The sequence below is a fragment of the Hyaena hyaena genome, unplaced genomic scaffold (assembly GCF_003009895.1).
Source record: "Hyaena hyaena isolate Hyena2069 unplaced genomic scaffold, ASM300989v1 scaffold_57, whole genome shotgun sequence".
Classification (NCBI taxonomy): domain Eukaryota; kingdom Metazoa; phylum Chordata; class Mammalia; order Carnivora; family Hyaenidae; genus Hyaena; species Hyaena hyaena.
The window spans coordinates 4,164,653-4,308,831 of NW_024080690.1; the positions used below are offsets into that span (position 1 = coordinate 4,164,653).

At 44.3% G+C, this 144,179-nt stretch overlaps 1 long non-coding RNA gene, 5 pseudogenes and 8 gene segments (V, D, J or C); all 14 read left to right on the forward strand.

The window, feature by feature from the left end:
• Positions 1–16,396: 16,396 nt before the first annotated feature.
• Positions 16,397–17,879, forward strand: LOC120231562. The segment is given in 2 exon segments: positions 16,397–16,732; positions 17,076–17,879. Coding segments are annotated over 2 exon segments (510 nt in total).
• A 17,234-nt stretch (positions 17,880–35,113) lies between these two features.
• Positions 35,114–49,015, forward strand: LOC120231547. The segment is given in 3 exon segments: positions 35,114–35,189; positions 46,194–46,687; positions 48,893–49,015. Coding segments are annotated over 3 exon segments (666 nt in total).
• Positions 49,016–52,954: 3,939 nt separating this feature from the next.
• Positions 52,955–53,792, forward strand: LOC120231548 (annotated as a pseudogene).
• Positions 53,793–56,910: 3,118 nt separating this feature from the next.
• LOC120231549 lies at positions 56,911–57,646 on the forward strand (annotated as a pseudogene).
• A 4,938-nt stretch (positions 57,647–62,584) lies between these two features.
• On the forward strand, positions 62,585–63,497 carry LOC120231550 (annotated as a pseudogene).
• A 9,489-nt stretch (positions 63,498–72,986) lies between these two features.
• On the forward strand, positions 72,987–73,781 carry LOC120231565. The segment is given in 2 exon segments: positions 72,987–73,049; positions 73,448–73,781. Coding segments are annotated over 2 exon segments (381 nt in total).
• Positions 73,782–87,591: 13,810 nt separating this feature from the next.
• On the forward strand, positions 87,592–101,414 carry LOC120231551. The segment is given in 3 exon segments: positions 87,592–87,624; positions 100,658–100,701; positions 101,062–101,414. Coding segments are annotated over 3 exon segments (402 nt in total).
• A 2,216-nt stretch (positions 101,415–103,630) lies between these two features.
• LOC120231567 lies at positions 103,631–107,109 on the forward strand. Its single transcript, XR_005528352.1, has 3 exons — positions 103,631–103,744; positions 105,491–105,583; positions 106,800–107,109. It is a non-coding gene; the product is annotated as an uncharacterized LOC120231567 (long non-coding RNA).
• A 2,201-nt stretch (positions 107,110–109,310) lies between these two features.
• Positions 109,311–110,166, forward strand: LOC120231552. The segment is given in 2 exon segments: positions 109,311–109,376; positions 109,784–110,166. Coding segments are annotated over 2 exon segments (432 nt in total).
• Positions 110,167–112,584: 2,418 nt separating this feature from the next.
• Positions 112,585–113,363, forward strand: LOC120231553. The segment is given in 2 exon segments: positions 112,585–112,633; positions 113,053–113,363. Coding segments are annotated over 2 exon segments (360 nt in total).
• A 7,794-nt stretch (positions 113,364–121,157) lies between these two features.
• Positions 121,158–122,301, forward strand: LOC120231563. The segment is given in 2 exon segments: positions 121,158–121,502; positions 121,848–122,301. Coding segments are annotated over 2 exon segments (423 nt in total).
• Positions 122,302–125,654: 3,353 nt separating this feature from the next.
• Positions 125,655–126,477, forward strand: LOC120231554 (annotated as a pseudogene).
• A 5,486-nt stretch (positions 126,478–131,963) lies between these two features.
• Positions 131,964–132,726, forward strand: LOC120231566 (annotated as a pseudogene).
• An 8,124-nt stretch (positions 132,727–140,850) lies between these two features.
• Positions 140,851–141,644, forward strand: LOC120231564. The segment is given in 2 exon segments: positions 140,851–140,915; positions 141,313–141,644. Coding segments are annotated over 2 exon segments (381 nt in total).
• Positions 141,645–144,179: the final 2,535 nt, after the last annotated feature.

The window sequence follows — 144,179 nt, forward strand, 5'->3', positions numbered from 1 at the left end:
CTCTGTCCTTCCCTGGCTTGCTCTCTCTCTCTCAAAAAATAAAAATATAAAAAAAAATTGCTAGGACAGTAATTTCTAAAAGCTTTCATCATAAGAAAAAAAACATGTTTTTCTTTGGTTTCTGTTTGTTTTTTATTTTTGTTTTTATTTATTTTTTTGGCTTGTTTGCATCTCTAGGAGATGATGGAGTTAACTAGATTTATTGTGGTGATCACTTCCATAATATACATAAGTCAAGTCATTATGCTGTACACCTAAAACTTACAGTGGCTGGATGTCATTTCTATCTCAATAAAACTGAAAGAAAAAAAGAATGTGGAGACCTTTAAGGTTTTAGGCTAATTTCACAAAAATAGCAATATTCCTTTGTTCATACATCGTATTAAAATTATTAATTAAGATTATTAAAATCTTATTCTTGTAGATTTCCCAGAAAATATTGTCAGCCTAAATAGTGAGGTAAACTGAGACAAGCTTAAATGATCAGAAATTGAGTTTATTCTGGAGGAACAGGGAAATTACAATTTGGAAAGTGCATATTGCACCAAGCTACAGGTGAGTCTTCTGAGGGTTTGGGGTAAGCTGTATTTCTGGGCAAGGAATGCAAAGAGGGATAAGGCCAACCAGAGTCCCAGCAATGAATTCATTGGCTTGAAGATGGCAAGAAATTCTTGGTGGATGTTCACTGGTCAGCAAATAAACCTTGATTTTCTGTAAATCAGGCATTTAATGAAAATCAGTCTCTCAGTTCTCAATTTCCATTCCTCTGAAGGCCCATATGTGAGATTCTCCATTTCACATCCACTGGCTCTATATTAAACTGAAATCCCTTCACAGTGTTCAGACCAAATGTTCTCGTGGAATCTTACCTAGATTAGCATTTGCTAATTTGTTTCCTTGGTCAGTTCAGTCTGCCTCTGGATTTAAATTACCCAGACTACAATAAGAGGGAAAAATCAATTTTTTTTCAATAGCTCCAGAATTTAATTTGCAGGACAAAAGCAATTTGACAACGGGTACTGTTTTTCAGGAACTGTTCAATTCAACGTGATTTGCTGACACATGAAGGAAAGTTGGGTTGTTTCCTTATTTGTGAAGGGTGGTGAGCAGCTACCCAGAAAAAAATAATATAAAACCATTCCTTTTTTATCAGCTCCCATCATTCCAAAGCAATTATTTCCTTAAGAACTCTTTGATTGACCTGCTCTGTGTGTGTGTGTGTGTACACATCACATTTAGCAACTGGTTTCTAGGAATTTCATATTCATAGCCGGAAATGTGAATTTTTTCACCCTTCTTATTCTTTGTGCTGGACTCGGCTCTGTCTACAACAGACACATTATTTTTTTCCCGTCAACTTCTTTTGACCTGGGTGTTCTATAAAATTTAATTTACTGAGTCCAAGGGAAAGACCATTTATGCCACATGATTCTAACATTCTTAAACAATTAATCTACAAGAGCAGCTACCAGAAAATTCTCAAACTAGCTCAACTCCATGCTGTTATTAGGAGAAAATTCTGATGACCAGTACTTTTGAGGTGGGAGCTGTTTCCTTGACCAGATTAGGTGGAAGACTATGAGCAAGACGGCGGTTCATCTCAGGAGACTGACCCTGGACTCATAGTGTACATTTCAGGGTCTCTGATTCCTTCTCAAGGGACAGAGCCCTGTATGCTGTATCCTTAAAATATATCCACACTTGCATGGTGAGATTCTTCTTTCCACTAGTGCAGGTAGTATGGACTTTAGCTTTGTATTTTCTTCCAATTGCAGAAGACCTTTTATTTCACTTGCTTAAAGGTAGGCCCTCCCGCCCTCTCCCTGGCTCTTTGCATACTGCTGTACCCACCAGGGGATTTGCATGTTGTCCCCTAGGGAAGACCTTCTCCTTAAAGTCTAGATAAAGGTCAGCTTGAATCTGGCTTTGACTTTTCAGGACTCCTCAGGTCAACTCCTCAAAATGAGGTTCCCTGCTCAGCTCTTGGGGCTGCTAGTGCTTGGTTCCCTGGTAAGGACAGAGGGAGTGGGAAATGAGAGCCAGGTGGGGAGGGTGGGCTCCAGGGGCACCACTGTCCCCAGGTGTATTCTGTGTGTGTGTCAGACATGTGTGACTCATCCTTCGGGGTGGGGCAGGTAAGGTTTAGATCTGTGAGACTGAGGAAGGTTCCAGAAGGAACTAGGGCTTGCGCTCTGGTGAGGACTGTGACATAGAAGGTAAGGGACGGACTCAGTGATGGTTAGAGACCTCTCTCCACTCATAGATCTCAGGTTCCTTATTGTGATTGTACATTTTTGGTGGATGCTGGAAGTTGTAAGTTATGGGAATAAAACAAAGTTGTATTTTAGGTAAAATAAATGAGATGGAAATAATGAAAATTGTGAAAAATATCTATCTAACTTGGCACTTCTCTCTCCTTATTTTAGGATCCAGTGGGGATATTGTGATGACACAGACCCCAGGGTCTCTGTCACCCTTGGACAGCCAGCCTCCATCTCCTGCAGGGCCAGTCAGAGCCTCCTGCACAGTAATGGATACACGTATTTATATTGGTACCTGCAGAAGCCAGGCCAGTCTCCACGGCTCCTCATCTATCAGGTTTCCAACCGTTTCACTGGGGTCCCAGACAGGTTCAGTGGCAGCGGGTCAGGGACAGATTTCACCCTGAGAATAGGCAGGGTGGAGGCTGAGGATGTTGGAGTTTATTACTGCATGCAGGGTATACGACTTCCTCCCACAGTGGTTTAACCTTGAACACAAACCTCCCTGACTGAGGGGGTCAGCTGCCCGAGTGTGTGGCTTCTCTGGGGAACACAAGGGACGTTCTCTGAGTCTGTGTGAGAGGAAGGTGCTGGAGACCCGGGAACAGCCTGCAGCTGCGCAGTAAGGCCCGTCAGCAGCACAGCCTGGGGGCAGAACCAGCAGGGAAATGCAAGGGATTTCCTGTGAGGAACCAGTTATGGTGACAGAGCTAATGACAGTTCTACCCAATCCTCCATGTCGTGCCCTTGTTTGTCAAATACACATAGCCAGTCTAGTAATCAGACAAGTGACAGAGTGGTGTGGCAAAGAATTAATTCGTTTTGGAAAAGAATAGTATGGGATATATTTTTCACAGGACCATATTTATTAATATTAGTATTTTCTCAGTTTCTCCTTTTCCTACTTCTCTACTGTTTACACTATCCCTTCTGTTCATATGTACAAGAGAGCAATCTACACAAGCTGCCCTCACAGAGAGTATGGGTGAGAAAGATTCATAAAAATGTTTACTTCTGATCAATCCAAATAAACTTCTGCCAATTTTTAGTAAATATACGATTTCAATGTCAAGCGTCTTTGATTGGCCTCCACTACATTTTTCTGAGGGAAAGGGGGGTTCTTGCTATTTCAAAAGTGGACTTAGAACTAAACAGCCGAAAGTAATGGTGCAGACAAAAGTTACATTTCTATGTCACAGGAAAAATCCAGAATATACGAGATTTTTCTTTTTCTCCTCAATGGTAAGGATGTTAAGTATACTGAACCTAAACATTGCTTTAGATATGATGAATTTGAGATTTATTGCTGTAAAAAACAAGATTTTAAATACTAAATAAATGCATTTTGTTCTCATGGCATGGTCATGGGTTGAACATGACCCTGAATAATATATTTTTTGGAAATGTATAGAAAATTCACGCTATGAACAGATTCCATTCAAAAGATTGCCTCAAAGTGACACCTGACCTATTTACTAGCCATACCCTTATGTCATCACACATATGATAAAAGCAAGAGTGATTAAATTCACAAAATACACAACTTTGTAGACAAGAAATAAAGTGTGTTAGGGATGATTGCCTATTCCAAGATAAGGAACATCATGATAAGTACAATTCAATCTGATGTGTCAATTCTGGTAGTTTTGATTGTGTGTGGGAATATGTATATAGAAAGCAAGTAGCCAGGAGCCCACAGATTACAGGATTTGAAATATTGACGAATGTATGATTGAGGTGGACAGAGACTATGGAAAGCCCTGGGAGAAATCGCAGTGGGAGCAGGAAGACCAGGGACTCATCAGGGCCTTAGTCATCTTACTCCACATGATTCATAGGACCTTGTGATCTGGATGTCAGACTGTGGAGAAAGGCAAACTCACTCAGAGTGCTGAGATAATTCAAGGGATCCACATGATGCCCAAATCCCAAAAGTGCTACACTCAAAACAACAGTGAAAAATAAATGATCCCCTCAAATTGAAAGGGGCCACCAAGGAGAATCAGAAGACAATCGAATTGGCTGTTACAAAGAAATCTCATATTACTTGTGGTGAAATACGGCGAGATGACTTTGTCTCTAACGAAAGAGTCCTGAGGGGGGCAGGCTAGCATGGGAAGGCCAGTGTCCCTGCTCCATTAGGTCACTCAGGTCTTCCCAAAATGGTCACTGTGTGTCATGGTTAAAGACCTTACTCTTCATTTCATCCCTTAGTTTCAAAGCTTATTTACTCCCTTTTTTAAAAGATATTTTTTATTTTTAAGTAATCTCTGCACCCAATGTGAGACTTGAATTTACAACCTGGGGATCAAGAGTCACAGTCTACTGACAGAGCCAGCCACGTGCCCCAAACCTACTCATTCTTGTGTTCATGGTCACTATTTCAAAATACATAGCACATCTGAAAAGAAGGGTCTCCAAAGGCTACAGGATTTCATACCCAAGCGGGTCTGTTTGTGTGTTGTCTTAGATGATCAGATTAACACTTGTGATAGTCCTGTGTCTACTGTTACATGGCCAATCACAAAGTGGGTTCCCTGTCCCAACCAATTCTCTCCTATGGACTCTTGGGTGTTGATAGCAGCTGAACCTCGGTGGACAGGGAAGGCTTACCTGTATCTGAAAGACAGCTAATCCCTGGAAAGATGCAGCACACCCTTTCCCAGGGATCTGCTATGATGTACAAAATTACCAACAAGTGGTTGGTGGAATCAGCCTTTGCTTCTGAGAGCTCAGATACCCAAACGTGACAATAGTTAGCTCTACACTAGTAGAGATGATGGTGGTGGACTCATATCCTTGGGTATATGCATAGCCTCTACCCATGCACCATGGCTGTGTCCCTTATAAACTTAGTGAGCAAGTACTTAGAGCTTGACACAAAGGCTGAGGCCTGCTCATTTGTTCAGAGGTGTAAGATTATTTTATTGATGTCTTATCTGTGATCAAATCTCTGCTGAATTCCCACATAATACATATTTCTAGTAACATAAAACTCCACTTTCTTCCATACATCCACAGTCATTTCTCTAGATCTCATAATTGGTGACTTTCTCTTCTTAGGCCCTTCAATAAACAGTCATCTGGGAATCCATGTCAAGCCTTGTCTCAAACCAGTACTCTATCCCAATTAAGTTCTGTGTTTGTGTGTTTGTGGGAGTCAGAGGCATGAAGACAAGAAGCCTTAGTAAGGGACGCTCCTCAGCATGCCAGTCCTGCTGTGGCCATGGCCAGAGGAAAACAAACACTTGGAAGAATTCCTTAATTCTACTTTCTTCTGATCAACACTTCTCTTTTCATATCCTAAAGACCAAAGCAGCCTCATATCCTCCTTGATTTCGCTCACCTCCAAGGAACTTAAAATAGAATCGTATGCAAGACAAGTCAGATACAACATGCGGGGGGGGGGGGGGTCAGATGGGTCTCCTCAACTGCAGCCCGTGTTTGGAGGTTTTCTTCATTTCTTGGATGTTTTTTAAGGTGGGGGGTGCTGTCTCATCCAGTGGGGTTGCCAACAGAGGGTGCATTTTGATGAACAAGAACAGGGGAGAGAGGGGCAGAAAGCAGGATGGTGGTTCTGGATTTCCACCATGGAGGACATCAGAGTGAGTCCTAAGAGGCTGCATATGTGGGAAGCAAGAACCTAGCCCTCAGACCTAGGGCCACAGCCTTAGAGGCCTGAGGGTAGAGACTTCTTATCAAAGAACCACGGACACCTGAGTTGGGATTTTAACAGGATGGCTGATTTTATCATTCCCTCCCTCTCCCCTACACCCCCCCCCCCCAGCCAGCCTGTTATGCATGAGGAGCCATCTTCAGGATCCACAAGGCCCCCAAAACAAGGACTATCAGGCTCCTTGGTTGAGGCAGGATGGACCTGACTGGATGAAGCAGCCTTCCTCACGGGGTGTATGGGAGGGAACTTCCCCATTCAGAAGGCTCCTGAAGTAGGAAAGACGTTTCCCCTAATTGTACTGACAGCCTGTAAACTTAAGGATCCTCCGATTTACCAACATGTGTCCTCCTCTGCAGCTGATGATGTCCAGCATCTGGAGCGGGTCTGTGCAGGCCTGGTAGAAACATGGCACCAAAAGCTGAGTCTTCCTTGCCCTCCAGTAAGAGCTTCGTCATGTGCCTGGTCCTTGTGGGGACAAGAAAGTCCCTCCCCAAAGGCTCTGATGTCTCACCTAGGGTTCCAGTCCTCTCCTCAGGTCAGGACCCCCATCCCTGTGGGACTTCAAGAACCTGGGAGCTTCTTGCTCTCGCGGCCCTCTCCCCCATCTTGTCTCCAGCACTCCCAGCCCAGTTCCTCTAAAGTCAGCAAACATGGGCTCCGCTAGGGACAGGCCCTCTGCATCTGTGATCTTGTCACTGAATCCTCCTTTTTCCCTACTTCTGTGATATCAGGAAAATTGACTTCTTCACTTTACCAGTTTTTTGGGTGTCTTTTGTAGTGGTTGGCTTTTAAAGTGTCTGGCATTCTACTGAGGAATGAAGATTCCTTTCATTTTGTTAATCTAAAAATTGTTTTGGAGATAAAAATCTTGCTGCTGTTTTTATCACAAAAAGAAATCAAAAGTGTTCAAGGAAAGAATTCACATATAATGGTCATCACGCAAAATAAATCTGATACTGATTCTGTAATAATACTTGGAGAAAAAATATATACTTTGATTAGATCCTATTTTAAAATCATTTTTCTGAACTAATACAGGCCTGTCAGTTACATGTCGTGATCTAAAGTAGGAAAACAGTGTTTGGAGAGCAGGAATAATGTAATCTCATTTGTGCTTAAGGAAATAAATCATGTTAGACATGATTTCCTTTTCCAAAGTTATTAATTCCATAAGAAGTACAATAACAAATGTATTCTTTTTTTTTAATATTTTTATTTATTTCTAGGAGAGAGAGAGAGAGACAGCGTGAGCAGGGGAGGGTGAGAGAGATAGGGAGATACAGACTCTGAAACAGGCTCCAGCCTCTGAGCTGGCAGTCAGCACAGAGCCCGACGCCGGGCTTGAACCCACGAACCGCGAGATCATGACCTAAGCGAAAGTCGGACGCTTAACTGACCAAGCCACCCAGGCGCCCCTAACAAATGTATTCTTAAGTGGTAAAAGGAATAAGGAGAGAAGGGAAAGAAAGAAGAAAGGAAGAAGGAAGGGTTTGCAGTAAGGAGTTCATAACACTCATGAAGAATGAAAAGTCCTCAGAGTGTATTTCCACCCACATTCACATGGACACACACGTCCATCCTAAATTGTCCTCATCCATCCCACGGTCACTGGTGTGGAAACGGGGGACGCTGCCCATATCTGAGAGCAGGACACTGGGGACCCTGCAGTGTCACAGCCCCAACACAAACCTCCCAAGGAGGCTCAGCCTCTCAGGGCGGCAGCAGCAGGGGTGATGACAGAGGACTAAAAAGCTGATGGTCATTTCCACCACCCCTCCCCTGAGATGGCCCCAGGGCGCACGCGTCTGCCCTGCACCCCACGCTGTCTCTGAGCGCAGGCGCAGTGAGCACTGAGTCCCTGCATGACCTACAGTCACGTGGGATCACGTTCTCGCTCCTGCAGGTTGTGTGGACTTGACTTTGTAGGTTTTCTCCCAAACACAGAAGACCTTATATCGCACTTTACACAGAGGTAGGCCCCTCCCACAACCTTCCAGCCCTTTCTACACTGCTGCACCCACCAGGAGATTTGCATAGTGTCTCCCAGGGAGGACCTTCCCCATAAAGTCTGGATAAAGGGTCAGCTTGAATCTGGCTTTGACTTGTCAGAATTCCTCAGGTCAACTTCTCAAAATGAGGTTCCCTGCTCAGCTCTTGGGGCTGCTACTGGTTTGGTTCCCTGGTAAGGCCAGAGGGGGTGGGAAAGGAGAGCCAGGTGGAGAGGGTGGGCTCTGGGGGCACTGCTGTCCCCAGGTGTATTCTGTGTGCGTGTCAGACATGTGTGACTCTTCCTCTGGGGTGGGGCAGGTGAGGTTTAGATTTGTGAGAGAGAAGAAGGTTCCAGAAGGAAAAAGGGCTGGAGCTCTAATGAGGACTATGACACAGAAGGTGGGGACGGAGTCAGTGATGGTTAGAGACCTCTCTCCACTTCACAAATGTCAGGTTCATTTTTATGATTGGACACTTTTGGTGCCTGCTGGAAGTCACAAGTATTGAGAGTAACACAAAGTCATATTTCAACTAAAATAAATGAGATGAAAACAATGAAACTTGCTAAAAATATTTGTATCTAACTTGGCACTTCTCTGTCCTTTCTTTAGGATCCAGTGGGGATATTGTGCTGACCCAGAACCCTCTGTCCCTACCCGTCACCCCTGGACAGCCGGCCTCCATCTCCTGCAGAGCCCGTCAGAGCCTCCTGCACAGTAATGGAAACACCTATCTGTACTGGTTCCTGCAGAAGCCAGGCCAGTCTCCACGGCGCCTGATCTATGGGGTTTCCAACCGGGACCCTGGTGTCCCAGACAGGTTCAGCGGCAGCGGGTCAGGGACAGATTTCACCCTGAGAATCAGCAGAGTGGAGGCTGAGGATGTTGGAGTTTATTACTGCAACCAAGGTACACAATCTCCTTGCACAGTGGTTCAGCCCCGAACACAAACCTCCCTTCCTGGGCAGACAGCTGCCCTAGCTGGTACCTTCTCTGGGGAACACACAGAACAATCTTTGAGTCTGTGAGAGGAAGGTGCTCGAGACCCAGGGACAGCCTGCAGCTGCGCAGTAAGGCCCGTCAGCTGCACAGTCTAGGGGGCAAAACCAGCAGGGAAATGCAAGGATCTTGTTTTGTGAGGAATGGGTCACTGTGAAGGGAAGAGCCAATGACAGCCCCGCCCCATCCCCCGGTCCCATGCCTGTGCTTTCAGTTAAATATCACCAGTTTAGTTACCAGACAAGTCACATAGATATTTGGTGACAGATTAATTCATACTGAAGATGAACAGTGTGGGGTACATTTTCCACAGCACCATATTTGCTAATATTGGTAATGTTGGTATTTTCTCAGTCTCTCTTTTTCTCACTTATCTGCTACTTTCCCTACCCTTCTATTTATATGTTGAAGAGAGCACCCTGTGCAAGCCGCCCTCCCAGAGACTGTGGATGAGAAAGATTATTAACCATATTTAATTCTGATCCAATTAGCTTTTTGAAAATTTTCTGAAATGTAAGATTCCAGTATCAAGATTCTAAGTGAGAAGGGGATTCTTGCAATTTCAAAAGTGATGACCCTGAATAACATATTTTTGGGAAATGTACAGTAAAAATTGGATAGTTTCCCTTCAATAGAATCGTGACTTTAAACGTGAATCGTGACCTACTCACGGGTCATGCCGTTAGGTCCTCACACACATGACAGAAGCAAGAGTGATTAAATCCACACACATCTAATCCTGTCCCTAGTTAAGAAAATAAAATGTACCACGGATGATTGCTCTTCCAAGATAATGAATATCATAACAAGTACAATTAGATCCAATGTTTCAATTCCGGTTGCTTAGACAGTCTGTGGGAAAACGTATACAGAAATGAAGCCGCCTGGAGCCCACACAGCATAGCAGCCTGGGTGATGGGTTTGAAATTCCTTTGCTAGGATGCATGTTCATCGTTATCAGTTCAGACCTATAAACCCACTGCTTTCTTGTCTCCCACAAACTTTGGTAAACGTGTTTTCTTTCAACTCAGGAAACTTTCCATTTCTGTTCTTTCTAGTGTCCATTTTTGTTCTTTCTGGATCTGACTTTACTTGGTGAGTTCTTACTTAGTTTCTAAACATTTGGGAATTTTTTGATAACTTTCTGTTACTGGTCTGAATATATTTCCCTGTTTCCACTGAATAACTTTTTATGACTTGTATCCATATTAACTTTATTGACATATACTCTGGCCCCCATTGTGCTCTATCACAGCGAATGCTTTGAGGGAATGTGTATTTTATGATCTTCAGCACAGCATCCTCCAAGTATAAATTAAGTCCCTGTGGTTGATTGATGTCACTGTTCAAAGCCTCTGTCTCCTTACTGGCCCCAGGGTCAGGGTGCCTGCACCAGGGGCTGGACCTGCTGCAGCGCCCTCCTCTGCTCTGGGCCCCACTCAAAGCTGCCTGACTTCATGTCACCAAGTCTCAGGGTCAGACCAGTCCTCCTAGAGGTGGATGGGCTTGTCCAGCATCAGGGACACCAAAGGTGATTTCTTCTAAACGTCAAAGACAGATGCTAAGCCCAATGGAAGGGAAGGTACCCCCCAATCTTGTTCATGGGGTCCCCAGGCAGGGATCTCTCACCAATGGGTAAATATATTTTATGGAAGTAATCAGTCTAAAATTTTACTGAGGGCTGCTGGAATTCTACAACATAAGAGAGCTGCTCTGTGGGTTGAGGTTGATCCCTGCTCACTAGGGTAAGAATAAGAAATGTGGGGGGGAATGTGCCCAAGGAGGGTCTCATCAATTATTACAGCCTGTAGTTTTTTGTGAAATCTCACAATTCCATCATGTGACTGCTCCAGGGGACTCAGAACTCATTCATTCTATTTTTATTTTATATTTTATTTCAGATCCTTATTCTGTGCAAGGCTGAGTAGGTGCTTTAGGAGATCAACGTGCAGATTTCTGGAAGCACTACTAAGTGAAGGCAGGTGAGGCTTCAAGCAGCAATTGGACCTTGGGTGCCCCTGGGCTCCTGCTACAAGAGGCCAAATGGATGTAAAGGCCACTGTGCGCAGCTGTGGCTCCCATAGGTCACACAGTCACCCTCTTCATTTACTGATGCAGACAGAACCTGTATGTCCCTTATAGGGCACGGAGTGGCCACTGAATACTCCATTCAACTCTTGCCTCTTTCTTGGTCGGAAGTTCAATTTGTGTTAACAATTGGAATAAAAAGGGGGAAGTCAAAGGGAATTTCAGGTAATTTAAAAAAAATCAGCTTACATGATCTAATCTGATCTCGCTTATTCTAGAGGGTTTAATATTCTCAAGATTTGTGTAAGCATTTCTTAGATGTTGAAATAGCTGAATATGGAAGAAACAGTGAATTTGAGATTCACAGCTTATAGTCTCCATTTTTGTGCAAGTAGACTAGTTTTTCTAAATAAAAAAAATCCAAAGAAAATTATTTTTTCCCTAGAATACTAAGTTCAGTTTCTCTCTTTCAAGCCTCAAATTCTTTGTTCAAAGGCAGATTCAACTTAAATTTGAAAGACTAGAATGCCCATGTCTCAAGCAAAGCAGGCTTTCTTACAAGGTCCCAACAGGCAGTGTAAGCAATTATTAAATTTGCAGACAAGCTGTGGCTTCAAGGAGATCATTGGAGCAGGGACTCCCCTTTCTGCCAGGGCGAGCCTAGGGCAGGTCTTAGAGGAGGTGAAAACTTACCAGGCAGAGAAGCTCAGGTGGCAATAGAGTTATTGTCTTACTCTGCCTGGTTAGTCTACACACAGCAGAGAGTATCACACTGAAAGACAAAATGCCTTCATCTCCAGCACATGATTCTCCCACCTCATGGATGAACTGTGTACCTGTATATGATTTTTTATAATGATTTCAAAGCAAAGGAAACAAAACTAACACGAATAGTTGGATACAGATTCCTAATCAACAGAGGAAGAGTAAGGTCTTGAGGATTCAGAAAAGTCAGGTGTGTAAACATACCTGGCTCCCTCAGAGAACCTCTCTGCTCGGACGATGAAACACATGCATGAGCCTCCCCGACCCCGCTGTGCACCGGGAGTCATCCTCTTGTGGGTAAAACATTGTAGTTGTTCCCAAGAGACGGACATATTTAATCCCAGGGGCCTGAGGGGCAGGAATCCCCTCCAGATCACCTAGGATTGGGGGTGTCCTCAATGGCGGGTCAATCTCAGTTTTCTGACAGTGATGTCACCGGATCTTTAATCAGGATGTACCTCCATTTGTGTCCATGGAGGGAGGAGGCCTCTGTGTGTGTCTGAGCTTCGACAAAACAGCGTGGGTTTGGGCTGTTTGGATCCACAAAGTGTACAGCACACATGCCCACAATGTGGGAGAGTCTCTTACTCCCCACCTCTGACAGGACGCAGACTCAGAAGTGCCCCCTGCAACACTGCCTTCCCACATCACACTCATGCTTCCAGTGTCATTGAACCCAAACCAATCTCCTCCTACCACACACACAAAACTACAGCAACACCCACCTGTGTAAGATTGTTTCTCATTCAGCTGCTGATGGTCAAGTATAGAGACACAGAGAGCAGCTCTGTAACCCCCCCCAGCCCCCCCTCACATGTCCCTTCACCAGATGTTATTATTTTGTGTTCAGGCTGCAATGACTTGACTTGGCTAGTGGGCAGTTTGGGTGTCCAGGGCACAGGATGGCCTGATAGAATTAAGAGCATCACACTTTCTGTCTACAGAGAGTATAGGAAAGACATGCAGCCTGGGTGACCAATTCTATAGCACGTTACGTGTGTGGTGTATTTAAGGGAAACAGATTATGTGATAAAACGACAGCCCGAATCAAAGACTCTTACAGATTTTACATTAATTTTGTAGAAAATAACAAACTGCAGGAAACTGAAGCATCCTAAAGACTGCTTTGTAAGAGTAGCCTTTTCAAGCATTGATTTGTAACAAAAGAAAACACACGTTTCTCACTGTTACTCTTTTTCTCACAGTCCAAGTTTCCAATTTGGGTGATTCGTCTCCAAGCCTGCCAGAACAAAGCCCCACAAAGCTGTGGGTCAAAAGGGCAGCATTCTCCAGTGCTGGAGCTCTGGGGGCAAGAAGTCTGAAATCAATGCTGTGGAGCAGCTCTCACCCAGCACCCAGGTCCCTAGTGAGCATCTTCGATGCAAGTCCATAGAAATGTCCACTTGAAGGGAGTGAATCCTGTTTCTCTTGTTCCAACACACAGAACCTACTTTTAAACTGTGAACTCATGGCTGTGGCTGCATAAAATACGTGACAGGAAAGAGTAGATGTGGGAAGAGATTTTCCATAACTATGTAGAAAAAACTAATTTAAAATTATTACTTGGTCCTTTTGTTCTATTATATTCACTACCAGAAACATACATTTCTTTTGCCCTTTCCTCTTGTCTTCAACAGAGCTAGATACCAGTGGAGAACAATTTTGCACTGCTGGTGGGAATGCAAACTGGTGCAGCCACTGTGGAAAACAGTATGGAGGTTCCTCAAAGAATTAAAAATAGAGCTGGGGTAAGACTGAGCACTTACACCTCTATGTATTTATCCAAAGAATGCAAAAATGCTGATGTGAAGGGGCACGTGCATCCCAGTGTTTATAGCAGTGCTATCAGTAGTAGCCAAACTATGGAAAGAGCCTAAATGTCCATCGACTATTGAATGGTTAACGAACTGTGGCATATATATATATATATATATATATACAGTGGAACAACATAGATGGAAGTAGAGTGTATTCTGCTAAGCATAGTAAGTCAGTCAGATAAAGACAAATCTCATATGACTTCACTCATATGTGGAATTTAAGAAACAAAACAAATGAACCTAGGGCAAGGGAGAGAAAATTAAGATAAGAACATGGATGGAGGTAAGCCATAAGTGACTCTTAATTGTAGAGAACAAATTGAGGGTTGCTGGAGGGGCATTGAGTGGGGGACAGGCTAAATGAGTGATGGGCATTAAGGAGGGCACTGGCTGGGATTAGCAATAGGTTTTATATGAAGAGATGAAAGCATAAATTCTACTCTTGAAACCATTATAACGCTGTTTGTTCACTACCTTGCGTTTAAATTTAAAAATCATTGGGGGCGCCTGGGTGGCTCAGTTGGCTAAGCATCTGACTTCAGCTTAGGTCATGGTCTCCTGTTTCATGAGGTCAAGCCCCACATCGGGCTCTGTGCTGACAGCTCAGAGTCTGGAGTCACAGTTCAGATTCTGTCTATTCCTCTCTCTCTGCCTCTCCCCCTGCTTGCAGTCTGCCTTTCTCTCTTTCAAAAATAAAAACTTTTAAAAATAATTTTAAATTAACAATAAAATAAATCTTAAAATAAGTAAAGCAAAGTCTTTTTTTAATCAGAGAAAAATTCTTACAGTATTTTGAATTTTCTAACAGATTATGAGATAAAATAACCAGTTAAAATGGCAGACTTTTAAGGGAGGAATAAATTAATTTTATAGAAAGTAGCAATATTTTATGAAATTCATGCATTTTAAAATATTTTGTAAGAACATTTTAAGAATCAGGGGCGCCTGGGTGGCTTAGTCGGTTAAGCGTCCGACTTTCGCTTAGGTCATGATCTCGCGGTTCGTGTGTTTGAGCCCCGCGTCGGGCTCTGTGCTTACTGCCAGCTCAGAGCCTGGAGCCTGTTTTAGAGTCTGTGACTCCCTCTCTCTCTGACCCTCCCCTGCTCACGCTGTCTCTCTCTCTCCTAGAAATAAATAAAAATATAAAAAAAAAAAAGAACATTTTAAGAATCAATGTGTATTTAAGAATACATTAAAAGAAAGCATGATGGGTTTCTTGCTGTTAGTCTTTTCCCTAGAAATTAGGTTTCCATACTGGAGAGTAGGTAAAACCGATTAATTTATACCTTTACAGAATGACGCTTTAAAACTAGGTGAAGGTATATAATATTGTTCTTTTTCTGTTTTTATCTTTGTTTTCATGTTCAATGCCATTTTTTTCTTGCTCACCTGCATATATTTTTTGACTTCTTACTCCAGGATGGTAAATTAGGAGCCCGATATTTTCTGAAGTAAAACCCATATTGAAATAGTAGCATAATAAACAAAAGTCAAAGACACACAGAAGTTCCAAAAGGTAATGAAAGAAAAAAGGTAAATGAAATTGTTAGTCGTGAAATAGGAGACACTTATTGTATTCCTGTCTCCTTACCATCATGTGTCACTGGCCACCCAGATTCTTACCATAGAGCTCAACAGTGAAAACCGTGTATCATTTTTACCGAATCATATTTTACAACGCTGTTAAAAATTCTTATTTTCGAGGATTGTGCAGAAGATAGTCTAGCCAAGCTCTCTTCTAGAAGCTTATGGAGATCAGTGTCTATTTGTTTGTGTTCTTTGGCAGGTAAGTCTGACTTGGGGTTAGTTACACAAGATGACCTCTAGCCACAGACTCTACTTTTCCATCACTCTAGGCTGGTTTCTTTGTTTTGTTTTGGGTAACAAAGGACGGTGACTCCTTTGCTCGTGGATGAATTTAAAATCAGCTCCATTTTCCACGAGCTGTTCAATCCATCCTGACTCACTTCACTGACAAGGGACAGAGACTCAGGTGCCTCTCCTACTTGAATGCCCCGCGGCAGGGTATCCGGCTTGCCCTGAGCAGTGGCATCTTTGGGGGGGAAAGGCAGGGAAACATCAGTCACAGGAAAGGGTTACCCCAGGACGTACAACAGTGTCTCCAGTTCTTGCTCTTCTCACATACAAATCTCCTTGAACTCTACGTTCATGGCCATGGCCGTGACTCATTCAGGTCGGGGAGAGACTCAGGTTTTCACACAGAAGGAACGAGAACCTGGAAGGCCTGACAGAACCTGTCCTCCATGATGAGAAAGACTGTACGAGAAGAGATTTCTAACCACCACACAGAAAACACAGTCCTTGCTTCTGTGATTCCGCTCTCTTAGGAAGCCTTCCGTGAAGAAATTCCTTTGGTTTCTCTGGTACGTGTGAGGCAAGTATGATGGGAGGTACACCCGTCAGTGGATGTCCAGGATTTTATATTCACTGCCTGGTGCATGAATCTTCCCTGTCCTCCTCTGACATGAATCGGGCTGTTAGCTCTCTATACGGAGGACACGGCCTGGTTTCCCTGTCAAGGCCTCTCTCTCCCAGAGTGCTTTCATGGTGCTTACCTCCCCACATGACCTACAATGGTGGTTCTACACTTGCGTTTCACTTCTGAACCCGTTACCCTGGGGACCACAGAGAGCTGACCACACTTGAAGGAGCAGAACACCCTCTGCTGGAGGAAACACCCTCTTGATCACCAGCAGCGTTGATGGAAACTATTTTGTCTGTAGATGAGCTGGCAGGAAGCCAAGAAGATGGCCCTTCACTTCCCAGTGGTTGAACCGAACTAGACACACATGTCCACATAATCAGTGTCTCTCTCCTTCCTAGAGAGTCAAGGCCAGTGCTCGGGTCCTCACCGCAGACCCAGATTTCCATGATCAGATCTTACTTCACACTCTGCAGGCAGAACAACTGTGTCTTTAGTGCTTTTCCTCCAACCCCACAACATGATTATGTGAATTTGTTCACATGATAAAGGCTGTACCCTCTGTTGGCTCTTTCAAATCTGCTGCAGCCACAGGACATTTGCATAGTGTCCCTAGGGAGGACCTTCCCTTGCAAGTCTGAGATAAAAGGTCACCTCTAAAATGGTCTTGACTTATGAGAGCTCATCAGTTCAACTTCACAAAATGAAATTCCCTGCTCAGCTCTTGGGGCTCTTCATGCTCTGGATCCCAGGTGAGTGCAGAGGGGGGATGAGAGAGGAGAATGGGGTGTGGAGGGTGAGCGAGAGTGACCCCACTGCTCCCCATGTGTACTCTGACCATACATGGTCATGCTCCAAGGAAGAGAACTTGATCTTATGAGATTTAGGAACCACCTAAAATGAACAATGACCAGTGTCGGATGAAGACTTTAAAAGAATGAATCACCTGTGCCTTGTAAATATTACTGTTTTTATTATGATGTGGGTCATTTTCTTTTTCAAACTAATTAACCTGAAGTAATTAACAAAAGGAAAATCACGAAAATGGCTTGTAAGGTCTGTATGCATCCTTGAACTTCTCTCTCATTATTTTAGGATCCAGTGGAGATATTGTGATGACACAGAGCCCTCTGTCCCTGCCCATCACCCCTGGACAGCCGGCCTCCATCTCCTGCAGGGCCAGTCAGAGCCTCGTGCACAGTAATGGAAACACCTATTTAAACTGGTACCAGCAGAAGCCAGGCCAGTCTCCACGGCTCCTCATCTATTATGCTTCCAATCGGGCCTCTGGGGTCCCTGATAGGTTCAGTGGCAGCGGGTCAGGGACAGATTTCACCCTGAGAATCAGCAGGGTGGAGGCTGAGGACGTCAGGGTTTATTACTGCCAGCAAGCTCTACAAACTCCTCCCACGGTGATTAAACATAGAACAAAAACCTGCCTGGCTGGGGATTTCAACTGCCCCAAAGTGTTGCTTGTCTGGGTGGCCCACAGCAGGTTGTCGGAGTGTGTGTAAGCGGAAGATGTTGGACACCCCAGGGAACTAGGTCGCGGCTGAGGGCCCCGCACCACGAGGACTTTGGCTCCCCTCGGGCACCATGTGCTAAGGCCCCATCAGGTGCCACAGCCTTAGGATGGCAGAAGCGGTCCTGGGATGGGTCTGTGGTCTTACGTTTCTTTTTTGGGTGTGTTGTTAGGGATGGAAGTAGGCCTCCCAGGCCGGGGATTTTTGGCTTCGGGTAGCCCCGCCCCCCACTGTTTTCCAGGATGGCGAAAGTGTTTATACTCCATCACCTACGTGTACATACCAGTTGCTATAAGTGCTTTGCAATCCTTCTTATATCAGACATTTATTGTCTCCATGCTGGTAGATCCTGAAAGGGTATTGTGCTAAAAATGTACATTTCCTTGATGACCAAGATGTTGAGAAATTTTTCATGTTTATATTTTATTATCCATTCAGATATCCTTTTTTTTTGAAAGTGCTTTTTTTTGCTTGTTTAAATTATATAGTATGTATACTTACATATCATCATATCATTTAATACATAATTTGCATGTTTATACATAAATATATATAGCTTGTCTCTTTCTTCTAGGGAGTTCCTTATACATTCAGAAATAAACTTTTCTCATACTGGAGAAACCGCTCCTGCTTCACGGCATGTCTGTATTTAGCTCAGGTCATAATCTCTCCGTTCACGAGTTTGAGCCACGTGACTGGCTCTGTACTGACAGCTCCGAGCCTGGACCTGCTTCATATTCTGTGTCTCCCTCTTTCCACTCCACCCACCCCCAACATTATGTGTCTCCAAAATGAATTAAAACAAAAAATTAAAAATATATTAAAACTCCTTTCCCACCTTTAGAGACCAAAGGTACTCTCCTATACTTTCTTCAAGAAGCATAATTACTTTACTGGTTATGTGTAGAAATATGATCTTCCATTAACTCATGTTTTTGCATAATGTGAGATGGGCCAAGGCATTTATTCCCATTTCTATAATTTATTAAAAAGGAAAAATGACCAATAATCTACCTTCCTTCCTTTGTTAGAAATCAAGGGACAGTGTACATGTGGGCCATTCCCTGGATTCCTGTTTTGTTCTATTTGTTTGCCTATCTTTATACCTCATATACACTACAGTGTATTAGTCAGCTTTATAAGAACTTTTAAACCTCATATTATTAGTTTTCTGACTTTATTTTACTTCCTAGGAGTTCCTTGGATATTGTAGGTCATATAAATTTGACCTAAATTAGAATATCATTTTCTTTAATTTTGGGGAAAAAAAGTCCTTGGGGATTTTAATGGATTACATTCAATATTTATATCAATTTGGAAAAAGTTGACACTTAATAATATTGAGTCCTTTATTAACATACAAAATGTCTTATATACCAAAATCTTCTCTAACCTGCTATCGGTACTATATATGTTTTTATTTATTTATTTTGAAAGAGAGAAGAGAGAGAAAGCAATAGAACCTGAATGAATTTATTTTGAAAGAGAGAGGGAGAGAGAAAATCCCAAGCAGGTTTTGGCTGTCAGTGCAGAGCCCCATGTGGGGCTGGTTCCCATGAACCGGGAAATCATAGCCAGATCCAAAACCAAGCTTGGGACGCTTAAGTGTCTGAGCCACCCAGGCACCTGAGATATTGTATAGATTGATATTGAATCCACAGCCTTTACTAAAATATTTCTAGGGTTTTCTTTCCAATTTTTAAAGATTTATACACACAATTTGTTAGCATAAGTAAAGCTAGTGTAATGGAACACATTTTACACGTTTTTACATTACAAAGATGAAATGTAGAGAGAGATACCACTGCATCCTATTTCTTGTCTTTTTTCTTTATTCCTTTGTAACCTCAGGTATTTATGGCGACCTTATGTTTGACTGAGTGTCCAGTCTCTGTCTGGAGCTCCTGGATAGAGAATCCTCATTACCCACAAAGCCAATGAGAATGTCAAGGACACTCATGGGAAAACATATTTGAACTGGTTCCAACAGAAAAGGAGAAAACCTAAGCACCTCATCTACCAGATTTCTCAGCTACAGCCTGGGATCCTGGGACAGTTCAGTGGCAGGTAGTCTGACAGGGGTTTCCCACGCACCATCAGCAGCCAGGAGGCTGAAGTGCCACCATCTTCCTTCCCTCCTCCCACAGTGTTGCAGTCCCCAACACACACTCCACAAAACCCACCTCCATGAGACTCCATGCTCAGTTGCTTCCCCTGCTCTGGGCCCTTCCTGTCGTGTCTCAATCACTGACTTGATTAATCTGTGACTATTAAATTGAAACAAAAACCAAACCCCAAAACCCCAGGGCTAGAAACCAACTGTGCTGAGCTTTAGTCAAGCACCATCCAGTGCCATTTCAATAATCTTGGAAATAAATAAATAATGTCTTGCATTTAGTTTCAGAAGCATGAAGATAGAAAAACATGTCTTGTCTTGAAAGAAGTCATGAGATGAGGTATTAGTAAATCACACTTGAAAGATGATAAACACATTTTATCCATTTTAAACCAAACCTGGTTACATATGAGTCTTTTTTCTTTATTAAGTGAAAGATTTATTGAGGAGATGAATCATGTGTGTTCCCTACAGACTCTGGTCTAGTGATGGATGTCATAGCATCAACTTCTTGAGTGACAGTGAAGAGTCTCACAGCCCAGACTCAGGACCCCACATCAGAAAAACCTGACAGTTGCTATATCACCACAGAGCCATTAGATGGCAGACAGACCCCACAGTAAACCAAAGAAACATAGTCCTGATCCTAAAATACAGAGAGCAAGAGTGATACTGTCCAGTTATCCCCCAGGAGCTCCGAAGGCTGAATGGGTCTCAGGTGTGATGGGGACACTGGGAGGAGCGGCCTGTGTGCCAGGGGTGGGGGTGAGGTTGGAGAAAACCCCTTGCGTGGCTGTGCTCCATGCCCACGTGGCCTTGCTCCATCCCCTCTGTGTGGCTGTGTCTCAGAGCACTTCCCTCCCTTCTTGGAGCAGGATCAGCTTCAGCAGGAACCTCGGGGACGTGGGAACCCCAGCTTTGCTCCTTTCCTTCCTGCAGACCTGACTCTGGTGGGAAAAGAAGACTCAGGCTTAATCCTCAGTTTGTTTGCATTGAATTTGGACATTCCGGGGCGCCTGGGTGGCTCAGTCGGTTAAGCATCTGACTTCGGTTCAGGTCATGATTTCACAATTTGTGGGTTCGAGCCACGCCTCAGGCTCTGTGCTGACAGCTCAGAGCCTGGAGTCTGTTTCGGATTCTGTGTCTCCCTCGCTCTCTGTCCCTCCCCCACTCATGCTCTGTCTCTCTCTGCCTGAAAAATTAAAAAAGAAAACTATTTTTTAAAAAAAAAAAGAATAGCGGTTCATTATTTCCCATGATTCCGGGGGTGCCTGGGTGGTCTCTCTGCTGGTTTGCCAGGGCTCACTCATACAGCTGTGGGCAGCTGTAAGGTCAGCAGGCCTGAAAGACCCAAACTGGTCTCTCCCCATAGTGACCAGGTGATGCTACTTGTTGCCTGGGGAGCCTTGAGTCTCCTCTTAGTCACATACAAGGGCAGGTGTGGCTAGAGACCTCCACCCCCACGTGCAGGCTCTAGGGAGTGAATTCACTCTAGAAATTTATAAATTAATAGCAATGTGACTTTTAATATCACCATCCACTGGCAATTGTGAACAATGTCAATGACAAGACCCTCTGCCCACAGGAAGGACCACTCCATTCCCGACAGCACACTCCCTGCCACACCACTGGATGGCCTACTCACATGATTGGTTGTTGGTACTGGTTGCTGGCTGGGTGCCTCAGTGGTCCGTCCATGTGGCCTCTCATCGGCCATGAGTTTGGCCAGCTTTCTTGCATCTAAGGTGGAGGGTGAAAGCTGCAAGGCCTCTCAAAGCCCAGACACCAAAACTGGTCCAGATCCCCTTTCACCACATGCTGTTTGACACAGCACATCACAGGATGCACTTGGATTCAAGAAATCAAGAAATAGACTCTACAGTCAAAAGGAAATCAACTCTTCTCTCAATGGGACAAACATGTGGCAGTGATCTGATCTACTATTCGTGTCTTCAATTACAAGTTTAACAACAACAAAGAGAAGAATGGCTGTGATGTGTATTTAATACTTATTATGTGCAGTAATGGAGCTAAGTCTTGATATGAGATGTTTTATTTGCATCTTCCAGTTGAAGACTATGAGGCAGAGAGGTTATGAGATGTGTCCACATTCATTCAGACAGTAACTCAGGATACTAATCAGAAAATCTGATTCATGAAGGGCATTGGGTGGTGTGACCCCCCAGAGGAATTCTGCACAGCTGACTGATTTGAAAAATTCTTTGAGAAGCACTAGCACTGGTGGTGGATAGTCCTATAATAAATAATCTGAAACCACAGATATATCCCAAATCTGACCCCCTCATACTGCTCCCACTGCCTAACCTGGTGCAAGCCTCCATCATCTTTCCCCTGGGGCAGGGCTGCTCCCTCCACAAACGTGGTCAGCTTCTCCCCTAGTCCACCTGCAGTCTGTTCTCAGTCAGCAACGTTCCCTCACATCTGCTGCTGACACAAGTTTGTTGGTCAGGTAGCGTGACGCTGAATGAGGACTTTCTGAGGCACAGACGGAGGTGCTGACAGTAGCATGGTAGACAAGGATGGCAACCAGTAGCCAGACTTAGGTTCTACTGTAGAGACGACAATTGGCTGTCCCCTTTTGTTGTGATGGAGGGGGTGTATAAAATATAGCTACTTCCAGATGGGTAGCTGGATCCCCTGGGCACTGAAGCCCTATCAGCGTTCAGGGATAGGATAAATCTTTTCCTCTGAATTGTTGTGCAATTCCCTGGTGGGGGAAATGCCGTATAAACCTCAGTTAGTGGAAGTCTGTGTTGTGGAGCCCATGCCTCACCTCCATCCTTACCACCATGGCCACCTAATGCCTGAGCCCAAGGCGCAAGCAATAGAGTGTCTGGGAAAGAGGCTAACTGCATCCCCAGAGTGGGTCATCGTGTCTGCCTGATGACTGAGAGCTTCCTGCACAGGGAGTGTGTTGTCAAGAGCATTTGCACAGGACACAAATACACTTACTCTAAGTGTCTAATCCAGAGATCCATTCATAAAACTCTCCTTTTGTGCTTCTGGTCACCAACCTCCCAGGTCATTTGATCCAACCTTCTGACCATGTGACCACACTGTTAATGACTGCCCTGGAATGTTGTAGATCTCTGATTTGGGTTCTCTCTGAAGGATAACATGGGTCACAAAACACAACTCCAGTGGTGACCACTAGATGAATTTCCTCCCACATGATCTTCCCCCAACTATGTTTAAAGTGGTCGTTAAAGTTAAAAATCTACTTTGGAGGTCTGACAGCATATCCTGCACCAATTAAATCTGAATTATTTTGTTTCTCATTCATTGTCTATAGAGAATTCACATCAGGCTTTAGGTGTGAGATGAGGGAAAGGGAGGAATTCAATAAGCGCAGGCCCCAGAAAGGCAGAACAAAGTCCCTATGCACAGCATGTGTGCCTTGGGGACTTCAGGGACTAACTGTATTTCCACTGTTACCTGATGACGGAAGGCTATTGTGCAGCATACATTTCTATCTGGGAGGAACACATACCACTGAATTCATAAAGGACTGTAGAGATCACATGGCTTCTTTGTGTCCTAAAGACTGCAGGTAGTCACTAGCAGCACTTGATAGTATGTCAGGGCTATTATCCCTAAAAGGGATGGGCATCTTCCGAAGAAATCATGACATTGTTATTCCAATACCCAAGGTCTATACTGTGGTTCTATTGGAGTTTTCTGGAGCCTGCAAGCACAGTCCCTACCTGCCATGGGGCACGTTAAACATCACTGGCTTGCTGAATCATGAGGTCACTGCATGCTGAACTTGGTGCAGAGTCTTCTTCTGCTCTGGGACTCACTCGACACTGGCAACCTTACTTGTGAATACATAAATAGGTCAAAGACTCCCTCAAAAATGAACATTTGCCTTCAGAATCCAAAGAAGACTACCTAGGTTTGACTCTATCTTCTGGTTATGAGATTCATGTCTTTAGTTTAGAAATAGTCTATCAATATTCCCCAGATCATTCAGCTACTAGAAACTTATTTACAACCACAACCAGAGCCATGAGGGAGCTGGGGGTCAATTGTGTTATTTGACTCGGGCTTCTCTATTTAGTCAGAATTTAATCTATGACAAAGGAGGCAAAAATATACATTGGAGTAAATACAGTCTCCTCAGAAATGATTATGGGAGTCAGTTAAGCATCCGATTCTTGATTTCAGCTCAAGTCATGATCTCACTCACAGTGGTGGGATCTAGCCTCAAGTTGTGCTCCAAGCTGGGCATGGAGCCTGCTTAAGATTCTGTCTTTCCCTCTCCCTCTCCCTCAGCATTTCCCTCTCCCCAAAACCAACCACCCAACCAACAAAAAATGAAATATACATTAATATATATGTATATATATAATGATACTGGGTAAAGAGGACAACTACACGCAAAACAATGAAACCAGACCATGTTCTTGTACCACCCTCAAAAATATACTCAAGATGGATTAGAGTCCTAAATATCAAACCTGAAACCATAAACCTCTTAAAAGAAAACATAGGTAGTAATCTCTTGGACACTGACCCTAGCAACATATTTATCAATATGCCTCCTCAGGCATGGGGAAAAAGAGCAAAATAAACTATTGAATCCACACCAACATAAAAAGCAAAGAAAACCATCAACAAAACAAGAAGGCAACCCAATGAATGGAAAAACATATTTGCAAATGACCTACCCAACAAGAGGTTAGTGTCCAAGATATATAAAGAACTCAGAGCACTCAAAACTAAAAAAGCAAACTTTCCAACCGACTCTGGATTTTTAATTATGCAAGCCCGAAGAATGACTTCTTACAATTGGAAAAAATTTAGCCAATATCTTTAAAAATTATTTTGTGCTTCTCCTCTACACAATCTCTTCTTATAACTCCAAATATACACACAATAGACTGCTTGAAGCTGTCACAAAGGTCACTGCTGCTCTGCTCATTTTATTTATTCCAAGTTCAGAAGGAGTTTTCCACAAACGCAGTAAATTCCTCACATGTATATCACTCAGTACATGGTCAAAGATCAAGGAGAAACTCTATAGAAACACTGGGTACTGTCTTTGTGTTGACAAAATACCATACCAAGGGCATCCAAAAAACAGATCAAAGACAAAGCTGTCTGGCCTCAGTAATATCCCGGGGCACCAGATGCAGAGAGCTTTCTTCTTGAACTGTGTCCTTCTCCATAGAACCTATATTAGATGGAGAGGCAGCAAAGAAAGCATGTTATGAGCGTGGAAGAGAACACAAGACATGTTACTCAAAGGACAGTAGAGTCATTCTGGCTCATGCCCCCCAAGGAGAAACGTGTCCTCTACAGGCCCATCTGTGCTGCCCTGGTCAGGTGTGGGCACCTGGCAGACAGGCTCCTGAGTTGTGCTATTAAGAATAGCCAGCCCCACAGCTGTGCCCAGCCTGTCCCCTCCTCTGCTGATTTGTAGATTACTGAGGCGTCACCCACTGTCCTGAACACTGATTGATAGGCTGGCCACACCCTGTCCTGGACTCAGACCCAGTAAGGAGACAGCATGGACATAAAGCCTCCCCCTCCCCCACCTCAGCTCCTGAGCCTCCTGCTGCTCTGGCTCCCATTTAAAGAAGGAGACACTGGGAATGTACTCAGCTCATGTGCTCTGTACTGCCTGGCCCTCCTGTGAAGTCTTCTTATCACATGAATCAGAGTGTGGATATGTGTGTCTCTTTGTCCAATCTCAGGAGCCAGCTGTGACATCCAGATGACCCTGTCTCCATCCTCGCTGTCTGCATCTCCCAGAGACAGAATCCCCATCACTTGCTGGGGAAGTCAGAATGTGAACACATGGGTGGCCTGGTATCAGCAGAAACCAGGAAAAACTACCAAGGTTCTGATCTTCATGATGCATCCATGACAAGATTTGAACTCTGAATCCTGAAAGTGCCTCAGACTTCGCTGCACTCTCAGGTAGAAAAGCAATATCACCAGTAAGGGTGTCAGATCAGATGCATATGAATGGACACCTCCTGTGATCCTGGCTGGTGTGAGAAGACACCCACATCTACAACAGAGACCATCAGGGGAGAGTGGCCACTATGGTAATTCACAGATGGAATGATTGTATGCAGAGAAAATTGCAAATAATTTATAAAGAAACTACCAGAAATAATTGGTGACATAGGGCGTGCTTGGATCAAAGTCAACCTGCAAAAGTCAGTTTGATTTCTATGTAACTGAAACAAATGCTTAAAACTTAAACTTAGAAAACACATGATTTGCAAGTGCTTCAAAAGCATCCAATATTTAGGGGAAAAAAAACAAAATACACTCAATGTTCCAGAATGTTATTCAAAAAGTCCCAGAAAACGTAATCCCAAAAGGCCATATTATTTCCAAGCACTGAAAGACTCTATGTCATGAACTTGTGAATTCTGTCTTCCCCTTCTGTCCATGTTTATGTAGAAGCTGGAAAGTTCACACCTCACAAATCTCCAGCTCAAGCTCGAGCTGCGCCCCATCCCCCTCCCTGCGCCTCAGAAACGCTCAATATTCTGTCCCGTGGAAACCAGGCTGGCCCTGCTTGTGCACATGCTGCCCTCTCCAGATGTCCCTTGTAGGGATAATAAACACCCTCTCAATTTCTCTTGGTTGGTGGAGTACGTCAGCCTCAAATAATGCCTAGTCATTGGAAAAAGAGTCCTTCCGACCTCCATGGAAAATCCCTAAAACATAAATAGTGAAGGAGATAAGGAAAGAAGGAAAGCTCAGAGCGTTGAACCCCACCTTTCTTTCTTCAGTGAGAATCTGACATAAAGGAAAGGCTGAGAGGCCTCATTGCTGAGGACGGTGTTCAGCAACCTCACACTGTCATAGGTAAAAATCAAACTCGGGGCGCCTGGGTGGCCCAGTCGGCTACGTGTCTGACTCTTGATCTTGGCTCAGGTCATGATCTCACAATCTGTAGTCAAGCTCCACGTGGAGCTCTGCATTGATGGTGAGGAAACTGCATGGGTATTTGTCTCCTATTATATTGATTCCTCACCCACTTGTGCTCTCTCTCACTATCTCTCTTCTCTCAAAATAAAATTAAAAACTGAAAAAAAAATTTTGTTAACCTTCAAGGACTAGTAAGAAGAAGAGACTCTAACAAACTCTAGGACTTCAGTTGGAATCCCAGCAGGGCCTCGCCCCAGGAGGAGGGAAGAAACCTGCCCAACAAACAATGTACCGCCCAGGCTACAGCCCAGACTCACAGTCAAGGTGATCCTTGGCTGAATGAAGGTGACTCCCTAGCGTCTCAGGCTGCCAGAAACAAATGTCATTTCTCTCTGGATGATGATATCATTCCAGAGCCTAAAATCACCACTAACGTGCCTCACAGCAAATAAGTGTATAGGTTGACAAAAGTATTATTAGGCATACAAAACACAGTATGGGTTCCAGTCAACAATTCTAGGCTGTCAAAATCCAGGATTGAGAAACCGGGTGAAAGAAACAGACCCCTCTATTTGCAGATATTAGATGCCAGGATGGTATATGCATAATGTGTGGGGTGATAAGATTGAGAATTATAACAAAAGCCCGGAACTATCATCAGGAACCCTCAAGAGGACCCAGATCAAGGTTCTCCCTTCCTGCAGCACGACAAAGTGCAAACCCTGCTTCTCCCCAGGCCAGTGGTCATGGCTTTGGAGACCTGTAGATCACACTCACATATTTTTTAATGATATTTTTTAATTGAGTGACAGAGACATTGATTGCACAAGACGGAGAAGGACAGTGACAGAGAGAGAGAATCTCAAGCAGGCAGAGATCTCAACCCTGCCATGCAGAGCCCAGTGCATGGGCTTGAACTCACAAACCATGAGATCAAGATCTGAGTCAAAACCAAGAACTGGCACTTAACTGATTGAGCCACCCAGCTACCCTGAGACTCACGTTTTTAAAAAATGTTCATTTATTTATTTAGAAAGAAAACAAGAAAGAGAGAACACATGAGAGGGGGAGTGGCAGAGAAAGGGAGAGAGATAGAAAATTCCAGGCAACCTCCACACTGCCAGTGCAGAGCCTGATGAAGGACTCAAACTCATGAAACCGTGAGGCATGACTTGAACAGAAACCAAGAGTTGGATGTTTAACAGACTGAGCCCCCCAGGTGCTCCTGGTACATCATTTCTTTATATCAGAACTATTTTTTTATGTTTGCGTTTCCATGGTAAGTTTTTTTCTTTTCCCAGGTTCCCATGGGCAGCTGTGCTGAATCAGGCTCCATCCATTTGTCTGTGGCTTCATTTCTAACAAGGCCAGTCTTGGTCCCATCCACGGCCCTGGGCACACCTTCCTTCCCCGGTTCCAGCAGGAGCCATACCAATCTCTATAACCACTGACACGTAGGGTGTCCACAGGGCTCTCGGGGGCCCAGCCCAGGTCATAGCAGTGGGACAGGAACAGATGCCACACGCACAGTCAGCAGCATGGAGGGTGGAGACATAGAGCATATGGCTGTGCACAGAACTAACGAGGGACTCTGCACAGTGTGACGACTGTCCCGAGTAGAGTCAGTTGTTCTGCTCCACTGAGCATCTGTCTCCTCTGGGGAACCATCAGCAGCTGCTTCTCTCAGAGAAGGACCAAGCTGGGGGAGGTGCAAATGGTGAGAGGCCCTTGGAGGCCATCAGAGAGATCCTCAGGGTAGGGTCCCAAGCCACAGAGTCTCTTTCATTGGAGAGGTGGGTCCAGGACAGTGTGGCTGAGGTGGCTCTCAGATGGCTTCACAGGCTCTTCCCCTGGATTCTCAGCAGTGCGGACCCTAAAGAAAGGGTCCCCTGTTCTCCATGGCACCGAGACTGTGGACCCCCCGGTAGTAGTGGAAAGTCAGTGAGGTCTGCACATGGCTTTGATGGTAGTTCCCAGCACACTGTTAGTGCTCATGTTCAGTTCTGCTAAGTAGGCGATGGTTATGTGAGGTAATAACCTCAGGGGAAGCCAGAACAAGAGTCAATAAGAATTTGCTTTTGTTTGTGAAATTTTAGGTGATTCTAAATTATTTCCAAACACAATATGGCATCGCAATAAAAATAACTCAAAGTCAGGAAAGAGCATAAATGCTTATGGAAGAATTCCAAAGTCCTCTTCTATTTTTCCTTCATTCTCTGGTTGTAATTCCAGTGCCTACTGGTGATGACCGTGGGCTCCCATGGTCTACAGCATGGTCACTCATTTGCTCAATCCTGAAATATGTACAAGGTGATAAAAAATTGCCAGTGCCTATGTCTGAGAATAAGAACTCCAAGTGACAGAGTTCAATGTTTGCTTACAATTCCACTCCTCTTTGTGGCACCTGGGTGCCCCAGTCGTTTTAGCTGCCCAGGTGCCCCAATGTGCACCTTTACTCTTTAGGCAGCAGAGACTTTATGTCTTAGTTTCCCTTCAAATACAAACATGTTATATTACTTTGCTCACGTGGGAGCCCCCTTCCCCCCGCCTCCTCCCAAGCTGCTGTGCCCACCAGGAGATTTGCATACTGTTCCCTAAGGGAGGACTAAGGCACAGGGTCTCAGATAAAACCTTTGCACCTGACATAAAAGATCAGCTCGGATCCTGCCGTGAGTGACCAGGACTCATCACATAACCTCCTCACAATGAGGTTCCCTGCTCGGCTGCTGGGGCTGCTAGTGCTCTGGATTCCAGGTGAGCATGGAGGGGTGTGTGTGAGAGAGGGGAATGGGGTGGGGAGGGAGAGCTCTGGGGACACCACTGCACTCCATGCCTATTTTGACCTAGTGTTCCAGACTTCAGTCCTATACCTTGGGTATGTGATGTGTAGACCTATGACAGTAAGGAACATTCCAGAAGGGACAAAGATCTATGTTCTAGGAAAGACAATGAAATAGAGTAAAGGGGACGCAGTAGGTAAGAGTAGACACCCTTATGTGTGTTGCAAATATTAGCATCTCTTTTAAAATTGGATATTTGGGGATTTTAATAAAAATCATCAAAAAATGATTTATCCTGAAATAATTGCCAAAATAAAATTTGAAAATGACTTGTTATGCTTGCATGAAATCTTGCATTTCTCGCTTTCTCTTAGGATCCAGTGGGGATGTTGTGGTGACTCAGACCCCACTGTCCCTGCCCGTCACCCTTGGATAGCCGGCCTCCATCTCCTGCAGGGCCAGTCAGAGCCTCCTGCACAGTAATGGAAACACCTATTTAAGTTGGTTCCTGCAGAACTCAGGCCAGTCTCCATGACTCCTCATCTATAAGGTTTCCAGAAGGGACTCTGGGGTCCCAGACTAGTTCGGTGGCCGTGGGTCAGGGACAGATTTCACCCTGACAATCAGCAGGGTGGAGGCTGAGGACATTGGAGTCTATTACTGCATGCAAGCTACACACTTTCCTCACACGGTGGTTCAGCCCCGAACACAATCCTTCCTCCTGTCATGGCCCCGCTGCCCACACGTGCTGTTGTTCTGGGGAGCAGGCACCACACATTCTGAGCCTGAGGAAGAAGATGCTAGAGAACCCAGGGGACTAGGTGGCAGCTGTGGGCTCTGGGTCACGAGGGCCTTGGCTGCAGCTTAGTCACCACACAGCGAGGCTCCGGAAACGGCATGTCCTTGTTGGTGGAAGGAGCAGGTGCTGGAGGGGCCCGAGGGCTTTGGGAGCAGGTGGTCATGGGAAAAGGCACAGGTGACTGAAAACCCTTCCCAAGTCTCCCTGCCTGGCCTCCTGTCATCAATTCAGTCAGTGTGACAGGCAGACACCTGGGACAGATTTGTGGAATACCAGTTATGTACATGCTGGGGTACAGCCATTTGGGTCTGTTTTTAAGAAGATAAGATCTGCTAATTTTACACAATTGATATTACCCACTTTCCTATGTCTCCTTTGAATACTTCTGTTCCCACTCCTTGGGCATGTTTCGGGGAACATTCTAAACAAGGTGGTGTCATGTGGGATGAACCGAGAACAATCAGGAATATTTTGGATTGTGAGTGTACAGGGTCTTTTGTAATTTCAGAGCAGATATGATACCGTGAGAGGTGACTGTGTGAGACCTAAATCTAACTGACTCTATCTTAGAAAAAGCCTCCATCTTGAGAGGGAACTAGGCCTGAGCCCAGTCCCAGGAAAAACCGCAGGAAGTAAGTAGGCATCCTGCCCTTAGTTACTTCCCTAGCAACAGCAACAGCCAATCAGTTTAAAAGAGGTGCCTATGTCCCAAGACGTTCCGGTTGGCAGTTTATGGTCAGGCCAGATGGGCCGAACCAATCGGGTACTGACAAGACAGCCTGTACCTATCAGGAGGCTGCCAAGCTGGATTCTGCTGGATACACCCTGAATTCTGCTGTAATCACAATAAAAAGCCCTGGGATCTCGAGTTCGGGGCTCCATACCATCACTGCTGCGCCGGGGTGCGTTGGAGTCCCTGCTGGAGCTTGCGCAAAGACTCTCGTGTGTTTGCATCGGAATCGGCTACTTGGTGGTCTTTGGGGTCTCGCGATCTGGGCATAACAACTGCTGTGTGACTTTTTAAAATTATCTACTCATTTAATGCTATAAATTCAGTGTGACAAAGTCACTCCTTCTTGCAAACCACCAATTTTGGGTTTTTTTCTTGATAATTTTTACTTTTTTTATTTTTTAGAGAGAGAGCACACCCAAGCAGGGAGAGGGGCAGAGAAAGAGAGTAAGAGAATCTTAAGTAAGCTCCGTGCCCAGCTCAGAGCCCAAGGCAAGGCTTGATCCTCTGATTATGGGATCATGATCTACACCAAAATCACAAGTTAGAACCAATGAGTCAACAGGCACCCCACACCCCACCAATTTGACATACTGTTTCCTTTCACTTTAAAGCAATTAATTTCTTTTTTCCTATCTTGTTAGATCCATGTTTCACTTACTGAGCATATTTTCTAGTGAGGGCAGTTATTAGGAAAGATGATCAACTTCAGTCACAAGTGCCTTAGGACTCCGGAATCCACTCCAGGGACATGCCATGGGGGAAGGTCATTCTGCTGTATGGCTTGGCCTCAGTATTCAGGCAAATAGAAAGTCTCTCCTTAAACCAAAAGGAAGTTCCATTTGGGCGGGTCAGGGAACAGGCTCTGGGTGTCTCTAGTAGTGGCCCAAATAGCATGGCTTCGGAATATTTGAGCTGACAACGTCAGCTTAACATATATGAGTATCAACATATATGAGTATCACATTCTCCATTCACAAACTCCGATTCTAAAAAACCAGATTCAGGCAGCAACACCCAGCCTGTCTTCTGACCCACATCACACAGTGGCTTCCCACTTTATTGAACACAAGCTAACATCTGACAACAGAGACAATCCACAATAAAATCCACTGTGTAAGTGTGTCCTCATTCAGTTGATGATGGTCAAGTACAGAGAGACTCACAGAACTGCTCTGTTCTCCACGTGTATGCCTGGCACCCCTTTCCTTAGCATTTGTGTGGACTCGTGGGCACTGTCATTGACCAAGCACAGCATGGTTTGTTATCAGGCTGGAGACAGAGATTCTTTTTTAGAATCAGAAATATTATGTATATATTTCTGTATATATGTAGATAAGGCAATTTCACAGCCTTTTTGTAACCAAGAAAAAAATTCTTATAAGAGTTAACATTCTCAAAAATAGTAAGTTGAAAAGATATTATGCACCCCTATGTTTGTTGCTGCATCATTTACAACAGCCACGATATAAAAGCAACCTAAGTGTCTATCCATGGATGAATGGATGAGGAAGACGTAGTATATATAGACGAAATATTACTCAGCCATAAAAAAGAAAACAATCTAGACATATGGAAGGCATGGATGAACTTAGAATGTTTTGAGCTAAGAGAAGTAAGTCAGACAAAGAAAACTACCATATGATTTCACTTGTGTGGGATTTCGAAAAAAGAAGATCCATGGACAAACCAGAAAGATTTGCTTAGAACTTAGAGTCCCATGAAAAATGCTGCTTCCTTGAGAGGTCGGGAAAAGTTGAGAAAGCATAGGAGTTTCACTGCTTTAGGGAAACCCCCAGACTTCTGGGACATGAGCATCAGAGCCACACTGTTGCTGTCCAGGGCAACACCCACACACCCAGCACTCACCCCTGCATGCACACAGTTCTGAGGGTCACAAGCCAAACGCAGACTGCATTCCTGCTAAGGTCCAGGGCATAGACATAGGGTTCCAGATTCTGAAGAAGACGAAGGCCCGAGTCTGGCTTGGGTGGATGCCTTGTACAGAAGGGAGAGTAGTAGAGGGCAGAGGGTCTCCCAAGGATGAGTTCCCTACCTACGTGGACGGCACCACCTCTGTCCTCAGAGCAGTGGGATTTGTGATCTGAGGTCAAAGCCCAGGTCCTGCTCCCCTGTTTGCTGTGCTCATTCCTCCACCCACACTGCTGGGACCAATTCAGTGTTGTGTTTTCTTAATCCTTACAAAGCATGAGGCAACTTCAGGGCCTCCAGGAAAGATGTCCAGCAAGTAAAGGAAAGTGGCAAATGGAAAGTAGATTTCTCCTCATTGGAATTCCTCATCCAACCTGATTTCACCAGGCAACACCGTGGTTCTGTGGGCCCATTGCCAATAGGTAGAGAGAAATGGAACCACGGGCTTCAGTTTTCTTCTCAACTGGGCTGTTCCAAACACCATCTGGCTGCATCTAGGTGACAGGTGAGGCCAGAGAACACGGGGATTAAATTCTGTGACCACAAGGAGAGAAATTCTTCCCTCACGCTGAGCCCACAGCTTCTTCTGACCTGACCACCTGGAGATGGGTTGTTCTCGTGCAAAGAAGAAGAATCAGTCATGGGTTTCAATCACAGGTCCCAAGAATCTACTCAACAGACCTTAAGTGGGGACACTCCCCCTGCTGAATGGCTGGTCTCATGCAGGAAAACTTCATTTCATCAGGGACACCTGATGTCAGTCACGACACAGGCTTCTGTGTGTCTCTCCTCTTGACCAGAACAAAATGGGTTTGAGCTATTTGGGTGGATAAAATGTTATGTTATCAGGGTTTTCTTGTTTTTTTTGTTTTGTGTTTTTCAGTTCAGTATGATTTGGTTTCCATTTCCTGAGATCTAATCAAACCACAAACTCTATTCTCTCAGAGTTTCCAGGATTTTATTTACAGGACTGTGACTCTCTTTGTGGGGTCACTTGAAGCTGACACAATTTTCAGAAAGGATTCAATATGATATACGTCAGGTTGACGCAGGAAGGATCATCAGGTCATGTCCCTATTTTCATGAAGGATGGTTGGTAAACTGATTCCTCCAGCAGCTCTTACCCGGGCCCGATTCCACAGTGACTGTTGTTAAGTGAAGACTTAAGAAGATGTCAGTCATAGACGCAGGTTACACCCCGACATTAAAATGTTGTCCAAGGTTTCACTTTTCTCACATACAGAGTCTGTTTTTTAACTCATTGACTCATGGTTGTTGCTGCCTCACATAAACCAGTGCGAGACTCAGCTTCTTCCATGGTGCTAACAGGATCCCAGACCTCTGACACACGCTGGTTGTACAGGATGAGAAAGCTTCCATACAGGAAGGGATTCTCTAAGCATCCAAAAGAAAATGGTAATGAATAAAATGAAACATTACAAAATGACACATGGTTCATTCTGTCCAATATGCTTAGAAATTGCTTCCCTTAAGAAATCCATTTGACTTGGGGGAGGTGTGTTTGTGTAGTATCCATATCTCACATATACCATATGGTGTGTGTTATCTGTCTAGTATTTATCTGTCTGCCTATCTATCTATCTATCTATCTATCTATCCATCTTTCTATCTAAAGGAAGAGAAGAATGACAGGATACACACCACATTGTAACAAATGGTTACCACAAATTGCACACTCACTGCCTGGAGGAAAAAAATTCTTCCCTTTTCCTAGTCTCCTAAGCAGGGCTATTAGTTCTCTGCCTGTGATGAGTGATTCTTTTCTCCCTGCTTTTTACTTTCATCTTCTCCAAAGGTGCCAGGGTGAGTAGAATTCATTATTTACCCATTATTAAATTGTCTTAAACTATTAACCTGGAAACAACAGACACCAGGGGCTCTAGAACTCTCTCGAGTTCATCCTGTGGTTTGAAGATACTCTGCCAATCAGCCGGAGCGGGGCAGCTATGTTTCCTCCTGGACAGTAGCTAAGAGGAATCCAAGCAGGATGGGAGTACACCTGCCAGAAAGTGACACAGGACACTCAAGTCCACACCCTCAGGGTCTCTGGAGCTTTCTCAGAAGGGCAGGGCTGTGAGCACTGTGTCTTCCCAGACACTCAGATCCTTCTTCCCACTCAGCAGTAAGGAATTTGTCTCTGGTAGTTTCCCTCCAAGCACAGAAGACATGGGAAGGTACTTTGCTCACAGGAGAGGTCCCTGTGGCCCTGCCTTTGGCTCTTTCCCCTCTGCCACACCCACCAGGGGATTTGCATGTGGTCCCCTGGGAGGCCCTGCCCTGTGACATAAAGCTCAGCTCTGTGCTTCTTTTTACCTGTGAGGACCCATCAGTCCCGCTTCTCACAATGAGGTTCCCTGCTCAGCTGCTGGGGCTGCTGGTGCTCTGGATCCCAGGTGAGGGCGGAGGGGGTGAGAGAGGAGCACGGGGTGTGGGGGGAGAGCTCTGGGGCCGCCCCTGCTCCCCATGTGTATTTGGTCCATGGGTGGGACTGCCCTCCACCAAGGGGAAATTAATCTGGGGGCCTGGGAAATCAAGAAGAAAAGGAAAGGAACAAGGAACAGTGCTTTTGTGAGATGCTGGAAAAGAAAGAAGTTGCTTCGTGCCTGTAATTTTGGGTTGCCTTTGGAAATTGAATATAATTAGAATATGAATCCAATCACAAAAAATGATTTTGCCTAAAACACAAAAAGAACCTTAAATTCAGAAAAAGTAGCATCACATTGTGTTTCTCTCATTACTTTAGGATCCAGAGGGGATGTGGTGCTGACGCAGACCCCACTCTCTCTGACCGTCACACTTGGACAGCCGGCCTCCATCTCCTGCAGGGCCAGTCAGAGCCTCCTGCACAGTGATGGATACACCTATTTATATTGGTACCTACAGAAGCCAGGCCAGCCTCCACGGCTCCTCATCTATGAGGTTTCCAATCGTTTCACTGGGGTCCCTGACAGGTTCAGTGGCAGCGGGTCAGAGACAGATTTCACCCTGCCAATCAGCAGGGTGGAGGCTGAGGACATTGGGATTTATTACTGCATGCAAGCTACACATACTCCTCCCACAGTGATTCAGCCCCTAACACAAACCTCTCCGTGTGGTGTGGCACCAGCCTCCACATGTGTTGCTTGAGTGAGGAGCAGGCACAGCAGAGCCTCTGTTGCCCTAAGAGGCAGATGCTGAGAAGTCAGGGCATCACGTGCAGCTGAGGGCTCTGGACCGTGTAGTGGCCCCTCATTTGCACCAGCCCAGCGCGGCAGCACCCGCCCCGGAACGGAGGTGATTGACATGTACTCTGAGCAGTACGATGGAAGGGAGAGTGGACCTGCTCCCCATCCACACCCTCTCCGCCTGTGTGCATGGGTCAAGGGCATCGAGTCAGCTGAAGAGTCAGCAAACGGAGGCATATTTGTGACAACACAAGTTGAATACATTTGAAGCTAACAAATGGTATTTTTCATTTGTATGGTATTTTTCAGTACCATAATATTGGTATCGTGCACATATCATTTCTCATTTTTGAACATTCTCAACTTCTTCATTACCAGTTACACGAATCCCATTATATAATGTTCTCCAGACAACACTCCATGCACACTATTCCCACAGTAAACATTGCAGAGAACACTTCGTCAGAGCGTTTGGTGTTCGAGGACCCAAACACGCTGTTGTAACTTCATAACACAGATGAGCTTCTGCTCCTGTAAAGAAGATGCGGTCATTACACACAATGGATGTCACGCACCATAGAAGAGAATGAAGTACTGCATTTGCGACAATGTAGATGACCCATGACGGTATTATGGTAGGTGACCTACGTCAGGCGGAGAAAGACAAATACCGTATGATTAGGATTTCATTCATATATGGAATCTAAAAAGCAAAACAAAGGAGAGACATCAAAAGACATATAAACAGACACATGAATACAGAGATCAAACTGGTGGTTGCCACACAGAAAGCAGGCAAAGAGGATGGAAAAAACGGCTGAAAATGTATGAGAGTCATAGCCTTCTGGTAACAGAACAAGTAAGTCACTGTGATGAAAGCGCAGGGAACACTGTCAGTGCTCTTGTCATTGTGTCCATGGGGGCAGACGACAGCTACACCTGTGAGCACAGCATATGGAATGGGCTTGTCTGATGTCTATGTCCTACACCTGACACAAATGCAATGTTGTGTATCTCCATACTTCAATACAACAACAACAACAACACACACACACAAGCACAAATATGCACACGTGCACACATAGAACCTATCCAGGAAGATTTTGTCTCAATGACCTTTTTCTGAGACAAAAAGAGAGTTCTCAGAATTCAAAACGAGGTTTTGAGAAAACAAAACGAGCTGAATATTGTAGAGCATAGAATGTATCTCATAGATCACAGGAAGTATAAGAATGATATGAAGTTTGTTTCCAAAAAGGGATTATTTAAAGATCACCTACACTACTTTGGAGATGACAAATTTGGTAGTATGGTCAAAAACTATTTCACGCAATAGGTAAATACGTTAATTTTACAGAACAAGGTCTTACCTAAAAATGAACTTCTATTGTATGTTCCATTGAAAATGTAAATAAATTACATGCTTTGGGTAGATCTCAATAAAAGTGGTGCTCAAACATTACATCTGACTTAACTTGGGCTCATGTCAATTACCTGTCATAACAGAGTGCATTAGAAGTAAAAGTATGATTTAGGGGTCCCTCGGTGGCTCAGTCGGTTAAGCGTCCAACTTCAGATCAGGTGATAGTCTCATGGTTGGTGAGTCTGAGCCCCGGATCAAGCTCAGTGGTGATAATGTAGAGCCTGCTTGGGATTCTCTCTCAACCTCTCACTCTACGCCCTTTCTCTGCTTCTGCTCTCTCTGCCTCTCTGCCTCTCTTTCAAAATAAATAAATAAACTTAAAAGAAAGTTAAAAAAAAACAAACAACGACAAGGCGTCAGTGTATTTCCACCCACACAGTGGACACACACGTCCATCCTAAATTGTCCACATCCATCCCACGGTCACTGGTGTGGAGTTGGGGGAAGCTGCCCATGTCTAGGAGCAGGACACCGGGAGACCCTGCAGTGTCACAGCCCCAAGCACAAACCTCCCCAGGAGGCTCAGCCTCTCAGGGCGACAGCAGCAGCAGTAATGACAGAAGACCACAAAGATGTGATGGCCATTCACCCCCTTCCACCCTCCTCCAGTGATGGTCCCCGGGCATGCGCGCGCGTGCGCACACACACGTCTCCCTGCACCCACGCTATGAGCACAGGCGCAGTGAGCACTGAGTCCCTACATGACCCACACTGTCACGTGGGATCATGTTCTCGCTCCTGCAGATTGTGTGGACTTGACTTTACAGATTTTCTCCCAAACACAGAAGACTTATATTGCACTTTGCTCAAAGGTAGGCCCCTCCCACAACCTTCCAGCCCTTTCCTTACTGCTGCACCCACCAGGGGATTTGCATAGTGTCCCCCAGGGAGGACCTTCCCCATAAAGTCTGGATTCAAGGCCAGCTTGAATCTGGCTTTGACTTGTCGGGACTCCTCTGGTCAACTCCTCAAAATAAGGTTCCCTGCTCAGCTCCTGGGGTGCTAGTGATTTGGTTCTCTGGTAAGGACAGAGGAGGTGGGAAAGGAGAGCCAAGGGGAGAGGGTGGGCTCAGGGGGCACCACTGTCCCCAGGTGTATTCTGTGTGCGTGTCAGACATGTGTGACTCATCCTCTGGGATGAGGCAGGTAAGGTTTAGATCTGTGAGAGTGTGGAAGTTTCCAGAAGGAACAAGGGCCTGGGTACTAGTGAAAGACTGTGACACAGAAGGTGGGGAGACAGTCAGCGATGATTAGAGACCTCTCTCCACTTCGCAGATGTCAGGTTCCTTATTGTGATTGTGCATTTTCGGTGCCTGCTGGAAGTCATAAGTAATGGGAGAAACACAAAGTCGTATTTTAGCTAAATAAATGAGATGGAAACAATGAAACTTGCTAAAAATATTTGTATCTAACTTGGCACTTCTCTGTCCTTTCTTTAGGATCCAGTAGGGACATTGTGCTGACCCAGACCCCTCTGTCCCTGCCCATCACCCCTGGACAGCCGGCCTCCATCTCCTGCAGAGCCAGTCAGAGCATCCTGCACAGTAACGGAAACACCTATCTGAATTGGACCTCAGTATCCTCACTAGCCCAGGGACAGGTCTCTCTGCACTCGGGGGCTGGACCTGCTGCAGCACCCTCCTCTGCTCTGGGCCATACTCAAAACCGCCTGACTTTATGTCACCAAGCCCAAGGGCCAGACCAGTCCTCCTAGAGGTGGATGGGCTTGTCCCAGCATCGGACACCAAAGGTGATTCCTTCTGAGAGGCAAAGACAGATGATGAACACAATGGAAGTGAAGGTGCCCCCAATACCGGTCATGGGGTCCCCACGGGGGGAATCTCTCACCAATGGGGAAAAATATTTTATGGAAATAATCAGCCTAAAATTTTACTGAGGGCTGCTGGAATGCTAGACCATAAAAGAGTTGCTCTGTGGGTTGAGGTTGATCCCCACTCACTAGAGTAAGAATAGGTAATGTGGGGGGAAATGTGCCCGAGGCAGTTTCTCATCAATTTTTACAGCTTGTAGTTTTCTATGAAATCTCGTAATTCCATCATGTGACTGCTCCAGAGGACTCAGAACTCATTCATTCTATTTTTATGTTATTTTGTATTTTATTTCTTTTATTTCTTATCCTCATTCTGTGCAAGGCCGAGTAGGTGCTTTAGAAAAATCAACGTGCAGATTTCTGGAAGCACTACTAAGTGAAGGCAGGCGAAGCTTCAAGCAGCACTTGGACCTTGGGTGCCCCTGGGCTCCTGCTACAAAAGGCCAAATGGATGTAAAGGTCACTGGTGCGCAGCTGTGGCTCCCATAGGTCACACTGTCACCCTCTTCATTTACTGATCCAGACAGAACCTGTATGTCCCTTATAGGGCACGGAGTGGCCACTGAATACTCCATTCAGCTCTTGCCTCTTTTTTGGTCTGAAGTTTGATTTGTGTTAAGAACTGAATAAAAGGAGGGGGTCAAAAGGAATTTCAGGTAATTCTAAAAAATCACTTTAAGTGATTTAATCTGATCTTGCTTATTCCAGATCATCTAATATTCACTTCTTCAAAATTTGTATAAGCATTTTGTAGATTCTTCAAAGAGCTGATATGGAAGAAAGAGTGAATATGAGATTCACAGCTTATAGTCTCCATTTTTCTGCAAATAGATTACTTTTCTAAATAAAAAAAATCCAAAGAAAATTATTCGTTTCCTGGAATACTAAATTCAATCCCTCTCTTTCAAGTCTCAAATTCTTTGTTCAACAGAGCTTCAACTTAAGTTGAAAAGGCTAGAATCCCTGTCTCAAGCAAACTAGGTTTTCTTGCAAGATCCCAGGCAGTGTAAACAATTATTAAATTTGCAGACAAGTTGTGGCTTCAAGGAGATATTGGAGAAGGGACTTCCCTTTCTGCAAGGATGAGTCTAGGGCAGGTCTTAGAGGAGGTGAAAACCTGCCAGGCAGATGAGCTCAATTGGCAATAGAATTATTCTCTTACTCTGCCCAGTTAGTCTGCACACGGCAGAGAGTTTCACACTGACAGACAAAATGCCTTCATCTCCAGCACACGACTCTCCCACCTCATGGATGAACTGTGTACCTGTATATGATTTTTTATACTGATTTCAAAACATAGGAAACAAAACTGAGACGAATATTTGGATACAGATTCATAATCAGCAGAGGAAGAGTAAGGTCTTGAGGATTCAGAAAAGTCAGGTGTATAAACATACCTGGCTCCCTCAGAGAACCACTCTGCTAAGGATGAAACACATGCATGAGCCTCCCCGACCCCGCTGTGCACCAGGAGTCATCCTCTTTGGGGAAAAACACTGTAGTTGTTCCCAAGAGATGGATATATTTAATCCCAGGGGCCTGAGGGGCAGGACTCCCCTCCAGGTCACCTACGGTTCGAGGAGTCCTCTTTGGCCGGGGTGATCTCAGTTCTCTGACAATGACGTCACCGGATCTTTAATCAGGATGTACCTCCATTCGTGTCCATGGAGGGAGGAGGCCTCTGTGAGTCTCTAACCCTGATCAAAACAGCGTGGGTTTGGACTGTTTGGACCCACAAAGTGTACAGCACACATGCCCACAATGGGGAAGAGTCTCTTACTCTTCACCTGTGACAGGACACAGACTCAGAAGTGGCCGCTGCAACACTGCCTTCCCACATCACACTCACGCTTCCAGTGTCATTGAACCCAAACCAATCTCCTCCTACCACACACACAAAACTACAGCAACACCCACCTGTGTAAGATTGTTTCTCAATCAGCTGCTGATGGTCAAGTATAGAGATACAGAGATGCTCTGTCCCCCCCCCCCCCACCACCACACACACACCCCACATGTCTCTTCACCAGATGTAACCATTTGATCCAGGCATGATCACCTACTTGGCTAGTGGGCAGTTTTGGTGTCCAGGGCACAGGATGGTCTGTTAGAATTAAGAGCATCACATTTTCTGTCTACAGGGAGTATAGGAAAGACATGCAGCCTGGATGACCAATTCTATAGGACGTTATGTGTGTGGTGTATTTAAAGGAAACAGATTATGTGATAAAACAACAGCCCAAATCAGAGACTCTTACAGATCTTACATTAATTTCAGCAGAAAACAACAAAACTGCCTGAAACTGAAGCATCATAGAGAATACTTTGTCAGAGTAGCCTTTTCAGGCATTGATTAGTAACAAAAGAAAACACATATCTCTCACTGTTACTCTTTTTCTCACAATCCACATTTCCAGTTTGGGTGACCGTCTCCAAGCCTTCTAGAACAAGGCACCACAAAGCTGGACGTCAAAAGGGCAACACTCTCCAGTGCTGGAGCTCTGGGGTCACGACTTCTGGAATAATGCTGGTGAGCTGCTCTGACCCAGCAGCCAGGTCCCTAGTAGGCACTTTCGATGCAAGTGCATGGAAATGTGCAGGATACACTGAAACTTGAAAGGAGTGAATCCTGTTTCTCTTGTTCTAACACACAGAACCTCCTTCTAAACTGGGAACTCATGGCTGTGGCTGCACAAAATACATGACAAGAAAGAGTAGATGTGGGAAGAGATTTTCCATAACTATGCAGAAAAAAAATAATTTAAAATTATGCCTTGATCCTTCCGTTCCACTATATTTATTACCAGAAACATACATTTCTTTTGCCCTTTCCTCATGTCTTCAACAGAGCTAGATATCAGTGGAGAAATTTTGTACTGCTGGTGGGAATGCAAACTGGTGTAGCCACTCTAGAAAACAGTATAGAAGTTCCTCAGAAAGTTAGAAATAGAGCTGGGCTAAGACCCAGCAATGACACCTTTGGGTATTCATTCAAAGGATACAAAAATGCTGATTCAAAGGGGTACATGCCCTTAAATGTTTATAGCAGCGCTAGCAACAATAGCCAAACTATGGAAAGAGCCCAAATGTCCATCAATTGATGAATGGATAAAGAAGATAGACACACACACACACACACACACAGAGAGAGAGAGAGAGAGAGAGACGGGGGGGGGGGGAGAGAGAGAATGGAGTATTATTCAGCAATCAAAAGAAGGAAATCTTGCATTTGCAACAACATGGATGAAACTAGAGGGTATTGAGCTAAGTGTAATAAGTCAGTCAGAGAAAGACAAATGTCATGTGACTTCACTCATATGTGGAATTAAGAAACAAAACAGATGAACATAGGCCAAGAAAAGGAAAAATAAGATGAAAACAGAGAGGAAGGCAAACCACAGTGACTCTTAAATGTAGAGAACAAACTAAGGGTTGCTGGAAGGGTGTTGAGTGGGGGAATGGACCAAATGGGGGGTGGGCATTAAGGAGAGCACTTGCTGGAATGAGCACTGGGTGTTATATTTAATTGATGAATCACTAAATTCTAGTCTTGCCACCAGTATAGCACTATATGTTAACTACCTTGGATTTAAATTTTAAAATAAGTAGGGGCGCCTGGGTGGCTTAGTTGGTTGAGCGTCTGACTTTCGCTTAGGTCATGATCTCGCGGTTCGTGGGTTCGAGCCCCGGGTCGGGTGTGCTGACTGCCAGCTCAGAGCCTGGAGCCTGTTTCAGTCTGTGACTCCCTCTCTCTCTGACCCTCCCCTGCTCATGCTGTCTCTCTCTCTCTCCTAGAAATAAATAAAACATAAAAAAAATTAAAAAAATTAAATTTTAAAATAAGTAAAACAAAAGAAATACACAAACAGAACTATCAGCTCTCTAAGTGACGTACAGAGATTTTATTTTATTTTTTCTGGTGTGGTCAAGATCTTCTGACCTGATGCTTTAGGGAGTTTCATTCACAGGGCCTAACACTTGTATCCAGCATTCTCCACAGCAGACACCAGACCTCTCGGGAACTACCTCCAGTCCCTGCAGTTATTTGGAGAAAATTCTGGGGGTCACTAGCAATGGAAGTGAGAGCTCTTGATTTCTCTAGACCAGGGAGCCAGGCAAGATCACTAAATGCAGTGAAGCTGAGATCCAATCACAACTGAGAACCTGACGTCCTGCTTTCCTGTGCACCCGTCACCCTGTGTTCCCGGCCCTTCCCAGGGGCGTGGGGGAGGCCAGCAGGACAGAAAAGACAGAAACGGCAGCAGACATCACCACTGAGAGAGTAAAATAAAATGTGTTGCATGTACAGACTGATTGAATCTCTGCGGACTCCAGTTCTCCTCTGCAGTCGCCGCATTGCTAAAGTGCTGGGCGACGAAACCTTGGGTGACCTCTGTAGTGTCTGGATCCCAGACATGTGGGTGAACAGCAGTTCAGAAACCGCTGACATCTGACTTAAAAGTTGGCATCACTCCCTAATGTGGCCACACTCTGCCATAGAGCCCGGATAGCAATTATGACTTGTTAAAGACGTCGGAAATGAAACAGGTTTGAAAGTGTACAAGAAGGAAGGTCACTTTATGCTCAAAATGACAGAGTAACATAACAGGAAAAACAACTCAAGATGTCTCCCTGCACATGGCCGCAAGAGGGCGCCCATGGACCATGGGACGCCAGAAGGTCCTTGGACGTGTCTAGTGATCATGGTCAAAGCCCAGACTGACTTAACATGTGATTATTATTTCTTATTATCACTAAATAGTGCTGGAGACCCGCTCCAGCAGGTCCAGGGGTCCCAGAAGGATGGATGGTGTTGGCGAAAGAGAGAGTGAGAGAACCCCGAGATTCTTTCTGATCACCAAGGCAGGCATCTCTGCACTGTCGGTTTTGGTGTCTTTATTGCAAGGTCCAACGACAACATGAGATCAGGAAAAGGAATTTTTACAATGGAAAAGTCTGTGATAAGATGCTTTGAAAAGTGTACAAGAACAGGTTTTTCAGAAGTATTCTTGCAGAATTACCCCAATCACAGTGAGGTTGAGTAAATCTTACAACTACAGAAATAACAGGGAGTTCTTAGTGAAAAACAGGACAGCATACATATTCTAAGTTAATAACACTAGGATTAGGACATAGGTTAAGTTGTATATAGATAGGCTAGGAGTCATTCTGTCTGGCTCACGAGAGGATGAATGTTTGTGAGCTAGTTAATAAACTTTTTTGACTTGATGCTAAATGTGTAAACACCATGGAGGCCCTAATTGTGTTAGCCTTTGTTGTGGGGTTATGTTTTAGCTACTCTTATCTATCCTCCTCCCAGCCACCAGTGTAAGGGAGGGTGTTTGTGGAAAGTAGGCCTTAGGGAAGGAGCTGTCATATATCACCAGTTAGAAAAGGTATAAGTATTAACTTAAGCTCTGCCCTTATCTGTTCCTTAACTCTAAATTAGGCTCTTTGTTTCAGGGCCAGGCTCAATGGTAACTCTTGTGTTCTTAACCCCCTTTATGATCTAAGTCTTAGATCTACAAGGTCCATAATAGGAAGAGCCTTTTGACAATCATCCACAATGCTTTCATCTGAAATCTCTTTTGAAAAGGCAGGAATATGCTTTTCCTTAGGACGTATCTGTGTCGGGAATATTGGTCTGATTTAGAATATTGTGAGGCCTGGTCAAAACCAGCAGCTCATTTCCAACATGAGCCAGTAGTAGCAGAAGGAGATACCAGTTGTCGCTTCTCATGGCAGGAGTGGTGCAAACGCTGCTATTTCCCCCTGTGACTGTCATCCAGCGAGGCCGGTGAGGCACCCAGCACTAGGTACTTATCGTTTCAGGTCTCACATTTAAGTCTTTAATGCATTTTGAGTTTATTTTTGTGTGTGGTGCAAGAAATGTGTCCAGTGTCATTCTTTTGCATGTAAGTGTCCAGATTTCCCAGCACTGTTTTTTGAAGAGCCTTCCCCCATTGTATGTCCTTGCCTCCTTTGTCATAGGTGAATGGACTTGATAAACAAGGGTTTATTACTGGGCTCTCTGTTCTGTTCCATTGATCTATGTGTCTATGCTTTGTGCTAGTACCGTACTGTTTTGATTACTATAGCTTTGTAGTCTAGTTAGAAACCTAGGATGGTGATACTTCCAGCTTTGTTCTTCCTTATCAAGGTCGCTCTGGCCATTCAAGGTGAAACTATTCACATAGAAGTGTAAACTGTACCTGAGAAAAAGCTAAAAAACTAGAAATATGACAGGGCAAACAGAACGAAACATTTGAATATGTCTCTTCTCCCACTCAGGAAGCAGAGACTGTATCTCGATTAGTTTTGCTCCAAACACAGAAAATCTTTTCTGTTGCTTTACTCACATGAGAGGCCATACCCCCCTCCTGCTGGCTCTTTATACATGGCTGCATCCACAGCGGATTTGCATAGCGTCCCCTGGGAAGGACCTTCCTTTGCAAGTCCGAGATAAAAGATCAGCTCTCAAGGTGTCTGGACTTAGCAGGGCTCATCCACGTAACTCTCAGGATGAGGTTTCCTGCTCAGCTCCTGGGGCTCTTCCTGCTCTGGACGCCAGGTGAGGGCAGAGTGCCCAAAGAGGAAGGAAATCGGGCTGGTGGGGGGGCTCGGAGGGGACACTGCTTCCCACACAAACCTTGTTGGCCTGAGGGCTGGGTGGTCTTGCCCTGTGGGACGTGGCAGGTGAACGTTAGATCTGTAAGAGAGGAATATTCCAGAAGGAACAGGACATATGTGTACTCTGCTAATTTCTTAAGCACCAAAGGGGGGTGGCTTAGGTAACTGCTAGAGACCCTTTTATGTCCTGCAAATCTCTGGTTCTTTTTTGAAATTAGAAAGTTTTGAGTCCCAACTCAAAATCGTGTACCATGCTATTTTTAAGTCTGAAATAAACAGTAAAAGGGAAATTATGAACTTTCCTCACAAAGTTTGCACATAACCTTGCACTTCTCTCTTCTTCCTTTAGGATCCAGTGGGGATGTCGTACTGACTCAGACCCCAGGGTCCCTGCCCATCACCCTTGGACAGCCGGCCTCCATCTCCTGCAGGGCCAGTCAGAGCCTCGTGCACAGTGATGGAAACACCTATTTACATTGGTACCTGCAGAAGCCAGGCCAGTCTCCACGGCTCCTCATCTATAAGGTTTCTAATCGGGCCTCTGGGGTCCCAGACAGGTTCAGTGGCAGCGGATCAGGGACAGATTTCACCCTGAGAATCAGCAGGGTGGAGGCTGAGGACATTGGAGTCTATTACTGCCAGCAAGGTACACACGCTCCTCCCACAGTGATTCAGCCCCGAACACAAACCTCCCTCCTGTCACGGCCCCGCTGCCCACACGTGCTGTTGTTCTGGGGAGCAGGCACCGCACATCCTGAGTCTGAGGAAGAAGACGCTAGAGACCCCAGGGGACTAGGTGGCAGCTGCGGGCTCTGGGTCACAGAGGCCTCGGAGGCAGCTCAGGCACCACACAACATGGCCCCGGAAACGTCATTTTCTGTTGGCAGAAACAGCAGAGGCTGGAGGGGCTCAAGGGCCCTGGGAGCAGGTGGTCATGGGAAAAGGCACAGGTGACTGAAAACCCTTCCTCAGTCTCCCTGCTTGGACTCCTGTCATCAATTCAGTCAGCGTGACAGGCAGACCCCTGGGGCAGAATGTGGAACACAGGTTACATACATGCTGGGGTTTGGCCAATGGGTCTATTATTAAAAAGGAGATCTGGCAATAGTAAGAAATTGATATTTACCCACTTTTCTATGTCTCCTTTTTAATACTTATGTTCCCACCCCATTGACATGTTTGAGGGAACATCTTGCCAAGCTGGTGTCAGGTGTCAGGTGGGATGAACTGAGAACAATCAGGAAAAGTTTTGGATTCCTAGTGTACAAAGAGTCCTTTGTCATCAGAGCAAATATGATGTCACGAGAGGTGACTGATGTTTGACTGAGCAGTCAGCAAACGAGGGCATATTTGTGACAACACAAGTTGAATACATTTGGAGCTAACAAGTTTTCCTATTTTCAATACAATAATATTTGGTATCGTGCAGATATTATTTCTCATTTTTGCACATTGTGAACTTCTTCATTACCAGTTACACAAATCCCTCTTGTACAATGTTCTCCAGACAACGTTCCATGCACACTATTTCCACAGCAAACATGGCTGAGAACACTTCGTCAGAGCGTTTGGTGTTCAAGGACCCAAACACACTGCTGAAACTTCACAGCAGAGATGAGCTCTGCTCCTGTAAAGATGTAAAGAAGATGCGGTCATTACACACAATGGATGTCACTCACCGTAGAAGAGAATGAAGTACTGCATTTGCAACAACCCATGACAGTATTATGGTAGGTGACCAAAATCAGACGGAGAAAGACAAATACCATATGATTAGGATTTCATTTATATATGGAATTTAAAAAGCAAGACAAAGGAAAAACAATAAAAGACATATAAACAGACACATGAATACAGAGAGCAAACTGGTGGTTGCCAGATAGGAAGCAGGCAAAGGAGATGGAAAAAATGGCTTAAAAGAAATGAGAAGCACAGACTTCCGATTACAGAACGAGTAAGTCCCTGCGATGAAAGCACAGGGAACACAGTCAGTGCTCTTGTCATAGTGTCCGTGGGGACAGATGGCAGCTACACCTGTGAGCACAGCATAGCTTATGGGCTTGTCTGATTTGTAGGTCATACACCTGAACCCAATGTCACATTGTGTATCTCCATACTTCTGTAAAACGACAACAACAACAACAACACACACAGACAGACAGACATGCAACATGCACACATAGAATGTCCTATCCAGGAAGATTTTATTTGTCTCAATGACCTTTTTCTGAGACAAAAAAGGAGTTCTTCGAATTCCACCGTAGGTTCTGAGAAAACAAATCAAGCTGAATGATGCAGAGCATAGAATGTACCTGATAGACCACAGCAAGTGTAGAGAGTTATATGAAGTTTCTTTCTCAAAAGGGATCATTTTAAGATCCCCCAGCCTAAATATTACTTTGGCGATGACAAATTTGGTATAATATTTTCAAAAACTATTTCACACATTAAGTAAATACATTAATTTTACAGAACAAGGTCTTACCTAAAAATGAACTTCTCTTGTATGTTGCACTGAAAATATAAATAAATTATATGCTTTGAGTAGACCTCAATTAAAATAGTGCTCAAACATTATATCTAACCTATCTTGGGCTCATGTCAATTACCTGTCATAACACAGTGCTTTAGAAGTAAAAGTTGATTTAGGGGCCCCTGGGTGGCTCAGTCGGTTAAGCGTCCAACTGCAGATGAGGTCATAGCCTAACGGTTGGTGAGTCTGAGCCCCGCATCAGGCTCAGTGGTGATAGTGTAGAGCCTGCTTGGGATTCTCCCTCTACCTCTTTCTATATACCCCTCCTCTGCTTGTGCTCTCTCTGCCTCTCTGTCTCTCTCTCAAAATAAATAAATAAACCTTAAGAAAAGTATGAAAAAAAACAACAGGCGTTAGTGTATTTCCGTGCATATTCACAGTGGACACACATGTCATCCTAAATTGTCCTCATCCATCCCCGGTCACTGGTATGGAGTTGGGGGAAGCTGCCCATGTCTACGAGCAGGACACTGGGGGACCCTGCAGTGTCACAGCCCCAAAACAAACCTCCCCAGGAGGCTGAGCTTCTCAGGGCGGCAGCAGCAGCTGTGGTGACAGAGGACCACAACGTTCTGATGGCCATTCAGCCCCCACCCTCTGAGATGGCCTCTGAGTACACAAGCCTGCCCCGCCTTTGACGCTGTCTCTGAGCGCAGGCGCAGTGGTACTGGGTCCCTGCATGACCCACAGTCACGTGGGATCATCACGTTCTCACTCCTGCAGGTTGTGTGGACTTGACTTTATAGGTTTTCTTCCAAACAAGAAGACTTATATTGCACTTTGCTCAAAGGTAGGCCCCTCCCACAACCTTCCAGCCCTTTCTACACTACAGCACCCTCCAGGAGAATTGCATAGTGTCCTCCAGGGAGGACCTTCCCTATAAAGTCTGGATTCAAGGTCAGCTTGAATCTGACTTTGACTTGTCAGGACTCTTCAGGTCAGCTTCTCAAAATGAGGTTCCCTGCTCAGCTCCAGGGCTGCTAGTGCTTTGGTTCCCTGGTAAGCACAGAGGAGGTGGGAAAGGAGAGCCAGGACAGGAGCATGAGCCCCGGGGACAACATATCCCAGGTGTATTCTGTGTGCGTGTCAGACATGTGTGACTCATCCTCTGGGATGAGGCAGGTAAGGTTTAGATCTGTGAGAGTGTGGAAGTTTCCAGAAGGAACAAGGGCCTGGGCACTAGTGAAAGACTGTGACACAGAAGGTAGGGAGGGAGTCAGCGATGATTAGAGACCTCTCTCCACTTCACAGATGTCACGTTCATTATTGTGATTGTGCATTTTCAGTGCCTGCTGGAAGTCACAAGTAATGGGAGAAACACAAAGTTGTATTTTGGCTACAATAAATGAGATGGAAACAATGAAACTTGCTAAAAATATTTGAATCTGACTTGGCACTTCTCTGTCCTTTCTTTAGGATCCAGTGGGGATATTGTGATGACCCAGACCCCTCTGTCCCTGCCCGTCACCCCTGGACAGCCGGCCTCCATCTCCTGCAGAGCCAGTCAGAGCCTCCTGCACAGTAACGGAAACACCTATCTGTACTGGCTCCTGGAGAAGCCAGGCCAGTCTCCACGGCACCTGGTCTATGGGGTCCAACCGGGACCCTGGTGTCCCAGACAGGTTCAGTGGCAGCGGGTCAGGTTCAGATTTCACCCTGAAAATCAGCCGGATCCATTGACTGATAAATGCATAAAGAATACACATATATACTGTATATATATACACAGTGGAATACTACAAAAGAGACATCAAAAAAGTACTTTCCATTTTGAACAAAGTGGATGGAACTAGAGTGTATTCTGCTAGGCATAATAAGTCAGTCAGAGAAAGACAAATATCATATGACTTCACTCATATGTGGAATCTAAGATACAAAACAGATTAACCTAGGGCAAGGGAGGGAAAAATAAGATTAGAACATAGACGGAGGTAAGCCATAAGAGACTCTTAGATGTAGAGAAAAAACTGAGGGTTGTTGGGGGGTTGTTGAGTCGGGGACAGGCTAAATGGGGGGTGGGCATTAAGGAGGGCACTTGTTGGGATGAGCACTGGGTGTTCTATGAAGAGATGAAAACCTAAATTTTACTCTTGAAACCATCATAACACTATATGTTAACTACCTTGGGTTAAATTTTAAAATAAGTAAAACAAAGTCTTTTTTTTTTTTTTATCAGAAAAGAATTCTTTTACTTTGAATTTTCCGAATTCTTTTTTTTTTTTTTTTATTTCTAGGAAAGAGAGAGAGACAGAGTGAGTAGGGGAGGGTCAGAGAGAGAGGGAGTTATAGACTCTGAAATTGGCTCCAGGCTCTGAGCTGGCAGTCAGCACAGAGCCCGGCCCGGGGCTCGAACTCACGAACTGCGAGATCATGCCCTAAGCGAAAGTCGGATGCTCAACCGACTAAGCCACCCAGGCACCCCATGAATTTTCCGAATTCTTAAGGGCAATATATTGATATAAAACAACCTGTTAAAATGGCAGACTTTTAAGGAGAAATCAGTTGATTTTCACAGAAAGTAGTAATATTTTATCAAATTAAGTATCTTAAAATATTTTGTAAGTATTAACAACAAATACTTGTTATTAATAATGTGTAATTAAACAAAACCACAAGAATCAATGTAATGTGTAATTAAACAAAAGCATGACAGGTGTCTTATTCATTTCCCCATAAATTGTGTTTCTATCCTGGAGAGGAGGTACAACTGATTAATTTATATCTATGCCGAATGACCCTTTAAAACTAGGTGAAGTTTTGTGATATTGTTCTTTTTCTGTTGTCATCTTTGTTTTCATGTTCAATGCCATTTTTTTCTTGTTCAGCTGCATATGTTTGTGAGTTCTTACTCCAAGATGGTTAATTAGGGGTCTGATATTTTCTGAAGTAAGATTCGGAATTGAAGGAGGTAGCATAATAAATAAAATTAAAGACACAGAAGTTCTAAAAGGTAATGAAAGGAAAAAGGTAAATAAAATTGTTAGTCTTGAAATAGGAGACACTTATTGTATTCCTGTCTCCTTACCATCATGTGTCACTGGCCACCCAGATTCTTCCCATAGAGCTCAACAGTGAAAACCGTGTATCATTTTTACCGAATCATATTTTACAACGCTGTTAAAAATTCTTATTTTGGAGGATTGCTCAGAAGATAGTCGAGCCAAGCTCTCTTGTAGAAGCTCATGGAGAACAGTGTTTATTTGTTTGTGTTCTTTGGCAGGTAAGTCTGACTTGGGGTTAGTTACCCAAGATGACCTAGAGCCACACACTCTGCTTTTTACCACTCTAGGCTGGTTTCTTTGTTTTGTTTTGGGTAACAAAGGATGCTAACTACCCTCCTGGATGAATTAAAATCAGCTCCATTTTCCAGGAGTGGTTCAATCCATCCTGACTCAAGTCACTGACAAGGGACAGAGACTCAGGTGCCTCTCCTACTTGAATGCCCCGCGGCAGGGTATCCGGCTGGCCCTGAGCAGTGGCATCTTTGGGGGGAAAGGCAGGGAAACATCAGTCACAGGAAAGGGTTACCCCAAGACGTTCAACAGTGTCTCCAGTTCTTGCTCTTCTCACATACAAATCTCCTTGAACTCTACGTTCATGGCCATGGCCGTGACTCATTCAGGTCGGGGAGAGACTCAGGTTGTCACACAGAAGGAACGAGAACCTGGAAGGCCTGACAGAGCCTGTCCTCCATGATGAGAAAGACTGTACGAGAAGAGATTTCTAACCACCACACAGAAAACACAGTCCTTGCTTCTGTGATTCCGCTCTCTTAGGAAGCCTTCCGTGAAGAAATTCCTTTGGTTTCTCTGGTACGTGTGAGGCAAGTATGATGGGAGGTACACCCGTCAGTGGATGTCCAGGATTTTATATTCACTGCCTGGTGCATGAATCTTCCCTGTCCTCCTCTGACATGAATCGGGCTGTTAGCTCTCTATACGGAGGACACGGCCTGGTTTCCCTGTCAAGGCCTCTCTCTCCCAGAGTGCTTTCATGGTGCTTACCTCCCCACATGACCTACAATGGCGGTTTCTACACTTGCGTGTCACTTTCTGAACCCGTTACCCTGGGGACCACAGAGAGCTGACAACACTTGAAGGAGCAGAACACCCTCTGCTGGAGGAAACACCCTCTTGATCTCCAGCAGCGTTGATGGGAACTATTTTGTCTGTAGATGAGCTACAGGAAGTCAAGAAGATGGCATTCACTTCCCAGTGGTTGAACCTAACTAGACACACATGTCTACATAATCAGTGTCTCTCTGCTTCCTAGAGGGTCAAGGCCAGTGCCCATCCTCACTTTTGACCCGGATTCCACAATCATATCTTACTTCACACTCTGCAGGCAGCAAAACTGTGCAGTGTTGCTTTTCCTCCAACCCCACAACATGCTTTATGTGAATGTGTTCACATAATAAAGCCTTTACCCTCTGTTGGCTTTTTCAAATCTGCTGCAGCCACAGGACATTTGCATAGTGTCCCCTAGGGAGGATCTTCCCTTCCCTTGCAAGTCTGAGATAAAAGGTCACTCCTAAACTGGCCTTGACTTATGAGAGCTCATCAGTTCAACTTCTCAAAATGAATTTCCCTGCTCAGCTCTTGGGGCTCTTTATGCTCTGGATCTCAGGTGAGTGCAGAGGGGGGATGAGAGAGAAGAATGGGGTGTGGAGGGTGAGCGAGAGTGACCCCACTGCTCCCCATGTGTACTCTGACCATACATGTTCATGCTCCAAGGAAGAGAACTTGATCTTACGAGATTTAGGAACCACCTAAAATGAACAATGACCAGTGTCGGATGAAGACTTTGAAAAAGAAAGAATCACCTTTGTGCCTTGTAAATATTATTGTTCTCATTATGATGTGGGTCATTTTCTTTTTCAAAATGATTCACCTGAAGTAATTAACAAAAGGAAAATTATGAAAATGGCTTGTAAGGTCTGTATGCATCCTTGAACTTCTCTCTCACTATTTTAGGATCCAGTGGGGATATTGTGATGACACAGGGCCCTCTGTCCCTGCCCGTCACCTCTGGACAGCCAGCCTCCATCTCCTGTAGGGCCAGTCAGAGCCTCCAGAGTAGATTTAGAAACAACCTTTTATATTGGTACCAGCAGAAGCCACGCCAGTCTCCACGGCTCCTCATCTATAGGGCTTCCAACAGGGCCTCTGGGGTCCCTGACAGGTTCAGTGGCAGCGGGTCAGGGACAGAATTCACCCTGAGAAAAGCAGGGTGGAGACTGAGGACGTGGGAGTTTATTACTGCCAGCAAGCTCTACAAACTCCTCCCACGGTGATTAAACAAAGAACAAAAACCTGCCTGGCTGGGGATTTCAACTGCCCCAAAGTGTTGATTGTCTGGGGGGCAGGTCGTCCGAATGTGTGTAAGCAGAAGATGTTGCACACCCCAGGGGACTAGGTCGCAGCTGAGGGCCCCGCAGCACGAGGGCTTTGGCACCCCTTGGGCACCACGTGCTAAGGCCCCATCAGGTGCCACAGCCTTAGGATGGCAGAAGCGGTTCTGGGATGAGTCTGTGGTCTTAGGCTTTGGTTTCTGCTGGGTGTATTGTTAGGGATGGAAGTCGGCCTCCCAGGCTGGGGAGATGTTTGGCTTTGGGAAGGCCCGCCCCCCCAGTTTTCCAAGATGGCGAATGTGTTTATGCTCCATTACCTACATGCACATTCCAGTTGCTATAAGTGCTTTGCAATCTTTCTTATATCAGACTTTTATAATCTCCATGTCGGTAGATCCTTATATGGTATTGTGGTAAAAATGTACATTTCCTCGATGACCAAGATGTTGAGAAAAATTTTTTTATGTTTATTTTTCATTATCCATTTGGATGTCTATTTTTGGAAAGTGCTTGTTTTGCTTGTTTAATTATATATTATGTATACTTCTATATCTTCGTAATGATATAATACATAATTTGCATTTTTATATATAAATATACATAGCTTGTCTCTTCTCTTCTAGGGAGTTCCTTATACATTCAGAAATAAATTTGTCATACTGGAGAATTCGCTCATGCTTCACGGCATGTCTGAACTCAGCTCTGGTCATAATCTTGAAGTACAGGATATGAGCCCCACACCTGGCTCTGTGCTGACACCTCGGAGCCTGGACTTACCACAGATTCTGTGTCACTCTCTTTCTGTTCCATTCCTCCCCCCCGCCCCCAGCATTCTGTGTCTCAAAAATAAATAAAAACATTAAGATTTTTTAAAATATATTAAAACATTTTCCACCTTTAGAGACCAAAGGTACCCTCCTATGCTTTCTTCATGAAGCATAATCACTTTAATGCTTATGTGTAGAAGTATGATCTTCCACTGACTCAAGCTTTTGCATAATGTGAGATGGGTCAAGCTTTTTATTTCCACTTCTATAATTTATTAAAAAGGAAAAATGACCAGTAATCCACCTTCCTGACTTTGTTAGACATTAAGGGACTGTGTACGCATGGGTCATTTCCTTGAGTTCCTGTTTTGTTCTATTTGTTTCTCTATCTTTTATACGCAGCTATATAATAACTTTTAAAACCTCATCTTATTACTTTTGTGACTTTATTTTGATTCTTAGGAGTTTCTTGGATATTGTAGATCATAGAAATTTAACCTATATTAGGATATCATTCTCTTCAAATTCAAAAATGGTCCTTTGGGAATTTTTATAGATTACATTGAATATTTATATCAATTTGGGAAAAATGGAAACTTAATAATATTGAGTCCTTTATTGCATTAACATAGAAAATGTCTCTATATAAGAAAATCTTCTCTAACTCACTATCGATATTATATATATATGTTTTACATTTACTTTGAAAGACAGGAGAGAGAGAAAGAGAGAGAACGTGAATGGGGAAGGACAAAGAGAGAGGGAGAGTGTGAATCCCAAGCAGGCTCTGTGCTATCAGTACAGAGCCCCACATGGGGCTGGTTCCGTTAAATCATAACCAGAGCCGAAATCAAGAGTGGGACATTTAACTGACCGAGCCACCCAGCCACCTGAGATATTTTACAGATTGGCAGCAAATCCAAATCCTTTACTGAAATATTTCTAGAGGGTTTTTTCGGATTTTTAAACATTCACGTACACAATTTGTTATCATAAGTCAAGATAATGTAATGGAACATATTTCACAAGTTTTTACATTATGAAGACCAAACGCAGAAGGAGATACCACTGCATCCTATTTCTTGTCATTTTTTTTCCTTATTCCTTTTTAACCTCAAATATTTATGGTGACCTTAGCTTTGACCATCTCCAGTCTCCAATTCTAGTTACATATGAGTCTTTTGTTCTTTACTAGGTGAAGGTTTATTGAGGAGATGGATCATGTGTCTTCCCTACAGACTCTGGCCTAGTGATGGATGTCATAGTGTCAACTTCATGAGTGACAGTGAAGAGTCTCTCAGTCCAGACTCAGGACCCCACATCAGAAAATCCTGACAGTTGCTATATCACCACAGAGCCATTAGATGGCAGACAGACCCCACAGTAAACCAAAGAAACATAGTCCTGATGCTAAAATACAAAGAGAGTAAGAGTGATACTGTCCAATTATCCCCCAGGAGCTCCAAAGGCTGAATGGGTCTCGGGTGTGATGGGGACACTGTTGTTTCCTGTAAGACATTTGTGACTTAGGGGAGTTTCTGCGTGTATCCAAAGCTCATATATACCTTATGGTGTGTGTTTCTGTCTTTGTATCTATGTATCTCTCTATATATCTATGATTCTATGTACTATGTATGTATGTATCTATCTATCTATCTATCTAAATATCTAGGGCCAAAGAGAGATGAAAGACAGGATACACACCATGTTATAACAAACGGTTACCAAAATTGAACACTCACTGCCTAAAGCATAAAATTCTTCTCCTTTCCTAGTCTCCTAAGCAGGGTTATTTGTTCTCTACTTGTGAGTGATTCTTTCTCCCTGTGAAGGTCTTTTTACTTTCATCTTCTCAAGAAGTCCCTGGGTGAGTATAATTCATTATTTAATGGTTATTAAAGTGTCTTAAAGCATTAGCCTGGAAACAGCAGACATCAGAGGCTCTAGAACTCTCTCTAGCTCTCTAGTTCATCCTGTGGTTTGGAGATACTCTGCCAATCAGCCGGAGCGGGGCTGCTCTGTTTCCTCCTGGACAGTAGCTGAGAGGACTCCAAGCAGGATGGGAGTACACCTGCCAGAAAGTGACTCAGGACACTCATGTCCACACCCTCAGGGTCTCTGGAGCTTTCTCAGAAGGGCAGGGCTGTGAGCACTGTGTCTTTCTAGACATTCAGATCCTTCTTCCCACTTAGCAGTAAGGAATTTGTCTCTGGTAGTTTCCCTCCAAGCACAGAAGACATTGGAAGGTACTTTGCTCACAGGAGAGGTCCCTGTGGCCCTGCCTTTGGCTCTTTCCCCTCTGCCACACCCCCCAGGGGATTTGCATGTGGTCCCCTGGGAGGCCCTGCCCTCTGACATAAAGCTCAGCTCTGCGCTTCTCTTTACCTGTGAGGACCCATCAGTTCTGCTTCTCACAATGAGGTTCCCTGCTCAGCTTCTGGGGCTGCTGGTGCTCTGGATCCCAGGTGAGGGCGGAGGGGGTGAGAGAGGAGCACGGGGTTTGGGGGGAGAGCTCTGGGGGCGCCCCTGCTCCCCATGTGTATTCTGCCCATGGGTGGGACTGCCCTTCAGCAAGGGGAATTTAATTTGGGGGGCTGGGAAATCAAGAAGAAACAGAAAGAAACAAGGAACAGTGCTTTAGTGAGATGCTGGGGAATAAAGAGGCTGTTTTGTGCCTGCCATTCTTGGGTTGTCTTGGGAAACTGGATATATTTAGAGGATGAATGAAATCACAAAAATGATTTGGCTTAAAACACACACACAAAAACTCTTAATATCATAAAAAAATGGCATAACATTGTGCTTCTCTCTCCTTCCTTTAGGATGCAGTGGGGATGTGGTGCTGACGCAGACCCCAGTCTCCTTGCCCGTCACCCTTGGACAGCCGGCCTCCATCTCCTGCAGGGCCAGTCAGAGCCTTGAGGACAGTGATGGAGACAGCTATTTATATTGGTACCTACAGAAGCCAGGCCAGTCTCCACGGCTCCTCATATGAGGTTTCCAATCGTTTCACTGGGGTCCCTGACAGGTTCAGTGGCAGCGGGTCAGATACAGATTTCACCCTGACAATCAGCAGGGTGGAGGCTGAGGACATCGGGGTTTATTACTGCATGCAGAGTATACATGATCCTCCCACAGTGGTTCAGCCCTGAACACTAACCTCTCTGTGTGGCGTGGCACCAGCCTCCACACGTGTTGCTTGAGTGGGGAGCAGGCACAGCAGAGTGTCCGTTGCCCTAAGAGGCAGGTGCTGGGGACGTCAGGGCATCACGTGCAGCTGAGGGCTCTGGACCGTGTCATGGCCCCTCAGCTGCACCAGCCCAGCGCGGCAGGACCCGCCCCGGAACGGAGGTGATCCATGTGCCCTCTGAGCTGCTGGAGGGAAGGGAGAGCAGACCTGCACCCCATCCACACCGTCCGATCCTGTGTGCATGGGTCAAGTACATCGAGTCAGCTGAAGACTCAGCAAATGGAGGCATATTTGTGACAACACCAGGTGAATACATTTGAAGCTAACAAATTTTGCTATTTTACATTACCATAATATTTGGTATCGTGCAGATATGATTTTTTATTTTTGCACGTTGTGAACTTCATCACTACCAGTTACATGAATCCCTCTTGTACAATGTTCTGCAGACAACGTTCCATGCACACTACCCCCACAGCAAACATGGCTGAGAACATTTTGTCAGAGCATTTGTGACAACGTGGAAGATCCATGACAGTATTATGGTAGGTGACCTACGTCAGACGGAGAAAGACAAATACCGTATTTGTCCATATGATTTGGATTTCATTTATATATCAATGTAAAAAGGAAAACAAACAAAAAGCAACAAAAAACGCATAAGCAGACACATGAATACAGAGATCAAACTGGTGGTTTCCAGATGGGAAGGAGGCAAAGGGGATGGGAAAAATGGGTGCAAAGGAAAGAGAGGGACAGCCTTCCTGTGATGAAATCAATAGGTCACTGTGATGAAAGCACAGGGAACACAGTCAGTGCTCTTGACGTAGTGTCCGTGGGGATAGACGGCAGCTACACCTGTCAGCACAGCATAGCGTATGGACTTGTCTAATGTCTATGTCCTACACCTGGACCCAATGTAACATGTGTGTCTCCGTACCTCAATAAAACGACAACAACCACACACACGTACGTACATGCATGCGTGCACACACAGAAGAACCTGTCCAGGAAGATTTTATTTGTCTCAGTGCCCTTTTTCTGAGACAAAAAGAGAGTTCTTAGAACTCCAAAGTAGGTTCCGAGAAAACAAATCAAGCTCAATGATGCAGAGCATAGAATGTACCTGATAGACCACAGCAAGTGTACACAATGACTTACAGTTTGTTTCAGAAAAGGGATCATTTTAAGATCACCTAGCCTAAATAATACTTTGGAGATGACATATTTGGTACAATATTGTCAAAAACTATTTCAAGCAATAGGTAAATACATTACTTTTACAGAACATAGTCTTACCTAAAAATGTACCTGTATTGTATATTCCCATTGAAAATGTAAATAAATTATATGCTCCCCAGGAGGCTCAGCTTCTCGTGGTGGCAGCAGCAGAGGTGGTGACAGGAGATCACAAAGCTGATGGCCATTCCCCCCCTGCCCTCCTGGAAAGATGCGGGTATTCGATGGAAAAATGAGTGAATTCAAATATAGATTTTTAATTAGTTAATAGCCTTCCACAAATGTTAAATTCCTAGCTAAGATAATTCTAGTGAGGTCATGTAAGATGTCCACATTTGGAAAAGCTGAGGAAAGAGTATATGGAAAGAATCTTTAGACCTTTGAAATTGTTTGGAAGTCTAAAGTGATTTCAAAATAAATTGAAATATAGAGCCAAGAGAATTTAAAATAAGGGAAGAGTATGAGTTCTTATTGCACTGCTCTCCAGTGTCATTCTCTTTTTCATTATTTACCTATTGTAATCCCTATGATTTAATTTACTGTCAGTTTGCTTACCTATGATCTGAAGAGTAGTAGACATGCAATGTTACATTAGTTCAGATGCACAACATCGTACTCAAGAACCCTCCAGGAAACACTGTGCTCACCACAACGTGGTTGCCATCTGTCACCGTATGATGCTATGAAAATGCCAGTGACTGTATTGCCTGTGCTGTGCTTTCGTCCCCGTGACTTCCTCATTTCATAACTGAACGCCTGCACCTCGCCTTCACCTTCAGTGATTTTTCCCATCTTCCAGCCTCCTTTCTCTCTGGCAACCAGTAGTTTGTTCTCTGCATTTCTGGATCTGTGTCTGGTTTTTTTGTCATCTGTTTTCTTTTCTAGATTCCACATACAAGCAAAATCATATTGTGGTTGGGTCCCCTCCCTAAGGAAGGAAAAAAAACCCTCAAGGCAACATCCCTCACGACCTTGTAACAGGAGTCCACTTATCAGACTGCATGGCTGTGTGTTACCATGTATGGGAGACAAAGAAGTAAAAACTATATAAAAAAACTAGGCCATGTGGCATTTGAGGCTCCTTTCTTTGGGTAGGAACCCAACTGAGTGGTGTAGGCAGGACTAAAGTTGCTTCCTGGAGAATAAAGCCTTGGTGTCACGACTCTCTGTGTGAGAATCCTACTACAATATGGCATTTGACTTTCTCTGTCTGACACGGTTCACTTAGCGTGATACCCTCTAGGTCCATCTATGTTGTCACAAATGGCAAGATTTCACTCCTTCTCACGGCTGAGTATTATTCCATTGTGTACACACACACACACACACACACACACAAATCACCTCTTCTTGACCCATTCATTTATTGATGGACCCTTAATTTGCTTCCATACTTGACGATTGCGAACAATGTTGCAGTAAGCACAGGGTTGCATATGATCTTTTCAAGTTGGTGTTTTCATTATCTTTTGGATAAATACCCAGTCATGGAGTTAATGGATCTATGGTATTCTTATTTTTCATCTTTTGAGGAAACTCCATACTATTTACACTTCATACTGTTTTCCAATGTGGTTGTAGCAGTTTACATTTCCACCAAGAGTTCGTAGTGCTCCTCTTTCTTTGCATTCTCACCAATGCTTGTTCTTTCTTGTCTTTTGATAGCAGTCATTCAGACAGGGATCCGGCGCTATCTCACTTGCAGGTGTGATTTGCATTTCCCTGACATTTCATGATGGTTTGTGAGCATCTTTGCAAGAATGTGCTGGCCATCCAAGGTCTTCTTGGAAAAATGTCTATTCAGGTTCTCTGCCCATTTTTTTTTACGTTTTTATTTACATCCCAGTCATTTAAACTACAGTGTGATATTAGTTTCAAGCATACAATATAGTAATTCAACACTTCCATACAATACCCAGTGCTGATCACAAGTGCACTCCTTGGTCCTTATCACCTATTTAACCCGTATCCCAACCCATCTCTCCTCTGGTAACCAACAGTTTGCTTTCCATAGATAAGAGTCTATTTCTTGGTGTACCTCTCTCTCTTTTTACCTCCATGTTCATTTTGTTTCTTAAATTCTACATATTAGTGAAATTTCATCGTATTTGTCTTTCTCTAACTGACTTATTTCACTTAGCATAATACTCTCTATCTCCATCTATGTCATTGCAAATGGCAAGATTTCATTCTTTTTTATGGCTGAGAGCATACATTCATGCATGTGAGTGTCTAGCACATCTACTTTGTACATGAAAAGAATATGGATTTATTTAGGTTCCTGAGTTGGTTAAGCATCAGACTTAGGCTCAGGTCTGCCCCTCCCCAACTAACATTTGCTCTCCCTCACAAAATAAACAAACATTTTTTTAAAAAGAAACCTCTCTTTTTGAACATATGAAAACTGAAAACAAGAGATTTCCTGATGTCAACACAGTAAGCTTAGAAGAGCAATAACTCAGGCTCAAATTTCATAATTCTAAATCCATATTCTTTTTTTAAATTTTTGATGTTTATTTATTCTTGAGAGCCAGAAAGAGACAAAGCATGAGCATGGGAGAGGCAGTGAGAAGGGGAGACACAGAATCTGAGGCAGGCTCCAGGCTCTGAGATGTCAGCACAGAGTCCGACACAGGGCTTGAACCTACAAACTGTGAGATCATGACCTGAGCCTAATTCTGATGCTTCACCATCTCTGCCCATTTTTAATCAGAGTATTTGTTTTTTTGGGTGTTGAGTTGTATAAGCACTTTATATATTTTGCATATTAACACATTATTGGATGTATCGTTTTCAAAGATCTTTTTCCATTTAGGATGCCTTTTGGTTTTGCTGATGGTTTCCTTCACTGTGCAAGACCTTTTCATTTTGGTGTAGTCCCAATAGTTTATGTTTACTTCTGTTTCCATTATCTGAGAAGATATATCTACAGAAATGTTCCTAAGGCTAATGTTAAAGAGACTACTAATTAGATTTCCTTGTAGGAACTTGAGGGTTTCAGGTCTCACATTGAGGTCTTTAATCCGTTTTGAGTTTGTTTTTGTGTGTGGTGTAAGAAATGGATCCAGTGTCATTCTTTTGCATGTAGGAGTCCAGTTTTCCCAGCACTGTTTTTTGAAGAGCCTTCCTCATTGTATATCCTTGCCTCCTTTGTCACAGATCAATGGACTCAAGAACCATGGGCTTATTTGTGGGCTCTCTGTTCTGTTCCATTGATCTATGTGTTAATGTTTTGTGCGAGTACCATACTGTTTTGATTACTATAGCTTTGTAGTCTAGTTAGAAATCTAGGATTGTGATACCTCAAGCTTTGTTCTTCTTTCTCAAAATTGCTCTGCCCATTCAAGGTCAATCTTTTCACACAGAAGTGTAAAATGTGCCTGGGAAAAAGCTAAAGAACTAGAAATATGACAGGGCAAACAGAACAAAACATTTGAATATGTCCCTTCTCCCACTTAGGCAGCAGAGATTGCATCTCGATTAGTTTTGCTCCAAACACAGAAACTCTTTTCTGTCACTTTGCTCACATGAGAGGCTATACCCCCCTCCTGCTGGATCTTTCCACATGGCTGCACCCACAGCAGATTTGCATAGTGTCCCTTCCCTTGCAAGTCCGAGATAAAAGATCAGCTCTCAAGGTGTCTGGACTTAGCAGGGCTCATCCACGTAACTCTCAGGATGAGGTTTCCTGCTCAGCTCCTGGGGCTCTTCCTGCTCTGGACGCCAGGTGAGGGCAGAGTGCCCAAAGAGGAAGGAAATCGGGCTGGTGGGGGGGCTCGGAGGGGACACTGCTTCCCACACAAACCTTGTTGGCCTGCGGGCTGGGTGGTCTTGCCCTGTGGGACGTGGCAGGTGAACGTTAGATCTGTGAGAGAGGAAGATTCCCCAAGGAAAAGGACATGTGTGTACTCTGCTGATTACTTAAGCACCAAAGAGAGGGGTGTCTATGTAACTTTTAGAGACCCATTTATGTCCTACAAATCTCTGGTTCTTTCTTGAAATTAGAAAGTTTTGAGTCGACTTAAAATCGTGTACAATGCAATTTTTAAATCTGAAATAAATAGCAATAGGGAAATTATGAACATTCCTCACAAAATTTGCACATAACCTTGCCCTTCTCTCTCCTTCCTTTAGGATCCAGTGGGGATGTCGTGCTGACTCAGACCCCAGGGTCCCTGCCCATCACCCTTGGACAGCCAGCCTCCATCTCCTGCAGGGCCAGTCAGAGCCTCGTGCACAGTAATGGAAACACCTATTTAAGTTGGTACCAGCATAAGTCAGGCCAGTCTCCACAGCTCCTCATCTATAAGGTTTCCTATGGGCCTCTGGGGTCCCTGACAGGTTCAGTGGCAGCGGGTCAGGGATAGATTTCACCCTGACAGATATCAGAGTGGAGGCTGAGGACGTTCGAATCTATTTACTGCCAGCAAGGTACACACGCTCCTCCCACAGTGGTTCAGCCCCGAACACAAACCTCCCTCCTGTCACGGCCCCACTGCCCACACGTGCTGTTGGTCTGGGGAGCAGGCACCACACGTCCTGAATCTGAGAAGAGGAAAATGGTGGGGAGCTAAGGGAATGATTGAGGCCAGGGCTCTGCACCATGAGGCCACCAACCACCCCAGCACCACCTTTATGACCCCGAAAGCGAAAGCAGCCTTGGTATGATGTGGGATCAGGGAGCTGCTCGCAGCCTGTCAGGACAAAGGGAGGAGCTGAGGGAAGTGCTTCCTAATCCCCCCGCCTCGTGTCCAGTTGTCCGTTACACTGAGCATTAGAGCCAGACAAGGAGGCCATTCTTGGAAATATAAGTGGAATACTTTTTGGCGATTAACCGTTTTGATTTTGACCACCGATTCGTTCTCCATGCAACTTACACAGCTTTTCACTTTTCTACTTCTTCCTCATGGTTTGTTCTTGTTAGGTGGTATTAGTCTAGTGTTCATTTCATCCGCATTATTCAGTGTGTTGATGTACAGTGACTCCTAGGATTCCCTTACTGTGCATTTAGGTCTGTAAAACGTAGTCATGTCTACGTTTGCAAACCTGGATTTAGACTTTTGAGCCTTCTTTCTTTTTTCTTAGGCAACCAAAGGCCTTGCCAATCTCATTGATTTCTTTCTTTTTTATTTTTTTAAAATGTTTTATTTATATCTGAGAGAGAGAGAGAGAGACAGTGTGAGCAGAGGAGGGTCAGAGAGAGAGGGAGACACTGAATTGGAAACAGGCTCCAGGCTCTGAGCTGGCTGTCAGCACAGATCCCAACGTGGGGCTTGAACCCACGAACCGTGAGATCATGACCTGAGACAAAGCCGGACGCTTAACTGACTGAGCCACCCAGGCTCCCCAAGATTGACTTCTTAAAGAACCAAACAATAGTCGGGGCACCTGGGTGGCTTAGTTGGTTAAGCGTCCGACTTTCGCTTAGGTCATGATCTCGCGGTTCGTGGGTTCGAGCCCCGCATCGGGCTCTGTGCTGACTGCCAGCTCAGAGCCTGGATCCTATTTCAGAGTCTGTGTCTCCCTCTCTCTTTGACCCTCCCCTGCTCATGCTGTCTCTCTCTCTCTCTCCTAGAAATAAAATAAAAATATAAAAAAATAAGAACCAAACAATAGTATATTTTATTTTCTCTATATTTTAAGTTTATTTTATTAGTATCTTTTCCAATATCTATTATTTCCTCCCTTCTGCAGACTTTGGGCTTATATTGCTTTTCTTTTTCTAGTGCCTATACTATAAAATTAGATTCTATGCTATCATAAAATTTCAAAAATTGAATTCAATATATTTATAAGATAATAGTCACATTCTTTTAATGTTTTCATAAGAAATTTTCAGTCAGAAAAAGGCTGTCAACCTTTCTGCTTCCTTACCTGGTTTAGAAATTGGTGGCCACTTTCTGCTGAGCTTGTCCCCAGCCTTCATCTCTGTAGCACCAAAAGAAAATATCACTGTGATGTGCAAACTGGGGAAATCTTTCCACAGCTCAGCGAGCCCACAACCACTATTGGCTCCAGTAGAAACCGGGACAGCCTCCCCTACTCCTCTGCCATGAAACTTCCACTTTGACCCCTGGGGTCCAAGCCCAGTTCACCGGTTGGGGGTCTGGGACAGGTTATCCCCATGATCGCTGGAGTGGAGGCTACAAATGATGCATATGCTCTGTGAGCAGGACACCTGGGGACCCTGCAGTGTCACAGACCCAGACACAAACCTCTCAAGGAGGCTCAGGGTAGCTTTCGGGGTTGCTCAAGCCTTCTGTGTCCCCACTGGCCCAAGCGTCCACGGTGTTGGCACTGCGAGGGGGCTTCACTGCAGAGCCCGGTGATGCTCTGGGCCCCACTCAATGCTCCCTGACTTCCGGTCACCTGTTGCGAGGCCTGGGCCAGTCCTCCTAACGTGGAATGTGCTGCCTCCAGGAGCTGAAAGAACCTGTCAGCATTTCCTTCCTTTAACGAAAAAGACTTCTGTTGAACACGGTGGAATGGAATGGAAGTTCTCCTCTCCCCCTGTTTATGAAGCATGCGTGAGAGTTCTCATCACTGGCGGAAAATGTTTCTTTCGTAAGATTTCTTTTCAGCTGTACGGAGTCCAGAAACATGAGCTGTGTGGCAACACCAGGCAGGGAACATCAGCCACCAGACCTCAATATGGATGTCACCAGGCCACCCAGAAAGAGTTCCTAGGTCATCTTCAGAGGGTTCTCATTTTTTACACTAGACTGCGCTCTAGTTAGGAAGGTCTAAGTCTTGACAGAGTGATTTCCATACTTCCATTGTGCCTACTGCCTACAGGCTTCTCTGTCAACAGCCCACTAGGGGGCACCCCAGACGAATTCTCAATACACCTGTTCCCCTCCTCCAAGTCTGGCCTAAAGTGGTTCTGTATTTGCCCTTCATCAAAATCACGAATAGTATGAGGATGCTTCATCAGATTGCGCCTCATTGTATCTCTACCTCGTTCCATAAATGTTCACCTGGGACAAATACGGTAACGTTCTTATCTCTTCATTCTGGTCTATGAGTTCTGAAGGCAAGGGATTTTACTGGATCTTAAAACCTTAGAATTAAGCCAGAAACATTAGAGACCACCCAACACACGTTTGTTTCTGCCATGTGAGCTACAGCTTTTCCCCTTTTATTTGCCTTACATCGATAATTTTGGTGCAATCTCTTACCATGGTGTCAATTCTTAAAGTAAATTATTATAATTGGTTTTGAATTCCATGTAGGGCTTCTAAGAGAGCAGAATATGAGTGAGCCACTTAATGGATTCACGTGGTTCCTAATTCTCAAAGACAAGTTATGAAACATAACTTATATCTGCCCAAGTCCATTTCTAGGAAATAATCCAAGACTCCACTTCTTGTTTGTTTTTTTTATTTTAGAGAGACAGGGCTAGTGGGAGAGAGGGATTAAGGGAGACAGAGAGAAAAAAAAGGAAGAAGAATCTTAAGCAGGCTCCAGGCTCAGCTCAGAGCCTGACCCAGGGCTCAATCCCACGACCCTGGGATCATGATCTGAGCTGAAATCAAGAGGTAGATGCTTAACCAACTGAGCTGCTTAGGCGCCCCAGTCCCTTCTCTGTTAAATTTTATCATAATGCTTTGTGGCTATTTTGTTGAATAATATTAATTTGATTTAACTTCATTTATTACTGCTCATTCAGGTTATGCAGATGGATAATGGGATCCTGAGAAAGGAGAAAACTCAGTCGTGTAAATATACATGCTTCCCACAGTGTTTAGAGAGAACATAGAAACTCAGAACATCTGCCCTTCCACAGAGGCTTTGGGAGCTCAGAGTCAACCAGAATACATATCCATAAATGTATCCTCTCGGGGGTGACAGTTTGCAGTTACTTAGAAAAGACCAGCAGCTTCAATCATTGGTCCCTACAGCTCAGGTATCCACGCCAACCCACCCGGGGCTGGGGGAGCTTTCTCTGCTGTAGAGCTTGATCTCCATTGTCAGGAGAGAGGCTCCCCATTCTTTTTTTCTTATTTTCACTATTCTAAGCATCTTTCTCACCTGTGGTTTTGTGTACCCCTATGTATACCATGCAGAATGGCTTTCATATACATTCCTTAAAGTAATGCTCTTCTCAAAGCAGCATGCAGGTAACACTCTCGGGACCGTCTTCATCACCTCTGTTTATAAACACATGTCTAAAGGTGTTATGGAGTGCCTGTCACATCCACTCCATTAAATATCACTCTTTTCAATGATCCAACCCAGTGGCACTGGATTTTTTTAATTGTGATATATTTGACCTAGAATATTGTGTAAGTGTGAGGAATACAATGTGTTGATATGGTAGATTCATATGCTGCAAAATGACTACCACCTTAGGGTACACTAATGCTTCTACCAGGTCATACAATTATCATTTCTTTTTCTGTAGTGAGAGCAATTAAGATCTAGTGTCTTAGCAACTGTGAAGCTTAGAAATACATTATTGTTGACTATAATGCCTAAGCTGTGCTTCGATCTCCAGGATTTATTTATCTACCGGTTGCAAGCTTGTGCCTGTGAAATGAGTAGAGAAAACCTCTTTCAAAATGGTGTTAGGAAGGTCTGAAGGGGGAGCTCTCACACAGATACCACTCTTGCAGCCTGCACAACCCTCAAGAAGAAGGAAGATGATGCAAACCTAGGCAGCCACACTGGAAAAAAGCATGGAGGGTCCTTAAAAGTTACAAACAGAACTCACCTATCATCCAGCAATGGCATGATGAGGTATTTACCCAAAGAATATGAAAATACTAATTCAAAGGGATACATGCCCCTGATGTTTAGAGCATTACTATCTACAATAGCCAGGTGTCCATGTGTCCATGTGTCCATATATATATATTTGATCCATTTTTTATGTATGTATATAATGAGATAGTACTCAGTCATAAAAAATAATGGAGATTGTCATTTGCAGTGATATGGACTGAGCTAGAGTGTATTATGCTAGGCAAAATAAGTCAGTCATAGAAACCCAAATACCATATGATTTCACTCATATGTGGAATAAAAGAAACAAAATAAATGAGCAAAGGGCAACAAAACCAAAACCAAAAAGAAACAGGCAAAACCAAGACACAGACTGTCAGAGAGATAGAGAACAATGCAATGGTTACAGCGGGGAGGGTTGAGGATTGTGGGAAAGACTTGATGGGGATTGACAAGAGCACTTCCTGTGATGCCCACAGGGTGATGTGGGAAGTGTTGAATCACTACACTGTACACCTAAAACTAATATTATGCTATATGTTAACTAACTGAAATTTAAATAAAAACTTAAAAATACACAAAAATATCCAATCCTGTTAAAGAAAAAAGAAAAGAATTATTTTGACAAGGGAGGTCATTTTCACACAGGAATTTTATTCCCTGCATTTAAAAGAAAGAAGGAAGATCCCTCCCTGCCCCAAGAAGGGTGACAACATGGAACCACTGCTTGTAGCCAGTGGGATTCTCGTTCTCCAGTGAATTTTGTTCAAAGCAACCCTCACCAATTTCCTGCTAAACCATCATGCAAATGACCTTCTCTTTGTTTCTTTGGATTTGCCTATGATTTGTCATAGGTTTCTTGTCTTCTACTATTCCTGAATAAACTCATTTATTGATAAAATAACTGGCCATTTTAAGTTTCTCATAGCCCTAAACACGTCTCTCCAATTTCCCCACCTGCTCCTCTAGTCCCTGTAACCACCATTCCAGTCTCTGTTCTCAGGAGCTCAGCTCTTCTAGATTCTAAGTAAAAAGAATATATACAACAGTTGCCCTTCTCTGTCTGACGTGTCTCAGCATAATGACCTCAAGGTCCATCCAATTTGTCACAAATGGCAGAAAAGCATTCTTTCTCATGGCGGAGCAATATTCCATTGTGTACATATACCACAACTTCCTTACCTATTCGTCCATTGATGGACACAGGCTGTTACCATATCTTTCCTATTGTGAATAATGTGGCAATAAACCTGAGAGTGTGGATATCTTTGGGAATCTGGTTTCTTTTCTTTGGAAATGTACCCAGAGTTGGAATTGCTGGGACCCAGAATTGGATCATATGGTAGTTCTCTGTTCAGTTTCTTGAGTAGCCTCATACCCTCCTCTATAGCGGCTTTCCCAGCATATATTCCCACCAAGACTGTACAGGGGGTTCCTTCTCTCCCATCCTCTCCAACACCTCTCTTTTGTCTGCTTGAGGAGAACCATTCTAACAGGAATACTGTGATATGTCATTGTGGTTTCGATTTCCTTGGTGATTAATGATGTTGAGCATCTTTTTGGTACTTGGTGACAGTGGTAGGTCTTTTTTGGAAAAATATCTATTCCATTCCTCTGCCCATTTTTTAAATCTAGTTGTTTTGTTTCTGTGGGTTTTGCTATTGAGTTATATAATTTCTTGATATACTTTGGATATTCACCTCCTATCTCTATATGGTTTGCAAATATTGTCTCTCACGTTGTAGGTTGCCTTATCAAATGGTTGATTGTTTCTTTGGCTATGCAGAAGCTTTTTAAATTGACACAGCCCACTTGTCCATTTTTGATTTTGTTTTTTATACTTTTGGCATCATATCCAAAAAGTCATTGTCTAGGCCAACGTCAAGGAGCTTCTTTTCTGTGTTTTCTTTTATGAGTTTTATGTTCTTATGGAAGTCAGATCTTACATGAACTCTCTAATGCATCTCAAGTCAATTTTGTGAGTGGTATAAGATAGGGATCCAGATTCACTTTTCTGCACGGGGATATCCTGTCTTCCCAACACCATTTGGTGTAGAGACTATTCTTTACTCCTTGACCGTTCATGGCATCCTTGTCAAATATTAGTCAACGATATACATGGAGGGTTATTTCTGGGCTCATTTATCTGTTCCATTGGCCTATGTGTCTTTTCTTATGCCAGCACCATACTGTTTCTAGTATAGTTTGAATTGAGATTGTGAGAGGCATCTTGCTTTACTCTACTTTCCCAGGATTCCTTTGGCTTTTGGGATCATTAGTGGGTCCATAAAAAGGTTAGGGTTATTTTTTCCTATATTATTTCTGTGGAAATAATGTTGGACTTTTATAGGGATCACAGAGAATCTATAGATGGCTTTGGGCAATATGGAAATTTTAACAACATTAACTCTTCTTGTCCCTGAATGGATATCCTTCCATTGGTTTATGTGTTCTTCCAGTTTCTGAGAAAACCTCATCTTTCATCAGAAGGAACCTCCATTTGGTCCTCATCAGGAAACAGCCCTCTGTGCATTCAGTCCTGACCTAAGCAGTGTGGGTTTGGACGGTTTGTGGTGACAAAGTTGATAGATCAAAGTGTAGAGCATGTGTAACTGTCTCACCCTCTCCACCATAAAGGTCTGATTCCAGGAGAACAGATACAAACTATGACACCCACAGAGCTACCTTCCAGGTCATTCAAATCACAGACTCACTTCTAGTTTTATTGAACCCGAACTAACAGCATCTGGCAACAGACAGATCTATAATAAAACCTACGTGCCTAAGTCTTTCCTCATTCAGTTGCTGACGGTCAGGGTTAGAGACTCAGAGGGACTTGTTCTCCAACCTGGACCTCATGAAGGCCACTCTTACCCTCATTGCCACTCATACTATTTGTGTTCACTAGAGAGGGACCAGCTTTAGTTTCTGGTCAGTTTGGTCGTCCAGGACACAGCCAGGTTGGTTAGCACAAGTTGAGAGACAGGCAGGAGAGAGAGATTCTTTCTACAATTAAGAACGTACTTTCTGGGGGCGCCTGGGTGGCTTAGTCGGTTAAGCGTCCGACTTTCGCTTGGGTCATGATCTCGTGGTTCGTGGGTTCCAGCCCCGCGTTGGGCTCTGTGCTGACTGCCAGCTCAGAGCCTGGAGCCTGTTTCAGTCTGTGACTCCCTCTCTCTCTGACCCTCCCCTGTTCACGCTGTCTCTCTCTCTCCTAGAAATAAATAAAACATTAAAAAAAAAAAAAGAACGTACTTTCTGTCTATAGGAAGTATAGGAAAATTGCAACGCCTTTTTTCTGACCAAGAAATGCTATTTATAAGATACCTCATTTTCTGTCTCGATCACAGAAACAGATGGTGAGCTACAACAATCAATATTGACAACTTTTAGAGGATTTCTGTTAATTTCACAGAAAAGAGCCATATACTCTGGGATTTGAGCCTCTTAATTAACACCTTGAAATATAGCCTTTTCAAGAGTTGATTTTTAATCACAGAAGACATGACAGATTTCTGATTGTGGCCCATTTCCTCATAATGAAGTTCCCACATGGGATAGTGGGTGTGTCAACTTCCTAGTGATACCGTACAAATGTGGTCCAAATTTGGTGGCTGAAAACAACCCAGGTTTATTCTCGCAGGTCTGGAGACAGTAATTCTGAGATAAATGCCCCAGAAAGGCTCTGACCACAGAGACCATCTCTGAAAAAGCCCCGGGAAAATGTCGATCATAAGTACAGGTTACACTGTGACTTTAAAGGAGTGGATCCGCTTCCATCTTTCTGACACAGAGAATCTCCTTGTAACCTGTGGCCTCGTGTCTGTGGTGCCCAACATACATGATAACCCAAAGCGGAAAAAGGTAAGATAATAATGTAGAGTTGTTCCTTGTTCATTCTGTCCTATTGCCTTAAGGAATTTTAACACTAAGAAATCCTTCAAATACTGTAATATGTAAATGTGATATATACACATTCCTATATGTGCACGTGAGATATACATATGCCAATATATGCATATTTATGATGTATGCTTGTATACACAGAGATGATAGATATTTGATATATATGATAGAACGTCATCAGGGTGTAAGGTCCGATCACCAGGATGATCTGAGGCGCCACTAAGGCATACCATTCTTTCCCTTTTCCTCATGCCTTAAACAGGACTATGAGATATTAGACTATAAGTGAGATTCTTTATTTCCTACAGTTCCCTTTGACTTCAGTTCTTGATAGACTTGAATTCACTAGTTCCCAAGGAAAGTCAATTTTTAACAGTCTAGCTTTTTTAAAGTTATCCTGTTAATAGCAGACACCATGCATTTCTTAATAACCAGCAGGTTATGTTGTTATTTGAGGTAAACTCTCATGATTCATATTGGTGTGTGTTTTGTGCTGGTCTCTGCATATCCAGAGTGATGCTATTGGCTGGCAACGCTTGTGGGCACTTCCTGGTGTGGACAGTATGCCCCATAGACACTCCCCTTTTGGGAAATGTTGATCCACCCGTGTTTTGCTGAAACCAACCCTTTTGGTGCTTTCTGTTTTAATGTTTATTTATTTATCTTGAAGGGGGGATAGGGGCAGAAAGAGAGGAGAGAGAACATCCCGAGTAGGCCCTGTGATGCAGTGCAGAGCCTGAAACAGGGTTGATAACATGACCTGAACCAAAATCAAGACTCTGCCACTTAACCCACTGAGCCTCATCAGCCCTTATGTCTCTTATGTCTTCAAGACATCCCTCAGCAACAATTGTCTGGGAGCTGGGAAACACCAGGTTTATTACTCACAGTTCCTAGAGGGGACACGTCATACACGGGGCCACACAGCAAGGTCACTGGCAGACACAAAAAGAGAGAGACAGAGAGAAAGAGGAAAGTCAGATGCTAGTGAACTGTCATGCCTTTAGCCTGCAGTGGACGTGAATGTGGGAGCTGCTACCACATTTAGCTTGGAGGGAGCCACGCAAGATGTCCGTGGACCTCCAGAAGATTGACATGCACACATATATCTACATTGTCATTGTTTCTGATGCTTTCTTAGAGGACAAGGAAATATGCATCACATCCTTGCCACAGAATTAGACTTTTACAGCCAGACCCTTTTCCTACCACCTTATGCAGCAGGAATTCTGTCTCCATTGGATTTTGTCCAAAGAGAAGATGATTGACTCACCTGGCTCACACCAGGGCTCCCCAACCCTCCTGGTGGCCCTCTCCACAGGCAGGAAGACACATGGGAAAATTTGCATAATAGTTCCCTGGGCAGGACCCTCTTGCAAGTCTGAGATAAAAGGTCAGCTCCAGTCTTGTTTCAACTCATCAGGAGGCACCAGTTTCACTCCTCACAATGAGGTTCCCTGCTCAGCTGCTGGTGCTGTTGATGCTCTGGATCCCAGGTGAGGATGGAGGGGTGAGAGAGGAGAACAGAGTGGGGAGGAAGAGCTTAGGGGGCGCCCCCGCTATCCATGTGTATTCAGTACACTCTAAGATTCGTATTTCTTGGTCTCTGGGATGCGGCATGTGATGTTTGGACCTATAACAACTAGAAGGACCTAAAATAAGGACTCCATGCTCTAGCAAAGATGGTGACACAGACAGAAGGGGGAGATGGGGTAGAATTCCAGAGAGTCCTTTGTGCCTAGAAAACTTCCATCATGTGTTCAAATTGGATGCTTTTGGCATGTGAATCAACTTCACACAGAAAGTGCTCCAGCCTGAAGTAATTACCAAAGTAAAATTTTGAAAATGGCTCATAATATTTGCATGAAATCTTGCCTTTCTCTCCTTACTTTAGGATCTATTGGCGTTATTGTGTTGACACAGACCCCTCTGTCCCTGCCTGTTACCCCTGGACAGCCGGCCTCCATCTCCTGCTGGGCCAGTCAGAGCCTCCAGGATAGATATGGAGACAACCTTTTAAATTGGTACCAGCAGAAGCCGGGCCAGTCTCCAAGGCTCCTCATCTATACAGCTTCCAATCGGGCCTCTGGGGTCCCTGACAGGTTCAGTGGCAGCGGGTCAGGGACAGATTTCACCCTGAGAATCAGCAGGGTGGAGACTGAGGACGTGGGAGTTTATTACTGCCAGCAAGCTCTACAAACTCCTCCCACGGTGATTAAACGTTAAACAAAAACCTGCCTGTTGGGGATATCAACTGCCCCAAAGTGTTGATTGTCTGGGGGGCCCACAGCAGGTCGTCCGAGTGTGTGTAAGCGGAAGACGTTGGACACCCCAGGGGACTAGGCCGCAGCTGAGGGCCCCGCACCACCCGGGCTTTGGCCACCCCTCAGGCACCATGTGCTAAGGCCCCATCAGGTGCCACAGCTTTAGGATGGCAGAAGCGGTCCTCGATGGGTCTGTGGCCTTACCGACATTTTTGCTGGGTATATTGTTAGGGATGGAAGTAGGCCTCCCAGGCGGGGGGATATTTGCCTTCAGGAAGCCCCGCGTCCCTGTTTTCCAGGATGGCGAACATGTTTATGCTCCATCACTTGCGTGCACATTCCAGTTACTATAAGTGCTCTGCAATCCTTCTTATATCAGACTTTTATAATCTCCATGTTGGTAGATCCTGAAAGGATATTGTGGTAAAAATGCACGTTTCCTTGATGACCATGATGTTAGGAAATGTTTCATGTTTAATTTTTATTAGCCATTTGGATATCCTTTTTCCTTGAAAGTCCTTGTTTTGCTTGTTTAAATTACATATTCTATATACTTGCATATCATCGTACTGATATAATAAATAATTTGCATGTTTATACATAAATATAGAGAGTATCTTTTTTTTTCTAAGGAGTTCCTTATACATTCAGAAAGAGGTTTTCTCATAAACACAAAAAATACATATTGGACCTCCTCTCACGGTTTATGGCATGTCTATCCACCTTCTCAATGATTATTTGAAATGAAATTCTTAATTTTTATGAAGTCTAATTTATTGAATGTTGTTCTCCCACAATTATATGTCTCTGTTATATGGGCATGTCGTTTAAAATATCTTTGCCCCCCTTTCTGGGCACCTGGGTGACTCAGTCGGTGTAACATCTGATTTCAGCTCATTCGGAATCTAGCAGTTCACGAATTTGAGCCACACGTCTGGCTCTGTCCTGAGAGCTCAGGGCCTGGACCTGCCTCACATCTGTGTCTCCCTCTTTCCACTCCACCCACCCCCAACATTATGTGTCTCAATTTATGAGTGGTATAAGATAGGGATCCAGATTCACTTTTCTGCATGGGGTTATCCTGCCTCCCCAACACCATTGGTGTAGAGACTATTCTTTACTCTTTGACCATTTTGGCATCCTTCCAAATAAAAGTCAACAGTATACATGGAGGGTTTTCTGGGCTCGTTATTCTGTTCCATTGGTCTATGTGTCTATTCTTATGCCAGTACCATACTGTTTGTAGTATAGTTTGAAATAAGATTGTGCAAGGCAGCTAGCTTTAGTCTATTTTCCCAGGATTCCTTTGGCTATTTGAGGTCTTTGGTGGGTTCATAAAAAGGTTAGGGTTATTTTTCCTATATCTGTGGAAATAATGTTGGACTTTTGTTAGGGATCACATAGAATGTATTGATGGCTTTGGGCAATATGCAAATTTTAACATGAACTCTTCTTGTCCCTCAATGGATATCATTCCACTGGTTTGTGTGTTCTTCCAGTTTCTGAGAAAACTTCACCTTGCATCAGAAGGAACTTCCATTTGGGCGTCATCAGGAAAGAGCCGTCTGTGCATTCAGTCCTGGCCTAAGCAGTGTGTGTTTGGATGGTTTGTGGTGACAAAGTTGATAGATCAAAGTGTACAGTATGTCTCTCACCCTCCCCACCCTAAAGGTCTGATTCCAAGAGAACAGATACAAACCATGACACCCACGGGGCTACCTGCCAGCTCATACAAATCATACGCACACTTCTAGTTTTATTGAACCCGAACTAACAGCATTTGGCAACAGACAGATCTACAATTAAACCTATGTGCCTAAGTTTTTCTTCATTCAGTTGCTGACGGTCAGGGTTAGAGACTCAGAGAGTCTTGTTCTCCAACCTGGACCTCGTGGAGCCTACTCTTACCCTCCTTGCCACTCATACTATTTGTGTTCACTAGAGAGGGACCAGCTTTAGTTGCTGGTCAGTTTGATCATGCAGAACACAGCCGGGTTGGTTAACAGAAGACGAGAGACAGGCAGGAGAGAGAGATTCTTTCTACAATTAAGAACATACTTTCTGTCTATAGGAAGTATAGGAAAATTGGAAGGTCTTTTTCCTGACCAAGAAATGCTATTTATAAGATACCTCATTTTCTGTCTCGATCACAGAAACAGATGGTGAGCTACAACAATCAAAACTGACAACTTTTAGAGGATTTCTGTTAATTTCACAGAAAAGAGCCATATATTCTGGGATTCGAGCATCTTAAATAACACCTTGAAAAATAGCTTTTCCAAAACTTGATTTTTAATCACAGAAGACATGACAGATTTCTGATTGTGGCCCATTTCCCCATAAGGAAGTTCCTACATGGGATAGTGGGTATGTCAGCTTCCTGGTGTAACCATACAAAGGTGGTCAAACTTGGTGGCAAAAACAACCCAGGTTTATTTTCGCAGGTCTGGAGGCAGAAAGTCTGAGATAAATGGCCCTGAAAGGCTCTGACCACAGTCAGAAAGGCTCTGACCATAGCTCCTGAAAGGCTTCAGACCATCTATGAGGAAGGCCCTGAAAATGTCGATCATAGGTCCAGGTTACACTGTGACTTTAAAGGAGTGGATCCGCTTCCATCTTTCTGACACAGAGAATCTCCTTGTAACCTGTGGCCTCGTGTCCGTGGTTGCCCAACATATATGATAACTCAAAGCCGAGAAAAGTAAGATAATAATATAGAGTTGTTCTTTGTTCGTTCTGTCCTATTGTCCTGAAGGAATTTTAACACTAAGAAATCCTTCAAATATTCTAATATGTAAATGTGATATATACACATTTCTACATGTGTACGTGATATATACATATACCAATATATGCATATTTATGATGTATCTTTTTATACATAGAGATGATAGATATTTGATATATATGATAGAACGTCACCAGGGTGTAAGGTCCAATCACCAGGATGATCTGAGACGCCACTAAGGCATACCATTCTTTTCCTTTTCCTCTTGCTTTAAACAGGACTATAAGATATCAGGCTATAAGTGAGATTCTTTATTTCTTACAATTCCCTTTGACTTCAGTTCTTGATAGAGTTTAATTCACTAGTTCCCAAGGAAAGTCAATTTTTAACAGTCTAGCTTTTTTAAAGTTATCCTGTTAATAGCAGACACCATGCATTTCTTAATAACCAGCAGGTTATGTTGTTTTTGGGAGAAAACTTTCATGATTCAACTGGTGTGTGTTTTGTGCTGGTCTCTGTGTATCTAAAGTGATGCTATTGGCTGTCAACACTTGTGGGCACTCCTTGGTGTGGACAGCATGCCCCATAGACACTCCCCTTTTGGGAAATGTTGATCCACCCACGTTTCGCTGAACCAATGTTTATGGTGCCTACTGTTTTAATGTTTATTTATTTATCATGAGGGGGGGATAGGGGCAGAAAGAGAGGAGAGAGAGCATCCCAAGTAGGTCCTGTGATGCAGTGCAGAGCCTGAAACAGGGCTCCATATCATAGACGTGACAAAATGGCCTGAGCCAAAATCAAGAGTCTGCCATTTAACCCACTGAGCCTTGTCAGCCCTTATGGGTCTTATGACTTCAAAACAACCCTCAACAACAATGATCTGGGAGCTGGGAAAAAACAGGTTTATTACTCACAGTTCCTAGAGGGGACACGTCATGCCCGGGGCCACACAGCAAGGTCACTGGCAGACACAAAAAGAGAGAGACAGAGAGAAAGAGGAAAGTCAGATGCTAGTGAACTGTCATGCCTTTAGCCTGCAGTGGACGTGAATGTGGGAGCTGCTACCACATTTAGCTTGGAGGGAGCCACGCAAGATGTCCGTGGACCTCCAGAAGATTGACATGCACACACATATCTACATTGTCATTGTTTCTGATGCTTTCTTAGAGGACAGGGAAATATGCATCACATCCTTGCCACAGAATTAGACTTTTACAGCCAGACCCTTTTCCTACCACCTTATGCAGCAGGAATTCTGTCTCCATTGGATTTTGTCCAAAGAGAAGATGATTGACTCACCTGGCTCACACCAGGGCTCCCCAACCCTCCTGGTGGCCCTCTCCACAGGCAGGAAGACACATGGGAAAATTTGCATAATAGTTCCCTGGGCAGGACCCTCTTGCAAGTCTGAGATAAAAGGTCAGCTCCAGTCTTGTTTCAACTCATCAGGAGGCACCAGTTTCACTCCTCACAATGAGGGTCCCTGCTCAGCTGCTGGTGCTGCTGGTGCTCTGGTTCCCAGGCGAGGGTGGAGGGGTGAGAGAGGAGAACAGAGTGGGGAGGAAGAGCTTAGGGGGCGCCCCCGCTATCCATGTGTATTCAGGACACACTGAGATTTGAATTTCTTGATCTCTGGGACGCAGCATGTGATGTTTGGATCTATGATAACTAGAAGGACCTAAAATAAGGACTCCATGCTCTAGCGAAGACTGTGACACAGACAGAAGGGGGAGATGGGGTAGAATTCCAGAGAGTCCTTTGTGTCTAGAAAATTTCTGTCATGTGTTCAAATTGGATGTTTTTGACATGTGAATCAACTTCACCCAGAAAGTGCTTCAGCCTGAAGTAATTACCAAAGTAAAATTATGAAAATGGCTCCTAATATTTGTATGAATTCTTCCTTTCTCTCCTTACTTTAGGATCCACTGGGGCTATCGTGTTGACGCAGACCCCTCTGTCCCTGCCCGTTACCCCTGGACATCAGGCCTCCTTCTCCTGCAGGACCAGTCAGAGCCTCTAGGGTAGATATAGAAACAACCATTTAAGTTGGTACCAACAGAAGCCAAGCCAGTCTCCACGGCTCCTCATCTATGCGGCTTCCTACCAGGAAAATGGGGTCCCTGACAGATTCAGTGGCAGCGGGTCAGGAACAGATTTCACCCTGAGAATCAGCGGGTGGAGACTGCATGTTTATACATAAATATAGAGAGAGTTTCTTTTCTTTTCTAGGGAGTTCCTTATACATTCAGAAATAAGTTTTGTCATAAACACAAAAAATATATATTGGAGAATCTTCTCATGCTTTGTGGCATGTCTATCCACCTTAATGATTATTTGAAATGAAATTCTTAATTTTTATGAAGTCTAATTTATTGAATGTTGTCCTCCCACAATTATATGTTTCTGTGTATTTGGACATGTTGTTTAAAATATCTTTGCCCATGGGGCGCCTGGGTGTCTTAGTCGGTTAAGCGTCCGACTTTCGCTTAGGTCTTGACCTAGCGGTTCATGGGTTCGAGCCCCGCGTCGGGCTCTGTGCTGACTGCCGGCTCAGAGCCTGGAGCCTGTTTCGGTCTGTGACTCCCTCGCTCTCTGACCCTCCCCTGCTCACGCTGTCTCTCTCTCTCTCCTAGAAATAAGTAAAACATTAAAAAAAAATTTAAACCAAACCTGGTTACATATGAGTCTTTTGTTCTTTACTAGGTGAAAGGTTTATTGAGAAGTTTAGTCATGTTGTTCCTTACAGACTCTGGCCTAGTGATGGTTGTCACAGTGTGAACTTCATGAGTGACAGTGAAGAGTCTCTCAGCCCAGACCAGGACCCCACATCAGAAAATCCTGACGGTTGCTGTATCAACACAGAGCCATTAGATGGCAGACAGACCCCACAGTAAACCAAAGAAACATAGTCCTGATGCTAAAATACAGAGAGAGCAAGAGTGATACTGTCCAGTTATCCCCCAGGAGCTCTGAAGGCTGAACGGGTCTCGGATGTGATGGGGACACTGGGAGGAGTGGATTGTAGCCTGGGGGTGGAGAAAACCCCCTGCGTGGCTGCGCTCCATGCCCACGTGGCCTTGCCCCATCCCCTCTGTGTGGCTGTGTCTCAGAGCACTTCCCTCCCTTCTTGGAGCAGGATCAGCTTCAGCAGGAACCTCGGGGATGTGGGGGCCCCACCTTTGCTCCTTTCCTTCCTGTGGACCTGACTCCGGTGAGGAAGGAGGACTCAGGCTTCCTCCTCGTTTGTTTGCATTAAACTTGCACATTGAACCTTAGACCAGTAATGCAGCAAACTGGTTGAAGAGCTCTCTGCTTGGTATTAAGGCTTGGGGACGCCCTTGTTGGCTTTCTTCTTAGGTGCCTGTGGGGACACTGTGTGGACATGTCCTGTCTCCCTCCCTCCTTTTTTCTCAAGAAAAAGAATTATCATCCCCAGCAGAGCCAGCCAGCTAGCTTATCAACACTGCTGGAGCCAGAACTCAGCAGGAACCCAGAAGAGCTCCATGGGCTTCTCCTCACTCATAAAGCTCCTGAAGCTGCTCAGGGGCAGCTGGTCTGGACAGAAGTCACCCTCACCGACAATGCCCAAGATGCTTTCAGGAGCACAGGCGCTTTCCTGGTATCGCCTCTGGGGGCACAAACCTCACCCAGCTGTCACTCCTGCCCTGGGGCTGTAGAGGGCCTGGGACCTTGTTGGGAGACAAGGGAGGGGCCCAAAGCTCTGACATGGCATCCCCCCTCTTCCTCCTGGCACTGGCTCCCCACCTCCTCTTCCAAGCACCTCAGGTGTGACTCCTCTTGGTCAGTGAGTGGAACTGCAGGGTGTTTGTGCAGCTCCTGCTCTGAATTCCCCTCCCCCAGTTCCCCTTACTTCCTGCACAGGCCTTACATCAGTGCCTTCAGAGAGCAGCCTCCTTCCCTCACACATCCGGGCCCTTGTTAACCTGTGGTTCTGACTCCACCTCAGAACCCTCTGTTGGTAAGTGCTGATTCTGAAAACCAGAGAGTAAACTATAAATCTCAGAAGCTGCCACATGGGGACAGACGTGCCCACTGAGACCCAGGTCCTGGCAGCCCTGTGTGGCAGTGAGGGCTGGGTGGGGAGACCATACCTGGCTGGGCCTCACACACGAGGCTGTGACCAGGCCATGGAGAGGGTTTGTCTGTGAGCTTGGTTACAAGGGAGGGATTGTCCAGCTGCCTCTTGTGGTGGGGCTGTGCCCTGTTGTGTCACATTTCCTAACATGTCCTGGGCCTGAGGAATATCAACAACTGCATGAATTCTTGGACACAGCAAAGGTGGGAAGGCCCAGAGGCACCTGATTTCTAGTTTGTGCCAGGTTGAAGCCTGACATGGCTTTTCTGAGGAACCATGTTGCCTGGAAGACTTTGACAGAAGGACTACACTGTAGGGCCTAGAAGAGGTGTCTTTGCAGACTGCGAGGGCGGTACGTCCTGACTCAGTCCCCAGAGACCCTGGCGGCACCTCAGGACAGCTTCGTCTCCATCACCCGTGGAAGCAGCATGGAGGTAGGTGCCTCTGTGGCCTGGTTCCCACAGAGGCCCGACGAGCCTCCAGGGTGCCCAACCTTGGAGCTTCTGCCCGGGCTGCTGGAGCTTGTCCAGGTTCCGGGGAAGTGGCTCCGGCTGTGACTCCTCCCTCACCATCCGAGGACTGGAGGCTGAGGACATTGGGGTGGATTCTGTCAGCAGCACATCAGCTGGCGTCCTAAGGCGACAGGTCCCCACACAAAAATACCATCTGGGTCGTGGATGCTGGGTCTTGAATAAAGACACCTGCTTCCTGCAGGAGGCCAGGGCGTGAGAAGTGTGGCTGTGTGTACTTGAGATAACACACTCGCAGAATCTCTGTCTCCTGACCTGGGGAGGCAGGGGCATGTTGGAGAGTTACTGCCCCATCCTGAAGCCAGGCCTACTTAGAGGTGACGGTGGCAGTGGACAGAGCCAAGCAGCGATCCGGGACGGTGCTGCAGACGGATTTACTTAGTACTGTCCTGTGATCTATTCCAGCAGAACAGAGCACCCCAAAAGGTAAAGGTTTACAAGAGTAACAGATTATTATTTCCCATGATTCCAGGGGTGCCTTGGTGGTCTCTCTGCTGCATTGCCAGGACTCACTCATGCAGCTGCAGGCAACTGGAAGGTCAGCTGGCCTGAAAGACCGAAACTGGTCTCTCCCCATATCGACCTGGTGATGCTAGTTGTTCCCTGGGGAGCCTTGAGTCTCCTCTCAGTCACACACAAGGGCAGGTGTGGCTAGACACCTCCATCCCCAGTGCAGGCTCTAAGGAGGGAAGTGACTGTAGAAATTTATAAATTAATAGCAATGCTACTTTTAATATCACCATCCACTGGCAATTGTGAACAATGTCAATGACAAGACCCTCTGCCCACAGGAAGGACCACTCCATTCCCCACAGCACACTCCCTGTCTTACCACTGGATGGCCAACTCACATGATTGGTTGTTGTTACAGGCTGTGGGCCAGGTGCCTCTGTGCTCCATGTTGCCTCTCATTGGCCATGGGTCTGATCAGCTGTGTTGCATGTAAGGCAGAAGGCGAAGGCTGCAAGTCCTCTAGAAGCCTGAACACCAGAACAGGTCCAGGGCCCCCCTTTCACCACATGCTGTTTGACACAGACACCCCAAGATGCAATTTGATTCGAGAAATCAAGAAATAGGACTGCCTTGGTAATTCAGTTGGTTAAATATCTGACTTCAGTTCAAGTCATGACCTCACTGTTCATGACTTTAAGCCCCACATCAGGCTCTGACCCTAGCCTGCTTCAGATTCTGTGCTTTGCTCTCTCTCCTCCCTTCTCTGCTAACGCTCTGTCGCTCTCTCAAAAATAAATGACCAATTATAAAACATCAAGAAATAGAATTTACAGTCATAAGGAAATCAATTCCACTCTCAGTGGAAGGAACACATGGCAGTGATCTTCTGACCAACTATTCATGTCTTCAATTACAAGTATAACAACAACAAAGAGAAGCATGGCTGCGATGTGAATTTAATGCTTATTATTTGTAGTAACTGAGCTAAGTCTTGATATGAGATGTTTCATGTGCAACTTCCAGTTGAAGACTATGAGGCAGAGAGAGGTTATGAAATGTGTCCAAGGTCATTCAGACAGTAAGTCAGGATTCTAATCAGAAAATCTGATTCATGGAAGGGCAGTAGGTGGTGTGAACTCCCAGAGGAATTCGGCACAGCTGGCTGATTGGAAAAACTGACCGAGAGGCCCTAGCATCTGGTGGTGGACAGTCACATAATAAAGAATCTGAAACCGCAGATATTTTCCAAATCTGACCACTTCTCACCGTCCCCACTGCCTAACCTGGTGCAAGCCTCCATCATCTTTCCCCTGGGGCAGGGCTGCTCCCTCCACAAACGTGACCAGCTTCTCCCCTGGCCCACCTGCAGCCTGTTCTCAGTCAGCAACGTTCCCTCACATCTTCTGCCGACTCAAGTTTGTTGGTGAGGAGTGTGACATTGAATGATGACTTTCTGAGGCACAGACGGAGGTGCTGACAGTAGCATGGTAGACAAGGACGGCAACCAGTAGCCAGACTTAGGTTCTACTGCAGTGACAACAAACGGCTTTCCCGTTCGTGATGGAGGGGGTGTAGAAAATATAGCTACTTCCAGATGGGTAGCTGGATCCCCTGGGCACTGAAGCGCTATCAGGGTACAGGGATAGAATCTATCTTTTCCTTTGAATTGTTGTGTGATTACCTGGTGGGAAAATGCTGTGTAAGTCTTGACTAGTGGAAGTCTGTGTTGTGGAGCCGATGCCTCACCTCCATCCTCAACACCATGGCCACCTAATGCCTGAGCCCAAAGAGCAAGCACTAGGGTATCTTGGAAAGAGGTTAACTGCATCCCCAGCATTGGTCAATATGTCTGCCTGATGACTAAACAGGGAGTGTGCTGTCAAGAGCATTTGCATAGGACACAAATACTCTTACTCTAAGTGCCTGGACCAGAGGTCCATTCATAAAACTCTACTTTTGAGCTTCTCATCACCAATCTCCCAGGTCGTTTTATCCTACTTTCTGCCCATGTGACCACACTGTTAATGACTGCCCTTGAATGAGTGTAGATCTCTAATTCGGAATCTCTCTGAGAGATAACGTGGATCAGAAAACACAACTCCAAGTGTTGCCCACTAGATGAATTTCTTCCCACATGATCTTTCCCCCTACTATGTTTAAAGTGTTGTCATTAAAACTAAAAGTCTACTTTGAAGGGCTGACAGCATATCCTACATAAATTAAATCTGATTTATTTACTTTCTCATTCAGTGTCTACAGAAAATTAATATCAGGCTGTAAGTATGAGATGAGGGAAAAGGAGGAATTCTACAGGCACAGGTGCAAAGACAGGGGGAACAACTTCCATACTCACAACATGTGCACCTTGGGGACTTGATCAGGGACTAGCCAGTATATCCCGCTGCTACCTGATGATGGAAAGCTGTTGTGTAGTATTCATTTATATCTGGGCAGAGGCGATACCACTGAATTCATAAAAGACTATGCAGATCACATGGCTTCTTTGTGTCCTAAAGGCTACAAGTAGTCTCTAGCAGGACTTAATGATAGCTAATGGCTATTATCCCTAAAAGGGATGGGCCATCTTATGAAGACACCCTGACATTGTTGTTCCAATACCCAAGCTCTGGACTGTGGTTCTGTCGGGGTTTTCTGGAGCCTGCTAGCACTGTCCCTACCTGTCACAGGCATGTTAAGCATCATTGGCTTGCTGAATCATAGGTCACTGCATGCTGAACTTAGCGCAGAGTCTTCTTCTGCTCTGGGACTCACTCGACTCTGGCAACTTTAGTAGTGAATCAATAAATGAGTCAGAGATACTCACTCAAAAATGCACCTGTTGCCTTCAGAATCCAAAGAGGACCTGTTTGGGGGGATCCTATCTTTTAGTTATGAGATTGATGTCTTTAATTTAGAAATAATTTCTCAATATTTTCCAGATGATGCAACTGCTAGAACTTACGTACAACCACAACATAAGGCGATGGTTATGTGAGGTGATATCCTCAGGGGAAGCCAGAGAGGAGCAGGGGATCAATTGTATGATTTGTCTCGGGCTTCTCTCTTTTGCCATGGAATTTAATCTATGACAAAGGAGGCAAGAATATACAATGAGGGAAATACGTTCTCTTCAAAACTGATTATGCGAGTAAATTAAGCATCTGGCTCTTGATTTCAGGTGGAGTCATGATCTCACAGTGGTGGGATCGAGCCCCATGTTGTGCTCTAAGCTGGGCATGGAGCCTGCTCAAGATTCTGTCTCTACCTCTCCCTCAGCCATTCTACCTCCTAAAACCAACTAACCAGCTAACAAACACATATACACATATACTATGTATACACATATACTATATATATATATATATGTATATATATATGTATATATATATATATAATGATACTGGGGAAACAGGACAACTACATGCAAAACAATGAAATTGGATCACTTTCTTGTACCACCCTCAGAAATAAAGTCAAGATGGATTAGAGACCTAAATGTCAAACTCAAAACCATAAACATCTTAAAAGAAAACATAGGTAGTAATCTCTTGGACATTGGACATATTTATCAATATGTCTCCTCAGGCATGGGGAAAAGGAGCAAAATAAACTATTGTATCCATTCCAGCTTAAAAAGCACAGAAAGCCATCAACAAAACAAAAAAGCAACTCAATGAATGGAAAAAGATATATGGAAATGACCTATCCAACAAGGGGGTAATGTCCAAAATATACAAAGACCTCATATCAAAACTAAAAGAACAAACAATCCAACCAACTCTGGATTTTTGAGTATGCAAACCTTAGGAAGGATTAAATAAAATTGGAAAAAATATGGCCAATATCTTTAAAAATAATGTTGTACTCCCCTCTACACATTTTCTTCTCATAACTCCAAGTATACACCACAGACTGCTTGAAGCTGTCACAAAAGCCCATGATGCTCTGTTCATTTTATTTTTCCCGAGTTCAGAAGGTGAAAAAGGTACAAACCCAGTAGATACTTCACACACATATATCGGTCAGTACATGGTCAAATATCAAGGAGAAACTCTATAGATACCCTGGGTTCTGTCTTTGTGCTGTCAACATACCATACCAAGGGAATCTGAAAAGCAGATCAAAGACAAAGCTGTCTGGCCTCAGTAATATCCCAGGGGACCAGATGCAGAGAGCTATCTTCTTGAACTGTGCCCTTCTCCATAGAACCTACGTTAGATGGAGAGACAGCAAGGAAAGCATGTTACAAGCATGGAAGAGAACACAGGACACATTACTCAAAGGACAGTAGAGTAATTCTGGCCCATGCCCCCCGCAATGGAAACACGTGTCCTGTGCAGGTCCATCTGGGCTACTCTGGTCAGGCATGGGCACCTGGCAGACAAGCACCTAGTTTGTGCTATTGAGATTACATAGCGCCACAGCTGTGCCCAGACTGTGCAACCAAGATTTGAACACTTAACAGACTGAAGCACACAGGTGCTCCTGATACATCATTTCTTCATTTCAGAACTCTTTTTCCATATTTAATTTTCCATGGTATGTTTCTTTCTTTTTCCAGGCTCCCATGGGCAGCTGTGCTGAATCAGGCTCCATCTCTCCTGTCTCTGGCCCTGGGAGGAACTATCTCCATCTCCTACATGGCCAGTCTTAGTCCCAACCATGGCACTAGACACACTTTCCTTCCCGGTTTCCAGCAGAAGCCACACCCATCTCTGTAACCGCTGACATGTATGGTGTCCACAGGGTTCCAGGGGCCCAGCCCAGGCCAGCGGCAGTGGGTCAGGGACAGTAGTCACACACACAATCAAGAACATGGAGTGTGGAGACATCATGCCCACATCTGGGCACAGAACGCACACTGGGACCCTGCGCAGAGTGACAGCCCTAAATACGACCCTCCCGAGTGGGGTTGGCTGTTCTGCTCCACTGAACAGCTGTCTCCTCCAGGGCTCAGTCATCAGCTGCTTCTCTCAGTGAAGAACCGAGCTGGGGGAGATGCAAACGGTGGTGAGTCCTTGGAGGAGGTCAGGTAGGTCCTTGGAGTGGGGTCTCAAGCCCCGGAGTCCCTTTCATCAGAGGGTCCATGTCCGGGACAGCGTGACTGAGGCATCTCACACATGGCTCCCCAAGGCTCTTCTCCTTGACTCTCAGCAGTATGGACTCTAACGGTAGGGGCCACTGTTCTCCACGGCACCAAGGTTGCAAACCCCCCTGCAGTAGGGAAAGTCGTTGAGGTCCCCACATGACTTTGGCATTAGTTCTCAGCAGAGTGTTAGTGTTCATGTTCAGTTCTGCTAGGTAGGTAATGGTTATGTGAGATGATAAGTTCAGGGGAAGCCATGCAAGAGTCAATAGGAACCTGCTGTCGTTTGTGAAATTTTAGGTGAGTCTAAATTAGTTCCAAGCACATTATGGCATCGCAATGAAAAAAACTCAAAGTCAGAAAAAAATATAAGTGCTTATGGAAGAGTTCCACATGTCCCCTTCGATTTTTCCTTCATCATCGGATTGTAATTCCAATGCCTGCTGGTGACCACACCAGCTCAATTATCTACAGTTTATTTCCTTATTTGCTCAATCCTGAAGTACATAGAAGGTGATCAAATACTGCCAGTGACTACGTGGAGAATGAGAACTCCAAGTGACAGAGTTCAATGTTTGCTTAGAATTCCACTCCTCTTTGTGGCACCTGGATGGCTCAGTCGTTTAAGCTGCCACATGCCTCAATGTGCGCCTTTACTCTTTAGGCTGCAGGGACTTTATGTCTTACTTTCCCTTCAAACAAAGACACGTTATATTACTTTGCCTACGTGGGAGCCCCCCTTCCTCCTCCTCCTCCCAGGCTGCTGTGCCCTCAAGGAGATTTGCATACTGTTCCCTAAGGGAGGACAAAGGCACAGGGTCTCAGATAAAACTTTCCCACCTGACATAAAAGATCAGCTCATATCCTGAAGTGAGGGACCAGGACTCATCACATAAACTCCTCACAATGAGGTTCCCTGCTCAGCTGCTGGGGCTGCTGGTGCTCTGGATCCCAGGTGAGGGTGAAGGGTGGGGGGGTGAGAGAAGAACACAGTGTGGGGAGGGAGAGCTCTGGAGACACCACTGCACTCCATGCCTATTTTGACCAAGTGTTGCAAGACCTCTGTCCTGCAGTCTGGGAAGGGGAATGTGTTGTGTAGATCTATGACAGTCAGGAACATTCCAGAAGGAACAAAGATCTATCTATGTTCTAGGAAAGACAATGACATAGAGAAAATGAGATGTTGTAGATGAGAGGAGAAACCCCTCTGCGTGTTACAAATTTTAGCATCTCTTTTGGAATTGGATACTTGGGGATATTAATAAAAATCACCAAAAAATGATTTATCCTGAAATAATTACTAATGTAAAATTTTTTCAAAATGACTTATCATGTTTGCATGTAATCTTGCATTTCTCTTCTTCCTTCAGGATCCAGTGGGGATGTCGTGCTGACACAGACTCCACTTTCTCTGCCTGTCACCCTTGGACAGCCGGTCTCCATCTCCTGCAGGGCCAGTCAGAGCCTCGTGCACAGTGATGGATACTCCTATTTAAGTTGGTACCAGCAAAAGCCAGGCCAGTCTCCACGGCCACTCATCTATGCGGCTTCCTACCGGTACTCTGGGGTCCCAGACAGGTTCAGTGGCAGCGGGTCAGGGACAGATTTCACCCTGAGAATCAGCAGGGTGGAGGCTGAGGACATTGGAGTCTATTACTGCATGCAAGCTACACATGCTCCTCGCACAGTGGTACAGCCCCGAACACAAACCTCTCTCCTGTCACGGCCCCGCTGCCCACATGTGCTGTTGGTCTGGGGAGCAACCACTGCACATTCTGAGTCTGAGGAAGAAGACACTAGAGAACCCAGGGGACTAGGTGGCAGCTGCTGACTCTGGGTCACCGGGGTCTCGGCTGTAGCTCAGGCACCACACAGCGAGGACCTAGAAATGGCATGTCCTTGTTGGCAGAAGCAGCAGAGGCTGAAGGGGCCTGAGGGTCCTGGGATCAGGTGGTCATGAGAAAAAGCACAGGTGACTGAAAATCCTTCCTAGGTCTCCCTGCTTGGACTCCTGTCATCAATTCAGTCAGCGCGATAGACAGACACCTGGGACAGAATGTGGGAAAAAGCTTCCGGACTCTCGCCAGGATGCTAAATGGATCAGGACCTTAGGACACTGTCTTGATTTCTGTTCATACCAGGTAATATATTGGCGATGCCCCACATATCACTCACTTTCTGACGGTCCCTGCAAGAGGTGGTGGCCCTCTGTCCTGGAGACACAGTCAAAGAGACTGGAGACTGAGTCAGCACATTGTCCCCAGTGGAGTCAGGAAGGATAAACACAACAAACTGAACTGATGCACTGAGATCTTCACAGCATAGACGAATCAACTTGTGATACTTGTCCCGAAGAGAAGTCCGTGGCCTTGAGTACATGGCCTTGAATTCAGTCTGAAATGTCATCAGGAACAGGAAAAGGTAACAAGGGTGAGATCGGAAGCCTCGTGAAGGCGGGAGTACTACAGTCATCGGTGACCTTGTCTCCCTGCAAATGAGACAGGGATTCTCCTTGTGCTCAGTCCTGAAAACCAATGTCATGTCCCCTTCAAGCCCTCCCAGGCAAACGGGTCACTCCCCTGGCTGCCATTCGTGGGGAAAACCAGGATCTAACTTCCTATTGTTACAACATGGTCACTGATAGCTTGAACCAACATAACTCCTGTTCTCCTACAGCAAGTGACCATGTCTCAAAGACATTGGGGATAGTGACAGAATTGGTATTAGAAGTATTCTATGAAGGGTAAGAATGATTTATAACTGGATTTATGTCTTAAAGGTTAAAAGGGTACAAGAAATCAACTGAGAATCACAGGAGAGGTATTCTATTCCACACAGTCTTGGTCAAATACTTCCATTAGTCTTTTCAGAATGCTGAAGTTTTGTAGGCCAGGAGAATTCCTATTTCCGGTAGATTGAAAAGACCTAATGAAAGGGTGATTGTCATATGCTCTTATTTTATATTTTTTTCTTCATTCCACATGATATTTTCTTACCTGAGAAAACAAAATTTTGGCAATCGCTCCATGGAGAATACCATTAAAACTCTCACCAAAACTACAGAGCAACCGAGGACCTAATTTTGTAGCCAACTTTCACCTGGACTGGATACAGGACACCAGTCAACCAGATCCCAACACTGGGTCCTAACCCTTGTGGAGGCAGAGAATTGGAGATTCTTACACTGTTTACACTCTAAGCATCAACAATGGACAGACTAGCGCTGTTATTCTTACTGCTCCCTATAATGTCATGTCCAACTCCCCACATATTCCCAGCCATGAACACAATCCCCAGTCCCAAGGCACAGGGAGGCTCTTTTGTGATGCTGGCTCCACTTTCCCATTGCATCTGCACCAAAGGGGGCACCACTGCTTCCTTTGGTGAAAAGTGTGCACTATGTAAAGAAAGGTTGCACATCTCAGCTCGCAGCTGTTTGCCTGGAGAAGTTGTTGCCCTGGGTCTTCCACTCAGCGTTAGTTACAAGGTGAACGGGTGAGCAGGGCCTGTGTGGTTCTGCACTAGAGCACTGGGTGTGCCCCTTTCACTCCAATTCAAGGAAAGAGCTGCTCTGGTGTTTGGAAGATTTGATGATGCATGTTTCCACACACTTCAGTTAGTGCTTGTGACATAATGGGCAAGCATCACACAAAAAAAAAAAGAACAAGGAGACCTGTGTATCTAGATCAACTGTGGAATACTTCATAATGGAGAACAAAATTTTCATTATCACGTAGAATGCTGTCAGAACAAGTAACAGGGGATTACATAAATTGGGGGTTCCAAGCTGACTAATAAACGACTTAAAGACCAAACAGTTTCCCCATCATTGCTCTCCGGTCCTAAGTCTATCAATAACAGGCACCTCATGATGGGGAAGTGGCTTACATACCACTTTTGTCCAAACCACAGGAAAGAAACCCTATCTGTTCACTGAACATCAAATACAATTTTGAGTCTTCATTTAAGTCCTCCCGAGCAACCCAGAACCACAGCAGCAACTGCATACACTTCTGGTCTGTAGTCAGTACAGATTGGGGTGATGCCAGCCTTCCACGAACCCAGAGAAGAGGTAGAAGCTGAAAGCCTAAGCTACTGAGATGGTCAAGAATGAAGCCCGTCTATATGCTCAGTAAGCATCCAATATCCCTCCCACACTCATGTATGCTCGACATCAGTGTACTGAGAGTGGATAAGTCTTCATAGCAGAGCCCAAGTGGCAGATGGGAGATACATTGCAAAGAGTCCAGAAGAATATGCAAGTATTTTGCACTGCGCTCACAGGAAATGCAGACATATCCTAGAGATCCTGGGCCTAAATCCAGACTCCTCATCTCAGATAGAACTATGAAGTCACCTCCAGCCCCACCTATGTGGTGTCTGCAGCCTCTCTAAACCCCACATAATCCCATCCCTTCTCTCTGTGACCTTAATTGCTTTTTCAAGTCTTCTGCTGAGACCCAGTGAGATACTATTTTTTCATTCCCATTCTCCCATCTTCTAGTAGCCTCTGGCCAGGAGACAGAAGAGAGCTGAGTGAAGGGCAGTCTTCTGAACGTACCGAGTAATGGTGTCTGGAGGTGGGCAGTGAGGCAGATGCTGGGATGGTCACAGGGAGCGCTGCCGTGCCACATCCCAGGGGAGCATCCTACTGCGGGTGCACCCTGCTCCCTTCTCCACGAGATGCAGCTGAGGCCGTGAAATGGTCAATGATATAAATCGAAGGGTGAACAACTCAGATTCAGATGATACCAAAAAATCTGTAAAATGTAGTCAAGCGTTCATGGGAAGTCATTACGGTCTTCAGACTTCCTTGCCCAAGAGACATACAAAACGTGACTGTCCTCAACCTCCTCTTGAGGTTTACACATCCTTCCACGTTTCAGCCAGAAGACCAGCAACTCATACAGCTTAGGGAGAAACAGGGCCGAGCAGGGAGGCAGCAGCAGGTGCAGCAAAGCCTCTCTGACCCAGGGCCCTGGGGACGAGGTTTGTGTGCGAGGCTGAAGCACTGTGGGAGGAGAGCTATAATACTGCTGACAGTAATAAGTCGCCACATCTTCAGCCTGGATGTTGTTGATGGTGAGGGTGAAATCTGTCTGAGACCCACCGCCGCTGAACCGGTCGGGGACTCCAGGTGCCCGTGTGAATGCCCAGGAAATGAGCAATCGAGGAGCCTGTCCTGGTTTCTGCTGATACCAGGCTAAGTAGGTCTTCTGGTTGTCGCTGTAGAGAAGATTCTGGCTGGACTTGCAGTTGATGGTGACGCTTTTTCCCGTAGACCTACTCATGGAGCTTGGAGACTGGGTCATTTTGATGTCCCCAGAGACACCTGCAATCACAAATGGACAGTGGCCATAAACAGCATCACTGACATAGTAAAATATGTATTCAAAAATGAATGTTTTCTTATTTTTGTAGGAAACCAGACTGTTTTATTGAAATGGTTTATCCATACCACATGGTAGAGTCATTGGCCAATTTTATGAAGATCTTTCTCCTTGAAGCCTCTCACCTGAGATGCAGAGCACCAGGAAGAGGAACCGTTGGGGCTGTGGCATCATCTTGCAGCTGGTCACCCGTCCGATGCACCCAGGCCCCGTCCCCAGGAACCCTATTAATAGGGCTCTGAGCAGTCAGCCTAGGGCCCCAGGAGCCTATGCAAAGCATCAAAGAGTATGAAAGTGTCTGGTCGCTGCCTTGTGAAGCAGAGAATGGAAAGAAAGAGACAAAATATCACGACTCCAGGGAATGGGATTTGTATGCCCAAGAGACCCAGAAGTCACCTCAAACTATGATTCGCATTATTATCCAGCAAAATCCCCAAATGTAAATTCTTGTTAGTACCAAGTGTTCTATTTCAAATCAGCTGAAGTCGACTTTAACACATACATCTCTTTTTGTAGTAAAATGTATGCTTATGAGCATATAAGTTCAGAACCTAACTAAAACAGTATAAATGTGATGTGAGCACATGGGTTCTACTCAAGTTGTTGGATAGAATGAAGACATAGTGCCCACATTTTTGTCCCTGGCTGTGGATCTTTTCTGAATTTTAAATACGTATTTGTAGTTGCACTTGGACAACTGAGAGGAGCCTCCGTTTGACAAAAGCAGACCTCTGATAGTTCCCTCTGCACAAATACTGTCTCAGAAAATGTGTCACCACGTACTTATGAGTCACTCTTGTCACTGCTCCTTCGGTCAACCAGTGTGTGAAACATCTCAGATCCTCCCCAGCCCCCTCCACTAAGTGACCTATGGGGTCACCACTCCTCGGGAGAGGGGGTGGTAGGTGAAATAGTTTTAGCTCCTAGCTCTGCAAGGGAGTTCTTCATTTATTCAGACTCCAAATCAACAATACTTCCAGAATTACGCAAAGCAGTATCAGGAACTTGCCTGGGCATAGAGCATCGAAAACACATCAGACAGAACATCAGCCCTCCTAGTGCTCTCCTTTCGGTGGCAAGGATAGAGAGCAAAGAGACACATGCCCTCTCTGCTGCTGCCACTCCCAGCTTATGAGCTTCCTGTGTTGGAGCAGTGTCATCAGTCAGGGAGAGTGGGGCAGTGGGTGTCCAAGCCCTGTCGTGTAACCTCATCTTTCAGCCTGCACAGAGTCAGAGGAAGAGGGAACAAGTCCATGCAGGATCACAGTTTTGTTTTGGAAAAATAAAGTCAACTGTAGTCTCCTATATTGTCATGTATCCAAATCATCTCTTGATGACAGACAGTAGTCTTTCATTCATAATTTCTCTGCAGCCTGAAACTAACCAGGACACAGGTCAATGACAATAACCAACACTTGAACACTGTGTATAAAAATGAATAGGACCCAGTTCCATCAGAGCGGTTTTCTATGGTTAATACTCATTTCTAGTGAAGGATACTATCTTTCAGTTTTTCTTTTTCCCATATTTTCTTGAAAAATGAACTTTATCTGCATAGAAGACGTAAGCATTGATTCTTCATTTGCCTCCGATTATAGTGACTTCTTTGAAGCACTCACTGTTTCCTTCTATGATCCTTAACACAGAGCATGGGGTACAGATGGAAGAGTGGACATTAGTATTCTTTCCTCCAAACTCAAGTTTCTTCAGTTTCTCCACTCAAGGCTCTCTGTTCCTATTTGGTAGTCTTGGTTTGGATAATGCTGATTCCAACCTAATTCCAAGGATGAAATGCAGGACAGTAGATTCTCTGTTCAGCAAGTTCTCCTCCTTGCCTGCAATGGTCTGTAGAAATCTGTCAAGAATGGCCATCACTGAAGCTTGACCATCCGGAGAAATCTCAGAATTCCTGATAGAATGTGAGGAATGAATACTGTTTGTACAAGGAGCAGACAACACCAGAATCTTTTGGCATCCATGCCAAGCTTCCCTTCATATGGAACTAGTGCAATGGAAGTCAAAGTGGAATGGGAGGAAGAAACTGGATCTTAGTGACATAAATAAGTGGCAGGATCAAACCTAGCCTAAGCCTTTCACTCTGGACTTTTCATTAACGTATGTACCCAGATTCCCTTTCCTATATAATATAGTGCAATTTGAGGCTTCTGGTAATTGCAACTGAAAATTTGCCAAAAGATGTTGTACTCTGAACCAACCCAATATGGTAATAAAATTGGAAATATCTCCATTTATGTTTTGGCCTACAAAGTCTCACCACAACAACTACAAAAGAAGCATTGTTTAAAATGGTCGGCTCCTAACCAGGAAAACCATAGAACATGCAAGCCAATATGGTGATATCAGCCTTTTCCAGCGAGAAGTTCACTATTTTCTTTAGACTGTCAAAACTGGTATTTTTTAAGTCATTAAACATCCTTTACTTAAAGCATAAATTCAATTATTTTGGGGGCCCCTGAGTGGTTCAGTCGGTTAATGGACAATTCCGGCTCATGTAATGTTCTCGTGGAACGTGCGTTGCGGCCCTGCATCAGGCTCTGTGCTGACAGCTCAGAGCCTAGAGCCTGCTTCATATTCTGTGTCTCCTTCTCTCTCTGCCCTTCCCCTGCTTACACACTGTCTCTCAAAAATAAATGTATCTTAAAAACTAAAATAAAATATATTATTTTTATCATAGTTACAATCTTGAAAGAGAACAGGATCTTCTTCAGGAATGAGCACAGCCAATGGGATGGATTGGAAGACGTATACACACATGCACCCTACGTGCATGCACACATATCTACACATTGTCATAAAAGAAATGTAGTCAACTTGATATCAGGTACAGCTGTCCTAGCTTTATACGTTTACATGCATTCCATGAAGTGCTCCTCCTCATGAACTATACCATCTTTAAATCAGTAATCAAAAACCTCCAAATAAACAAAAGTACAGGACCAGACAGATTCACTGGTAACTTCTAACAAACATTCAAAGATTTAATATCTGTTCTTCTTGAGGTGCCTGGGTGGCTCGGTCAGGTAAACATCTGAATTTGGCTCAGGTCATGATCTTGTGGTTCATGAGTTCAAGCCCCGGACCAGGTTCTGTACTGACAGCTCGAAGCAGGAGCCTGCTTGAGATTATGTTTCTCCCACTCTCTGACCCTCCCCTGCTCATGCTCTGTCTCTGTATTTTCTCAAAAATAAGTAAACATTTAACAAAATTTATCTATTCTCAAAATTCCAAAAAGTTGAAGAGGAAAAATGCTTCAAATTTGTTTTATGAAGCCAGTTTTAACCTGATACCAAATTCAGACAAGGATACCTCAAGAAAAAAAATTACATGCCGATATCCTGGATGAATATAGATACAAAATAATAGCAAACCAAATTCAACAATGCATGAAAATGATCACACACCATGATCAGGTAGGACTCTTCCAGGGATGCAAGGATGGTTCACCATCCACAGAACAAACAACATGTTCTATCATATTAACAAAATTAAAAGTAAAAACCAGAGAACTGTCTCAAGAGATGCAGAAATAGCATCTGATAAAATTCAGTACCCATTTATACGAAAGAGAAGAAATAACAAGTGTTAGAGAGGATGTGGAGAAAGGAGAACCCTCAGGCACGATTGGTGGGAATGAAAACTGGTGCAGCCACTATGGAAAACAGTATGGAGTTTCCTCAAAACCTTAACAATGGAAGTACCATATGATCCAGCTATTCCACTTCTGGGTATTTATCTTAGGAAAACAAAACAGTGAAAAGATATCTGTACCAGGGTGGCCATTGCTGTGTTGTTTAAAACAGCCATGATAGGAAACAACCTCAGTATCCATCGATGGATAAATGGATAAAGGAGATGTGATTTATACATATACACACACAATGAAATACTACTCAGCTGTGAAAGGGAAGGAAATCCTGCCATTTGCGACAACATGGGTGAAACTTCTCTCCCCACCTCCCCCAACCCCATCCACAGCTGGTGAGCGGCTGGAGTCCCTTCTTCACCCACAGGGAGACACTGACACTCCTGGTGGGCTAGTCCTTCTCCAGCTGGACCTCCAACCGCCTTGTAGAGCCACAGGCAGCTGCTGTAGAGAATGAAGTATGGACACAGAAGCCTCCTGAGATCAGACTCTGACCCAGGAGGCTGTGCTCCTTGCAAGGCTTCATCGTGTATGGACTTGATGTCGTTCACACAGCAGGCCAGGCACAGCCACCTGGCTTTTAGGGACTGGAGCTTCTCCACCACCAGGTGGCTATAGGTACCCTGTGTCTGTGAGAATCATGGCACCTTCTCCACAATGTGCAGGGTGCACTAGGCCTCCCCTCTAAACATTCACATGGGATGGTGTGGACCAAATTTCAGGTCATCCCTGAAACAAACCTGAGAGTCACTTTTCACTCCTTGAAAAGTTGCTCTAATATATAATTGAAATTGAAACTTGCTCCTATATATAAACAAAATCTTTGAGCGATAGCCAACAATTCACTTTGAATAAAACACAAAACTAAAGTGAAAGTGAGGAAATTTGAGTAGAAATTAGGAACCAATATTAAAGGGCCTGTTTCTCTGTAAAGTGGACCAAAGCGGTGGGAAAAGGTACAGGATGGAGAGGAAGAGGTGATATCACAGATAAGGGTCTGGCCCATGGGTCCCAATTTGGGTCAGCTCTGGAGAGTGATCCCAGCTCTGCACCTCCCTATGGGGGTGGGTTAGGCTTTTGTCTGCCTGCATTACAACTTAACATCCTCCTCTGCTGAATCTGGCTTTCTCTCTTCAGAGATGTTCATCTTAAGAATATTCCCCCAGCAGGGGCTCCTGGGTGGCTCAGGAGGTTAAGCATTCGACTCCAGATTTCAAATCAGATCATGATCTCACCAATGATGGGTTTGGGCCCCATCTCCAGCTCTTCGCTGACAATATGCAGCCTGCTTGGATTCACTCTATCTCCCTCCCACTCTGACCCTCCACTGCAATCTCTCTCTCTCTCTCTCTCTCTTTCTCAAAGTAAATAAATAAATATCAAAATAATTTTAAAAAAGGAATATTCCCCAACCAGTGCTAAATTCGATGTGAGTCTGCTGTGCAGGGTGAATGATGATGTCTGTGGCACAGGCCAGATTGTCATAATGACCCTCAACGTAAGAGGTGTTCATTGTCTAAAATCAATAGTGATAGAATAATGGCAGAAATTGGGATCGGTGGCAATAGACCTTGATCACAATTTATTTGAAATAAATCAGTGCGCAGCCACTTAGAGAAGTTTGTCTCTCTTACTGGAAAACTGTAGGTCAGGTGAGCTGAAGCCTAAACTTACTGCTTCTGACTCAGTTCCTTGACCTCAGCCAGGTCAGCATCTCAAAGCTCATGGACTGAGTGCAAGGCCAGGTCTTGAAGGAAGGACCCTGAAGCTTTGCCAGAGATATATTGAGCACATCTTGCTTCCTCATTCTCCCTAAAGAACTCAGGGCTCAGCGTCTGAGCTCAGAATGTCCCTTCTCTGCCCTGATGAGGAAGCTCGCTGCTAGGAGGAGACAAGGGGAAGGCCATGCTCCAGTCGGTGGAGAAGGAAACTTTTCTCTGTGCTTAGTGTTTAGTGTTTGAGAAATTAGAAGGGATGAAACAGAGGGTTCATATGTAAATCTTCAGTTGGCTTGAATGGTGCCAGAATTTCTTCTAGAGTCTTGGTGTTGACTGAATATGTTAATGCTTCATACCCTCTCTGTCTTTATCAGGATAAATAAATAAACTTATAAAAGTATAGATTTGAGACACCTAGAGTCCTGTTTCCCACCTGGACCTCATGGAAGTTCTGAAACACTGCTTACAAGTCTTATTAATTCCGGGTAATGACGGTGACCAGCTTGATGGGCTCTGGGTTATGTCCAGGGCACAATAGAGTTTGTAAACATGCAGGGGAAAAAAATACCTGTTTACAATGAGGAGCCCTCTTCCTTTGGTCAACAGAGAGTATAGGAAATTTTCAAGCCTTTTCTAGATCCCAAAAGAATTTTTATAAGATTTTACATATTCTGGATATTTTCAGGCAAGAAATTACAAGACCAGGAACCAAACAGAAAAGGGGACTTTTAACTTTCCATGTTATGTTTCATAGGCAATAGCAATACTCTTTGAAATTCCAGCATTCTAAAGAAAACTGTCTAAAATTAATCTCTTTAAAATGGATATACAGTAAAAGAAACATGATAGATCACTATTTTCCATATATACTTCCAAACTTTTAGTTTTCACGTACGATAATGTGTGATATAATTCCTTTTTTTTTAGTATAGATAACACACTGTTATATAATGTGATTCATGATCTGACATCTGGAATGAATAGTCCTCTAGCTCACTTTAAAATGCATAAGATTGGTTTATATTTTTCCTTTTGATTTTTTCCTTTGGTTTTTATTTTCAGTTACTTAACTCTCTGAATTCATTCATGAGAAGGATTCATTAAGAGGACTGCAATTTTCAAGGGCAACAAGACTGAATGGGCTACCCTTATAAGAGAGATCAATTAGGAAAACCACACAAAAAGGTAAATAAAATGCCAACTAGTAACATATGGGACATGGGCTGTTATAAGCCTGATTCTATCACAATATTTCAATAGCAATCGAGTCCCTCCCCAGAGTTCAGGGTTTACTTTCAAAATTACTTTTATACAATATCTTTTCCTGCCCTGGTACAAAATGTTCCTGGAGGATTTCTAGAAGGTTTTCACACTGACCTTGTTTGCGTAATCATGCCTACCATTGTATGTTATCAGGGTTTTCTTGTTTTTTTATTTTTTGTTTTTCAGTTCTGTATGATTTGGGTTTAAATTCCCTGAGATCTAATAAAACCACAAATCCTCTCTCCGTTTCTCCAGGATTTTGTTTACAGGACTGTGACTCCCTTTGTGAGGCCACTTGAAGCAGACACTATTCTCATAAACGATTCCATATGGCATACATCAGGCTGATGCAGGAAGGTTCATCAGGTCATGTCCCTCTTTTCATGAAGGATGGTTGTAAACTGTTGCCTCCAACAGCTCTGAACATGGACCTGATTCCACAGTGACTGTCGTTAAGTGGAGACCCAAGAAAATGTCAGTCATAGATGGAGGTTACACTCCGACATTAAATTGTTGTCGCAGGTATTGCTATTCTCACATACAGAATCTGTTTTTGAACTCAGGGACTCATAGCTGTTGCCGCCTCACGTAAACCAGTGCGAAACCCAGCTTCTCCCACGGCGCTAACAGGACCCCAGAACCTCTGACAGACACTGGTTATACACGGGGCACCTGGGTGGCTCCATTGGTTAAGAATCTGACTTTAACTCTGATTATGATTGCCCAGTTTGTGGGTTCGAACCCTCGTCAGGTTCTGTGCTGATAGCTCAGAGCCTGGTGCCTATTTCAGATTCTGTGTCTCCCTTCTCTCTGCCCCTCTACTACTTGTGCTCTGTCTCTCTGTCTCAAAAATAAATAAACTATATGATACATTTTTTAAAGAAATTGATTATACATGATGAGAAGACTGCATAAAGGAAAGGATTTCCTAAGCATCTAAAAGAAAATAATAACAAAGAAAAGGATACATTACAAACTTAAACATTCTTCATTCTCTCCAATCTGCTTAGCAATTGTTTCCCGTAAGAAATCCCTGACTTGGGTGAGATGAGGGGTGTGTTTCTGTGTTTATTCCACAGCTCATATATACCATATGGTGTGTGTGTGTCTGTCTATGTATGTATGTATGTATGTATGTATCTATCTATCTATCTATCTATTTATCTACCTATCTGCCTGTCTGTCTAAATACCTAGGGTGAAAGAGAGAAGAAAGACAGGATACACACCATGTTGTAACAAACGGTTACCAAAATTGAACACTCACTGCCTAAAGCATAAAATTCTACTCCTTTAGTTCTCTACCTGTGAGTGATTCTTTCTCCCTGTCAAGGTCTTTTTACTTTCATCTTCTTGAAAGTCCCAGGGTAAGTATAATTCATTAATTAATGATTATTAAAGTGTCTTAAAACATTAGCCTGGAAACAGCAGATACCAGAGGCTATAGAAATCTCTAGTTCATCCTGTGGTTTGGAGATACTCATCCAATCAACCAGAATGGGGCGGCTCTGTCTCGTCCAGGACAGTAGCTGAGAGGAATCCAAGCAGAAAGGCCATTCTCCTGTCAGATAGTGACTCGGACACTCAAAGCCACATCTTCAGGGTCTCTGGAGCTTTCTCAGAAAGGCAGGGCTGTGAGCACTGTGTCTTTCTAAACATTCAGATCCTTCTTCCCACACAGCAGTAAGGAATTTGTCTCTGGTAGTTTCCCTCCAAGCACAGAACACATGGGAAGGTACTTTGCTCACAGGAGAGGTCCCTGTGGCCCTGCCTTTGGCTCTTTCCCCTCTGCCACACCCCCCAGGGGATTTGCATGTGGTCCCCTGGGAGGCCCTGCCCTGTGACATAAAGCTCAGCTCTGTGCTTCTCTTTACCTGTGAGGACCCATCAGTCCCACTTCTCACAATGAGGTTCCCTGCTCAGCTGCTGGGGCTGCTGGTGCTCTGGATCCCAGGTGAGGGCGGAGGGGGTGAGAGAGGAGCACGGGGTGTGGGGGGAGAGCTCTGGGGGCACCACTGCTCCCCATGTGTATTCTGTCCAAGATGGGACTGCCCTTCAGCAAGGGGAATTTAATTTGGGGGCCTGGGAAAGCAAGAACAAACAGAAAGGAACAAGGAACAGTGCTTTAGTGAGATGCTGGGGAATAAAGAGGCTGCTTTGTGTCTGCAATTCTTGGGTTTCCTTTGGACATTGAATATAATTAAATATGAATCCAATCACAAAAAAAATGATTTTGCTGAAAACACACCAAAAAAAAACCCCCTTAAAATCAGAAAAAGTGGCATAAAATTGTGCTTCCCTCTCATTACTTCAGGATCCAGTGGGGATGTGGTGCTGACGCAGACCCCTCTCTCCTTGCCTGTCACCCCTGGACAGCCGGCCTCCATCTCCTGCAGGGCCAGTCAGAGCCTCCTGCACAGTAATGGAGGCAGCCTTTTAAACTGGTTCCTGCAGAAGCCAGGCCAGTCTCCACGGCTCCTCATCTCTTGGGCTTCCAGCCGGGCTTCTGGGGTCCCAGACAGGTTCAGCGGCAGCGGGTCAGGGACAGATTTCACCCTGACAATCAGCAGGGTGGAGGCCGAGGATGTTGGAGTTTATTACTGCATGCAAGCTCTACAATCTCCTCACACAGTGGTTCAGCCCCGAACACAAATTTCTGTTCCATGACACTCAGCTGCCCCAGCTGGTAGCTTCTCTGGGGAACACACAGAACGTTCTCTGAGGCTGTGTGAGAGGAAGGTGCTAGAGACTCGGGGACAGCCTGCAGCTGGGCAGTAAGGCCCCTCAGCGGCACAGCAGGGGGCAGAACCAGCAGGGAAATGGCAGGGATCCTGTCCTGTGAGGAATGGGTCACTGTGAAGGAAAGAGCCAATGACAGCCCCGCCCCATCCCCGGTCCCAAGCCTGTGCTTTCAGTTAAATATCGCCAGTCTAATCACGAGTCAAGTCACATAGATATTTGGTGACTGATTAATCCATACTGGAGATGAACAGTGTGGGGTACATTTTCCACAGCAACTTTTGCTAATGTTGGTAATGGTGGTATTTCTCACTGTCTCTTTTTCTCACTTCTCTGCTACTTTCCCTACCCCTCCATTCATATGTTGAAGAGAGCACCCTGCTCAAGCTCCCTCCCTGAGAGTATGAATGAGAAAGATTATTAACCATGTTTAATCCTGATCAAATTACCTCTTTGAAAATATTCTGCAAATGTAAGATTCCTGTGCCAAGATTCTTTGCTTTCCTTCCATTGCATTTTTTCTATGTGAAAAGGGGATTCTTGCATTTTCAAAAGTGATGACCCTGAATAACATATTTTGGGGAAATGTACAGTAAATTCATGCATTGGGTACATTCCCTTCAATAGATTCATGACCTTCAACGTGAATTGTGACCTAATCACGGGTCATGCCGTTAGGTCCTCACATACATGACAGAAGCAAGAGTGATTAAATCCATAAATATCTAATCTTGTGCCTAGTTAAGAAAATAAAGTGTGCTAGGGATGATTGTCTCTTCCAAGGTAATGAATATCATGACAGGTACAATTAGATCCAATGTTTCAATTCTGGTTGCTATGACAGGCATTGGGGAAATGTATACAGAAATCAAGCAGCCCAGAGCCCACACAGCATGGCAGCCAGGTGATGGGTCTGAAACCCCTTTTCTAAGATGCATGTTCATCATTATTGATTGAGATCTACAAATCCACTGCTTTCTTGTCTCCAACAAACTTTGGTAAATGGTGTTTTCCTTCAACTCAGGAAACTTTCTAGTTTCCATTTCTGTTCTTTCTAGTGTACATATTTGTTCTTTCCGGATCCCACTTTTACCTGGTGAGTTCTTACTTAGTTTTTAAATGTTTGGGGATTTTTTGATAACTTTTTGTTTCTGGCTTGAATACATTTCCCTGTTTCCATTGAAAACTTTTTATGACTTGTATCCATTTTAATTCTTATTGACATAACCTGTGGCCCACATTGTGATCTATACGGTGAATGCTTTGAGTGAATGTGTATTTTATGATCTTCAGCATAGCATCCTCCATGTATGCATTATGTCCCTATGGTTTATTGATGTCACTTTCAAGGCCTTTGTCTCCTCACTGGCCCCAGGGACAGGCTGCCTGCACCAGGGGCTGGACCTGCTGCAGCGCCCTCCTCTGCTCTGGGCCCCACTCGATGCTGCCTGACTTCATGTCACCTGGTCCCAGGGCCAGACCAGTCCTCCTAGAGGTGGATGGGTTTGTCCCAGCGTCAGGGACACCAAAGGTGATTCCTTCTGAGAGGCAAAGACAGACGCTAAACACAATGGAAGGGAAGATACCCTCAATCCTGGTCATGGGGTCCCCAGGCAGGGATCTCTCACCAACAAGGAAAAATATTTTATGGAAATAATCAGTCTAAAATTTTACTGAGGGCTGCTGGAATGCTAGACCATAAGAGAGCCGCTGTGTGGGTTGAGGTTGATCCCTGCTCACTAGGGTAAGAATAGGAAATGTGGGGGGAAATGTGCCCGAGGAGGGCCTCATCAATTATTACAGCCTATAGTTTTCTGTGAAATCTCATAAATCCATCATGTGACTGCTCCAGGAGACTCAGAACTCATTCATTCTATTTTTCTTTTATTTTGTATATTGTTTCTTTTATTTCTGATCCTTATTCTGTGCAAGGCCGAGTAGGTGCTTTAGAAAAATCAACGTGCAGATTTCTGGAAGCACTGCTAAGTGAAGGCAGGTGAGGCTTCAAGCAGCATTTGAACCTTGGGTGCCCCTGGGCTCCTGCTACAAAAGGCCAAATGGATGTAAAGGTCACTGTGCGCAGCTGTGGCTCCCATAGGTCACTCTGTCACTCTCTTCATTTACTGATGCAGACGGAACCTGTATGTCCCTTTAGGGCACAGAGTGGCCACTGAATACTCCATTCAGCTCTTGCCTCTTGGTCTGAAGTTCGTTTTGTGTTAACTGAGATCAGAAGAAGGGGTCAAAGGGAATTTCAGGTAATTTTTAAAAATCAGTTTAAGTGATTTAACCTGATCTTTATTATTCTAGAGGGTTTAATATTCTCTTCAAAATTTGTATAAACATTTTGTAGATTCTTGAAAGAGCTGAATATGGAAGAGTGAATTTGAGATTCGCATCTTATAGTATCCATTTTTCTGCAAATAGACCAGCTTTTCTAAATAAAAAAGAAACAAAGAAAATTATTTTTTTCCTAGAATACTAAATTCAATTTCTCTCTTCCAAGTCTCAAATTCTTTCTTTAACAGAACTTCAACTAAGTTTAAAAGGCTAGAATCATTATGTCTCAAGCAAACCAGGCTTTCTACAAGGTCCCAACAGGCGGTGTAAGCAATTATTAAATTTGCAGACAAGCTGTGGCTTTGAGACCATTAGAGCCGTGACTCCCCTTTCTGCCAGGGCGAGCCTAGGGCAGGTCTTAGAGGAGGTGAAAACTTACCAGGCAGAGAAGCTCGGATGGCAATAGAGTTATTATCTTACTCTGCCCGGTTAGTCTGCACACAGCAGAGTTTCACACTGACAGACAAAATGCCTTCATCTCCAGCACATGAACTGTGTACCTGTATGTGATTTTTTATACTGATTTCAAAAAAAGGAAACAAAACTAAGACAAATAGTTGGATACAGATTCATAATCAGCAGAGGAAGAGTAAGGTCTTGGGATTCAGAGAAGTCAGGTGGGTACACATGCCTGGTCTCTCAGGGCTTTGAGAGAACCTCTCTGCTCGGAGGATGAAACACATGCATGAGCCTCCCCGACCTCCCTGTACCCCGGGAGTCATCCTATCATGGGTAAAACATTGTAGTTGTTGTGAAGAGACAGACATATTTAATCCCAGGGGCCTCAGGGGCAGGACTCCCCTCCAGGTCACCTACGGTTCGAGGTGTCCTCTTTGGCCGGGTTGATCTCAGTTCTCTGACAATGACGTCACCGGATCTTTAATCAGGATGTACCTCCATTCGTGTCCATGGAGGGAGGAGGCCTCTGTGAGTCTCTAACCCTGATCAAAACAGCGTGGGTTTGGACTGTTTGGACCCACAAAGTGTACAGCACACATGCCCACAATGTGGGAGAGTCTCTTACTCTTCACCTGTGACAGGACACAGACTCAGAAGTGCCCCCTGCAACACTGCCTTCCCACATCACACTCATGCTTCTAGTGTCATTGAGCCTGAACTAATCTCCTCCAACACGGACAAAACTAAAGCAACACCCACCTGTGTAAGATTGTTTCTCAATCAGCTGCTGATGGTCAAATATAGACACACAGAGCTGCTCTGTCCCCCACACACGCCCCACATGTCCCTTCACCAGATGTAAGCATTTGTGTCCAGGCTGCAATGACCAACCTGGCTCATGGGTACTTTTGGTGTCCAGGGCACAGGATGGGGTCTGTTAGAATTAAGAGCATCACACTTTCTCTCTACAGGGAGTATAGGAAAGACGTGAAGCCTGTGTGACCAATTTTATAGAAAGTTACGTGTGTGGTGTATTTCAGGGCTACAGATTATGTGATAAAACAGCAGCCAGAATCAGAGACTCTTACAGATTTTACATTAAACTCAAAGTAAATAACAAAACTGCCTGAAACTGAAGCATTGTAAAGACTACTTTGTAAGAGTAGCCTTTCAGGCATTGATTGGTAACAAAAGAAAATACATGTTTCTCATTGTTCCTTTTTTTGTCACAATCCACGTTTCCAATTTGGGTGGTCTTCTCCAAGCCTGCCAGAACAAAGTACCACAAAGCTGGACGTCAAAAGGGCAATACTCTCCAGTGCTGGAGCTCTGGGGTCACAACTTCTGGAATAATGCTGGTGAGCTGCTCTGACCCAGCACCCAGGTCCCTAGTGAGCACCTTCAATGCAAGTGCATGGAAATGTGCAGGATACACTGAAAGTTGAAGGGAGTGAATCCTGTTTCTCTTGTTCTAACACACAGAACCTTCTTCTAAACTGGGAACTCATGGCTGTGGCTGCACAAAATACATGAAAAGAGAGAGTATATGTGGGAAGAGATTTTCCATAACTATGCAGAAAAAAATAATTTAAAATTATGCCTTGATCCTTCCGTTCCACTATATTTATTACCAGAAACATACATTTCTTTTGCCCTTTCCTCCTGTCTTTAACAGAGCTAGATACCAGTGGAGAACACTTTTGCACTGGGTGGTGGGGACAAACTGGTGCGGCCACTCTGGAAAACACTATGGAGGTTCCTCAGAAAATTAATAATAGAGCTGGGCTGAGACCAAGCAATGACACCTCTAGGTATTCATTCAAAGGATACAAACATGCTGATTCAAAGGGGTACATGCCCTTAAATGTTTATAGCAGCGCTAGCAACAATAGCCAAACTATGGAAAGAGCCCAAATGTCCATCAATTGATGAATAGATAAAGAAGACACACACACACACACACACACACACACACACACACACACAGAGACAGAAAGAATGGAGTATTATTCAGCAATCAAAAGAATGAAATCTTGCCACTTGCAACAACATGGATGAAACTAGAGAGTATTAAGCTAAGTGTAATAAGTCAGTCAGAGAAAGACAAATGTCATGTGACTTCACTCATATGTGGAATTAAGAAACAAGACAGATGAACATAGGCCAAGGGAAGAAAAAATAAGATGAAAACAGAGAGGAAGGCAAACCACAGTGACTCTTAAATGTAGAGAACAAACTAAGGGTTGCTGGAAGGGTGTTGAGTGAGGGAATGGGCCAATTGCGGGATGGGCATTAAGGAGGGCACTTGCTGGAATGAGCACTGGGTGTTATATTTATATGATGAATCACTAAATTCTAGTCTTGCCACCAGTATAGCACTATATGTTAACTACCTTGGATTTAAATTTTAAAATAAGTAAAACAAACGCATACACAAACAGAACTATCAGCTCTCTAAGTGACGTACAGAGATTTTATTTTATTTTTTCTGGTGTGGTCAAGATCTTCTGACCTGAGTGCTTTAGGGAGTTTCATTCACAGGGCCTAACACTTGTATCCAGCTTTCTCCAACAGCAGACCCCAGACCTCTCGGGAACTACCTCCAGTCACTACAGTTATCTGGAGAAAATTCTGGGGGTCACTAGCAGTGGAGGTGGGAGCTCTTGATTTCTCTAGACCAGCGGGAGCCAGGCAAGATCATTAAATGCAGTGAAGCTGAGATCCAACCAGAACTGAGAACCTGACGTCCTGCTTTCCTGTGCACGTGTCACCCTGTGTTCCCGGCCCTTCCCAGGGGCGTGGGGGAGGCCAGCGGTACAGAGAAGACAGAAACAACAGCAGACATCACCACTGAGAGAGTAAAATAAAATGTGTTGCACATACAGACTGATTGAGTCTCTGCGGACTCCAATTCTCCTCTGCAGTCGCCGCATTGCTAAAGTGCTGGGCGACGAAACCTTGGGCGGCCTCTGTAGTGTCCAGATCCCAGATATGGTGGGTGAACAGCAGTTCAGAAACCGCTGACATCTGACTTAAATGTTGGCATCACTCCCTAATGTGGCCACACTCTGCCATAGAGCCCGGATAGCAATTATGACTTGTTACAGACGTCGGAAATAAAACAGGTTTGAAAGTGTACAGGAAGGAAGGTCACTTTATGCTCTAAATGACAGGGTACCATAACAGGAAAAACAACTCAAGATGTCTCCCTGCACATGGCCGCAAGAGGGCGCCCATGGACCATGGGACGCCAGAAGGGTCTTGGTTGTGTCTAGGGATCATGGTCAAAGCCCAGACTGACTTAACATGTGATTATTATTTCTTATTATCACTAAATAGTGCTGGAGACCCGCTCCAGCAGGTCCAGGGGTCCCAGAAGGATGGATGGTGTTGGCGAAAGAGAGAGTGAGAGAACCCCGAGATTCTTTCTGATCACCAAGGCAGGCATCTCTGCACTGTCGGTTTTGGTGTCTTTATTGCAAGGTCCAACGACAACATGAGATCAGAAAAAGGAATTTTTACAATGGAAAAGTCTGTGATAAGATGCTTTGAAAAGTGTACAAGAACAGGTTTTTCAGAAGTATTCTTGCAGAATTACCCCAATCACAGTGAGGTTGAGTAAATCTTACAACTACAGAAATAACAGGGAGTTCTTAGTGAAAAACAGGACAACATACATATCCTAAGTTAATAACGCTAGGATTAGGACGTAGGTTAAGTTGTACATAGATAGGCTAGGAGTCATTCTGTCTGGCTCACGAGAGGATGAATGTTTGTGAGCTGGTTAATAAACTTTTTTGTCTTAATGCTGAATGTCTAAACACTATGGAGGCCCTAAATGTGTTAGCCTTTGTTGTGGGGTTATGTTTTAGCTACTCTTATCTATCCCCATCCCAGCCACCAGTGTAAGGGAGGGTGTTTGTGGAAAGTAGGCCTTAGGGAAGGGACTGTCATACATCACCAGTTAGAAAAGGTAGAAGTATTAACTTAAGCTCTGCCCTTATCTGTTCCTTAACTCTAAATTAGGCTCTTTGTTTTAGGGCCAGGCTCAATGGTAACTCTTGTGTTCTTAACCCCCTTTATGATCTAAGTCTTAGATTTACAAGGTCCATAATAGGAAGAGCCTTTTGACAATCATCCACAATGCTTTCATCTGAAATCTCTTTTGAAAAGGCAGGAATATGCTTTTCCTTAGGACGTATCTGTGTGGGGAATATCGGTCTGATTTGGAATATTGTGAGGCCTGGTCAATACCAGCAGCTCGTTTCCAATATGAGCCAGTAGTAGCAGAAGGAGATACCAGTTGTCGCTTCTCATGGCAGGAGCGTTGCAAACACTGCTATTTCCCCCCTGTGACTGTGTCATCCAGCGAGGCCGGTGAGGCACCCAGCACTAGGTACTTATGGTTTCAGGTCTCACATTTAAGTCTTTAATGCATTTTGAGTTTATTTTTGTGTGTGGTGCAAGAAATGCGTCCAGTGTCATTCTTTTGCATGTAGGTGTCCAGATTTCCCAGCACTGTTTTTTGAAGAGCCTTCCCCCATTGTATGTCCTTGCCTCCTTTGTCATAGGTGAATGGACTTGATAAACAAGGGTTTATTACTGGGCTCTCTGTTCTGTTCCATTGATCTATGTGTCTATGCTTTGTGCTAGTACCGTACTGTTTTGATTACTATAGCTTTGTAGTCTAGTTAGAAACCTAGGATGGTGATACTTCCAGCTTTGTTCTTCTTTCTCAAGGTCGCTCTGGCCATTCAAGGTGAAACTATTCACATAGAAGTGTAAACTGTACCTGAGAAAAAGCTAAAAAACTAGAAATATGACAGGGCAAACAGAACGAAACATTTGAATATGTCTCTTCTCCCACTCAGGAAGCAGAGACTGTATCTCGATTAGTTTTGCTCCAAACACAGAAAATCTTTTCTGTTGCTTTACTCACATGAGAGGCCATACCCCCCTCCTGCTGGCTCTTTATACATGGCTGCATCCACAGCGGATTTGCATAGCGTCCCCTGGGAAGGACCTTCCTTTGCAAGTCTGAGATAAAAGATCAGCTCTCAAGGTGTCTGGACTTAGCAGGGCTCATCCACGTAACTCTCAGGATGAGGTTTCCTGCTCAGCTCCTGGGGCTCTTCCTGCTCTGGACGCCAGGTGAGGGCAGAGTGCCCAAAGAGGAAGGAAATCGGGCTGGTGGGGGGGCTCGGAGGGGACACTGCTTCCCACACAAACCTTGTTGGCCTGAGGGCTGAGTGGTCTTGCCCTGTGGGACGTGGCAGGTGAACGTTAGATCTGAAAGAGAGGAATATTCTGGAAGGAACAGGACATGTGTGTACTCTGCTAATTACTTAAGCACCAAAGGGGGGTGGCTTAGGTAACTGCTAGAGACCCTTTTATGTCCTGCAAATCTCTGGTTCTTTCTTGAAAGTAGGAAGTTTTGAGTCCTGATCAAATTCATGTACTATGCAATTTTTAAGTCTGAAATAAACAGTAAAAGGGAAATTATGAACTTTTCTCACAAAGTTTGCACATAACCTTGCACTTCTCTCTTCTTCCTTTAGGATCCAGTGGGGATGTCGTGCTGACTCAGACCCCGGGGTCCCTGCCCGTCACCCTTGGACAGCCGGCCTCCATCTCCTGCAGGGCCAGTCAGAGTCTCAAGGACAGTGATGGAGACAGCCTTTTAAACTGGTACCTGCAGACGCCAGGCCAGTCTCCACGGTGCCTGATCTATTGGGCTTCCAACCGGGCCTCTGGGGTCCCAGACAGGTTCAGTGGCAGCGGGTCAGGGACAGATTTCACCCTGAGAATCAGCCGGGTGGAGGCTGAGGATGTTGGAGTTTATTACTGCATGCAAGCTACACACGATCCTCCCACAGTGATTCAGCCCCGAACACAAACCTCTCTGTGTGGCGTGTCACCACCCTCCACGTGTGTTGCTTGAGTGGGGAGCAGGCACAGCAGAGCCTCCATTGTCCTAAGAGGCAGGTGCTGGGGATGTCAGGGCATCACATGCAGCTGAGGGCTCTGGACCGTGTGGTGGCCCCTCAGCTGCACCAGCCCAGCACAGCAGGACCCGCCCCAGAGCAGAGGTGATCGATGTGCCCTCTGAGCTGTACGAGGGAAGGGAGAGTAGACCTGAACCCCATGACACCCCCCCCACCTGTGTGCATGGGTCAAGGACATGAATTCATCTGAAGAGTCAGAAAATGGAGGAATATTTGTGACAACACAAGTTGAATATATTTGGAGCTAACAAACTTTGCTATTTTTCAGTACCATAATATTTGGTATCGTGCAGATATTATTTTTCTTTTTTGCATGTTCTGAACTTCTTCATTACCAGTTACATGAATCCCTCTTGTACAGTGTTCTCCAGCCAATGTTCCATGCACACTATTCCACAGCAAGCATGGCTGAGAACGCTTTGTCAGAGCGTTGTTTAAGGACCCAAACACACTGTTGTAACTTCATAGCACAGATGAGCTTCTGCTCCTGTAAAGAAGATGCGGTCATTACACACAATGGACGTCACTCACCACAGAAGAGAATGAAGTACTGCATTTGCAACAACATGGGTGACCCATGATGGTATTATGGTAGGTGACTTACGTCAGATGGAGAAGGACAAATACCATATGATTAGGATTTCATTTATATATGGAATCTAAAAAGCAAATCAAAGGAAAGACATCAAAAGACATATAAACAGACAGATAGATACAGAGAACAAACTGGTGGTTGCCAGATGGGAAGCAGGCAAAGGGAATGGAAAAAAGGGGCTAAAACATGAGAGGCCCAGCCTTCCGGTTACGAAACAGTAAGTCACTGTGATGAAAGCACAGGGAACACAGTCAGTGCTCTTGTCATAGTGTCCATGGGGACAGATGACAGCTACACCTGTGAGCACAGCATAGCCTATGGGCTGGTGTTATCTCTATGTCATACACCTGAGCCCAATGTCACATTGTGTATCTCCATACTTCAGTAAAACTACAACAACAACAAACATGAACATGCATGCATGCGTGCACAACCAGAAGAACCTATCCAGGAAGATTTTATTTGTCTCAATGACCTTTTTCTGAAGACAAAGGGAGTTCTCAGAATTGCTAAGTAGATTTGAGAAAACAAACCAAGCTTAATAATGTAGAGCATAGAATGTACCTCACAGACCACAGGAAGTGTAAGAATGACATGAAATTTGTTTCAAAAAAGGGATCATTTTAAGATCACCTAGCCTAAATATTCCTTTGGAGATGACAATTTTGGTACAATATTGACAAAATATATTTCATGCAATAGATAAACACATTAGTTTTACAGAAGATGGTCTTCCCTAAAAATGAACTGTATTGTATGTTCTGTTGAAAATGTAAATAAATTATATGCTTTGAGTAGATGGCTATTAAAATAGCGTTCAAACATTATATCTGACCTAACTTGGGCTCATAACAATTACCTATCATAACACAGTGCTTTAGAAGTAAAAGAATGATTTAGGGGCACCTAAGTGGCTCAGTCGGTTAAGAGTCCAACTATGGCTCAGGTCATGAACTCACAGTTGGTGAGTTCGAGCCCCGCATCAGGCTTGGTGCTTTCAGTGTATAGCCTTCTTGGGATTCTCTGTCTATGTCTCTCTCTATGCCCCTCCTCTGGTAATGCTCTCTCTCCTCTCTGTCTTTCTCTCAAAATAAATAAATGAACTTTTTTTAAAAAGTTAAAAAAAAAAAAGAACAACAACAAGGTGTCAGTGTATTTCCACCCACATTCACAGTGGACACACAGGTCCATCCTAAATTGTTCTCATCCATCCCATGGTCACAGGTATAGAGTCGGGGGAAGTTGCCCAAGTCTAGGAGCAGGACACCGGGGGACCCTGCAGTGTCACATCCCCAAACATAAACCTCCCCAGAAGGCTCGCCTCTCAGGGTGGCAGCAGCGGTGGTACCAGAGGACCAAAAGCTCTGATGGCCATTCCTGATGCCGCCTCCCCCATCCCCTGAGATGGCCCCAGGGCACACATGTCTGCCCTGCCCCCACGCTGTCTCTGAGTGCAGGCAGAGTGAGCACTGAGTCCCTGCATGACCCACAGTCACGTGGGATCACGTTCTCATTCCTGCAGATTGTGTGGACTTGACTTTATAGGTTTTCTCCCAGACACAGAAGACCTTATATCACACTTTGCTCAAAGGTAGGCCCCTCCCACAACCTTCCAGCCCTTTCTGCACCACAACCTGCTGCACCCTCAAGGGGATTTGCATAGTGTCCCCCAGGGAGGACCTTCCCCTTAAAGTCTGGATAATAGGTCAACTTGAATCTGGATTTGATTTGTCAGGACTCCTCAGGTCAACTCCTCAAAATGAGGTTCCCTGCTCAGCTCCTGGGGCTGCTAGTGCTTTGGTTCCCTGGTAAGGACAGAGGGAGTGGGAAAGGAGAGCCAGGACGGGAGCGTGAGTTCAGGGGACAACACTGTCCCCAGGTGTATTCTGTGTGCGTGTCAGACATGTGTGACTCGTCCTTCGGGATGGGGCAGGTGAGGTTTAGATCTGTGAGAGTGAGGATGTTTCCAGAAGGAACAAGGGCCTGGGCACTAGTGAAGGACTGTGACACAGAAGGTGGGGAGGCAGTCAGCGATGGTTAGACATCTCTCTCCTCTTCACAGATGTCACGTTCATTATTGCGATTGTGCATTTTTGGTGCCTGCTGGAAGTCACAAGTAATGGGAGAAACACAAAGTCATATTTTAGCTACATTAAATGGGAGGGAAACAATGAAACTTGCTAAAAATATTTGAATCTGACTTGGCACTTCTCTGTCCTTTCTTTAGGATCCAGTGGGGATATTGTGCTCACCCAGACCCCTCTGTCCCTGCCCGTCACCCCTGGACAGCCGGCCTCCATCTCCTGCAGGGCCAGTCAGAGCCTCCTTCACAGTAATGGAAACACCTATCTGTACTGGTTCCTGCAGAAGTCAGGCCAGTCTCCACGGTGCCTGATCTATGGGGTTCTTGACAGGTTCAGTGGCAGCGGGTCAGGGACAGATTTCACCCTGAAAATCAGCAGGGTGGAGGCTGAGGATGTTGGAGTTTATTACTGCATGCAAGCTCTACAATCTCCTTGCACAGTGGTTCAGCCCTGAACACAAACCTCCCTTCCTGGGCAGTCAGCTGCCCCACCTGGTCTGAGGCTGTGTGAGAGGAAGGTGCTGGAGACTCGGGGACAGCCTGCAGCTGCGCAGTAAGGCCCCTCAGCGGCACAGCCTGGGGGCAGAACCAGCAGGGAAATGGCAGGCGATCCTGTCCTGTGAGGAATGGGCCACTGTGAAGGGAAGAGCCAATGACAGCCCCGCCCCATCCCCGGTCCTCCACCTGTGCTTTCAGTTAAATGTCACCAGTCTAGTCACCAGTCAAGTCACATAGATATTTGGTGACTGATTAATCCATACTGGAGATGAACAGTGTGGGATATATTTTCCACAGCATCGTTTGCTAATATTGGTAATGGTGGTATTTCTCACTGTCTCTTTTTCTCACTTCTCTGCTACTTTCCCTACCCCTCCATTCATATGTTGAAGAGAGCGCCCTGCTCAAGCTCCGTCCCTGAGAGTATGGATGAGAACTATTAATAAGCATGTTTAATTCTGATCCAATTAACTTTTTGGAAATTTTCTGAAATGTAAGATTCCAGTACCAAGATTCTTTGTTTTCCCTCCACTGCATTTTTTCTAAGTGAAGTGGAGATTCTTGCAATTTCAAACGTGATGACTCTGAAAAATCTATTTTGGGGAAATGTATAGTAAATTCATGCATTGGGTATATTCCCTTCAATAGAATCGTGACCTTCAATGTGAACCTGCCCTGCTCACGGGTCTTGCCTTTAGGTCCTCACACACATGACAAAAGCAAGAGTGATTAAATCCACATGTATCTAATCCTGTGCCTAGTTTAGAAAATAAAGTATATAGGGATGATTGCCTCTTCCAAGATAATAAATATCATGACAGGTACAATTAGATCCAATGTTTCAATTCTGGTTGCTATGACAGGCTGTGGGAAAACGTATACAGAAATCTAGCCACCCGGAACCCACACAGCATGGCAGCCTGGGTGATGGGTTTGAAACTCCTTTGCTAGGATGCATGTTCATCGTTATTGATTCAGACCTACAAACCCACTGCTTTCTTGTCTCCAACAAACTTTGGTAAACCGTACTTTCTTTCAACTCAGTAAACTCTCCGGTTTCCTTCTTTGTTTGTTCTGTTTCCCTTTTTATTCTTTCTGGACCTGACTTTTTACATGGCAATTTCTTACTTAGTTTTCAAATGTTTGGGGATTTTTTTGGATAACTTTCTGTTACTGGTTTTGAATATATTTCCCTGTCTCCGTTGAATAACTTTTTATGACTTGTATCCATTTTAATTTTACTGACATAGCTGGTGGCCCACATTGTGCACTATCACAGTGAATGCCCTGAGGGAATGTGTATTTTATGATCTTCAGCACTGCATCCTCCAACTATGAATTATATTCCCATGCTTGACTGATGTCACTGTTCAAGACCTCTGCGTCCTCACTAGCCCAGGGGCAGGACTCTCTGCACTGGGGACTGGACCTGCTGCAGCGCCCTCCTCTGCTCTGGCTGCATTGGAAGCCACCTGACTTCATGTCACCAGGTCCCAGGGCCAGACCAGTCCTCCTAGAGGTGGATGGGCTTGCCCAGCGTCAGGGACACCAAAGGTGATTCCTTCTGAGAGGCAAAGACAGACGCTAAACACAATGGAAGGGGAGGTGCCCCCAGTCCTGGTCATGGGGTCCCCAGGCTAGATCTCTCACCAATGGGAAAAACATTTTATGGAAATAATCAGTCTAAAATTTTATCGAGGGCGGCTGGAATGCTAGAACATAAGAGAGCCGCTGTGTGGGTTGAGGTTGATCCCCACTCACTAGGGTAAGAATAGGAAATGTGGGGGGAAATGTGCCCGAGGAGGGTCTCATCAATTATTACAGCCTATAGTTTTCTGTGAAATCTCATAATTCCATCATGTGACTGCTCCAGGGGACTCAGAACTCATTCATTCTATTTTTATGTTATTTTGTATTTTATTTCTGATCCTTATTCTGTGCAAGGCTGAGTAGGTGTTTTAGAAGAGTCAATGTGCAGATTTCTGGAAGCACTACTAAGTGAAGGCAGGTGAGGCTTCAAGCAGCACTTGAACCTTGGGTGCCCCTGGGCTCCTGCTACAAAAGGCCAAATGGATGTAAAGGTCACTGGTGCGCAGCTGTGGCTCCCATAGGTCACACTGTCACCCTCTTCATTTACTGATGCAGACGGAACTTCTATGTCCCTTATAGGGCACGGAGTGGCCACTGAATACTTCATTCAGCTCTTGCCTCTTTCTTGGTCTGAAGTTCGATTTGTGTTAAGAACTGAATAAAAGGAGGTCAAAAGGAATTTTTGGCAATTTTTAAAAATCAGTTTAAGTGATTTAACCTGATCTTTAATATTCTAGAGGGTTTAATATCCTCTTCTTCAAAATTTGTATAAGCATTTTGTAGATTCGTGAAAGAGCTGAATATGGAAGAAACAGTGCATTTGAGATTATCAGCTTATAATCTCCATTTTTCTGCATTTAGACTAGCTTTTCTAAATACAAAAAATCCAAAGAATATTCTTTTTTCCTGGAATAGAAAATGCAATTTCTCTCTTCCAAGTCTCAAATTCTTTGTTCAAAGGCAGCCTCAACTTAAATTTAAAAGATAAAGATGCTCACATCTCGGGGCGCCTGGGTGGCTTAGTCGGTTAAGCGTCAAACTTTCGCTTAGGTCATGATCTCGCGGTTAGTGGTTTCGAGCCCCGCATCGGGCTCTGTGCTGCCAGCTCAGAGCCTGGAGCCTGTTTCGGAGTCTGTGTCTCCCTCTCTCTCTGACCCTCCCCTGCTCACGCTATCTCTCTCTCTCTCTCTCCTAGAAATAAATAAAAATATTAAAAAAAAAAAGATGCTCACATCTCATGTGAACCAGTCTTTTACAAGGTGCTAACAGGGGGTGTAAACAATTATTAAATTTGCAGACAAGCTGTGGCTTCCAGACCATTGGAGCAGGGACTCCCCTTTCTTCCAGGGCGAGCCTAGGGCAGGTCTTAGAGGAGGTGAAAACTTGCCAGGCAGAGAAGCTGGGGTGGCAATAGAAGTACTGTCTTACTTTACCTGGTTAGTCTGCACACGGCAGAGTTTCACACTGACAGACAAAATGTCTTGTGTCCAGCACACGATTCTCCCACCTGATGGATGAACTGTGTGCCTCTCTACTGCTATGCTGACACACAGAGACCACCCAAGACCACTGAAGTCGAATTAAGGGTGTCATTATTACCAGCCCGGGCCACACAGAGTTAACACAGAACTTTAAATGTGCGCCCCGAGTACAAGGATTTAGAGCTTTTTATAATGAGCAAGAGTCGAGTGGGCAGTACAGAAGCAGAATTGAGCGGCTATTGTAAAAAGGCTACAAAGTGATAAAGAGAGCAGCCATTATCCTGCTGAGTAGGGAAACACTGGTTATTTTGAATGCATGGCCTTTGGTTTGGGGCAGTTTCAAGGGAATAGCCGGGATCTCAAGGACACAGTATGCAAACTGTGTCATAAATAACCCTTAATAGGGAACCTTAACCCTTATCTTCTTATTTGTGATTTTTCCTTGCACCTGGGGATAGTCACAAAGCCGTCCGAGTGCAAGTCCAGAGGGTACACTCTGGGTCAAGATGGAAGGACTGAGGCTAAATTCATGTGCAACAGTAGGATTTTTATATTGATTTCAAGAAAAAGGAAACAAAACTGAGAGAAATAGTTGGATACAGATTCATAATCAGCAGAGGAAGAGTAAGGTCTTGAGGATTCAGAAAAGTCAGGTGTGTAAACATACCTGGCTCCCTCAGAGAACCTCTCTGCTCGGACAATGAAACACATGCATGAGCCTCCCCGACCCCGCTGTGCACCGGGAGTCGCCCTCCTGTGGGTAAAACATGTAAAACACTGTAGTTGTTCAGAAGAGATGGATACATTTAATACCAGGGGCCTCAGGGGCAGGACTCCCCTCTAGTTCACCTATGGTTGGGGGTGTTCCCAATGGCCAGGTTGATCTCAGTGCTCTGAGAATGACGTCACCGGATCTTTAATCATGATGTACCTCCATTTGTGTCCATGGAGGGGGCAGGCCTCTGTGTGTGTCTGAGCTTCAACAAAACAGCTTGGGTTTGGGTTGTTTGGACCCACGAAGGGTACAGCACACATGCCCACAATGTGGGAGAGTCTCTTATTCCCCACCTGTGACAGGACACAGACTCAGAGGTGCCCCCTGCAAGACTCCCTTCCCACGTCACACTCACACTTACAGTGTCATTGAGCCTGAAATAATCTCCTCCGACAAAACACACAAAACTAAAGCAACACCCACTTGTGTAAGATTTTTTTCTCCATCAGTTGCTGAGGGTTAAGTATACAGATACAGAGCTACTCTGTCCACCCCCCCCCACCCCCCACATGTCCCTTCACCAGATGTAACCATTTGTGTCCAGGCCTGATGACCGACTTGGCTACTGGGCAGTTTTGGTGTCCAGGGCACAGGATGGTCTGTTAGAATTAAGAGCATCACACTTTCTGTCTACAGGGAGTATAGGAAAGACGTACAGCCCGTGTGACCAATTCTATAGAAAGTTACGTGTGTGGTGTATTTCAGGGCTACAGATTATGTGATAAAACAACACCCAGAAAAAGAGGCTATTAAAGATTTTACCTGAAGTTTGCAGAGAAAAACAAACTGTCTGAAACTGAAGATTCCTAAGGAATACTTTGTAAGAGTAGCCTTTTCAAGCATTGATTTGTAACAAAAGAAAACACACGTTTCTCACTGTTACTCTTTTTCTCCCAATCCAAGTTACCAATTTGGGGGATTCGTCTCCACGCCTGCCAGAACAAAGCTCCACAAAGTTGGGGGTCAAAAGGGCACCATTCTTCAATGCTGGAGCTCTGGAGGCATGAAGTCTGAAATCAATGCTATGGAGCACCTCTGACCCAGCACCCAGGTCCCTAGTGAGCGTCTCTGATGCAAGTCCATGGAAATGTCCAGGATACACTAAACTTGAAGGGAATGAATCCTGTTTCTCTTGTTCTAACACACAGAACCTCCTATTAAACTGGGAACTCATGGCGGTGGCCGTGCAAAATATATGACAAGAAAGAGTCGATGTGGGAAGAGATTTTGTAGAACCATTCAGTGAAACTAATTTAAAATTATTCCTTGGTCATTTTCTTCCATCATATTTACTCCCCAAAACATACATTTCTTTTGTCCTTCCCTCTTGTCTTCAACAGAGCTAGATACCAGTAGAGAACAATTTTGCACTGCTGGTGGGAATGCAAACTGGTGCAGCCACTGTGGAAAACAGTATGGACGTTCCTCAAAGAATTAAAACTAGAGTTGGGCTAACACTGTGCAATTGCACTGCTAGGGATTATCCAAAGAATGCAAAAATGCTGATGTGAAGGGGCACGTGCATCCCAGTGTTTATAACAGCGCTATCAACAGTAGCCAAACTATGGAAACAGCCCAAATGTCCATCGACTGATAAATGCACAAGGAAGCTGTGGTAGATATATTCACAGTGGAATAATACAATACAGACATCAAAAATGTGTGCTTTCCTTTTTGAACAAAGTGGATGGAACTGGAGTGTATTCTTCTAAGCATAGTAAGTCAGCCACAGAAAGACACATATCATATGACTTCACTCATACGTGGAATTTAAGAAACAAAACCGATGAACCTAGGGCAAGGGAGGGAAAAATAAGATTAGAACATAGACGGAGGTAAGCCATAAGAGACTCTTAAATGTAGAGAACAACCTGAGGATTCTTGGGGGGTTGTTGAGTGGGGGACAGGCTAAATGGGGGGTGGGCATATAAGGAGGGCGCTTGTTGGGATGAGCACTGGGTATTATATGAAGAGATGAAAACCTAAACTTTACTCTTGAAACCATCATAACACTATATGTTAACTACCTTGGGTTTAAATTTTAAAATAAGTAAAACAAAGTCTTTTTTATCAGAAAAGAATTCTTCTTTTTGAATTTTCCAAATTCTTAAAGCCAACAAATGGAGATAAAACAACCAGTTAAAATGGCAGACATTTAAGGAGGAATCAATTAATTTTCACAGGAGGTAGTAATATTTTATCAAAATAAGTGTCTTAAAATATTTTGTAAGTGATAGTATTTTAAGAATCAATGTGTAATTAAACAAAAGCATGACAGGTGTCTTGCTGCTATTCATTTCCCCATAAATTGTGTTTCTATCCTGGAGAGTAGGTAAAACTGATTGATTTATACCTTTGCAGAATGACCCTTTAAAAGTAGGTGAAGATATATGATATTGTTCTTTTTCTGTTGTCATCTTTGTTTTCATGTACAATTCAATTTTTTTCTTCAGCTGCATATGTTTGTGAGTTCTTACTCCAAGATGATTAATTAGGGGTCTGATATTTTCTGAAGGAAGATTCAGAATTGAAGGAGGTAGCATAATAAATAAAACTAAAAGACACACAGAAGTTCCAAAAGGTAATGAAAAGAAAAAGGTAAATGAAATTGTTAGTCGTGAAATAGGAGAGACACTTATTGTATTCCTGTCTCCTTACCGTCATTTGTCACTGGCCACCCAGATTCTTCCCATAGAGCTCAACAGTGAAAAGCCTGTATCATTTTTACTGAATCATATTTTCCAATCTTGTTAAAAATTCTTATTTTGGAGGATTGCCCAGAAGAGAGTCAAGCCAAGCTCTCTTTGAGAAGCTCATGGAGACTGTGTTTATTTATGTTCTTTGGCAGTAAGTCTGACTTGGGGTTAGTTACCCAAGATGACCTAAGCCACACTCTGCTTTTTATCACTCTAGTCTTGCTTCTCTGTTTTGTTTTGGGTAAAAAAAAGACAGTGACTACCCTCATGGATGAATTAAAATCAGCTCCATTTACCACGAGCTGTTCAATCCATCCTGACTCAAGTCACTGACAAGGGACAGAGACTCAGGTGCCTGTCCTACTTGAATGCCCCGCAGCAGGGTATCCAGCTTGCCCTGAGCAGTGGCATATTTGGGGGAATCACAGAGAAACATCAGTCACAGGAAAGGGTTACCCCAGACATTCAAACAGTGTCTCCAGTTCTTGCTCTTCTCACATACAAATCTTTTGAACTCTATGTTCATGGCCATGGCCGTGACTCATTCAGGTCGGGGAGAGACTCAGGTTTTCACACAGAAGGAACGAGAACCTGGAAGGCCTGACAGAACCTGTCCTCCATGATGAGAAAGACTGTACGAGAAGAGATTTCTAACCACCACACAGAAAACACAGTCCTTGCTTCTGTGATTCCGCTCTCTTAGGAAGCCTTCCGTGAAGAAATTCCTTTGGTTTCTCTGGTACGTGTGAGGCAAGTATGATGGGAGGTACACCCGTCAGTGGATGTCCAGGTGCATGAATATTCCCTGCCTGGTGCATGAATCTTCCCTGTCCTCCTCTGACATGAATCGGGCTGTTAGCTCTCTATACGGAGGACACGGCCTGGTTTCCCTGTCAAGGCCTCTCTCTCCCAGAGTGCTTTCATGGTGCTTACCTCCCCACATGACCTACAATGGCAGTTTCTACACTTGCGTGTCACTTTCTGAACCCGTTACCCTGGGGACCACAGAGAGCTGACAACACTTGAAGGAGCAGAACACCCTCTGCTGGAGGAAACACCCTCTTGGTCACCAGCAGCATTGATGGAAACTATTTTGTCTGTAGATGAGCTGGCAGGAAGCCAAGAAGATGGCCCTTCACTTCCCAGTGGTTGAACCTAACTAGACACACATGTCCACATAATCAGTGTCTCTCTCCTTCCTAGAGAGTCAAGGCCAGTGCTCGGGTCCTCACCGCAGACCCAGATTTCCATGATCAGATCTTACTTCACACTCTGCAGGCAGAACAACTGTGTCTTTAGTGCTTTTCCTCCAACCCCACAACATGATTATGTGAATTTGTTCACATGATAAAGGCTGTACCCTCTGTTGGCTCTTTCAAATCTGCTGCAGCCACAGGACATTTGCATAGTGTCCCTAGGGAGGACCTTCCCTTGCAAGTCTGAGATAAAAGGTCACCTCTAAAATGGTCTTGACTTATGAGAGCTCATCAGTTCAACTTCACAAAATGAAATTCCCTGCTCAGCTCTTGGGGCTCTTCATGCTCTGGATCCCAGGTGAGTGCAGAGGGGGGATGAGAGAGGAGAATGGGGTGTGGAGGGTGAGCGAGAGTGACCCCACTGCTCCCCATGTGTACTCTGACCATAAATGTTCATGCTCCAAGGAAGAGAACTTGATCTTATGAGATTTAGACCACCTAAAATGAACAATGACCAGTGTTGGATGAAGACTTTGAAAAAGAAAGAATCACCTTTGTGCCTTGTAAATATTACTGTTTTCATTATGATGTGGGTCATTTTCTTTTTCAAAATGATTAACCTGAAGTAATTAACAAAAAGAAAATCACGAAAATGGCTTATAAGGTCTGTATGCATCCTTGACCTTCTCTCTCATTATTTTAGGATCCAGTGGGGATATTGTGATGACACAGAGCCCTCTGACCCTGCCCATCACCCCTGGACAGCCAGCCTCCGTCTCCTGCAGGGCCAGTCAGAGCCTCCTGCACAGTAATAGAATCAACTATTTAAATTGGTACCAGCAGAAGCCGGGCCAGTCTCCACAGCTCCTCATCTATACGGCTTCCAACTGGGCCTCTGGGGTCCCTGACAGGTTCAGTGGCAGTGGGTCAGGGACAGATTTCACCCTGAGAATCAGCAGGGTGGAGGCTGAGGACGTCGGGTTTTATTACTGCCAGCAAGCTCTACAAACTCCTCCCAGGGTGATTAAACGTTGAACGAAAACCTGCCTGGCTGGGGATTTCAACTGCCCCAAAGTGTTGCTTGTCTGGGTGGCCCACAGCAGGTCGTCCGAGTGTGTGTAAGTGGAAGACGTTGGACACCCCAGGGGACTAGATCGCAGCTGAGGGCCCCGTACCACGAGGACTTCGGTCCCCCTTGGGGCCCCACGTGCTAAGTTCCCATCAGGTGCCACAGCCTTCGGATGGCAGAAGCGGTCCTGCGATGGGTCTGTGGACTTACCATGGTTTCTGCTGGTTGTATTGTTAGGGATGAAGTCGGCCTCCCAGGCTGGGGCATGTTTGGCTTCGGGAAGTCCCGCCCCATGGTTTTCCAGGACGGAGAACATGTTTATGCTCCATCACCTACGTGCACAGTTGCTATAAATCCTTTGCAATCCTTCTTATATTAGACTTTTATTGTGTCCATGTTGGTAGATCCTGAAGTGGTATTGTGGTAAAAATGTACATTTCTTTGATGATCAAGACGTTGAAAATTTTTTTATCACGTTTATTTTTCATTATCCATTTGGATACCCTTTCTTTGGAAAGTGCTTGTTTTGCTTGTTTAAATTATATATTATGTATACTTCCATATCTTTGTAATGATATAATACATAATTTGCATGTTTATATATAAGTATATATAGCTTGTCTTTTCTCTTCTAGGGAGGTCCTTATACATTCAGAAATAAACTTTGTCATACTGGAGAATCCGCTCATGCTTCACGGCATGTCTGAACTCAGCTCAGGTCATAATCGTGAAGGACACGAGCATGAGCCACACATCTGGCTCTGTGCTGACAGCTCAGAGCCTGGACTTACCACAGATTCTGTGTCACTCTCTTTCTGTTCCATTCCGCACCACCCAACAGCATTCTGTGTCTCAAAAATAAATAAAAACATTTAAAATTTTTAAAAATATATTAAAACATTTCCCCCTTTAGAGACCAAAGGTACCCTCTTACGCTGTCTTCATGAAGCATAATTACTTTAATGCTTATGTGTAGGAATATGATCTTCCAATGACTCAAGCTTTTGCATAATGTGAGATGGGTCAAGCTTTTTATTTCCACTTCTATAATTCATTAAAAAGGAAAAATGACCAGTAATCCACCTTCCTGCCTTTGTTAGAAATTAAGGGCCTGTGTACACATGGGTCATTTCCTAGAGTTCCTGTTTTGTTCTATTTGTTTCTCTATCTTTTATACATCATATACACTACAGTGTTTTAGGCAGGTATATAATAACTTTTAAAACCTCATATTATTTGTTTTGTGACTTTATTTTGCTTCTTAGCAGTTTCTTGGATACTGTAGATCATAGAAATTTAACCTATATTAGAATATAATTTTTTTCAAATTCAAAAAAAGTCCTTTGGTAATTTTTATAGATTGCATTGAATATTTATATCAATTTGGGAAAGATGGAAACGTAATTAACATTGAGTCCTTTACTGTCTTAACATAGAAAATGTCTCTATATAGCAAAATCTCTAACTCGCTATTAATATTATATACATTTTCTTACATTTACTTTGAAAGACAGGAGAGAGAGAAAGAAAGAGAAAGTGAATGGGGAAGGACAAAGAGAGGGGGAGAGTGTGAATCTCAAGCAGGCTCCGTGCTATCAGTACAGAGCCCCACGTGGGGCTGGTTCTGTGAAATCATAACCAGAGCCTAATCAATAGTGGGACACTTAACTGACCGAGCCACCCAGCCACCTGAGATATTTTACAGATTGGCAGTGAATCCAAATCCTTTACTGAAATATTTCTAGCATTTTTTTCAGATTTTTAAATATTCACGTACACAATTTGTTATCATAAGTAAAGATTATCTAATGGAATATATTTAACAAGTTTTTACATTATGAAGACAAAATGCAGAGGGAGATACCACTGCATCCTATTTCTTGTCCTTTTTTTTTCCCCCTTATTCCTTTTTAACCTCAGGTATTTATGGTAGACTTAGGTGTGACTGTTTCCAGTCTCCTATCCTGGTTACATATGAGTCTTTTGTTCTTTACTAGGTGAAGGTTTATTGAGGAGACGGATCATGTGTCTTCCCTACAGACTCTGGCCTAGTGATGGGTGTCATAGTGTCAACTTCATGAGTGACAGTGAAGTCTCTCAGTCCAGACTCAGGACCCCACATCAGAAAATCCTGACAGTTGCTATACCACCACACAGCCATTAGATGGCAGACAGACCCCACAGTAAACCAAAGAAACATCGTCCTGATCTTAAAATGCTGAGAAGGCGAGAGTGATACTGTCCAGTTATCCCCCAGGAGCTCCGAAGGCTGAATGGGTTTCTGGTGTGATGGGGACACTGTTGTTTCCCCTAAGAAATTGTTTCCCATAAGAAATCTCTGACTTGGGGGAGCTGAGAGGTGTGTTTCTGTGTGTATCCACAGCTCATATATACCTTATGCTGTGTGTCTGTCCTTATATCTATGTATCTATGTATCTATCTATCATCTATGTATGTATGTATGTATGTATCTACTATCTATCTATCTAAATTTTTTTAAATGTTTTATTTATTTCTAGGAGAGAGAGAGAGAGACAGCATGAGCCAGGGAATGTCAGAGAGAGAGGGAGTCACAGACTGAAACAGGCTCCAGGCTCTGAGCTGGCAGTCAGCACAGAGCCCGACACGGGGCTCGAACCCACGAACCGCGAGATCATGACCTAAGCGAAAGTCGGACGCTTAACCGACTAAGCCACCCAGGCACCCCTCTGTCTATCTATCTAAATATCTAGGGCAAAAAAGAGATGAAAGACAGGATACACACCATGTTGTAACAAACGGTTACCAAAAATCGAACACTCACTTCCTAAAGCATAAAATTCTACTCCTTTAGTTCTCTACCTGTGAGTGATTCTTTCTCCCTGTGAAGGTCTTTTTACTTTCATCCTCCCAGAAAGTCCCAGGGTGAGTATAATTCATTGTTTAATGATTATTAAAGTGTCTTAAAACATTAACCTGGAAACAGCAGACACTAGAGGATCTAGAACTCTCTCTAGTTCATCCTGTGGTCAGGAGATACTCTGCCAATCAGCCGGAGTGGGGTGGCTCTGTTTCCTCCTGGACAGTAGCTGAGAGGAATCCAAGCAGGATGGTCATTCTCCTGACAGAAAGTGACTCGGGACACTCAAGTCCACATCTTTAGGGTCTCTGGAGCTTTCTCAAGACCAGGGCTGTGAGCGCTGTGTCTTCCCAGACACTCAGATCCTTCTTCACACACAGCAGTAAGGAATTTATCTCTGGTAGTTTCCATCCAAGCACAGAAAACATAGGAAGGTACTTTGCTCACAGGAGAGGTCCCTGTGGCCCTGCCTTTGGCTCTTTCCCCTCTGCCACACCCACCAGGGGATTTGCATGTGGTCCCCTGGGAGGCCCTGCCCTCTGACATAAAGCTCAGCTCTGCCCTTCTTTACCTGTGAGGACCCATCAGTTCTGCTTCTCACAATGAGGTTCCCTGCTCAGCTGCTGGGGCTGCTGGTGCTCTGGATCCCAGGTGAGGGCGGAGGGGGTGAGAGAGGAGCACGGGGTGTGGGGGGAGAGCTCTGGGGGCGCCCCTGCTCCCCATGTGTATTCTGTCCATGGGTGGGACTGCCCTCCAGCAAGGGGAATTTAATTTGGGGACCTGGGAAATCAAGAAGAACCAGAAAGGAACAAGGAACAGTGCTTTAGTGAGATGCTGGAGAAGAAAGAAGCTGCTTTGTGCCTGCAAGTCTTGGGTTGTCTTTGGAAAGTGTATATATTTAAAGTATGAATCAAACCACAAAAATGATTTGGCCTAAAATACACAGAAAAGTATGTAATATCAGAAAAATTGGCACAACATCGTACTTTTCTCTCATTATTTTAGGATCCAGTGGGGATGTCGTACTGACACAGACCCCACTGTCTTTGGCCATCACCCTTTGACAGCCGGCCTCCATCTCCTGCAGGGCCAGTCGGAGCTTCCTGGACACTGATGGAAAAACCTATTTACATTGGTACCTGCAGAAGCCAGGCCAGTCTCCACGGCGTCTGATCTATCGGGTTCCAAATCAGGACTCTGGGGTCCCTGACAGGTTCAGTGGCAGCGGGTCAGATACAGATTTCACCCTGACAATCAGCAAGGTGGAGGCTGAGGACATCGGGGTTTATTACTGCATGCAAGCTACACACGCTCCTCCCACAGTGGTTAAGCCCTGAACACAAACCTCTCTGCGTGGCACGGCACCACCCTCCACACGTGTTGCTTGAGTGGGGAGCAGGCACAGCAGAGCCTCGGTTGCCCTAAGAGGCAGGTGCTGGTGACGTCAGGGCATCATGTGCAGCTGAGGGCTCTGGACCGTGTCATGGCCCCTCAGCTGCACCAGCTCAGCAAGGCAGGACCCGCCTTGGAACAAAGGTGATCGACTTGCCCTCTGAACTGTACGAGGGACGGGATAGCAGACCTGCACCCCATCTGCACCCTCCCCGCCTGTGTGCATGGGTCAAGGACATCGAGTCCGCTGAAGAGTCAGCAAACGGAGGCATACTTGTGACAACACAAGTTCAATGCATTTGAAGCTAACAAATTTTGCTATTTTTCAGTATAATATTCGGTATCGTGCAGATATTATTTTTTATTTTTGCATGTTCTGAACTTCTTCGTTACCATTAACACGATTCCCTCTTGTACAATGTTCTCCAGACAACGTTCCATGCACACTGTCCCCACAGCAAACACGGCTGAGAACACTTTGTCAGAGCGTTTGGTATTTGAGGACCCAAACACACTGTTGTAATTTCATAGCACAGATGAGCTTCTGCTCCTATAAAGAAAATGCGGTCATTACACACAATGGATGTCACTCACCATAGAAGAGAATGAAGTACTGCATTTGCGACAAGGTGGATGACCCATGATGGTATTATGGTAGGTGACCTAGTCAGACGGAGAAAGACAAATAGCATATTTGTCCATATGATTTGGATTTCATTTACATATCAGTGTAAAAAAGAAAACATACTAAAGCAGCAAAAAAAAAAAAAGCATTAGCAGACAAATGAATACAGAGAACAAACTGGTCGTTGCCAGATGGGAAGGCGGCAAAGGGGATGGAAAAAACAGGTGCAAAGGAAAGAGAGGTACAGTCTTCCAGTGATGGAATGAATAAGTCACTGTGATGAAAGCACAGGGAACACAGTCAGTGCTCTTGTCATAGTGTCCGTGGGGACAGATGACAGCTACACCTGTGAGCACATCATAGCGTATGGACTTGTCTAATGTCTATGTCCTACACCTGAATGTGTGTCTCTGTACTTCAATAAAACAACAACAAAAAGAACAACACACACGTACATACATGCATGCGTGCACACACAGAAGAACCCATCCAGGAAGATTTTATTTGTCTCAGTGACCTTCTTCTGAGACAAAAAGAGAGTTCTTCAAATTCCAAAGTAGGTTCTGAGAAAACAAATCAAGCTCAATGATGCAGAGCATAGAATGTACCTGATAGACCATAGCAAGTATACAGAATGACATAAAGTTTGTTTCAAAAAAGGGATCATTTTAAGATCACCTAGCTTAAATAATACTTTGGAGATGACATATTTGGTCAATATTGTCAAAAACTATTTCAAGCAGTAGGTAAATACATTAGTTTTACAGAAATAATCTTACCTAAAAATGTACCTGTATTGTATATTTCCATTGAAAATGTAAATAAATTATATGCTTTGAGTAGATCTCAATTAAAATAGCGCTCTAACATTATATATGACCTAACTTGGACTCATGTCAATTGTCTGTCATAACACAGTGCTTTAGAAGTAAAAGAATGATTTAGGGGCACCTGGGTGGCTCAGTTGGTTAAGCGTCCAACTGTGGCTCAGGTCATGATCTCACAGTTGGTGAGTCTGAGCCTTGCATTGGGCTTAGTAGTGACAAGGTAGAGCCTGCTTGGGATTCTCTCTCTACCTCTCTCTCTATGCCCCTCCACTGCTAGTACTGTCTCTGCCTCTCTGTCTCTCTCTCAAAATAAATAAATAAACTTTTAAAAAAGTTTTAAAAAATGACAATACATCAGTGTATTTCCACACATTCACATGGACACACACGTCCATCCTAAATGGTCCTCATCCATCTCACAGTCAGTAGTGTAGAGTCAGGAGAAGCTGCCCATGTCTAGGAGCAGGGACACCGGGGGACCTTGCAGTGTCACAGCCCCAAAACAAACCTACCCAGGAGGCTCAGCTTCTCAAGGTGGCAACAGCAGAGGTGGTGACAAAGGACCCTCTGTCAAAGCTGATGGCCATTCTGCCCCCCCCCCCAACCAAGGCTTCAGGTCTTTGATGGAAAAATTAGTGAATGCAAATACAGATTTTTCATTAGTTAATAGCCTTGCACCAATGTTAATTTCCTGGCTAAGATAATTCTAGTGAGGTTATGTAAGATGTCCACGTTAGGGAAAGCTGGAGAAAGAGTGTGTGGAAACAATCTTAAGATTTTTGAAATTGTTTGGAAGTCTAAAATGATTTCAAAATAAATTGAAATATAGAGCCAAGAGAATTTAAAATAAGACAAGAGTATGAGTTCTTATTGCAGTGCTCTCCGGTGTCATTCTCTTTTTCCTTATTTAACTGTTTGAAATTCCCTATGATTTAATAAATTTACTGTTATTTTGCTTACTTATGTTCTGAAGTGTAGTAGACAGGCAATGTTACCTTAGTTTCAGGTGCACAACATCGTGACTCAAGAACTCTCCATGAAACACTGTGCTCACCACAGCGTAGCTGCCATCCGTCACCATATGAGGCTGTGATAATACCAGTGACTGTATTGCCTGTGCTGTGCTTTCGTCCCTGTGACTACTTCATTCCCTAACTGGATGCCAGCACCTTGCATTCGTCTTCACCGATTTTTCCCATCTTCCTGCCTCCTTCCTCTCTGGCAACCATTAGTTTGTTCTCTGCATTTCTGGATCAGTGTATGTCATCTGTTTTTTGTCATCTGTTTTGTTTTCTAGATTCCACATATGAGCAAAATCATATTGTGGTTGGGTCCCCTCCCTAAGGAAAGAAAAAAACCCTCAAGGTAACATCCCTCACAACCTTGTAACAGGAGTCCACTTATCAGACTGCATGTCTGTGTGTTACCATGTATGGGAAACAAAGAAGTGAAAACTATATAAAAAAACTAGGCCATGTGGCATTCGAGGCTCCTTTCTTTGGGTAGGAACCCAACTGAGCAGTGTCGGCAGGACTAAAGTTGCATCTTGGAGAGAAAAGCCTCGGTGTCGCGACTCTCTGTGTGAGAATCCTACTACACTATGGCATTTGGCTTTCTCTGTCTGACAGGGTTCACTTAGCATGATACCCTCTAGGTCCATCCATGTTGTCACAAATGGCAAAATTTCACTCTTTCTCATGGCTGAGTATTATTCCATTGTGTACACACACACACACACACACACACACACACCATCTCTTCTTGACCCATTCATTTATTGATGGACACTAAATTTGCTTCCATACTTGACATTGTGAACAATGTTGCAGTAAGCACAGGGTTGCATATGATCTTTTCAAGTTGGTGTTTTCATTTTCTTCTGGATAAATACCCAGTCGTGGATATACTGGATCTATGGTGTGCTTAATTTTCATCTTTTGAGGAAACTCCGTACTGTTTACACTTCATACTGTTTTCCAAGGTGGTCGCACCAGTTTACATTTCCACCAAGAGTTCGCAGCGCTCCTCTTTCTTTGCATCCTCACCACTGCTTGTTCTTTCTTGTCTTTTGATAGCAGTCATTCAGACAGGGATCCGGTGCTATCTCACTTGCAGGTGTGATTTGCATTTCCCTGACGTTTTATGATGGTTTGTGAGCATCTTTGCATGAGTGTGCTGGCCATCCAAGGTCTTCTTGGAAAAATGTCTATTCAGGTTCTCTGCCCATTCTTTTACGTTTTTATTTAAATTCCAGTCATTTAAAATACAGTGTGATATTAGCTTCAAGCATACAATATAGTATTTCAACACTTCCATACAACACCCAGGGCTGATCACAAGTGCACTCCTTGGTCCATATCCCAACCCATCTCTCCTCTGGTAACCAAAAGTTTGTTTTCCATAGATAAGAATCTATTTCTTAGTGTGCCTCTCTCTCTTTTTACCTCCATGCTCATTTTGTTTCTTAAATTCTACATATTAGTGAAATTTCATCGTATTTGTCTTTCTCTAACTGACTTATTTCACTTAGCATAATACTCTCTATCTCCATCTATGTCATTGCAAATGGCAAGATTTCATTCTTTTTTATGGCTGAGAGCATACATGCATGCGTGTGAATGTGTAGCACATGTACTTTGTACATGAAAAGAATATGGATTTATTTGGGTGCCTGAGTTGGTTAAGCATCAGACTTAGGCTCAGGTCTGCCCCTCTCCAACTAACATTTGCTCTCTCTCACAAAATAAATAAACTTTTTTTAAAAAAAGAAACCTCTCTTTTTGAACATATGAAAACTGAAAACAAGTTAAGAGATTTCCTGATGTCAACACAGTAAGCTTAGAAGAGCAAGAACTCAGGCACAAATTTCATAATTCTAAATCCATATTCCTTTTTTTATTTTTAATGTTTATTTATTTTTGAGAGCCAGAAAGAGACAAAGCATGAGCATGGGAGAGGCAGTGAGAAGGGGAGACACAGAATCTGAGGCAGGCTCCAGGCTCTGAGATGTCAGCACAGAGTCCGACACAGGGCTTGAACCTACAAACCGTGAGATCATGACCTGAGCCTAAGTCTGATGCTTCACCATCTCTGCCCATTTTTAATCAGAGTATTTGTTTTTTTGGGTGTTGAGTTGTATAAGCACTTTATATATTTTGCATATTAACACATTATTGGATGTATCGTTTTCAAAGATCTTTTTCCATTTAGGATGCCTTTTGGTTTTGCTGATGGTTTCCTTCACTGTGCAAGACTTTTCATTTTGGTGTAGTCCCAATAGTTTATGTTTACTTCTGTTTCCATTATCTGATAAGTTATATCTACGGAAATGTTCCAAAGGCTAATGTTAAAGAGACTACTAATTAGATTTCCTTGTAGGAACTTGACGGTTTCAGGTCTCACATTGAGGTCTTTATTCCGTTTTGAGGGGTTTTTTTGTGTGTGGTGTAAGAAATATGTCCCGTATCATTCTTTTGCATATAGGTGACCAGTTTTCCCAGCACTATTTTTTGAAGAGCCTTCCCCATTGTATATCCTTGCCTCCTTTGTCATAGATGAATGGACTTGATAAACATGGGTTTATTACTGGACTCTCAGTTCTGTTCCATTGACCTATGTATCTATGCTTTATGCTAGTACCATACTGTTTTCATTACTATAGCTTTGTAGTCTAGTTAGAAATCTAGGATTGTGATACCTCCAGCTTTGTTCTTCTTTCTTGAGATTGCTCTGCCCATTTAAGGTCAATCTTTTCACATAGAAGTGTAAAATGTGCCTGGGAAAAAGCTAAAGAACTAGAAACATGACAGGCAAACAGAATAAAACATTTGAATATGTCCCTTCTCCCACTCAGGAAGCAGAGATTGCATCTCGATTAGTTTTGCTCCAAACACAGAAACTCTTTTCTGTCACTTTGCTCACATGAGAGGCCATACCCCCCTCCTGCTGGATCTTTCCACATGGCTGCACCCGCAGTGGATTTGAATAGTGTCCCCTGAGGAAGACCCTCCCATGCAAATCTGAGATAAAAGATCAGCTCTCAAGGTGTCTGGACTTAGCAGGGCTCATCCACGTAACTCTCAGGATGAGGTTTCCTGCTCAGCTCCTGGGGCTCTTCCTGCTCTGGACGCCAGGTGAGGGCAGAGTGCCCAAAGAGGAAGGAAATCGGGCTGGTGGGGGGGCTCGGAGGGGACACTGCTTCCCACACAAACCTTGTTGGCCTGCGGGCTGGGTGGTCTTGCCCTGTGGGACGTGGCAGGTGAACGTTAGATCTGTGAGAGAGGAAGATTCCCCAAGGAACAGGACATGTGTGTACTCTGCTGATTACTTAAGCACCAAAGAGAGGGGTGTCTATGTAACTTTTAGAGACCCATTTATGTCCTACAAATCTCTGGTTCTTTCTTGAAATTAGAAAGTTTTGAGTCCCGACTCAAAATCGTGTACAATGCAATTTTTAAGTCTGAAATAAACAGTAATAGGGAAATTATGAACATTCCTCACAAAATTTGCACATAACCTTGCCCTTCTCTCTCCTTCCTTTAGGATCCAGTGGGGATGTCATGATGACGCAGACTCCTCTCTCCCTGCCCGTCACCCTTGGACAGCCGGCCTGCACCTCCTGCAGAGCCAGTCAGAGCCTTTTGCACAGTAATGGAAACACCTATTTAAGTTGGTACCAGCAGAAGCCAGGCCAGTCTCAATGGCTCCTCATCTATAAGGTTTCCTACGGGCCTCTGGGGTCCCTGACAGGTTCAGTGGCAGCGGGTCAGGGACAGATTTCACTCTGAGAATCACAGGGTGGAGGCTGAGGACGTTGGAATCTATTACTGAGAGCAAGGTACACACGCTCCTTGCACAGTGGCTCAACCCCAAACACAAACCTCTCTCCTGTTACGGCCCCGATGCCCACACATGCTATTGGTCTGAGGAGCAGGCACCACATGTCCTGAATCTGAGAAAGAGGAAAATGGTGGGGAGCTAAGGGAATGATTGAGGCCAGGGCTCTGCACCATGAGGCCACCAGCCACCCCAGCACCACCTTTATGACCCCGAAAGCAGAAGCAGCCTTGGTATGATGTGGGATCAGGGAGCTGCTCGCAGCCTGTCAGGACAAAGGAAGGAGTTGATGGAAGTGCTTCTTAATCCCCCCGCCTCGTGTCCAGTTGTCCGTTACACTGAGCAGAAGAGTCAGACAAGAGAGGCCATTCTTGGAAATATAAGTGGAACACATGTTGGCGATTAACCATTTGATTTTGACCACCGGCTCATTCTCCATGCAACTTACACGGCTTTTCATTTTTCTACTTCTTCCTCATGGTTTGTTCTTGTTAGGTGGTATGTGTCTAGTGCTCATTTCATCTGCATAATTCAGTGTGTTGATGTACAGTGACTCCTAGGATTCCCTTACCGTGCACTTAGGTCTGTAAAATGTAGTAATGTCTACTTTTGCAAACCTGAATTTAGAGTTTTGATCCTTCTGTCTTTTTTCTTAGGCAACCTAAGGCCTTGCCAATCTCATTGATATCTTTTTTTTTGTTAATTTTTTTAATGTTTTCTTTATTTCTGAGAGAGAGAGAGAGTGCTTGAGCAGAGGAGGGTCAGAGAGAGAGGGAGACACAGAAGTGGAAATAGGCTCCAGGCTCTGAGTTGGCTGTCAGCACAGAGCCCGACGTGAAGCTTGAACCCACGAACCGTGAGATCATGACCTGAGACAAAGCCGGACGCTTAACTGACTGAGCCACCCAGGCTTCCCAACATTAATTTCTTAAAAAACCAAACGATAGATTATTTTATTTTCTCTATACTTTAAGATTATTTTATTAATATTTTTTCCAATATCTATTATTTCCTCCCTTCTGCAGACTTTGGGTTTATATTGCTTTTCTTTTTATAGTGACTATAGTATAAAGTTAGATTCTATGCTATAATAAAATTTCAAAAATTGAATTCAATATATTTATAAGATAATAGTCACATCCTTTTAATGTTTTCATAAGAAATTTTCAGTTAGAAAAGGACTGTCAACCTTTCTGCTTCCTTACTTGGTTTAGAAACTGGTGGCCACTTTCTCCTGACCCTGTCCCCAACCTTCATCTCTGTAGCACCAAGAGAAAATATCACTATGATGTGCAAGCTGGGGTCATCTTTCCACAGCGCAGCAAGCCCACAACTACTGGTGGCTCCAGCAGAAACCGGGACAGCTTCCCCTACTCCTCTGCTGTGAAACTTCCACCTTGACCCCTGGGGTCCCAGCCCAGATCAGCGGTTGGGGGTCTGAGACAGGTTCATCCCTATGATCACTGGAGTGGAGGCTACAAATACCACTTAGGCTCTGTGAGCTGGACACCTGGGGACCCTGCAGTGTCACAGCCTCAGACACAAACCTCTCAAGGAGGCTCAGCCTCTCGGGGTTGCTCGAGCCTTCTGTGTCCCCACTGGCCCAAGCGGCCACGGTGTTGGCACTGCAAGGGGCCTCGCTGCAGAGCCCGGTGCTGCTCTAGGCCCCACTCAACGCTCCCTGACTTCCGTCCACCTGGTGGGAGGCCTGGACCAGTCCTCTTAACGTGTTATGTGCCGGCTCCAGAAGCTGAAAGAAGCCATCAGAGTTTCCGTCCTTTAACGAAAAAGACGTCTGTTGAACATGGTGAAATGGAATGGAAGTCCTCCTCTCACCCTGATTATGGAGCATGCGTTAGAGTTCTCATCACTGGCCAGAAATGTTTCTTTCGTAAGATTTCTTTTCAGCTGTACAGAGTCCAGAAATATGAGCTGCGTGGCAACACCAGGCAGGGGACATCAGCCACCAGACCTCAGCATGGATGTCACCAGGCCACCCAGAAAGAGTTCCAAGGACATCTTCAAAGGGTTCTCCTTATTTTTTACACTAGACTGCACTCTAGTTAGTAAGGTCTAAAGCTTGACAGAGTGATTTCCATACTTCCATTGTGCCTACTGCCTACAGGCTTCTCTGTCAACAGCCCACTAGGGGGCACCCCAGACAAATTCTCAATAGACCTAGTTCCCCTCCTCCAAGTCTGGCCCAAAGTGGTTCTGTATTTGCCTTTCATCAAAATCAGGAATAGTATGAGGATACTTCATCAGATTGCGCCTCATTGTGTCTCTACCTCGTTCCATAAATGCTCACCTGGGAAAATACGGTAACCTTCTTATCTCTTCATTCTGGTCTATGAGTTCTGACGGCAAGGCATTTTACTGGATCTTAAAACCTTAGAATTAAGCCAGAAACATTAGAGACCACCCAACACACGTTTGTTTCTGCCATGTAAGCTACAGCTTCCCCCCCCGCCTTTTATTTGCCTTTCATAGATAATTTTGGTGCAATCTCCTTTCATGGTGTCAATTCTTAAAGTAAATTATTATAATTGGTTTTGAATTCCATGTAGGGCTTCTAAGAGAGCAGATTATGAGTGAGCCACTTAATGGATTCACATGGTTCCTAATTCTCAAAGACAAGTTATGAAACATAACTTATATCTGCCCAAGTCCATTTCTAGGAAATAATCCAAGACTCCACTTCTTGTTTGTTTTTTTTATTTTAGAGAGACAGGGCTAGTGGGAGAGAGGGATTAAGGGAGACAGAGAGAAAAAAAAGGAAGAAGAATCTTAAGCAGGCTCCAGGCTCAGCTCAGAGCCTGACCCAGGGCTCAATCCCACGACCCTGGGATCATGATCTGAGCTGAAATCAAGAGGTAGATGCTTAACCAACTGAGCTGCCTAGGCGCCCCAGTCCCTTCTCTGTTAAATTTTATCATAATGCTTTGTGGCTATTTTGTTGAATAATATTAATTTGATTTAACTTCATTTATTACTGCTCATTCAGGTTATGCAGATGGATAATGGGATCCTGAGAAAGGAGAAAACTCAGTCGTGTAAATATACATGCTTCCCACGGTGTTTAGAGAGAACATAGAAACTCAGAACATCTGCCCTTCCACAGAGGCTTTGGGAGCTCAGAGTCAACCAGAATACATATCCATGAATGTATCCTCTAGGGGGTGACAGGTTGCAGTTACTTAGAAAAGACCAGCAGCTTCAATCATTGGTCCCTACAGCTCAGGTATCCACGCCAACCCACCCGGGGCTGGGGGAGCTTTCTCTGCTGTAGAGCTTGATCTCCATTCTCAGGAGAGAGGCTCACCATTCTTTTTTTCTTATTTTCACTATTCTAAGCATCTTTCTCACCTGTGGTTTTGTGTACCCCTCTGTATACCATGCAGAATGGCTTTCACATACATTCCTTAAAGTAATGCTCTTCTCAAAGTAGCATGCAGGTAACACTCTCGGGACCGTCTTCATCACCTCTGTTTATAAACACATGTCTAAAGGTGTTATGGAGTGCCTGTCACATCCACTCCATTAAATATCACTCTTTTCCATGATCCAAGCCGGTGGCACTGGATTTTTTTCATTGTGATATATTTGACCTAGAATATTGTGTAAGTGTGAGGAATATAATGTGTTGATATGGTAGATTCATATGCTGCAAAATGACTACCACCTTAGGGTACACTAATGCTTCTACCAGGTCATACAATTATCATTTCTTTTTCTGTAGTGAGAGCAATTAAGATCTAGTGTCTTAGCAACTGTGAAGCTTAGAAACACATTATTGTTGACTATAATGCCTATGCTGTGCTTTCGATCTCCAAGATTTATTTATCTACCGGTTGCAAGCTTGTGCCTGTGAAATGAGTAGAGAAAACCTCTTTCAAAATGGTGTTAGGAAGGTCTGAAGGGGGAGCTCTCACACAGATACCACTCTTGCAGCCTGCACAACCCTCAAGAAGAAGAAAGATGATGCAAACCTAGGCAGCCACTCTGGAAAACAGCATGGAGGGTCCTCAAAAGTTACAAACAGAACTCACCGATCATCCAGCAATGGCATGATGAGGTATTTACCCAAAGAATATGAAAATACTAATTCAAAGGGATACATGCCTCCTGATGTTTAGAGCATTATGATCTACAATAGCCAGGTGTCCATGTGTCCATATCCATATATATATATATATTTGATCCATTTTTTATGTATGTATATAATGAGATAGTACTCAGTCATAAAAAATAATGGAGATTGCCATTTGCAGTGATATGGACTGAGCTAGAGTATATTATGCTAGGCAAAATAAGTCAGTCATAGAAAGCAAAATACCATATGATTTCACTCATATGTGGAATAAAAGAAACAAAATAAATGAGCAAAGGGCAACAAAACCAAAACCAAAAATAAACAGACCCAAACCAAGACACAGACTGTCAGAGAGATAGAGAACAATGCAATGGTTATCAGTGGGGTGTGTTGGGGTCGGGGGAAAGAGAATGACTGTGATATGTCACTGTGGTTTCGATTTCTTTGGTGATTAGTGATGTTGAACATCTTTTTGGTACTTGGTGACAGTTGTAGGTCTTTTTGGAAAAATATCTATTCCATTCCTCTGCCCATTTTTTAAATCTAGTTGTTTTGTTTCTGTGGGTTTTGCTATTGAATTATATGATTTCTTGATATATTTTGGATATTCACCTCTTATCTCATATATGGTTTGCAAATATTGTCTCTCACTTCATAGGTTGCCTTATCAAATGGTTGATTGTTTCTTCCGCTGTGCAGAAGGTTTTTTAATTTATACATCCCACTTGTCCATTTTTTTTTTTTATACTTTTGGCATCATATCCAAAAAGTCATTGTCTAGGCCAACGTCAAGGAGCTTCTTCTCTGTGTTTTCTTTTATGAGTTTTATGCTCTTATGGAAGTCAGATCTTACATGAACTCTCTAATGCATTTCAAATCAATTTTGTGAGTGGTATAAGATAGGGATTCAGTTTTACTTTTCTGCACGGGCATATCCTCTCTTTCCAACACCATTTGGTGTAGAGACTTCTTTACTCCTTGATCGTTCTTCGCATCCTTGTCAAATATTAGTCAACGATATACATGGAGGGTTATTTCTGGGCTCATTATTCTGTTCCATTGGTCTATGTGTCTATTCTTATGCCAGTACCATACTGTTTGTAGTATAGTTTGAATTGAGATTGTGAGAGGCATCTAGCTTTATTTTCCCAGGATTCCTTTGGCTATTTGGGATCATTAGTGGGTCCATAAAAAGGTTAGGGTTATTTTTTCCTATATTATTTCTGTGAAAATAATGTTGGACTTTTCATAGGGATCACATAGAATTTACAGATGGCTTTGGGCAATATGGAAATTTTAACAACATTAACTCTTCTTGTCCCTGAATGGATATCCTTCCATTGGTTTATATGTTCTTCCAGTTTCTGAGAAAACTTGGCCTTTCATCAGAAGGAACCTCCATTTGGGCATCATCAGGAAACAGCCCTCTGTGCCTTCAGTCCTGACATAAGCAGTGTGTGTTTGGATGGTTTGTGGTGACAAAGTTGATAGGTCAAAATGTACAGCATGTGTAACTGTCTCACCCTCTCCACCATAAAGGTCTGATTCCAAGAGAACAGATACAGACTATGACACTCACGGGGCTACATTACAGGTCATACAAATCACACACTCACTTCTAGTTTTATTGAACCCGAACTAACAGCATGTGGCAACAGACAGATCTATAATAAAACCTACGTGCCTAAGTCTTTCCTCATTCAGTTGCTGACGGTCAAGGTTAGAGAGTCAGAGAGTCTTGTTCTCCAACCTGCACCTCATGAAGGCCACTCTTACCCTCCTTGCCACTCATACTATTTGTGTTCACTAGAGAGGGACCAGCTTTAGTTGCTGGTCAGTTTGGTCCTCCAGGACACAGCATGGTTGGTTAACAGAAGACAAGAGACAGGTAGGAGAGAGAAATTCTTTCTACAATTAAGAACGTACTTTCTGTCTATAGGAAGTATAGGAAAATTGCAACGCCTTTTTTCTGACCAAGAAACGCTCTTTATAAGATACCTCATTTTCTGTCTTGATCACAGAAACAGATGGTGAACTACAACAATCAAAATTGACTTTTAGAGGTTTTCTGTTAATTTCACAGAAAAGAGCCATATACTCTGGGATTCGAGCATCTTAATTAACACCTTGAAATATAGCCTTTTCAAGAGTTGATTTTTAATCACAGAAAACATGACAGATTTCTGATTGTGGCCCATTTCCCCATAATGAAGTTCCCACATGGAATAGTGGGTGTGTCAGCTTTCTAGTGTTACCGTACAAACGTGGTCCAAATTTGGTGGCTGAAAACAACCCAGGTTTATTCTCGCAGGTCTGGAGACAGACATTCTGAGATAAATGCCTCAGAAAGTCTCTGACCACAGGGACCATCTCTGAAGAAGCCCCGGGAAAATGTCGATCATAGGTACAGGTAACACTGTGACTTTAAAGGAGTGGATCCGCTTCCATCTTTCTGACACAGAGAATCTCCTTGTAACCTGTGGCCTCGTGTCTGTGGTGCCCAACATACATGATAACCGAAAGCGGAAAAAAGTAAGATAATAATATAGAGTTGTTCCTTGTTCATTCTGTCCTATTGCCTTAAGGAATTTTCACACTAAGAAATCCTTCAAATACTGTAATATGTAAATGTGATATATACACATTTCTATATGGGCACCTGAGATATACATATGCCAATATATGCATATTTATGATGTTTGCTTGTATACATAGAGATGATAGATATTTGATATATATGATAGAAAGTCACCAGGGTGTAAGGTCCGATCACCAGGATTATCTGAGGCGTCACTAAGGCATACCATTCTTTCTCTTTTCCTCTTGCCTTAAACAGGACTATGAAATATCAGGCTATAAGTGAGATTCTTTATTTCCTACAATTCTGTTTGACTTCAGTTCTTGATAGAGTTGAATTCACTAGTTCCCAAGGAAAGTCAATTTCTAACAGTCTAGCATTTTTAAAGTTATCCTGTTAATAGCAGACACCAGGCATTTCTTAATAACCAGCAGGTTATGTTGTTATTTGAGGTAAACTCTCATGAATCATACTGGTGTGTGTTTTGTGCTGGTCTCTGCATATCCAAAGTGATGCTATTGGCTGGTAATTCGTGTGGGCACTTCCTGGTGTGGACAGTATGCCCCATAGACACTCCCCTTTTGGGAAATGTTGACCCACCCATATTTTGCTGAAACCAACCCTTATGTTGCTTTCTGTTTTAATGTTTATTTATTTATCTTGAAGGGGGGGATAAGGGCAGAGAGAGAGGAGAGAGAGCATCCTAAGTAGGCCCTGTGATGCAGTGCAGAGCCTGACAGGGGGCTCCATCTCACAAACATGAGAACATGACCTGAGCCGAAATCAAGACTCTGCCACTTAACCCACTGAGCCTCATCAGCCCTTATGTCTGTTATGTCTTCAAGACATCCTTCAGCAACAATTGTCTGGGAGCTGGGAAACACCAGGTTTATTACTCACAGTTCCTAGAGGGGACACGTCATACACGGGGTCGCACAGCAAGGTCACTGGCAGACACAAAAAGAGAGAGACAGAGAGAAAGAGGAAAGTCAGATGCTAGTGAACTGTCATGCCTTTAGCCTGCAGTGGACGTGGATGTGGGAGCTGCTACCACATTTAGCTTGGAGGGAGCCACGCAAGATGTCCGTGGACTTCCAGAAGATTGACATGCACACACATATCTACATTGTCATTGTTTCTGATGCTTTCTTAGAGAACAAGGAAATATGCATCACGTCCTTGCCACAGAATTAGCCTTTTGCAGCCAGACCCTTTTCCCACCACCATAGGCAGCAGGAATTCTGTCTCCATTGGATTTGTTCCAAAGAGAAGATGATTAATTTACCTGGCTCACATCAGGGCTCCCTAGCCCTCCTGGTGGCCCTCTCCACAGGCAGGAAGGCACAAGCAGGGGATGATTTGCATAATAGTTCCCTGGGCAGGACCCTCTTGCAAGTCTGAGATAAAAGGTCAGCTCCAGTCTTGCTTCAACTCATCAGGAGGCACCAGTTTCACTCCTCACAATGAGGTTCCCTGCTCAGCTGCTGGGGCTGCTGATGCTCTGGATCCCAGGTGAGGGTGGAAGGGTGAGAGAGGAGAACAGAGTGGAGAGGAAGAGCTTTGGGGATGCCCCCCTATCCATGTGTATTCAGGACACTCTGAGATTCCTATTTCTTGGTCTCAGGGAAGCGGCATGTGAAGTTTGGATCTATGATAACTAGAAGGAACTAAAATAAGGACTCCATGCTCTAGTGAAGACTGTGACACAGACAGAAGGGGGTGATGGGGTAGAATTCCAGAGAGTCCTTTGTGCCTAGAAAATTTCCATCATGTGTTCAAATTGGATGCTTTTGGCATGTGAATCAACTTCACACAGAAAGTGCTTCAGCCTAAAGTAATTACCAAAGTAAAATTTTGAAAATGGCTCATAATATTTGTATGAAATCTTGCCTTTCTCTCCTTACTTTAGGATCCATTGGCGCTATCGTGTTGACACAGACCCCTCTGTCCCTGCCTGTTACCCCTGGACAGCCGGCCTCCATCTCCTGCAGGGCCAGTCAGAGCCTCCAGGATAGATATAGAAACAACTATTTAAATTGGTACCAGCAGAAGCCGGGCCAGTCTCCAAGGCTCCTCATCTATACGGCTTCCAATCGGGCCTCTGGGGTCCCTGACAGGTTCAGTGGCACCGGGTCAGGGACAGATTTCACCCTGCGAATCAGCAGGGTGGAGGCTGAGGACGTGGGAGTTTATTACTGCCAGCAAGCTCTACAAACTCCTCCCACGGTGATTAAAGGTTAAACAAAAACCTGCCTGTTGGGGATATCAACTGCCCCAAAGTGTTGCTTGTCTGGGGGGCCCACAGCAGGTCGTCGGAGTGTGTGTAAGCAGAAGACGTTGGACACCCCAGGGGACTAGGTCACAGCTGAGGGCCCCGCACCACCCGGGCTTTGGCCCCCCCTCAGGCACCATGTGCTAAGGCCCCATCAGGTCCACAGCCTTAGGATGGCAGAAGCGGTCCTGCGATGGGTCTGTGGCCTTACCGACATTTTTGCTGGGTGTATTGCTAGGGATGGAAGTAGGCCTCCCAGGCTGGGGGATATTTGCCTTCAGGAAGCCCCGCGCCCCTGTTTTCCAGGATGGCGAACATGTTTATGCTCCATCACCTACGTGCACATTCCAGTTGCTATAAGTGCTCTGCAATCCTTCTTATATCAGACTTTTATAATCTCCATGTTGGTAGATCCTGAAAGGGTATTGTGGTAAAAATGTACGTTTCCTTGATGACCAAGATGTTAGGAAATGTTTCATGTTTAATTTTTATTAGCCATTTGGATATCCTTTTTCCTGGAAAGTCCTTGTTTTGCTTGTTTAAATTACATATTATATATACTTGCATATCATCGTACTGATATAATAAATAATTTGCATGTTTATACATAAATATAGAGAGTATCTTATAGGAGTTCCTTATACGTTCAGAAATAAGTTTTGGCATAAACACAAAAAATACATATTGGACCTCCTCTCATGGTTTATGGCATGTCTATCCACCTTCTCAATGATTATTTGAAATGAAATTCTTAATTTTTATGAAGTTTAATTTATTGAATGTTGTTCTCCCACAATTATATGTCTCTGTTATATGGGCATGTCGTTTAAAATATCTTTGCCCCCTTTCTGGGCACCTGGGTGACTCAGTCGGTGTAACATCTGATTAAGCTCATTCGGAATCTAGCAGTTCACGAATTTGAGCCACACGTCTGGCTCTGTCCTGAGAGCTCAGGGCCTGGACCTGCCTCACATCTGTGTCTCCCTCTTTCCACTCCACCCACCTCCAACATTATGTGTCTCAATTTTGTGAGTGGCATAAGATAGGGATCCAGATTCACTTTTCTGCATGGGGTTATCCTGTCTTCCCAACACCATTTGGTGTAGAGACTCGTCTTTACTCCTTGACCGTTCTTGGCATCCTTGTCAAATATTAGTCAACAATATACATGGAGGGTTATTTCTGGGCTCGTTATTCTGTTCCATTGGTCTATGTGTCTATTCCTATGCCAGTACCATACTGTTTGTAGTATAGTTTGAAATGAGATTGTGCGAGGCATCTAGCTTTAGTCTACTTTCCCAGGATTCCTTTGGCTATTTGGGATCTTGAGTGCGTCCATAAAAGGTTAGAGTTATTTTTTCCTATATCTGTGAAAATAATGTTGGACTTGTGATAGGGATCACGTAGAATCTATTGATGGCTTTGGGCAATATCAAATTTTAACATGAACTCTTCTTGTCCCTGAATGGATATCCTTTCACTGGTTTGTGTATTCTTCCAGCTTCTGAGAAAATTTCACCTTGCATCAGAAGGAACCTCCATTTGGGCGTCATCAGGAAACAGCCCTCTGTGCCTTCAGTCCTGACATAAGCAGTGTGTGTTTGGACGGTTTGTGGTGACAAAGTTGATAGATCAAAGTGTACAGTATGTGTCTCACCCTCTCCACCCTAAAGGTCTGATTCCAAGAGAACAGATACAAACCATGACACCCACGGGGCTACCTGCCAGCTCATACAAATCATACGCACACTTCTAGTTTTACTGAACCTGAACTAACAGCATCTGGCAACAGACAGATCTACAATAAAACCTATGTGCCTAAGTCTTTCCTCATTCAGTTGCTGACGGTCAGGGTTAGAGACTCAGAGAGTCTTGTTCTCCAACCTGGACCTCGTGGAGCCTACGCTTACCCTCCTTGACACTCATACTATTTGTGTTCACTAGAGAGGGACCAGCTTTAGTTGCTGGTTGGTTTGATCCTGCAGGACACAGCTGGTTTGGTTAACAGAAGACAAGAGACAGGCAGGAGAGAGAGATCTTTCTACAATTAAGAATGTACTTTCTGTCTATAGGAAGTATAGGAAAGTTGCAACACCTTTTTTCTGACCAAGAAATGCTAATTAAAAGATACCTCATTTTCTGTCTTGATCACAGAAACAGATGGTGAGCTACAACAATCAAACTTTTAGAGGTTTTCTGTTAATTTCACAGAAAAGAGCCATATACTCCAGGATTTGAGCATCTTAAATAACACCTCGAAAAATAGACTTTTCAAGACTTGATTTTTAATCACAGAAAACATGACAGATTTCTGATTGTGGCCCACTTCCCCATAATGAAGTTCTCGCACGGGATGGTGGGTGTATCAGCTTCCTAGTGTTACCATACAAACTTGGTCCAAACTTGGTGGCTGAAAACAACCCAGGTTTATTCTCACAGGTCTGGAGGCAGAAAGTCTGAGATAAATGCCCTTGAAAGGCTCTGACCACAGTCAGAAAGGCTCT